This window comes from Athene noctua, chromosome 28 (genome assembly GCF_965140245.1).
Source record: "Athene noctua chromosome 28, bAthNoc1.hap1.1, whole genome shotgun sequence".
In the NCBI taxonomy this organism is placed as follows: domain Eukaryota; kingdom Metazoa; phylum Chordata; class Aves; order Strigiformes; family Strigidae; genus Athene; species Athene noctua.
This window is the reverse complement of record NC_134064.1, coordinates 6,637,750-6,754,423: the sequence shown is the minus strand read 5'-3', so window position 1 is coordinate 6,754,423 and position 116,674 is coordinate 6,637,750. Positions and strand designations below refer to the sequence as shown.

General features: G+C 54.5%; 1 protein-coding gene across 1 annotated transcript; it reads left to right on the top strand.

Annotated features, from left to right (window-relative positions):
- Positions 1-17,331: 17,331 nt before the first annotated feature.
- On the top strand, positions 17,332-89,738 carry ZMAT4 (zinc finger matrin-type 4). The gene is made up of 7 exons (XM_074928742.1): positions 17,332-17,370; positions 43,011-43,112; positions 57,227-57,316; positions 64,752-64,908; positions 72,644-72,871; positions 81,407-81,503; positions 89,294-89,738. Exons 1-7 carry the CDS (start codon positions 17,365-17,367, stop codon positions 89,307-89,309), a joined length of 696 nt encoding a protein of 231 aa, XP_074784843.1. The 5' UTR covers positions 17,332-17,364; the 3' UTR covers positions 89,310-89,738.
- Positions 89,739-116,674: the final 26,936 nt, after the last annotated feature.

The following is a 116,674-nucleotide window of genomic DNA, read 5'->3' as shown; positions in this document are numbered from 1 at the left end:
CTGCATTTCCTGGGGTGCTGTGTAACAGAATCACAGACTGCTTTGGGTTGGGAAGGACCTTACAGTCCACCCAGTGCCACCCCCTGCCCCGGGCAGGGCCACCTTCCACCAGCCCAGGTTGCCCCGAGCCCCGTCCAACCCAGCCTTGAGCCCTTCCAGGGAGGGGGCAGCCACAGCTTCTCTGGGCAGCCTGTGCCAGGGCCTCACCCCCCTCACAGGGGAGAATTTCTGTCTCAGATCCCATCTAAGTCTCCCCTCTGTCAGTTTAACCCCGTTCCCCCTCGTCCTATCCCTCGCCCCTGATGACGAGTCCCCCCCCCCATTCCCGCAGCCCCTTTCAGCCCTGGGGGGCCGCTCTAAGGTCTCCCCGGAGCCTTCTCTCCTCCAGCTGAACCCCCCAACTCTCCCAGCCTGTCCTCACAGGGGTGCTCCAGCCCCCCCAGCATCCTCGTGGCCTCCTCTGGCCCCCCTCGAGCAGGTCCGTGTCCTTCTGCTGTTGGTGCCCCAGAGCTGGGCCCAGCCCTGCAGGGGGGGCTCACAGAGCGGAGCAGAGGGGGAGAATCCCCCCCCGGCCCTGTGCCCACCCTGCTCTGGGTGCAGCCCAGGGTGCTGTTGGCTTTCCGGGCTGTGAGTGCCCGTTGGTGGCTCACAGGCAGTTTTCCACCCCCCAGCCCCCCCAAGCCCTTCTCCCTGGGGCTGCTCTCAACCCACTCCTCGCCCAGCCTGGATTTGGGCTTGGGACTGCCCCGACCCCTGGGCAGGACCTTGCCCTTGGCCTTGAGCTCCAGGAGGGTCGCAGGTCCCCCCCTCCCTCCGCCCAGGTCCCTGCGGCCGCGGTCCCCTCCCTCCAGCCCGTGGCCGCACGGAGGCAGTTGGGGCGGTTTTGGCTCTGACAAGGGCGGTAAACTGAGGAACAGAGGTTTGTGCTTTGCTGGGGACGCTGGTGAGGCTGGAGGGGATGCGGGGGGAGCGGGGCCACGGGCGGGAACCCGCTCCCCCTCCCCGGGCGCCGCAGCGGTGGGAGGCGGGTGCCACCTCACGGTGGCGGAGGGGAACGGGCCGGGGACCGGGCGGGGGGGCGTCATCCCCCTCCCCTCGGCCCGGGGCAGGCTCCGTCGTGCAGTTTGTGCTCCGCTCCAGCAGCCGCTCCGCTCTCCCTGGGGACCGTCTGTCCTTGGACGGTCCCGCCCGCACCCACCTGCCCGCACCCCCTGCCCACACTCCCTGCCCGCACCCCCTGCCCACACTCCCTGCCCACACCCCCTGCCCACACCCCCTGCCCACACCCCCTGCCCACACTCCCTGCCCGCACCCCCTGCCCGCACCCCCTGCCCACACTCCCTGCCCACACCCCCTGCCCACACCCCCTGCCCACACTCCCTGACCGCACTCCCTGCCCGCACCCACCTGCCCGCACCTCCCGCTGCCCCCCCGGACACGCCGCCGGCTGCCCCTCGCCCCCGCCCGCGGTGAGGGGGGGTCTGTCCCCCAAGATGCGCCCTACAACCCGTCGGGGGGGGCTGCAGGTGCAACCCCCGTGTGTTTCCCAGCCGGGACAGGGATGGGGCGGGCAGCGAGGTCGCGCAGCCACCGCCAGGACTTTGACTGGTTTTCAAGTCCACCGAAGGGTTAATGTGAAAATCTCCGGCCCGTCCTGCGAGGTGACCCGGCGGGGCCCTCCCAGGGACGCAGCTATCTTGTCTCCCTGCTCTAGGAGTGGGTGCTTATCCTCAGCCTGACAGGTCGCTGCCGTCTCCGGACGCGCAGCTGGTTTTTGTCACCGTCACTACGTGGCTCCTCACCTGCTCCTGCAAACTTGGCCTGACAAGCTGCTGCAGGATGGGGGAGTATCAGAGTGTCCCCCCGGGCGGATGGGGGTTACTGCGCTGGGTCAGCACCGAGGCTCTAACACAGCTCCTCTGAGCATCGCTCTGGCTCGTGCCAGCTCTGGATTTGGCCCAGTGAACGCGAAACATCTGCAGGAGATGCTCTTTTCTCCCTCCCGCAGCACGGGAAGTGCGCAGGGTTGTGCAGTTGATGTCTGTGGATTTTAGAGGTGGCTTGTGCAGCTCCGCCGGCCGGACTCTGCTGGGCCCGAAGCAAGACTGGCTGACGGGTGAGCACGGCTCCTGTGCCTCGCCTCGCCGCGTGGCCTCCCGGAGCTGGGGCTCAAATTCAGCTCCAGGTCCCCTGCTCGTGGGTGCTCCCCAGGACCTGCAGATCCGCCTTTTCCGCGGTGCCAGAAGCCCTCTCAGCGCGGCTGAGGTCGGACCTGCCCGGGGAGGTGGGGACCACAGGGCACTGCTCTGAAGGCAAAGCTGCCCATGGCCCATTTTGCAGGCCCAAAGGCCACTGGAGACGGCAGCAGAGCCCATGCGAGAGGTGCAGTCCAGAGCCCTGCTCCTTCCTCCCCGCCAGGATGCTGGAGCCGTGACCGGGGCACGGGATGAATCGTCCCTGTGGCCTCTGCCGCGGGGACACGCAAGTGCGGCGCGTGCAGAGCGGAGAGGCACTGCTGTCTGCAGCGCCTTTCCAAGGGTGTGTTTACACGCATTTGTCAGTTAATAACCGCCTTGAAATAAAGCAAAAGCATCCCAAGGAGAGGAAGGGACGGACCAATTCAGTGAAGTTTATGCTCGTTCCACTCCCTGGAAGAGAAACAAAGCCCCAAGCCACAACCAGCACATGCAGAGCCTCTCGGTGATAGAATCCAGACCGCATTTCTTTAGGAGCAGAAAACACACTGACAGGTTAAAACAAATATTACAAGAAGGAAACTACTCATCACAGGCTCTCAGACTGCTGAAAGTTTCTTCCCACTCCCGAGAGCATCCTTCTCTCCCGGAGTCCTGAGCTGGACCAAGCACCTCTTTCCCAGAGACCTTTTCCGTGCGCTGCAGGGGCCCATCGTGTCCAAGCTGCACAGGATCTGCCCTGCTGCCAGGATCTGGCCCGAACAGCCCCAGCTGCACCCTCTGAGCTCTGTCCCGGGGCTACTTCTCTGCTCTTCCTCGCTAGCAAGTCCTGCCAGTCTCACCTCTACCTGCAAAAGAAGGGTCATTGGTGTGTGTCTCCAGTCAAACTTGTGTTTTTAGCCACAGAGAACAGCAAGGGAAGTGGCTTTCACACCCCCATGCCCAGGGGCTGTCTCTGGGAAGGGCTCTGCTGTCCAAGTGAGAGCTGGATGCAAGCTGAGGGAAAACAGATGGTTTCAAGATCAAGCCCATCACATGAATGAGAAGCCAAACTGCTGATGGATGGGGCAGTGCTCAGCTCAGGCACAGAGCCAGATGTAATGTTGTCCTTCCCAAACTGCAGGGGAGCTGATGACCGAGAACACAAACCTTGTTGAGGTCCGGAAGAGCCTGGCTGTAGAGACCACGTCCTAGCTGGAGCGCGTGCTGCGCCCTGTCACAGCACAGACTCCTACTGCACCTTTCCCTTGCAGTTGGGTGGTGGCCGCTGCTTCTGGCCCGTGGGAGGGTGGTTTTATCTGCCCAGTTATGGCACCACAACTCTCTGTAGGCTGCTACACGCTGTGGGCCTCCCCCCACCCCCCCCGAAAAGAAAGGCGAAAAGGCTGGGTTATTGTCCCGTGGTGAGCTCTTGGCCACCCTGGGCAGGCCGATGGCAGCAGAGACTGGCCCTCCCTTCCTCTTCCTGTAGCCCGAGCCTCGCTGTAGCCCCCGAGCGAAGCATCTCCTTGGCAGCAGAGCCGGGAGGTGGATGAAGGACAGTACCATCATCTGCCTCCCCGAGACCCAGGATGTGCCTCCAGCACTGGGGTTACCGACCTGGCTCCTGTGGTCAGAAGGACCAACACGTGCGTCTGGAGGAGGAGACCCCTCACCTCCTGCGATGGGATGGTTCGTGCTGCTCAGTCGTGGAGGGCCGGCAAACCCTGAGCCAGGAGCCGAGCTGTGGCTTTCTGAAGCTGCCACGACCTTGCTGCTGGGTGCAGCCTCCTGTTTTTACAGGTGTCCCAGTTCAAAGCCTCCCGTGGGCTACATGGAGGGAGCGGAAGGGCGGTGTGGTTCCTGCAGCCTGCCAACGGGCACTGCAGGCTTTTGCTGCCCAAGGAAAAGGCTGATGCTGTCATGTCTGTTTAGAAAGGCCGGAAAGGTGCTCAGAGATGCAAATAGGTGCTGTGACCAGCCAGACCCTTTTGTCCCGGCTGCTGATCAGCAGTTGAGTTGCCTCACCAAGGCCCTGGCCTGTGCTGTGGCCTCTAGGAACAGGGAAACTGGCTCCGCTTTGACGAACACCAGACGTGCTGAGGATACACCATGCAGCAATGAAGCCTTCGTGCGCTGCTGCAGAAAGGCTACTGTGAAGGCACAGAGACAGGAGAGTGCTTCCAAGGAGAGAAGAGTTTAATTCAGCGCAGAGCCTGGCTGTTTTCCCACTGCCCCCATGCCAAAGCAATTAGCGGGCATAAGGCTGTTTTCAGCACGTCCCTGACTATGGCAGAGCACGTGAGAGACGAGAGATGTCGACTGGGAGGGATGTGCCTGCACGGCCAGTATCTCTCTTTTGCAAGAGCAAAGAGAATTGCGGCAGGTTGTAAGGGGTCTGGCAGTTGCGGTGGGCGAAGCCTCAGGCTGAAAGGCAGCTGCAGGGAAGCGGAGGTGGACCCCAGAGCAAGGCAAGCGGAGGACAGCATGCCCCGTCTGCCCCGGGAGCTTCCCCCGTCTCTGTCTGCCAGCCGTTGGGACAGCCGGTCCCCGGTGCATTGCCCCATCTGTGCCACGCTGCAGACCGCTGCTGGCGAGGGGCAGAGTGGCCGTGGAGGTGCAGGTCTTGTGCCCTTCCCTCCACACTGGCCAGCAGCAGAGCCGCGCCGTGCCCTGCGCCAAGAGCCTGGAGGTGGTGGCCGTCCCCACTCTTTGCTAAAGACACCAGAAAGAGCCCTGAGCCTGTGTGCCCTAGGAAAATCCGACCATCACCAGGCCCCGGGCTGGCAGTGGGGCCGGGATTTGAAATGGGGGCAGAAATGCCGCACCACGGCCGTGCGTGGCGTCCTGCGTGGTGACAGATGCTGGGATGAGGCGTCAGGGCTGCAGCGCGGAGCCAGGACTTGTGCTTGCTCGGCAGCACGCCTCACCCTGTCTCAGAAAATCTGTAAGAGGAAACTGGATTTAAAATTGTTCTTCCAGGCTCCCGGGAGAAGGACCAGGAGTGAAGGAGGGCTGAGGGAGGGGTCACTCATCACCAGCTCATTACAGGCAGAAACCCAACACCCCGGGGAGCGCGGTGCGGAGCCAGCCCTGTGCGAAGGGTCATCTGCACCAACCCTGCAGCTGTGGATGCGCATTGCACTGTGCCCCGCGTCCAGATCAGGACGTTTTTATTATTTCTAGCATTACTTACAAAGTGTCCCCTATTTTCATCCTGTAGGACCAAATCCGAGGTGGTGTTTGCTTTTGGAGATGTAAATGCTTTGTTTCTGTAAGGTCTCTTGGTAGACTTGTATTTTCATTTGCATTTTTCATGTATAACTCGGTATGTGAGTCAGAGAGAAAATGAGCTTTGTGTTCAAGTGTGCATGGCCTGGGGGGTGGAACGTCCCTCACGGCCCCTGGGGCCGGGATGGGATCAGAGCGGGGCTGGCAGCTCTGCGGGGAGCAGAGGGGACAGACAGGAGGGGTGCTGGGTGCCGCCCGTGAGAGCCGGCCCTGTCCTGCTGACTGCGCCGGGCCGGGGCGATGCACCAGGGGAGAGGCAGAGCATGGACCCGGCAGTTTTCCCTGAGCATCCTCTCCTGGCAGTATCAGCATCCGGCACCTGCAGGCATGCTGCCCTGGGGAGTCCTTCAGCTGAGGAGTTCCTCCGCTAAAGGATTTCCCATTTTCACCGGCGAACGTCCTCCCCCTGCTGTGCCCCCACGGTGCAGCTGCTTATTTTCGAAAAGGGAGAGGGAAGGAGCCGTTATTTGCACCCTCCGAGCCACACTGCACCCCTTCTCCCCACTGTCCCGATTTGCACATCAATGTTCTCTCCCTTGCGGGGTGAATTCAGAAAGGCCACATTTGCACTTGAATATCCAAATAACATACGGGCAAGCAGTTGATGTCTCCATCCATTTCCAAGGCTCGCTACTATAAGCACTTAACTTTACCCTTGCCCAGATGTGCGTTCGTTTTATGTGTTGTGCATAAAACGGCAGAAATTGCACGGGGTGGAATGTGTTGGAATTGGCACTTTGGAAAATGCGTACTCTGCTGGAATGTGCTAACATCCAGCTCGCACAGAAGGGCAATTAACTCTATTTATGTTCATGAGACTGAATCTAAAACTGGCTTCAGAAAGCAGCTCACTCACATTAAAGGGCTTTATAATCATTATGCTAAAGTATTTCTTTTGAAAACATTTTCAGTTTCTTAAACAGTTAGGATATTTATAAAATATGGCATCAATTACTACATATTTCTTTATTCACACTGATTATACAACCTATAATTATACTTAAGCCTCTTATTTGTATATCATGGCAGCATTAAGAAAAGCTCTGTGATTTGTCTGCATGTTATTCTTTCCAAATAGCAGAGGGCTGCGGGCTCTCCCCTCCTTTAGAGAATTAACGTGGTGGTGTTGCCCAAACAACATCACCCAGGTGTCTGCCCCCCCCAGCCAGTTCCCGGCAGAAGGAGCAGGCTGGGGCGGACAGCTCATGGTGACAGGTAAAGTTGGCTTTGTGTCGCTCGGGCTCCAAGCGCCGTGTTTACAGCCAGCTTCTCACAACTGTTTACTCACAGGAAAACATTTGCCTGGATCCCTTTTGCTTGCTGCCAAGCAGTCAGCGTTGGAACAATGAAACTCTCCCTCGGGGTCCGTCGTTAGAAAGGCAGCGTGGGCTCCCGTGGCCGGGCGGTGCCGGGGACCCCGCGCGCGATGCTGGGGGCGTCCGGCCGCTGGGGCACTGACCGCCTGGAGCCCGTGTGTGAGTGCCTGGAAGGAAAGGCCCTGCCTGAGCGAGGGAACCCGCCGTGCCCTTCGGAAGCGCCTGGTTTGGAGCAGCTTGTCTCTTGCCGCGGCTCTCGTTGACTTCTGTTAGGGTTTCACTCAATGTTAGATCCCACTGCTTGTACACAACCCCCGCCTTGAAACCACTTATTACAGACGAGACAAATCCGCTCGGCTCCCGCTCAGCCGAGGCAGCTGATTGCACAAGTTCATCTCTGGCACCGTGGTGACTTGCAGGGGCCGGGGGACACAGTGGCTAAACCCCAGGCTGAGCCTGGCTCGGCTCCGGCTGACTTGAGGGAACTTTGCAGTGGGAAATTTGTGAAAAACCTGCTTTCCCGCACTCTGCTCTCGGAACAGCAGTTGATGTTTCCTGGCAAGCAGTTCACTGGGTCTCTTTGCAGACTGGTGTCCCAGCAGACTTTTCTTTTTGAGCCTCCGAAGGTCACCAGGCTTTTGGGCAACATGAGCAGGGAATGGAGCTGGACTCTGGAAGAGGAAAAAACCCTGAATGCGCAACATAAACAAGAGAGCCATAATGACTGAACTCGTGGTTTCTTTTTGACAAGGAAAATGGGAGAAGAAAATGAACACTTTGAAAAGGAGAAGCAATTGGTTTTGGAGCATCATTTGTGACAAGGTGAATGCTCTGAACAAATTTCAGATTGATTCTGTGCAAAAATGGGAGACAAATTGCTCTCTGAGGGACAGTCACCTTCCACGCACCAACATCAGCAGCTACGTTACAGTCAGCATGTTTCTGCAGGAGAAAACACTCGCTAAGCTTGCTTTCAACTACTGAAATACTGTACCTGCAGAAAGGCCTGGAAATACATTTTTGGGTTGTGGAGCTGCAATGTTTGTTGTACCTTTCCACAGCCAAATAAATGCTTTGGGCAATAAGTCTAGCGTCGCCTCTCTGCAGCCAAGTAGCCAAATCCCCATCTTTTGAGGACCGAGATCTGGGTTTGGTGGGAGTCTCACTGGCTGCAAGCGTGTGTTGAAGAAGAGGTGGCTCCTAGTTCTCATGGTGTAAGTGGGAGAAAAGTCAGCAGTGGTGAAATTGTACTTGGTAGTTGTCAGAAAACATTGGTGCTGTATGAGAGTCTACTGGAGTGCTGTTGGGAAATGGTGCAGTTTCCAGCTCGCCATAGAAAACCGTGTATGAACAAAGGGATTGAGATGCAGATGAGCTGAGGAGGAAGGATGGCCTTGCTGGACTGGGTCTCGGTTATTCCAGCTTAATTTCTGATTTGTTAAACGACCATGGGAAAGAGCTGGTGCTGATGGAGAGGAATGCCAAGGCTCCTTCTGTACTGCTGTCTCCCCATACCGCAGTGGAAAGAGCTGGGTTTGCCTGCATAGGCTGAGACTACAAGCCCCCCCAGGGGCCTGTTTCTGAAGCAAACCCAGGGGCAGACGGTCCCAAAGATGCAGCACCAGCACTGAGCCCTGTTCCCAGGGAGGCTGCTCTGTGAAAGCCCTGCTGGAGCCAGCCACTGTCGAATCCTACAGCATGTGGTCAGGCACGGGGCAGGGGGGAAATACCCAGTCAGGCAGGGATTGACAGCGCAAAAATTAAAGGGAACTGCTTAAGAATCGTGACAGGCTTTTTCTGAGAGGTGCAAAGAAGCCACCATGTGAGAGGAAATTCTGCTATAATAATTATATGAACCATGCCCATCAATTTTACTAATGAATCTGCTGAGGTTCCTAGCCTGTTTCTAAAACTATAGGAGCAAGTTGGTGTTTAATCGAGCGTCGAACAACGCTGGCTGGGAACACTGAAAGGTGGGGCAGGACACAGCAGCTGCTGCCTTCAGTGAGTTCAGGGCGTGGGGTCGGAGCAGAGATCCCTGCTCGGGGGGACACTGGCGGGTCTGTCCCTGGAGACGCGCTGCACGCTCTCACGTTGTTCTTGTGGTGTATGAGCACATCAGTGCCCTTTAAGGGGGTTACCTTTCAGCAGTGTGTAAGTGGAAGTGTGTACTTGCCCTACTGCAGTTATTGTTTTTTCCAGTGCATGTGTATGGCACTGCAGGGGTTAAGGGAGCAGAGCACTGAAATTTCAGCGGATAAAGAACCTCCCTTGGTGGATGAGGCGTGTATACAGCTTTCCTTGTTACGCTTGACAGATGTGCAACAATAGACAATGAGTCAAAGTGGGGAGCCAGAAAAGAGCGCAGGAAAAAGCTGCTGAGAATTACTGGTGTGGCCAGGAGAGCGAAGCCCTCTTATAACAGAGCATTGTTCTGCTGGATATAAATCTCCACTGAAATATGAACACCAGGCTTCCATGGACTTCCCAAAGCTGGAATGTGCATCATCAATAACCAAGCCCGCTGCCCTGCACGGAATCATATTTATCACCATTACACTGAGGTGTGAAGCCCCCAACCTGCAAGGCTGGGGTGACAGACCTGACTTCCAGCTGGTGGTAAGGTCAGGCCAAGCCACAGGCTGGGCTGAGGAGGAGGCAGTGCTGTTCCCGGGGCAGCAAGGGCCGGGGCGCGTGCCTGCAGCCTTCCCGCAGATCCTGGGGGCCCTGACAAGTGCACACCCCCCCCCACCCCCCCCCAAAGCTGTGCTGACTCAGGGCTCCTTAACTTCACGGAGCATTTTGGGACAGCACTGTCTCGGGTCCGAAAGCACAAGGCTGCACAGCTCTAAACCCTCGGTGCCGGCTCTGCCCTTTATCGTGCACATACGCAGGAGCCGCGCTCAGCTCCGTTTCTGCCAAGCACTTCCTTCCCCTCCAGCGCGGAGCTGGTGCCTGATCTTGTGTGAACGTGTCTTTCTCATGCCTGTTGTCGAGTCTCTGTGACATGCAGGGTCCCCAGGACCGGTATTTCTCCGCTTAGCCAGGACACTGCTTGGGTAGCAGCGTCGGCCGAGGGCAGAACGGCAGAGAGAAGTGCACAAGGCGTTGCCCCGACACCCAGCGCCCCCTCCCTGCTTTAGCCGAGGAGGAATTCCCACTTTGTCCCAGTACAGTTCGTAGAGCCTATGACTGGAAACGACTGAATAACCAACCCAATGGCAGCTGGGCATTGTGCTGGCTCTCCCGGCCGGCCGGTGGAGGTTTCCAGTGGATGAGCCTTACTCTGTGGCTTTGACACTTGGCAGCACAGTGGCCCTTCCCAGGTGGCAGCCTGGAATTTGCACTGTGCTGGCAATTTATAAGCTATTGTTTCTCTCCCTGACAGAACGGCTGTGCAAGTCCCAGCACAGCATGGGCTATGGATTTTCTTGTTCTGCTTATGAGTGTAAAGTTTTGCATTTTTTCTGCTGACCTCTGTGCTTGAAACTTTTCCACTCTTGTGAAACTGGTGCTTGCTGCCTTAGAAAACTTGCAAGATGGAGAAGGCTGTACAGTGGGAGAACTGAAACCCAGTTTCACTTTTCCACTCTTTTTTCTTCAGCGGTCCCTCTGTTCCACTCAGTGATGGAATAGGAAGTCTGGTAACGGATATACAGCAGGAGCAGACAGATTGGTCCAACCGAGAACTTGACTCGTTTCCAAAATCCCTGTAGTGTATTTCCCAAGCCACATCTGATCTCAGAGCTCCTCATTCTCCGTGATTACACCTTCTCCCTGGTCTATAGTCGCCCTGTCTTACCTGGGGTTTCTCCCAAGCGCCCTTGTACCGCGCTTTTGGCTGCTGCTGCGCATGTTTGAGGTTGAGATACTTCTGGAAAGGAGAAGGGCATCCTGTGCTCAGCCAGGCAGGCACGAAATGCCCTTCCCAGCTGAACAAGGTCGCTGCTCCTTCGGGCAGAACAGCTGAGCACTAGCTGGGAACCCAGAGGCCCTGCTCTTTGATAAGCATCTGGTAATACCAGAACTGTTTCCTCAAAGTAAAAGGGACTTAATGGCAGGATACTGGTGTCACCTCTGTGCAAATATCGGATGACAGTCCAGAAGCTAAATTGCCTGCAATTACATGACTGAATTAAAGGGAAGACAGACAGCAGCGCGTCAGATATGAACGAGGTTCATTGTTCGCCTGCAGATATTCACATTTCTCCAGCTCAGTCTCAGAAAAGCACCCTTGTGTCTTCCAGGCCGGTACAAAATTTGATCCGCTCCTGCTTTCAGCTGTGGGACGCGGCCACTCCCTGCTCGAGCAGCTCTGCCCGCAGGGCCCGGGTCGGGGCCCGGCGGAGGGAACGCGGCCGGGGGGGGAGCGACCCGGGGCGGGGGCCGCCGGGCAGCGGGGCTGCGGCAGAACCCCCGAGCTCTCGGGGGCCGGGACCCGCCAACAGCGCCAGGCCGGGCCCGGTGCGGGGGCACTCGGGGCTCTGCGGCCCCCCCGGGCGCTGGGGAGGGGCTGGGGGTTCCCGTGCTCAGCGCCACCCTCCGGCTCCGGGGCGGCCTGCTCACCGGCCCCGGCACCGCCGGCCGCCCCGCCCCTCCCGGATCCCGCCCCGCCCCGCCCCGCCCCGCCCCGCCCGGATCCCGCCCCGCCCCGCCCGGATCCCGCCCCGCCCCGCTCCGCCCCGCCCCGCCCGGATCCCGCTCCGCCCCGCTCCGCCCCGCCCCGCCCGGATCCCGCCCCGCCCCGCCCCGCCCCGCCCCGCCCGGATCCCGCTCCGCCCCGCCCCGCCCCGCCCCGCCCCGCCCGGATCCCGCCCCGCCCCCGCCGTTGGTGCCCGGCGCGCGCCGCGGGGGGGCGCGTTTGCCTCGGAAACGCGCGGGGCCGGGGGGGGGGGGGGTGGGCGACCCGTCGCGGCGGCAGCGGGGCCCCCCTTCCCTTCCCTTCCCTTCCCTTCCCTTCCCTTCCCTTCCCTTCCCTTCCCTTCCCTTCCCTTCCCTTCCCTTCCCTTCCCTTCCCTTCCCCTTCCCTTCCCCTTCCCTGCCCTCCCCTTCCCCCGGGATTTGCGGGGTGCTGCTGGTGCTGCCCTGCCCCGGCGGGGGGGGGGTGTGTGTGTCCCCCGTCCCGCTCCGGCCCCTCGGGCCCTTCTCTCAGCTCGGGGCCTCCCTGCAGTGGGATTCCGTTATTATTGCTCGTAACTGCAGCATCGAGAGAATCTTGGCAGGACCCACTCGCCCCAAACCCTGCGCCCCGGCCCAGGTAACGGCGGGTAACGCGACCCATGCGGAGCGCGTCGTGGTGCTGCCGAGAAACGGCCTCGGGGCTTCGCACGTCCCCGGGTGCGCTCTCAGGTGCAGCAGGCAGAAGCTTCCATCCCGGTCCAGTTAGGATGGTGCTTCTTTATGGTGTAACCAGTCCGGACATACGGTCTGCTGCTTTATCCATTTCACTAATTGCTTGCAGCTGTTAAAGCTTTTCATACTTGGGGAAAAGGAAAGGAAAAAGGTAAAAGTCGATCCACAAAAAAATCGGGAATTGATAACAGTCTCTATGCTGGAAGGGATGGAGATGAGAAGACTTTTGAGTTGTAATTCGTGGTCTAATAAGCTAACTAGGAAGGAACAAAAATTAAGGGAAGCTTTGCTGGTTTTGTTTCACGTCTGATGGAAAATCCGGGTTGGTTAATTCTCGCTGCGTGGCTGTAAATGGTAATGGCACGGTCCTAGCCCCGAGGGGAGGGGGCGCCTGGCCGAGGGGGCTGTGGGGAGGTGAGGAAGGACGGCACAAGGAGGAGGAGCGGTGGCATCTGCCCGGAGCTGGCGTCCCAGGAGCAGGGTGCCTGTCAGGGACACCCGGTCCTTGGGAAGGGGAACAGTGCAGCCAGGGCAGGTCTGCCCGCGGCCAGCCCGGGAGGGGCTCCGGCAGCGGCCTGGGTGTTTGGGGGGGCACGAAGGCGTGGCAGCCTGTGCAGCTTTGTGTTTCCGTCCCCGCTAAAAGCCCGAGGGACGGCCGGTGCCATCCGAGTCCGCGGGTCTCTGCTCTGTGCCGTTGCGGGCCGGAGCTGCGCCGGGAGCCCTGCGCCGGGATCGGGGCTGGTGTCCATGTGGGCTGTGGCTGTGTCACGGCCCTGGCGGAGGACAGTGGGCGGGCAACGGGCAGGCAGCAACCTCCGCCACGCTCCTCTGCTGCAGTGAGTCGAGGTTTTGTCTTTCCCGTGACACGAGGGGAGGTCACAGCCCAGCCCAAGGCCACCACGCTGCTGTGGCTGCCGTCCCCCTGCAGCCGGCTTCTTCGGAGCGGTCCCCAGCCCCCTCTCAAAGCCGGTCAGGATGGGGCTGGCACGGAGCTGGGGTCACCTGCCTGATCATGGCACCCCCCAGACACCCCGGGGGGCAGCCGCGAGCGCGGAGGAGGGCAGGCTCGTCCTGCGGGTATAGCGCATCGGATTAACACCCTGCGAAAAGGGGCAGCAGCCCCTGAGATGTGTTGTGATTTTGATCCTTATTTAGCACCATGCGTTGTTTCTCCTTGCCCCGACTCTGATCCGAATGTGCTCTTCATCTCCTCGGTGGAGAGCAGGCTACGGTACCAAAAGTCATTGAGTTTTGGGGCCTGCAGCAAGGCTTAATGACAGTTTAAATTAGGAACCTGAGTTGTGGCACGGTAACACTAGAGTGAAGGCTGTAATTAGGAAGGCAGCGATTTCCCCGTGACCTTTTTTTTTAAAGTGTTTGAAGTGGCCCCGTCTCGGCAGAGCTCCCTCCCTGTGTTAGAAGTTTCTCTCTAATGTGGGTCATGCCTCTGCTGTTTGCAGGTGGCACAGTACGGAATCTGCATTTTGTTTTTTCAAAGTTAAAGTGTCTTTGAAATGTGATTTTGCATCTAATGCAGAATGTAATAAAAAGACTTTAAAGAGCTGCTGATGCCTCGTGGAAAACTGAAAAACATTCTGTTGAGAAACAATTCTGCTGGGCTGTCTTATCTGCTGTTCCCTTTGCTCATTTTTGATAGCACGGGGCACTATAAATATACATAGTTATACATAAAAATGAGAAACCTTGGCAACCAAATAGAAGGTTAGTTGTTTTCTGGTGTTTGATCGCTGTGGGCAGGTGGGTGAGGGGAGATGGGGTTCATGGGCCAGCGTTTCATCTTCACAGCTACTGGACCGATGCTGCGGCCGATTGTTGAGCGTTGGACTGAAACGGAGTCACGTACCAGTGGATTATTTTTTCCTAGAGCTATTTGTTAACCCTCTAAAAATAGCGTCAGTGGTTTCTGGGGCACTCTGAGAAGGCTGGCGCTGGAACAGAGGAACGAGGCGACGCTTCGGAGCCGGAGGACAGGAGCTGCCATATGGCGGCAGGGGCCGAGCCCCTCGGCAGGGCCGGCGGCCGCACGTCGCGGCTCCCCGGGTGCTGCCCCTGGCACCGCTCGCCCTGGTGCTGCGCTCCCGCTCCCAGCCGCCCTCCCCGGCATCGCCCCGGCTGCTCTGGCCTGGCAGTGTCACCCGCGGGTGCCGGCAGGGCGATGCCCCCGGGCTGCTCCCCTGGGCCGGCATCCGAGACCCACAGCGGGTCCTTCAGCCGAGCGCGGGCCCGGAGGCCTGGTGCACGGATGGTATTGTTACTGCCTTAGGTTGGGCCGGGCGAAGGACAAGAGCTCTGCTGCAAGGGGCCGCTTGTGTGGCTCCGAATGACTGGGCAAAATAACCGCCCTCATCCCTTGCTCAGAATTGCTCTCCCAGGAGCCCGGCAGAGCTGCGGAGGCCCTTGGCCCCTGGTCCAGCACGTCGGGGCTCTCGCCGCAGAGGGGAGCGGCGCTTGTCTGCCTCTGCCGTGTTCTGGGGACCCGCAGATCTAAGCTTTCAGGGCTGCAGTTGCTGAACGAAGGGCTCCTTGGCTCTTAAGGTTTCCAGTAATTTTCCCAGGCAAATTATGCACTGCCATGGCCTCAGGAGAAAACATTTTTTGCCATAGCCATCAACTGTTCAGAAAATGGAGAGCTGTTTTGGCACCAAAATACTGTCCTCCCCTCTGAAACGGCACCTTGTTCATGCTGTCATAAAATAGGAGACCTTAAAACACGGAAGGTGGACTCCAACTGTCCTCAGGTGTTGCGAGATGCGCTTTCCTATTACTAGCATTTTTTGAAAGAGGAGCCCTTCTACAGAAATTCCTGTGTGTGCTGTTAGCAATCATGAGGAGAAGGAATGTTTGGACAAAGGACAGCTGGTTGTACAGCTCAGGCCTTCGAGGGCTGCCGGGAGCTGGTGGAACGTGAGCAGGCACCGGTCTTGCTGTGGCCTGGGTAGTGCAGGCATGTGAAAAATGCTCCTTCTCAGTAGCAGAAAGCAAGCAGTTGCCTAGTAAATAAGGAAAGCCAATTTAAAATCAAGGGTTAATTGGGAAGCTGATACGAAACAGGTCTTCTGTGTACTCAGAAGGGGTGGTACAAATCACAATGGAAATGCAGCTCTGTGGGATGCCACCCAGAGCTGATAGGATTCCTTTTGGTAACTTGGAGTAGACATGTTTTCCAGATGTGTCTTATTTAATATTAAATACCTTTTTTTTGTTGTTTTGCTGCAGTTGTGACTTGGTATTCCTCAGAATTATGGCATGACGTACGGGTGTGTTCTGCGCAGAGCAATCCAGCCATGTACTGGGTGAGTGGGCTCAGACATCTGCACAGTATCGTTCCCCTGTCACCAACTGATGGTGGTATAATTAGAAAAGTCATTAATCCTTGCTCAGCAGTGCTAGAAACTATTTATAGCAAGGCAGACAAACAGTACCCTGCATGTTGGGCTAGGGTGGGTATGGAAATTACTCCTGGTGCCGTATGTACTGTGGGGCCCAAATCAGAGAGAATTTGATTCTGCGAGGGAAATTCCCTTCCTGGCTGTATGCGGACAGGTACAAACTGTCCACGATGACCAAGGTATCGCTGCCTGGACTTGTCAGAGGGGCCCGCGCGGGACATGTCCTGTGGGCTGTCCCCATCCCAGGAGTTGGGGTCCTGGGGGTGCCTGTCCTGCCCGTGTCCACGGGCCCCTCTGCGGCTGGGACCCGCCGATGCGGAGCACAGGCTGCAGCAGGTCTCAGTCAAGGAACAGTAAGGAATAGACCCAGCTCTCCTTCTCCTCAGCCTTCCTGAGAAAGGCATTGAAACCCATCAGAATGGTCCTTTTGATCAATGAGCAGTGACAAACGGTGTCTGACAGCCTGCTGTTCGAACCGACGCCTTGGGGCCGGCTGGCTGTTTGCTGACGGGTGTTCGTCTCTTGTCCGTGGGGCCGGAGAGCCCTGGTCTGCTGGTTTAAATAGTGTCAGGCAGCAGCGAGCACCCTTCCCAGCTGGTACACAAACGTGGGAAATGCTCAAGCCTGCCTGGGGCGGGTGATGGAGCAAGTGTTTGTGCAGCTGGTCCTAAGGCAAGTGCTGTGCCACAGCGACGGGGCCTGGGCGGGCCTCGTTCGGTGTTGGGAAAACACCGGCACTGATGATCTGGTGACAAAAGGGGCCTTGCAGCAGCGCAGCGCCTGCGGAGCCGATCCCAGGTTTGGCACAGAGGATCTGTGGGCACAGCTCCGTGTTGGGACGTGCTCCCTTCCGAACCAGGGTGCCCCGTCTCCCTGCTGAGCCCGCTGCGGGGTCTGTTGCAGGGTGATCCTCCAGCAGCACTGCAGCCTGCGCAGGGTAACCAGTTACAGTAACTGGGATCCATTTGAGCCATTAGCACCCAGGCATCTCCCTCCCGTGCGGTCCTGAGCAGCCAGGATGACCAGCACAGGTGTGTGCTCTCAGCTGGGCCCTCTCGGAGGCAGACTCCTGAGGGTGCCTGCCCAGCTAACCTGCATCTCCCCTCGCGGTGGGCTGTCCTGGCAGAACGCCGATAGCCACTGGCCCGATTTCCCCCGGCCCCGGCTGCTCCTCATGCCGGCAGCGCTGCAGCAGCGGAGGGCAGGGGAAAACGGGGCTGGGAGCGCACCTCTGCGTCTGTGCTCGGGGCTGGTGGCTCGCGCCCAGCTTCCACCCACCACGTGCTGCCAGGGAGCTCTCGGGACGCTTTGGCAGGTAAGGGTTTGTTACTCACGTCTCTTCCCACTCGGGGACTCCTGCGACAGCCGTGTCTGTTCCACTCTGTGTGTTACCACTTTCTAACTCGATTAATGCTGGTGGTGTAGGCAGAGAGGTTGGTCCCTGTATCTCTAAGCCAGAGGAAAAACCGGGGCGTTAGCAATGCTTAGTGAGCTCCAGGCCAAGCAGGGCTGTTATTTACAGGCTTCCGAGATGCAGCTCAGCCTGGGCTAAGGGCCACATTTTCCCTGTGCGAGAGCCAATCTTCCTGCCAGGCTTTCCGCTTGAGGGGCTCCGTCTCCAAGCTGTCTCCCAGTGCCTGGGCTTTGCCCTCGGTGCCAAACCTCGGCTGCCCACTCAACGGCATCTGCACAAAGGCGGCTTTTGTGCTAGTCTGCTGTAAGGGGCTGGGAGAAACTCCAAACTTTCGGAAGCAGCAAAAAGAGGGTGCAGGGAAGGACTGCTGGATGTTAAATCCTGCCCGAGGAGCCTGCAGAACTGGCATGGAGGTAACGATTGCTGGGAATTGGAGTGTTGCAGGCAGTGGAGTGGTGCTGGGGGGGCCTGTGATGTTGTGCCAGGGTCAGCTGAGGTGGCAGCGTTCGGAGAAATGCTCCTGTTGTCAAGTTAAACACTTCACTGGGTTTTGCCTCGTGAGGCACAAATTGCATGTCTGTGTGCCGGCAGTCAGGCATCAGGGTAACCACAGGGGAAATATGTTTGTGTCTGGGCTGGCTGCATCTTCCAGGCTTTGCTGTGAGGATTTCTCAGAAGAAAGCGCAAAATTATTGTATGCTCGAAGATTAGTGGACCGAGCCTAACCGTCCTCAGGGACAGGACTAAATCCCTCGCAGAGGTTGGGGGGCAGCTGGCTGCCCTCTGCCTGGCCTGCGGCTCAGCTGCTGGGGCAGACACCAGGAGGTGGGAGAGGACCTGTTGAAAATGTGGCGGCGGCTGTTTGGTAATTGCGGGAAATCCCCAGTGCTGGCTTTGGCTGACAAAAGCAGCGCTCAGGCTCTAAGCTGTGCCTATGGTTTGCCTGGATGATAAAAGGTGACCTCGGAAATTGCATTTCCAAACATCTTCCCCTATCCGTGAACGATGGCATTGTTCCCAGTGTTTCAGGCTGGGGCTGCCTGGGGCTCTTTGTTTAAGCTCCCTGGGAGCTGCAATTCTTATGCACAGAGCTAAGGATGCTCTGCCAGAGTCTGAGATCCTGGGAGGCGGTTACAGTTCAGCTTTTTGTTATCCCGAGGATTAAAAACTGCAGTTCAGGATGAGCTGAGGAAATCAAAGTAACCTATCTAGGGACATCCCGCAGGCATGTTTAACAGTGTGATGGAGCCAGGGTCGGCCACCGGTTCAGGTTGTTTCAAACAGCACGAGCTGGCAGAAGAGCCCACAAACCTCCGTGAAGAAGCAGGTAGTGCTTGAAACACGCTTAGCAAACTTTGTTTTGCAAAAAAACTGCGGCTGCCTGCTCTAATTTTACTGCTGAGTGTCAGGAAAGGAGAAGTCTAAAGGGCGTCGTGCCTCAGAGGAGAACGGGAGCCGTTACAGTCTCAAAGGAGGAGGGCCTGCCCGCATCCGAGGAGGGTCTCCTGCTGCTGCTCTCTGGCTGTGCCAAGGCTGGGGGGGCCCGGGCAGACCCCGGGCTGTGGCCATGCTGCTCGGCCGGGCAAGGGCCGGGGAGCATCTGCGGGCGCCTGTGCAGCGGCAGGACGGGGCAGAAGGAGCCTCATGCGGGGCAAATGTGAAACGTGTGGTGGAGGCACGGCCCTTTCTGGTGGGAACTGCAGGGGCTTGGCTGGAGAGCCGGAGTGCCGTGGAGCCCGACGCTCCTGCTGCCGGGGCAGGTCCTCTGCTGCGGAAGGAGAAGGGCCGCAGGGGCAGCACAGCCAGGGTAACGTTTTGCCTGGCTCTAGCTTTGCACATCAGCCTGGCCAAAGGAACAGCCCCAGCCTGTGTGCTGGTGGCTGCAAGGTTTGTAACTCTGATATGCAGCTTTGCTCAAGCTTATTCCTCCTTTCTCCAGAGCAGCTGCTGCTCCCTGAGCCAGTGCTGCTTTGTGCTCTGCATCAGCCTGTGATCTCTGCTCTAATCAGAAATGGGAATTAGATGTGGGTGCGGAGTGGCAGCAGAGCTGGAGGCTGCTCTGGCGAGTGCAGCAGCTTTCACCTGCAGCCTCCTGCGTCGGCGGCACGCCTGGGGGGAGCGCCAGCAGCTTCCTTGTCCCACGTCGCATTGGAGATGATATCCCAGTTCAGGCAGAGTTTGCTGCAAGGATGTCTCATAAACAACGTGCAGGTGACTGTGCCTTTGCCTACGGTTTCCTCTCCTCTTCACTCCCCCATGCCTGCCAGCTCAGAAAACGCAATGTGGATAGCACAGTATAGCCCAAGGGAGGGAAGGGAAAGAGCAAACGCCGAGAGGAACACCAGATGTTGCTGCATTGCACAGCAGAGCATCTATCCTCTCTCCAGAATTCACTCTGAATCCCCAAGCTGACGTCTGGTCAGTGGCGTTTCAGGGGGAGGCCTGGAACGATGCCCTTTGCTGTCCCTGGGGCAGCGTGGCGTTTGCCACGTGTCAGTTGTTGTGCTGGAATGAGATAGAGAGTAGATTTTTAAAGTGCAAAATGCAGCTACTTCCAGCAATCCCCCCTCTGTCTGACAAGGTGACCTACACCTAGCTAGTCCTGGTTATGATATGCTTGGGCAGATTTTGCAGTGTCCTTTGACATGCTCTGATGTGCAGGCACTGAGCTGTGAATGCACGCAGGAGCTGGGCCTGTCTGTGCCTCCTGAAAAACCCAAGTACTAATTTCACTTTGCTTATTTCCCTTCCACTCAGTTGGTGCCTCTGCCGTGCCCTTTGGCCTGTGCAGTGACTGCTAATTAAGAAAATGGCTTTGAAGACAGCGGGTTTCTTTTTTTCCTCCCTTGGGATAAAGGGGGATAAAGTAAGCTTTTAGACCAAGGGCAGATCAATAGTCCTGCAGGGCCTGGTTCTCATTTATGCTCTGGCCACATCGTGCCACAAGTTGCACTTCCACACTTGCCGTAGCACTAATGTGTGGTCTGGGCACGAAGGAGAACCGAAGCGACGGCGTGTTCTACCGGGCAACAAAGCAGAGCAACGTGCTTACTGCTGTGACAAAGATCTTGTTTATTTCTGGAGACTTTTATAATTATTCACTGAGCTAATGCAGTGCCTCGGGAACTGGATGTCACAGCAACGCGCAGTAGATCAGTAGCAGACAGTCAGACCCGGGGTTGCGCTGGGGAAAATCCGGTCTCCGTTTGAGGCGGGTCAGAAGCCAGCAGCAGCCCAGAAGCAGTGTCCCGGCTGCCCGGCCACGCGCGCTGGCGGCGGTGCAGAAGGCACCTGGTGTCACGGCACGGGCCTTGGGGCCACCCTCGCCCTCCTGTGCGGGGGCTGCCCCGCGTCCCCACTCCCCCGAGCCAGAGCTGCTTGGGGGTGTCTGAAGAGCAAGGGGCTGCTTCTCTGGCGAGGAGGAGGGTGAAGGCTGCGGGGTTTATTCAGACGCCTCGAGGACCTACCTCTCCCTTCCCTGGGGCATTTGCATGGTTCGTCTCTTTAGCCCAGCAGCGCTGCAAAGGTTGCTGCAGGACTCCGGGTAATTGCACCAGTCTGGAAGCATGAAATGCCGTGTAAATGCCAGGTGCCCGTTAGGAGTGCTTAGGCTGGACGAGCATCACCACGTTCGACAGGCCTAAGCTAGTGAGAACATTCAAGATTTGAGGGCCTGTGTCTTGCGTCTTGAGTGCGCGGGTGTGGAGAGGGATGCGCCAGGAAAGAGGCATGCCTGCTGCCAGCACGGGGACAAATGCAAGGATGCAAGTCCAAAGCCTCCGGGTACCAGGGCGGGTGTGTTTGTCCTTGCTGCTGTCTGTGCAGAGCAGGGCCCCGATTCAGCAGGTGCATTGCTCTGTTTGCTGCCCCAGGCTGTTCCTTTAGAACCGCTGCGAGGGTCTTGGCTCTCTGCGCACCCCGACGCTCACGCCTGTTAATTGCTGGCCAGGTAACAGTTCTGTATTTAATTGGTTGTTGAAAAGTATTTTGCTGAACAGCCCTGTGGGGCGATGGTGGCTGTGCCCTGTGCTTGCTGTGGTCAGCTCTTGGCTCGGGCTTTGGGAGGCAGCAGGGCTGGTGGCAGAGGCACATCAATCAGTGTGACTGCCCGCCAGAGTCAGATTAGGGAGAAATGGATTTTTTCTTTTTGGAAGGGAAAAAATGTAGCGTTCCCATAAAAATAAAGGAATCTGGAAATATTTCACAGCTGTAATGTGTGTGAGAGAAAGGGTAAACTTCCTCTGGGCCAGGAGGTTGGATGGGAAACTCGCTTTCCACTGGACTGCAGGTGGAGGAAGGTCTGTGCCTCCCTCTCCAGTAACCAATGCCCTTCGGGGCGACTTTGCACGGGGTCTGTGTGCACTCCGGTCATGTGCAGCCCACTGGCAGCGAGGAGATGTGGTGCTGCTGTACAAGAGCGAAGATCTCTCCCAGATGGTGCCCATCAGTGGGCATGGGCTGGCCCTGGCCTGGCCGGGCTGCTCCGAGGGGGGAAGGTGCCCTTGCTGGCTCGTGCGATGCTGCGTCCTCAGGCTCGGGGTGTGCAAACAGCCGCCGAGGGCTCGCTGCCAGCGCGGGCTCAGGCAGGGGGTGCGGGAACCCCTGAGGAGCCCTGTCCGAGCAGTTGGCCAGGCTGTTGCCGTCCCAGCCGGCAGCAGCTCGGTGGGTTCGCTCATCTGTCTCCATCTCCTGCTTCCCAGAGGCACCGTGCGGGGCAGCACAGCCTGCCCAGAGCCTTTCCCGGGGGGAAGCAGCTCCAGTTTGTGCTCTGCTTTGTTCCGTGGCTGCAGTAACCTCTCATTCTTTGGAGAATAAGATACGTTAAGGAGCTTTTGAAAATGATCAAGCCCTTCAGCTTCACTACTGTGATTAATCAATCACAGCTGCTGCTTTACAGCTCCATGTTTTGATGCGTTTCAGGTTGTTCCAAAGTATAACCCAGCTCAGGGCCTGTAAACACATTCCAGCGCGCTGGCGGGGTGCTGGGATGGAGCAAAAGCTGAATTTTCCAGTGTTGCACTTTGTTCAAAGCCCAGGCTGCTCAAGTCTATTGGGGAGAGCCGTGGGGCACCTTGTTTGTCTGGCACAAAGGAGGGCAGTAACGAATTACTCATTCTCGTCATTATTTCCTGCAAAAGAGAGTTCTGCTTGGAGGCGTTTTTGTCCGGGGAGCCCTGTGTGGGCCCCTGGAGCTGCGATGGCCGAGCCCTCGACGCTGCCAGGCTCCTGGGGAGACCTTGGGGAGCGCCTGGGGCTTCGCAGGCCCAGGGGGAGGGAAGGTTCCTGGTCCCATGGGGTGAGAGCAGCCTCGGCTGCCGGCATTTGGTTCTCTCCGTTCATTTCTGTGCTGAGGGCGCAGAGCTTGGCCTCCGGATCTGGGGTTTCCCCAGCGGCCCGGTTGTGGGGTGATGGGGTGCTCTGGCCCCGCGGCCGTGTCGACAGGGCAGTTGAGTGCCCCCGACCTGCCGCCGGAGGCTGGCATGGAGCTTGTTCCAGCAGCGGCACGCGGACACCGCGGTGTCCCTTTAGGTGGCTGGGAGCAGGCACGTCCCCGAGTGCTCCCGGGGTCGGAGCCGCAGGTCAGAGCAAGGGAAGGCTGTGCTCGGTGGTGGGAGGGTGCACCTTGGAAAACTTGACAGGATTTATTAATTTTTAAGTTATTTCCAACATTTCTTGTGCTGATACTGCCATTACAAGGGAGCATGGGATGCTCCTGAGAATTATATAATCCTACAAAAATAAGCAAGGAAGAGATTTAAGAAATATCTCCTCCCTGGATGGCAGCTGCATCATTGCAAATATTGTCTGATCTGCTCTTCTTAGCACTGAAGTATCTGAGGCTCCAGGTGGCAGCTCTAAGGAGTTTGTGTCAATTTTGGAGGCTTAGATGCATGGCTTAAATACTCTTTAGCAGGTTTTTTATTTTTTTTTTTTTTTTACAGCTAAAGAAGCAAGCAGGATCATGAAGCATCACAGCTCAGTCTGTAAAACTGCTGTCAAGCAGATTAAGCAGGAAATGGAATAATTGCTGAAGTCTTTTCTTTCTAATGTTTGTGTGATAGAGGGTGATTTAAAGTCCATTTCATTCCAAGGTGAGGCTCCAGATACCTGGTAGCAAAAGCGCAGCAGTGTGGCTCGGCCAGCTACTTTGCAAAACAAAATCCCTGAGACTGTCTGCAAACCGTGTTTAACAGAAACAAATCAAACTACATAAACTCATTTCTTAAAGATACTGCAGACACCCCCTTGGTGGCCACCAGCCGCAGGTGGCCTCGCCCAGGGTGCTGGCCAGGGTGTGCTGCGCTCTGCTGGGTGCGCAGCGACTGAATTGCTAAAGATGGAGCATTTTTATCAGTTTTTGGCAAAGGTGATACCTAGACAGCAGAGCGCTTTTGTGAGGAAAGGGGGAGGCCTGTAATGGCTTTGATGAGCCAAATGCTCAGAAGGGGAATGAAGTGTGCTTGGTTTTACCTGGCTTTGGAAGCGAGGCTGTAAAGGGGCCTCCCCACATCTCGCAATGAGAGGGGAGCCTCCCCCAGTTCCGCCAGGGTGCAGCCCCCTATTGCCTTGAGCTGCAAAGATCTCTGAGACATCTTCCCCCCTGCAGAGACCCCCGCATCCTTGTCCCTGCTGAGAGAGCTCTGGGAACAGAGGGAGGCAGAGCAGAGCCAGGCTAACTGCCTTTCTCCGTGTTTGCATACGCATCGCAGGCTGGAAATGCCACCTCGCAAGGCTTGGAGCACAACCTCTCTCTGCTCCATCATGTCCCCATTTCTTACCCAACCTGTGAGTAGCAAGGCTCGTGTGCTGGCAAATGAGGTGTCTGCCAATTCAGCAAAGCTGGGACAGAAACCCTCCGCGGGGCCACGCCGGTCCTCGCCCTCCTTATTTCGTTACAAGCAGAAAGGAGGGCAGTGAGATGACATTGCCTCTGAAGTTTTGCGCTGGCAGAGGGAACGTGTCTGGGGTTGTGCTCGTCTACACCCTGGTTTTCAGGGATTTCAGTCTCAGCTCTGAAGTGGCTTTGCCTGGAGGATGTGGTGCACAAAAAAATAAGGAAAGTCCTCTCTCTAGATTGAGCTATTGCTGGATTTGAGAGTGGGGAGATCGGTTAGGTTTAAGCCTGGCTGTGTGTTACAGGCTCCTGTGTGTGTGGTGCTGCATTAGGGACTGTCTCCTCCTCACGTAGGTGTGCAGGCTCTGCATTTCTCCTCACCCTGTTCATTGCCTTGCCCTCCTCCCTCTGCCCCTGGCCTTGGGCACCTGCTCGCTGGCTGCTGTGTCCCGTCAGTCCTGCCCGAGGGGGCCAGGACTGCCCTGCGGCTGAAGGTGAACCCGTCCTGTTCCCGGGCATCTGCTCCCCTCTGGCCCCTGCTCTGGGAGAGCTGTTCCTGCCCAGCATCCCTGGGGGGTTTGCTCCCGCGGTCCCTCTGGGCAGCGCGGCGGATGCCTGCAGCGCGAGGCGTGCTCGCCCCGTAAATCCAGGGTATTAAAATAAGTGCGTCATCTGCGAAAGTGTGAATCTGGAAGTAAATACATTCCCCCCGGAGCCTGCGATACCCTGCACAGCCTCTGCCCCGCAGACCAGATTTGCGCATCCTTCTCTTTTCGCAGTGAGGAAAGGCCCCCTCAGGCGCTCTGCTTTAGGCTGTGTCGGGCAGCTCGGCCTTCCCTGACCCGCCAAGCCTGCCCAAGAGCAGGGCCGGGCTCGGGCCGCGGGAATCGGTCCTGGGGAAGCTCCTGCTGGTGGTGGGAGCTGGGTGCGGAGGGAGGCTGCTGGGACCAGTGCAGCCTTGCAGAAGCGCGGCGGAGCCAATCGCTGCTGCTAGGGGTGGAGCTGGAGCGACGGCCGAGCATCGCCCAGCGCCTTCCCAGCACAGTTGGCCTGGGCTGCTGGGAGAGCTGGTCGGGGAGAGGAGATCCGAGCTGGCGGGTCCAGCGTCCGCCTTCCCGGGCAGCATCACCGGGGCAGCATCACCGGGGCAGCTCCGCCGGGGCAGCTCCGCCGGGGCAGCTCCGCTGTCCTCGGTGCCTCAGCCCCGCCGGCGGCACAAAGGTACCGACCATCCCCGCCCGCTCGCGCGTTGCTTGTTGCTTGAATCTGTTGATTAGAGTTGGAGGAAAGTTTACTGGGGAATCGGAGCTGTTTAGTAACGGTGCCCGTGGGAGAGCGGCGGGGGGGAATCGGTTGCGCTGGCAGGTGTGGCGAGGCTGCCGGAGCGGTTTGGTACCGCAAGCGATGCTGCGGAGGGGGAGCCCGAGACCCGGGGTGCGACCTGGCCCCCGCTGCCGGGGAGCCGGTGCCTGTGCTGGCTGCGCCACCCCCAGACCCGTGGCGGGAGGTCCGAGGTGACCAGCGTACGCCGTGCGAGGGGTCCAGCCCCATGCCAGGCGTTGGAATATTTTCCCGGTGGAGTTTTGCTGAACGCTGCATCCGCCCGTGAGCCGTGGCCACGGCCGGGCAGGCCTCTCGGTGTGAGTGTCCCCCGAGGGGCAGCCCCCCCGCCGGACAGTCAGTGGGAACTGGGGGTGCTTCTGCTGAGCAGACTCTGCGCAGGTGTCCGGGCTGTCCGGCGTGGGGACGGGAGCCCCTGGGGCTGCGGGATGCGAGCGTGGATGTCTGCAGATGCAGGAAAACAAGCCTGTTCTCTCTGTTGTTTGGGAAGTTTGGAGAACTTCCCAAGTCAGCAGCGTGTAGAGAGCAAAAGCAGTTTCCAGGGAGGCAGCTGAGCACGGGGGACAGCCCTGACCCGACTCACTGCAGCACCCGCGGCCGCTCGTCCCGGCGAGGGAGGGTCTCTCCGTGTGTCTCCGTGGGGCTGCCTGGCCCCACGTGTTGCGCCGGAGTCCTCCGTAGGTCTGGGAGCCTCGAAGGCTCTTCCTTGTGCAGCACGGGTGGGGTGGCTGCTGGTTCGGGCTGCCTGGAAGGTCTCTAGTAACTGACCCCTGCGCGTCTGAAGTGCTGGCCACCCGTATCCACTGGCCAGCGATACCGGAGCTGGGCAGTGTCCCCTCAGTTCCTGGGGTTAAACGTGCTCCGATTGCTGCCCTTCAGGCGGCCGCACGCTCCTTCCGCCCTCCGCCGACGCTGAAGTGACCTTAGCCTGTGCGGCGATGGGTGAAGCCTTGAGGAGACAGTTAAAAATCATCAGCCTGCATTTCCTGCGTGAGACTGTGCTGTTGGCTCTTGCACGAGCACGTGCAATCCATCTGCAAAACACAAACAGCCGGCTTTGGAATGTCAGAGGTGAGCCCTGGGGAGCAGGGGGTGCTGCTGGAGAGGGGGGGTTTCAGCTTTGGGGCTCTTGTCATTCCCCAGGAAAGGGACGGTGACCTGAGGCGTCTCCTGCCCCTTCTCCTTGCAGTGTGCTGCGGGGTGGGGGATGGCAGGGACCTGATAAACAGTTTTGCAAGAGGTATTTTGATAAAGGTTCTAGACAGTGACTCATCTACTGTAGGAAGGGGGGGGCAGCAGAGGAGCTTTCTAGGTGAAAATGGGTCTTTCCCCCTGATTTTATCAGAAGCAGGAGGGCAGGAGTCCTGTATCACTCCCAGAGCAGTGCAGACCTGTCGATGATAAACGTCCTCATCCCTGCACCTGCTCTGGCACCTCCTTCATCCCTTCCCTGGGGATCTGGACACATCCTGGCGTGGGACTGTTCCAAAATTCGGATTGATTTCCACCCCTCAGAGTTGATTCTGTCTGATGATTCTTAGTCACTCCAAATAATCCTTGTCCGTACGTAGCAGCTGCAGCCGCATTTCTGTGTGTACCTGGCTCGCTTGGGTGTGCACGTTTCAGAATCCACTTCGCCTGGCGCCGAGTTGTACTGTCTTAACTTTTGTCCTGTGTCCAGCCTTCCTCCCTCAGGCTTTTCTGCCCTGCTTTGTCCTCTCCTGTGCTGAAAAGCCCAGCGGAGGTGGAGTGCTGCTGCCTTTCCACGTGCCCAGGTGTGCTGCAGAGCACACACCACACCTTTGACAGGCCTCCCTCGCTAGTCACAGTGTTGCTGACCTGCTTGAAAAGCTGTTGTCCGTGTATGGAGATCTTTCGCTGGTATTTGCCTGAATCTGGTTTATTTACTGCTTCCAGTTTGCAAAGGAATAGGTGCAGCCAGTTGATCCTTGCTGACTTAGCACCTTCCTCCCTGTGAGCAGCCCAGCTCTCTCCCTCTGGGGGATTTATGGCACTGCACCACTGAGCTCCCCCTCTTCGTGCCCGGAGGTTTACCTGGGAATGCTGATGGCCAGTCTGGTCCCTCTGTGGATGTGCCATCCCTCTCTGCAGGGGTTTTGCTGTTGAGGGGAGGAAAAATCCCCAAGCACACCAATGAGCAGCCCTCCTCCCCTGCATCAGCAATCAAATGTAGACAGTAATAGTGGGGATGTTTTGAGAATTATTCCTTTGCAAGAAGCAACTTTTGACCAGAAGTCGGCATCTTCTTCAGAGCCGTGAGCCTCTAACTGACACTTTTTCATTGCGAGGTGTTCTTCAGAGTCGGGAGGGCTCCCAGAAGGCCCTTGGAAATCACCGCAGGGTCTGAGACAGCCCAGCCAGGCCGGGGCTGCTGGGGCTGCTCCGGGCGGCCCAGGCACAGTCAGGTCTGGGTGTCTCGCTTTGTCTGGGTTGAGCTCCCGGGGAAAGAGGTGTGACTTGAGATCCAGAGCTGGTTTGAGAGATCAGAACTCGGCCAATTTCTAGCCAAAATGAGGCCGCTCACGTTCCCGAGGGTGGATTTGGGTACAGAAACGGATGAAGGTCAAGGCTCCCACCTCCCTCCTTGCACAGGTACCTTCCTTGGCGGAACACGGAGGGGTTGTCTTCCTGACAGCTGCTGGGCAGGTAGTGGGACATAGGGAAGCTTTATTATTCCCTACAAAGTGTGAAAAACACCCTTTGCTGTGAAGTACTGGAGTTGCGTAGTGCAGACGGGGCTGCCCCCAGGAATAACAGCAGCTTCAGGAAATGAGGAGGAAGGCTTTCCTCCACACCGTGCCATCTCCTCCTCTGCAGAGAGCATGTACTGTGTTTGCATCCCCTGAAGGAAGGTTTAACAGAGCCAGGCTTTGCCGTGTTGGTTTTGCAGCTGTGACCTTCAGGCAGCTCGTGGATAAGACTGGAGAGGCACCGGCTTAGTGGGACGGTGCATCTTCACCCCTTTGTTTCAGTTCTGCCATTTCTGGGGCGCTTTGTTGTGCTCGACACTCCATGTCCCCAGCCCTGCAGGGAAGGACGTGCCCAACGCTCCTTTCCCGGCTCGCTGGGATGGCGGAGAGGCGAGCGCAGGCCGCGGGCTGCGGAAGGCTCCTCGTGCCCTGCCAGGACGTGGTGGAGGCCGATGCCCCAGGGTGTCCTGCCCTTCCCGCAGTGTATTTGAGCAGTTTGGTTAAGTGGGTGCTTATCTATACCGTATACGTGGGTAAGTTTAAAAAGTCAAGAGGAATTAAATACATATTTTTCCGCGCTGTGGCTTTTGTGGGAGCTGTGTACAGGAGAGGAAAGGGTTTTCCAGGGTTGCTCGTGCTCTGCTGTCTGCTGGTGCCTGCCCAGCCTGGCTCCTGCACAAGAGTGTTTGGGTCTTTGTGTTTCTGGTCACCTTGCAACAGACACCTGCGGTGATTCTGCGCTCCCTGCCTTTGCACCTCGTTCTGCTGACAGCTGCATTTCCCCGCAGCTCAGAGGTGTGAACGCCTCTACCTGCCACCACCTTCTGCTCCCGCAGAGCCGGAGATGGCATTTTGCAGGGGCCTGGGGCCGGGGGGAAGCCATGCCATTCGCTTCCTCATTTATTAATTAGAAAGAAATAAAGTTACAGAGAGATCAGGTTTTGAGAAAGACCCAGAGTTCCAAAATGCTCCCAGAGGATAGATCCCTAATTGCTCTCTAATTGCATTAGAATTTAATTTGTTGTTGTTTTTACTGTAATGTTGCCATTTTTCTCCACAGTTTGCTTTGTTTCATTAACTAGAAAAGGCTGGAGATGAATATTCTCAATATTAAAACTTGCCTGTTGTGCAGTGCTTGGCAGATTTTAGCCCGTTACTGTGCTGCCAGGGGACATGGGTGGCTTGCTCCGCGCCGGCTGTCGGGCTCCCCGTGCAGGGGAGTTCACGCCTGTGGCAGCGTCCGCCTCGTGACACCATTTTGCCTGTCGTGCGCCAGGCTCGGTCCTGGGAGATTCTTTGCAAGACTTTGCAGATGTGGCGGAGCCGAGTGAAGGGTCTGTTGTGTGAGTAAGGCAGGGTCGGTCCCCCGGGCAGCCGCTGGCCGCGTGCGGCTGCAGGCGCCCGGCCGGTGAGCGGGGACGGGGACCTGGCGGGAGGCAGAGGGCTCGTGCCGGTCGCGAGGTCTCGCCCTCGAGCTGCGCGTCGCTGCGGGAGGGAGGTGGCGGCTGTGGGTGGGGGCACGGTGGGGGGCGAGGGCTGCGGTGGTGGAACACACCAGCCTCGGGCGTGCTGTGGCCCCAGCCCCGTCACCCGGCATCTGGGGCACGAGGGGGAAATCGGAAGGCAAGGGCTGGCTGCTGTCCCCCTTCCAGACACGACAAAAAGCCGAGCTGAGCTCACCCCAGAGCGCCTGACGAGCAGCAGCACTTCAAAGGGCTCGTTTAATCCATTTCTCCAGAGCACAGAGCGGGAGCGGGTCTGGAAATGCATCAGCAAGCTTCAAAAGGGGCTTTCAGGAGCTTCATTTGGAAAGCAATAGGGGAGAATAGTATCACTCCTCTTAATTGTAAAGCAGAAATGTATTTATTTTGTCTTGTTAAAGAGGAAAAGGGGTTGAAGATGCAGTTAAGCTTAGACCTTGCTTCTTGCCAATACATGTTTGTTGATGAAACAAATCCTCAAGGCAGGAGAGTATAAATAAACCTTTCCAGTCTATCAGCCTCTGCACTCAGGGCCCAGGAGGTGTCACCCGTCTCTCCCTTCGATCTACGTGGTTCTGTATCACATACATGTTACCTGTACATATGGTATGCATGTATGTATGGTATACGTGTGTCACACAGGTCCCTGAACAGGGCCCTGACTGCCCATGAGCTGGATGTGATGGAGCCGCACACGTGGCTCTCAAAGCGGTATCAACACCGGGAGATGCAGGGAACTGTGCTGTGAACTTAAAACTGCTCCTAAATTTGATCCAGCCGCTTAAAAGCAGTGGGTGGACTTGGTGGCAAAGTGAGACATTGGTATTTAAAGCTGTCTTGAAGGGTACAGCCGTAGACATGACACCCAGCAGTGAGCTGTGAGTATGAGGCACGCAGTGGTTTCAAAATTATATAAAGAAAATGGGAAAAGCTCTGATCACTGGATCTGCAGCACCCAGAGCAGCTTGTCAGAAACCCCAGAACAAGCTGGAATCGAACACCCACTGCTTCTGAAGCGGTAAATTAAGCGGTTAAACCCCCCCATCATATGGGATGCAGTGCAAGCTCCTCTGTTATTATTTGGAGTATAATAAGCATGTGTGAGCTGACGGTATAAGAGGCAGAGACTTGCGTGGCCTCTGCCCAGCTGCGGTGTTGGGGCCAGCACAGGGCGGCCGGCCCGAGCCCTGGGCTTCCAGCCGCTTTGGAAATGCTCTGGGGTCTGCGGACCCCCTGGAAATGGGGACGATCAGTGAGGATTTTCCTTCCTCCCATGCAAAAAAATTAGTCGAAACGCTGGTGGGTGTGTGCGCGTGCCCCTGCGTGGCGGCCAACCGAGCCGGTTGGGTCTCACAGCAGATCCAGCGCGGTTCTTCGCGGCTGGGGCTCACCCTGTGGCCACGCCGGGTGCGTGGGGGGGTGGCCGTGGCCAGGCTGGGGTCACGCCAGGCCACGCACGGAGCTGGTGTTCCCGCATCGGGGCTGGGCTGAGCCCCAGGAGCGTTCCACCGGCTCTCGGCTGTGACGGTTCCACGGCCACGCTCACTGCCTCTTTGAGCTTCACAGAGCCTTGGCTTCAGTGAGGGCATGTGGCAGAGAGAGGCAGAGTTTAGCTTGACTTAAAATGAAAACTAATTAATCAGTTTTGTGGTTTCCATCCTACAATGTCACTGGTGAAGGTGTCGAGACGATAACTGTGGATCCAACTGCTCATCTGAAAATACCGAGCGATTACACAAGTTTATGACAATATTATTTCCTGCCACCAGAGATGCTTCACGATACGGCTAATTGTAGCAATAATTAATCTGTCTAATTTTCAAGCACATTGCTGTAGTTCACAGGAGTCTGGCAGGGACAGGAGCCACGCAGAGTATGGGGACCTGTTATTTTCTCTCTTTAATTGCCAGACATTCTTGCTGTGCTGACGTGAAGAGGTGCTGGGCAGTCTGCGGTGCTGCCCTCGCTCCCGGGGGTGCTGGCTCCTCCGGCACAGGCTGGGGGTTCAGGGGGATCCCCCGCCTCGGGGACAAGGTGCTGCTTGGATGGGGCATGAGGGGAGAGGGACGGGAGGAGCGGGTTTGTAACGTGCCGCTCCAAGGCCGGGTGGCAAATGGCACCGCGAAGCAGGATGGAACCGAGTTCTTGGTGCCATCTATGGTTGTCTTTGCTAATTCGTATTTATGAAATTCTTGGGGAGTTTCACAGCCTCTTTCTGCAATGCAGGCTGGTTTGTATTTCAGGCTTTTTCAAATTGCCAAGTCCTGTTCGGTTCCCGAGCAAGCTCTGCTGCTGTCTGTGCTGAGGAGGTCACGGGGCTGTTGCCTGTTGTCTCTGCCGGTTGATGCAGGCCGTGGTGAACCCCATTCCATGCAGGTTTCTCCAGAATAAGTCACGTTTCAATGAGCGTTTCAGTCTCATCTGGCTCCGATTGTACCAGGTGATGCTTTGCTTTGGGAGTTTGGTGTTAGCTGGTGGATGCTTTCCTGTTCCTCAGAAATCCTCTACCACCAGGTCCTGACCTCTTTGCTTCTGGCAGGTGGAATAGCCGAGGGTCTCTTCAGTCTGCTTTTGGGAGAAGTCTGCACCTTTCAGAAGCTCTGGATCTGTGTGCGCCTGATGCAGAGATATTTTCCTGCCCCTACCAAAGCACAGGGATCTTTTTTGGTTTTGCAGAACATATGAAAAGCATTTTTCAGCCTTATTGCCTCTCTAGGGAGAAAGGAAGGCTGATGGCCATGACTGAAGGATAACTTACCCCACTTAGAAATGATGTTGTAATGAAACACATTAACTTGTTTTGATGCCTTTCTATTGCTCCTTGGTACCACAGGGGATGCCTAATAAATAGTGTAGGAATAGGAGTCCCCAGACTGTGCAGGGAGGAGGAGACCTTTCCAAACCCTGGAATCGGAGCTGGTCTCCAAAAGGAGCAGCCGATGCCCAGCCTGGAGCGTGCCTGACTCTGGCCCTTCTGCAACAGCAGTTTAATTCTCAATGATGAAAACAGAATAGTTTGCATTCCTGGAGACCCTTTCACATGCAGAGCTGGAGCCTACAGTGGGCATTGATGAGCCATTACTCATCTGTGGGTGAGGGACAGAATAGCGTTGTGGGTTTTTTTTTCCAGAGGGGAAAATGCAGCATGAATTATCTGAGTGGCTTGCTGAAATGCTCCCAAGTCCGAGGAAGATCTGACATAAAACTTAAAAGTCCAACATGCTTCTGCTCCATGTGGATGAGCATGGGAGATGCTCCTGCTTCTTAGAAGAGGACGAATGTAAATGCAAAGAAAAGAAGGGCTGTGTTTTTTCTTTTTTAAAATCAAAGATGGGCAAAGAAAAAGAGAAGACTGTAGGAGGGATGTAAATGTTTTATGTTTTACTTAAGATAAAGCTCCTTGTTGTTTGCTGTTGCACACAATGCTAATTGACTGATTACATGATAATATGAAAAAGTTTAATGAAATCTGCTGATACCCTTTAGCAAATGTGGAATTTGGATGTGCAGTTAAATTAGGCCGGGGTTTAGCTGCTCCGCGCTAACTAGGGGACTTGGGTACAAAGCATTTGCATTCCTGGTGTCTTGTTTCTAAATCATTTCATTGATTACAAAAAGCTCTGCTGTAGCAGGGGAGCCGTAGCTGAAGGGACCAGAGTCCATCAATCATTACAAGTAGGGAGGGTTCCTGCCAGCGCTGCTTGGCTGCCTCGGGGAGACCTGGGCTCCTATAAATCCTCACCGGGTGGCGCTGGCTGAGGCAGCCCGGCTGGCAGATATTGGATGTGTCGCGGATGGATGAAGGACTGTCCCAGGGAGTGGAGAGGAGCTCAGCCCACCCATGGCAGCTCGGATGTCAGCGAGGGTAATCAGGAGCATCTCTGCTTCTGCTGCCGCTAACTTCGTTAACCTTTGCTGGGCAGGGAGCTTTTAGTACTGTCGGCAAGCAACAGTGACATTAAACTGATTTGGGTTAGTGCTGTTGGGGCTGGAGCTGCTTTTGGTAGGAGGTAGCCAGCTAGGTCTGCACGCAGGCTTTTATCAAGGAATCCAGTATTAAAATAATCCCCAATCAGTGATGGACAGATTTGTTCTCTGAAGGCTTCTTCTAAAGCTCATTGCCACCTTACATGGCTTTGCCTCTTGGCTTTCTGAGCTGAAGCTGATGGGGAATGACAAACCCTGATTATGCAAAGTACTGGAGGCTACGAGCTGCAGGCACGGGATTCGGCTTGACTCGCTTCCTACTGTTTTGTACTTTATTAGGGAGCCACAGGAAAAAGTAGGTCCTGCTTATCCAAAAATAAACGTGGTGTCCTGATTGTAATTGCAGAGAAAGGCTGCGCCGGAGCCGCTCGCCGGCTTCTCCCCCCCGGGCTCCCGCTGCAGCGCAGCCCTGGCACCGGCCCGCGGGGCAGGGACCGGGGCAGGCAGCAGCAACCCCCTGACTCTGGGGGTGCCCACAGCCCGGCAGTGCAGACCACGCTCTGGGGAGGCTCGGAGACTATTTATGTGTCTTTCTGTGAGAAACCACCGTTTCCATAGCAACCGCGAGCATCACATGGTAACCCTAGCTCCGCAGCATGGAGCCCACAAGGCGCCTTGCTGCACCCCGTGCTCCCGGCCCCGCGACGCCCCGACATCCCGCGGGGTCCCTGAAGGGTGCGGGGTCCTGGGGAGCGTGGGTGCCCCGAGGGGCCGGGGGCAGCATCCTGCTCGTGGCTGGGGCACCACGAGAGCTGCCAAAAATGCATCCCTGGGTGGTACGGGTGGGTGGGGAGAGGCGCGGAGCAGGGAGCAGTGGGAGGATTTAAAAGGGGAGGCGCGCAGGAGGGAAAGGAGCGGGCGCCAGGGCTTTGTGCCAGGCAGTGTCGGACCAGGCTTCCTCCCCAGGCCAGGGTTTAGTTGAGCGCAGTCTGCTTCTGCAGGGAGGTGCCGGCAGCAGATTCGTCCTCGCTCAGGGTACCCCATTCCGTGCCACACCAGCTCTCTGCAGCTCAGCACAAGCGAGTCCCTCCCCTCTGCCATCTCAGTACATCAGCCCCTCCATCTCGGAGTGCAGCCTCTGCCGGAGCCTGCCCGGCTGCTGTAACCCTTTCAGGAGGTTTCTGGGCTGTCCCTGCTGCAAAGGGGCTGAGTTTTGCCACCCGTCTGCGCTGGAGTGAGCCCCAGAGCCCCGTCCTTGAAGTGTGCAGGATGCAGAATCGATGCCCTGAGGCATGGAATGTGATTGCTCTTCGTTCAGTTCTTACGAACTTTCTTACAGCCATCACAATATATCAATCTTCTTTTTAAAATATATTTTTATTCAAGTCAGCACATGTTTGCAATTAAATCCTGCCACACGATGTAGTGTGAATAATGAGAACAATTCCTGTGTATAACCAGATACGGGCATTTGTAGGGAAGGGATGGTGCCACTCTCAATATTGCAGCGTAGCTCCCATTGAGCTTGGCAGCATCCTTCCTTCATCCCCCCGAGCAGCTGGTGGCACAGAGGGCTCGCTCTCTGCGGCAGGCCCGGGTCTTTCCTTGCTCTCCAGATCTACGCGCGTGGTTTCCTCGGCTCGCCCCTTGTTCCCTGCAGAGAGGCAGCAGGTCAGGAAGGCGCCGGCTGGACGTTACTGCCGTGTGTAAGCTGGTGTCTGTGGCTGCTCCGGTGCCGGGTGGGTGCTGCGCGCTGTGCCGCGCTGGTGAGGGGATGCAGAGCCCCCCACACACCCGGAGCCTGGGCCTCGCTGCTTTTCTGCCTGGAAAGCATCGCCCGCCCCTCGAGGCGTCCCTCCGGCCAGAGGGCACTGCCTCACCCGGCCGTTCATTGGCGGTTTTCTTCCTGGGTTCTGCTATTTATAAACGGTGCCTCGGTGACGCCTCGGTGAGGTGCGGAGTTGGGAACATCTGGCAGCTGTCGTCCTCCCCACACTCACGAGTCTGAGGGGAATTCAGCGAGACATCCCTGGCGAGATCCTGCTCCCACGGCTGAATCCCACGCGGAGCAGCGCGCAGCCGGCCACTCTCCCCCTGCGCCCGCTCCCGTGGTGCTGGGCAGCGCTCACCTGGCGCGGGGGGCGAGCACCAACGCCGGCGCGCTCCCCTCTGCGCTGTGGGAGCCGTGAGGCTCCCGTCAACAGCCTCCTCTCCATCCGTGTGAAGGACACTGTTGCTGTCTGAGTGTTCTAGTCCTGGCAAACATCGAGAAGGAGATCCCGGCAGAGGAGCAACGTGGCTGCTTATGCTGAGGGAGGTTGGGTGCTTGGGTTGCTCGGGCTGAGACTCGTCTGCACTGAGGCTCCGTCTCCTCCCTGTTGCTCTCTGCAGCCTCTCCTCTGGGTTTCGACACATGCAGCAGACACGTGCAAGATCTCTCCTGCTCCCCAGCTCATGCCACACACAATCTTGTTCTGATTTTCAAGGTTCCAGTAAAGCGTGTCAAAATGCATCAAGGGTTGAATGCAGAAGTGAAGCAAATTGACTCTGGAGAGGGTTTTGGGGATGGAGGGAGTAGGGAGATGGCAGATAAACCCCAAACTGAACGAGACCTGCGGGGAGGGTGAAGTGTGTCAGAGGTGGCAGATGTGCAGCACAGCTGGAGGGACATGGAGCATCTTTGGTTTGGCAGGAGAACAGGAAAAGCTGGAGACAGCACACACACCGTCCGAGGATGTGGCTTGTGGCGAGCTCTTTGTGGGCCGGGACGCTGCCACCACCACGCGGGACTGTCTGGGCTCCGGCCCGTTGCTCGCCGGCGAGGGCCCTGTCCCGCCTCCGCTGGGGCTGCAGAGGGGAGGCAACAAATTCAGGTGTCGGCACCGGCGGAGGCCACAGGTCCCGTGGCTGCGGATTCGCCTCTGCAGCAGGGCCGGGGCGGGCTGGCGGGTCCCGTCCCGTTGGTGCGGGAGGTTCTGCCCCGGGGAGCGCTGGCGGGGGAGCCCCATCCCCAGCCCTGCTCTCGGGGCAGCCGGGGGCTCCCCGCGCCCAGAGTGCTCCCTTCCCGGGCGGGAGGAGAATTCCACTGGTGGAAGAGGCTCAGCCGTCCATCACGCCGGTAGCGCTGGGAGATGAGGCACTTCAAAAGGCCGTCTTTTGCATTTCTTCAGATGCCTTGATGTAAGTGCAGCGACAGAGTTGCTGAAAGCACATTAATTATTAGTAAAGACTTTTTTTCTTTTTATTGCAAGACAAATTAAACAACAGAAGAAAACAGGAAGTGTTACACGAGATGTTAATCCATGGGAGAGTGACAGCAACAAAAGCCGCAAATAATTCATTACATGAAAATCAGGACATTTAATTTTTGGCTTGTTGTTTGCAGTTGGCATTCATGCACATGCTCCGTTGCTGCTTCTCTAGGGCTCCAGTCTGGAGGTTTCAGAAGCTCTTAACATGGGGAAAGGTGGTTAAGGCCCTTGGGAGTAAGTTGGATAAGGGACCACAGTTTTTTCTTTCCTCTTGACTGGAAGAAGCCAAGTTGCTGAATTCAGTGCTGTGTCGTACAGCGCTCCTTGTCCTTGATTGTGCAGTAGGAAAAACAAACCCGAGCAGGAATTCCTGGTGATCAGCACACACCTCGGTGGCCAAGCTTGGGACTGTCGAGCCCCAACACGGGACAAAGCGCTCCGGGAGGGCCCAGCGGCGCGGGGGGGCCGGGCAGGGGGCTGATGCACCCCAAGGTCTCAGGTGCCCATTGGTTAAACGACGGTGCAAAGGCAGTTTTGTTGTATCTGTTGATCTCGGTGTGGCTGCTCCCGTGCGCACGAGGGAGCGAGTCTGCCCCGGTGGTGCGGGCAGGGGAGGGTCCGAGCGTCTCGGGGGAGCAGCTGCTGAGGAGGGGGGGATGCGGGGCTGCAGTCGCGGCAGCCGAGTCGGCAACTTCTGGGGTGTCTGTGCGTAACTTTTATCCTGTACCTGAGGCACGTGCTGTAAAGTTGAGACAACGGTTACCCAGGGACTTGGCTCTGATCTCAGATTCAGGTCCCTCATTTGCCGTCTCCATCTCACACGTCCCCTCCTGAGCTGTTGCTCTGAGTGCTGAGGGATGTGCGGGCGCTTGCGAGCAGTGCAGGGGGGGCGTTTGGAAAAGCTGCAAACCGTCTGCTTCTGACACCAGGCTGGTCGGGCGAGGGATGGTGCTGTGTCTTCAAACTCCCTACCCTGAAATGACACGAAGTCGTCTGCAGCTTCTCAGGGTTTTCATGGTTTTCTGCTTATTGTCAAAAAGCAGAAGTAATTGACAGTGAACAAGGGTAGTCTGTGAAGTGATGTAAAAGGCAAAACTGGAATGAGAAAAGCCCTGTTGTGTTCATGTTTGCTGTGTACTCTGGAGTTTTTGCTACCAGTCGTGAATTTCCCATTATTAAAAGAACTTCTTTTCCTTTTCACTGAGCTCATTGCATAAAAAAAAAGGGGCGATGAACTTGATAACGGGGGTATACAGCAATAAAAATAGAAGCGACTCGCTGAGGGAAGATTGCTGGAAAGGAGATTACAACAGCATTTATCAGAAACACGATGGGAAGTATTTGCTAGCAGTGGCTGCAGATCGTGCTTCTGCTCCTGCTGTGTGAGTGAGGAGCCCGAGGGCCGTCTCGGCAGCGAAGGGCCGCGGCAGCTCGCGCCCACTCAGCTGGTCCTGCGGTGGTTTTGCTGTCCTGCCTGGCTCTGGGCTGCAGCAGCACTCGCTGCAGCTGCGCTTCCACCGCTCCCCTTGTGACACGTTCGGCACATGTCCGTGTCGGGTGGGATTCAGCTGGTGCAGAGTGTATGCTTAAAAAGGAATTTGGCTTTGAATATGCCTCTAATGTCAATATGTGGATTGCTGACCTCTAAAATTTAATGCAACTTGGTTAGCATCTTCCTGGCAGTTGCCAAAAACCGGAGTCGGCCCCATCAAACTGATTTTCATTAAGCTGTTACAGACACTGAAACGGCTGAGAATTGTAGCCATATGGCACAAGGTATTTAAAATGAAGTCTCTGATGACACAGTTTGGCATTCCTGGAGGTGCTGAGCTGACTTGTGCAGAGGTTATTGATCTGGAGCAGGGAGGGGGCCTCAGCACTTGAGTGCCAGCACAAGAGGCAATAATAAACGCCACTGAGAGCAAAGCGCGCGGTGTTTGTGGTGGGGGCTCCGCTGTTCCTGTCCCCACCGGAGGAGGAAGAGGCCACGAGTTTCAGATATTTAGACCTTGGTGTGCGGACAAGTGCTTCTCCTGCACCAAACGGTTTGAGTCCAGCTGGCAGGGCTGCGACTCGCACGTTAATTCTCCAACTGTCAGCAAGAAAAGCCTCCGAGAGCATGCAGGGAGCGTGTCCCTCCCTGGGAGCATCTGCGGATCTGCTCGAGCATCCTGGGGGTGCTGCACAGCCCCGGACAGGCCGATGGCTGCCGGGGGAGAAACACCCTGCCTTCCATTCTTCTTCTGACACAGATGGGCTGTGCCGTGGGGATCAGCCAAAGGCTCTAGTCAGTTCTAGGAGCTGTCAGGCACTTGTAGGCAAGGAGAGTCAGAGTGGAATTAAGTGATTAGAAATATATAAATATTAATTGCTTATGAACTCCCTTTATGACAGTTGCAGGCAGAAGAAGTTAATAAATCACCGCTGGGATTGACCCACAAAATGCTGATGCAGAGTCTATCTGAGAGAAGACCAAAGGGGCGGGGGGGAAGGGAGCTTCTCTGGAGCAGAGCAGCACTGTTTGTAAGTCAGGTACCCACACAACAAAGCTGCTTTCTTTCTCCCAGGACTTCATGTCCAGAGTCTGCCTCTTGCTGCAGAGGGGAGCGGTTTGCACAGATGCCACCAGCCGGCCACCCGCGGCGGCCTCGCTGCGGTTGCAGCGTCTCTGTGCCCGCCCTTCCGTGGGGAGCAGACAGGTCCCTCGGTCAGTTCCTGCCCTGTAACAGGGTCTCTGCACAGAGCCCCAGGGAAACACCCGCCCTGGACCTTCCCGGGGTCCGGTGGAGCCTGGGGACTGCGGCAGTGAGAAGCCTTAAAGCCCAGGCGCGGGGACAGGCACGTTCGTGCATTCGTTTCGCTGCATATTGCCCGGACATCCTTTGGAGGTGCTGCTCGAGCGTGTAATCGTAGAAAGGAAAACAGAAGCGTACAGAAAAAAATATATTTTAAGAAAAGCAAAGGAACCAGCTAACAGCCACCAACCATAAAAGCTTTGTTCAGAGGCAGCAGTTGCACCAGCGGGTGAGTTCAGTGTCGGCCCCCAGTGGGCAGCAGGGCTGTACGGAGACCCTGGGCGGAAAGGGGGACAGACCTTTGCTCTTCTGTTGCATTTATGTGGGACGAGTCTGTTTTCTCCAGTCAATAGCTGATGCTTGAGTTTAAACTTGCTCTCAGGTGGTCTAGGTGTTAGCGGCAGCTTTGCAAGGATGATTTGTATAAATGGCTGCTGGTGGTGGAATGCATGTGTGGAAATCTTCCGTGCTAAGGTGAATCTATTATTTTTGTCAAACCCTTTGTCATAAATTTTGCCCAAAGCAATTATTGTTACCAGAGCATTCTAATTATTTTAAGTAGCCAAGCTTACATATGCTTGAATCCTCTCCTAATATATTCATGCAAAAGCACGAAGGAGGCTTTGCTTCCGTTTATTCTCCTGTTCCCCCTAATCCTCATCCCTCATCCCTCTGCCTCGCTGTCTTTCGTCACTATTAAAAAGCAGCGCATGCAAAAACAAGCAGCGAAACCCTGTGCCAGGATCCTAAGTGTGAGGAGGATGCTCCGTTGGGTTCCTGCTCTCTGAGAAGGGAACTCTGCAGTCCCAGAAGCTTTAGCGACCCTGGTCTTGCTGCGCTCCCCAAGGGCACGGGGAGCTTTTGGGGAGCCGCGATCTCCTGCGGCATCACTGCTCGCTTGTGCTTGAAGCTCAGCAAAAAGACTTGGTCCCCAAACAGCACTGGAGGGAGAAGGGTCGCCCCGTCCTTCCCCAGGGGTGCAGCCAGACTGCAGCAGCTCGGGGACAAATGCGGGGCCCGACGAGCTGCTTGAGGAGGTCGAAGCGACCTGGAGTGCCCCTGGGGGGCGAAGGCAGCCAGGAGCTGCTCCTGGCGGGGCTGTGCAGTGACGGCCGGCTGCGCAGCGCAGGGAGCAGAGACGAGGGGCTGCCCCGCGCCGAGCTGCGGGGTTTGCTGCGTGGGTCGGGGAAGCGACACGGCGAGAGGCTGTTCCTCCCTGGGGGGTGTGCTGGGGCACTGGGCACGCGTGGCTGACGGCGGCCCCGTGCCACAGGTGCGTGGGACCGTGTGCCGCGGGGGGAAAGGGCAGGTGCTGTGAAAAGAGCCGAAGGCGAAGCGAGCGGGGGGCGAGGCAGCCCTCGGGGGGACCTGCGGGTGCTCCCGGGGCACTGCCAGGGTCTGCCGGCGGCCCATGGCCGCCTCGAGCAGGGCAGCGGCCACAGGGCCGAGCTGCGTCCCGGGGGGATTTACTGCCCGTTGAACTCGGCTTTGGCTGGTCCCTGCAGGCTGGGGTCCCTGCAGGGATGGCGCGGGGGGGCCCTGCCTGTAAGTGGGCTCTCGGAGCGTTCCTCGAGGCTCTGCCGCTCCAGAGAGGCTTTATTAGGTAACGTGAATCATGCTGCATAATATTCACATTGTCAGCATAATAACTGTGTTCACCTGTTGTGATGCATTACATCCTCGCGTAGTAACAATGGCATATAAAACCTAACAGGCAATATTGAGCCTAACAAATCCTATACCTGTATCAGAAGTTACTGCTTAGAGAAAAGACATTAAATCCTGTTCTGGATAAGCCTGTTTTAGCCCCTGCTGCTGTAAAGGGGGGACAGGCAGCTCCATCCATTTGCACATATGTTAGCGGCAGAATAGACTTGGGATCTGTTATCAGAGCATGAAGGGCTAAGCTAATACTGAGCAGCTTTTGATTTACTTTGATTTTTGCAATGAGAGTTTATACTGTGAGCGCTGCAAACTGCATGTAAATGAGGGCGATACTACCTGCCTCTGTCGTGGTTGCTGGATTGAGGTTTAATGAAATTCTTTGGTTGCCGTGCGTCAATCTGTTGTATTTAAGCGAGATTTCTTCCCCCTGCTTTATTTTGCCTTTGATGCAATTTTGCAACACTGCTTGTTACGCCTAAAAGGGTCTTTTGGTGTCTTTGAAAGTTTCTCAATGCAGCTTTTCTCTAGACAGGATAAATGAAGATTAAACCTAGGCAGATAGCATGAGAAAACAAGCAGATGTCTTTGCAGGATCAGAGAGCAAGAACACCAGCAGAGGAGCTCTGAGATTTGTGTCTTTTGTCTGGTAGATCATGAACACCCGAATAAACCTTTTTCTGGAGCTGGGAGCATGTCGGTCTCTCCAGGCTGGGAGCTTCTGGTGTCAGCTCAGCTGCTTGTTTTCATAAAACGTGCAGGGATCTTCATAGTGCTGAGACTGCAACACGGGGTGTTCGGTGTGGCCACCTCCAGCTCAGCAGCTCTGGCTCAGCGAGCAGAAAGCCTCGATCCCCGAGCCCAGGGAACAGGCACCCTCGGCTCAGGACGGGAACCGGGGGTCTGGGACATCCCCAGCCCTGAGGCAGAGCCCCTGCCCCGCGGCACAGCCCAGCCATCACGGGCCTTTCCCCACCTGGCTGGTTTTCTGCTAATGACATCTCATAACTTGTTCGTTTCCATGTTGTTTTTCTTCCCAATCAGTGGAACAAAATCAATAAAAACTGTATTATCAGTCTTCATTATGCCCAGGTTTGTTATGATTGTGAATTAATAGACTTTATCTTGGCATTAGTCAGAAGGCATTGGCCTCTAATTTCCCTTTGAATTGCACTGGGGCTCTTTGTTTTTAAATACGCTGTCTGTGAAGATACTCTGGTGTTTTCTGGCTCTGCCTGGGTTCAGCCTTTTATAAGCCTGAACTTTCCTGATGCACACCTTGGTTATCAGTTCAGAGCTGGACACCTGCAATCGCTCGTGTAACAAGGAGGGTGTGAACAGAGCAGTGAAGTGTTCTGTGAACCAGGTCACTCAGCGAGCTGGTTTTGTGAGCGCAAGTGTCCTTGGCAGGAGCTGTGGGGAATGCACAAATATTTAAACAGCTGCTTGAGAACAGCCCAGCCCAGTAAATCACCCGTGCAATTTCCTTCCATGTCTAAATTGAGAAATATAGCAGAACACCCTTTTAGCTTAAAAACACCTTCCTCCAGGTTGTAGTATGTTTGTGTTTTATGGAAAACTCTTTATCAACTCTTTTGTGTGGCATCACAACTGGCTAAGCGTGTTTTGAGCCATGAGCGATCTGTGCTATTGCTGGTTGTGTTTGTGGTGTTTCCAGATGTGGAAGCAGTGCAGAACACAATTACAGCTGTGGCTCACCGTGGGCTGCGGAGCCGCACGGGAGCCTGCGCCGAGGGCCGGGGGAGCTCCCCGGCTCCCAGCAGTGCCCGGGGGCTGCGGTGGGCCGGAACACGGGTTTGTGTAACCCCGGGGACTCTGAACTGCAGATGGTGGGGGTGTGGTGGGGACCATCCGTCTTTCATGTTTGCACCTGTATGAAGTTGGTTTCATTCCCTCGTGGTGACGGGAACGGCTCGGCTCGAGCGTTGCTTGGCCCGAGTCTCCGCAGGGACCCTCACCAAGCTTGTCCTGTTCTGCCTGCCTTCCGTAACTGATTCTGCTTGTTGCCTCTCCTCTCTGTTGTGAACAGATGAAATCGTCTGACATCGACCAGGAATTATTCACTGAGAGTTACTGCAAAGTGTGCAGCGCGCAGCTGATATCCGAGTCCCAGCGCGTGGCCCATTACGAGGTAGGATGCTCTCTGGCACCTCAGCTCTCTCGGTCTGTAACTCCCCGTTGCTCCTGTTTCTCAGGGTGACATCAGCTGCTGCGGCCCCAGTAAGTAGCTATGCCAGCCTTTAAGTTCCTCTCCGAAAACTCAGGATTCAAAAGACTATTTCTCACTGGCGGCGTCTTATTCTGTAAGTGATGTCACTGCAATGTTGTCTGCTGCATGTCTGTTTTTTCCTTCCGTCTGAATTTGCAAAGTCAGGCTGCAACTTGAACGTGACTGAAAGCTAGTTTTCAAAGAAGCATAGTTAGCAAGGAGATCAATTAAGAGTTCAGCAAAATGAAATCAAGTTTTTCTATTAAATGTGCTGCACTGTGCTTTGCTGAATCACTGATTGTGCAGATAATAGTAATTGTGAATGTATTTAAGCACTTAAGAGGTAGGCAAGCAATAAACAATTAGAAAGGGTATATTATTAGAGCCATGTTAAAACAGCAATTAACAGCACTGCATATCTTCAAAACAAACTTAAGAAAATTCCTATTAAACAAGGGAGGAAATTAGTGAGGGATATGCTGCTGTGAAATCCTTCAGGAAAGGAATCCCTGTCCCTGTCTGTGTCTCCCTGGGGCCTGGGAAACGGCACCGAGCAGCTCCGCAGCAGCGTGGTGTAAATCCTCGTCAAGGTGAGGGGCTGCCCCGGCGCTAACCTGGAAGGAGAACAGGAATCTTCTCCTTGGTGTTCAGATGAGGAGGATGGTGCAGGATTGCTCTGTGTGAGGGTCGTGTGCCGGCGTAGAGCACAGTCGGTCACCCGGCACGTGGCGTTAACCGTGGGGGGAGCAGAGGACTGTCTTCCCCTGGTGACACCGGCCTGTGCGGAGGGAGGATGGGTGACACGGTCCAGTCTCTCCGGGGGACTCCAGGAGAAGAAGGGATGCTCGTGGGGAACCTGGGGGTGAGGGACGTTTGCTTAGCGGCGTCTTGCGCCTGCTTTTGAGTGCACTGAGGCTGTCAGCGTCTGCAGTGTTTCATCAAAACCATAATCTGTGCTGAGAGGCCTGGAAGGTGAAGTTTCCCAAACTTGCCCTGATTCGAGCGTTTAGCAGTGGATGTGCAGGGGAGACATTTGTCTCGGTGTGACCAGTGGAGACATACTAGAAGCTTACTCAACGTACGGCATCGAGGATGCTGTGCTGCGTTAGCAAATGATAACGCACGTTTACTTGAAAGGCACTTTATGTGTCTGTCTTGGAGAATTTCTTAAGACAACTCCTGCAGACGCTCCCCCGGGTGCCCTCGGCGAGCGCCGCGGTGGAGTCCAAGGCTGCAGGTGTAGGGACACCCGGAGCCCGCTGGCGGGCCATGCAGGTGCCAGGTCCTGTCTACAGGAGGCAGAAGCCTTGCCGCAGGAACGGGGGTAGCGAGTGGTGAGCAGCAGGGTGCTCCGCCAATCTCTTCTCTTCTGCGCCTGTAGCTGGAGGTATGAGCTGAATCATTAATTCATAGCAGATGTTTTTGAAATGTGGAAAACAACAGGGCTTTCTGTTGTATGTTTCTCGTGCGAGGTGCCGTGATCGTTTGTCATCCCCTGTGAAATCCCAGCAGATGCTGTAGATGTTTGGCACAGTGATGTCGTTGCTGAACCTCGCCTGCCGGGTTGTGGATCGCACAGCGGAGGGATGGGGAGGGCGGGGGGACGGGCCTGGCCCTGCCCGGGGTCTCTGGTGGCCCGGGGGCTGCAGGTGGCCCCTGTCCCCGCAGCAGCCTCTGCTCTCGGCGCTTCGGAGTGTCTGTTCTGGTAAGGCACATCCCCCCTGTGCCCCGCCGACCCAGCGAGGGGCTGAAAGTCTGCCCCGGGCTCTGCGGGGAGGGTGGTGCTGGGGGCAGCCCTGCCCACGGGATGGTTTTGGTGGTTCCCGGGGCCGCCGATGCCTGAAGCCGTCGGGCTGCCGGCAGCTCGGCGCAGAGTCGAGCCCCACGGGGCAGGTCCCTGCGCCCGTGTGCTCTGACTACAAAGTAGAATGGAAAATCGCTCTGCAGCGCTGGCTCCGTCCCGAGGGGAGCTGGACCGGGCTTCAAGAGGCCTGAGCAAATGGCAGCAAGTCACCTGTTAAGTGAATTTGGCCTCTTTTTCTAGCCAGACATCGGACAAGCAGTACGTGATTTCCCCATGTACATTAATCGTGGAGAATTACTGGAGGATAATTTCTGCAAGTAATTCTTTCTCTGATGCTGTTTCATAAGGAGTTTGGTCTGAGCATCTGGCCCCTGGACAGAGAAGGCTGCTCTTCCTGCCAGGCGCCTGCTCGTAAGGTGTTGCTTCTCCCTGATCGAGCCTGTGGGCAGAATAATCACTTTTGTACCATCAGGATTTGCAGCATGACCATTCTTGTACAAAACTGTGGTGTTAAGTGTACCTGAGATCCATCCTGCCTGAGACTGCCAGCCCTTGCTGCAAGCCAGTTAGTTTATAGCAGGAATGTAGAATTCAATGTTTCTTCCTATCAAAAAGTAGCTGGTCACAATTTTCCCACCTTTTTGTTTCTTCCCTTCTTTCTTTTACAAAGCACTCTATGCTCAAAATGGATTTTTTTCATAGGGAAAATATCAACTTCAGAAGACTAAATTTTCTGCAAATAAATTTTCATTTAATCTTCTGCAGTTGCTTTGTTTCAGCTTTCTGATTAAAAAAAATACTGTCACTATCAAAGCACACAATAAAAGCACAATGTAAATGAACTTTTTGCACAGAGCAAAACTTTTCATTTGGAATTGACTTGAACTTCATGGAGAAAAGTGAAGCACTGCAGAGCAGAAGTTCCGTACCGGTGTGGTGCGTGAAGCTGAACCCAAACAGTTCAGCATTTCCACCCGGCTCGGTGCGCCCGGTGGTGTGGGGAGCCGCTGGACCCCCCGTGCTCCGGGGCCTGCGTTTCCCTTGGTTTTCTGAGGGGGGACCCACCGATGGGGAACACCCGGGGCCGCCCCTCGGTGTCGGTGCAGCCCTGGGGCTCGGGGCTGGGGCTCTGCCCGCGCAGGGGGTGCGGAGCCCGGAGCTGGGGAGGCACCTGCCCGAGGCCCTGCGGGAAACCATCGGCCGGGCGCTGGCGACGCCTGTTCCTCCGTGGCGTGGTTTGTTTTGGGCAGCAGCGCCCTGGCCCTTAGAGCCCGAGCCTGGAGAGAAAGGGGATTTATCTGCTGCCTCTCTAGTGCAGCCGGGTAGGATCTGCAGCCTTTGTGCCAGGCACTGAAATCTTGGCTCCTTTGTGCATGCAAAATAAGACATTTCTCTGTAAGAAAATAGAGGGAAACAGCGTATGAAAGGGGGATGTTTTTATCTTGCCAAACAGGAATAGTCAGTTCCAATCGCTGTCTCATCTCCATCTCCAAATCATCAACCAATAGGTACCTCCTTTTCTTCTGCGCTACTTTGCCAGGAATAAAAAATAATTTGATGTCAGTCGCGCAATATTAAGCGGTATTATTTCCAGGGGCAAGTGTAGTGGAAAAATGACAAAAGAATCAGAGTGTTTGCAGCATATTTTTGCCTCCAACTTGACATACAACAAAATACTGCCCTTATTTTATGTGCTTTGTGCAACTGTGTCTCTGGCTTTGTCTGACATGTGTGCTGAGCCTTTGTGCCCCTTCCCAGCCAGGGCTGCTCCCTGATCCAGCACTCGCTGTAGGGCAGAGCTGATCCGAGTTCCTGGCCTGGGGATATTGACTCGTAATGAAGTTGCAGGTGCCCAAATGAGAAAATGCCTTAACAAGCTCTGTGCATAGTGTGATGCTGAGTACCACGGGAGGTTGCTGTAAAGATTTCAGTGAGCTTCCACACAGCAGTAAGTAAGTAAGAGAAAGATCGTGCGTTTGAATATTTTAATTCTTAAAGCAAATGAATATCTTAATTTGTCCCCTGAAGTATCAGAAAACTCCCTTCCCATTTCTGCTGCAGGAATAAAGCTTCTAAATATGGATGCCTGATAACATCCCTGCTAGGTAATAGCTGGCTGTGCTGCCGTGATGTGCCAAGCGTTCCTCATGTGCAGCGGCTCTCCATCCCCCCGCGGGAGAACAAAGGAGAAACGGGATCACAAAAAAGGACAGAGGGATGCAGCACGCTCCGGGCGATCTCTGCCTGCACCCGGGGGTGGTAGCCAGACGCAGGGGGCTGTCTGCTGGAGGAAGGGTGTTTCAAGCTTTCTTGCTCGCTTGCCCACTGTCAGGCGCGGGGGGCCGGCGGGCAGAGCCCTCCCAGGGCAGACGCTTGATCTGCACGAGGTTGGGACCAGCCTCCCCTGGACGCCCTTTAACTGGCGCCGCATGTGTGGAGCAGGGGGTGCCCGGGCTGTGCCACGGCAGGTCCTGCTCGGCCACCCCCTCCTGGTGCCGGGGGGTGGGCTGGCAGCGAGGGGCACGTCTGCCAGCACCCTCCTCCTGGGGCACCTTCTGCGCCGGGCGCGGGGAGCGTCTGGCAGCCGTCGACCTTTCTGCTCTGCTTTGATGGCACAGACTGTGTGTGTCTTTCAAGCACAACTTTGAAATGAAGGGATTGATTTTTTTTTGGTTGTTTTTAAATGACATCTGTGGGTGGGAGAACCAGAAGGCAGCTCCCCAGCGTCTGCACCTTCGCGCAGAGCCCTGCTCGAGGAGACGGGGGAGCCTGTCAGGGCTGGGATTCGAGCTCGCCGCTCGCACTACGGCAGCTCTACCTCGCACCGGCCTCCTGTGACTTGTCTCCGCAAAGCATCACTCTTCACATGCCATTCGCCCCTCAGAGGTATTGCAAAGGAATAACTGTGGTTGCTGCCCCATGGCCCGAAGCTCTCGCACTTGTGTGGCCACTTCGCCATCCGCTTTATGCGCTCAGCCATGGCGGCGGCTGCCGTCCGCGCCGCGAGGAGCGCAGGAGGGGTCGGGGGGCACCAGTGGCTGTGGAAGCGGCTGGTGCCCCAGGGCTTGTTAAACAGGGGGAGAAGAAAATCAAAATGTACTGTACTTGCTGCAGTGCAATTGAAAGTCTGTGCCCCAGAGGTGAGTATTTCTGCATCTCGCCTTCCTCTGAAGGGGGAAGCCTCTTTGCTGCTGGGTAATCTATAGATCACCCGTAATTTAACAATTCCTTCCAGCTCTGCCTTCGAGAGAGGCTGGATCAATCACGTTGGTGAGCTGTTCTGTAAATGTGAAAAGCTAAGCTTTCTTAGTTAGCTCTGAGTCCTCATCTCTATATGGAAGTGTTCACAGCCGTTAGGAAGATGTTACCATTTATTTTCAAGTTTCTCCTTGAAAATCCTGCAGGAAAATTACCAAATATGCAGAGTTGCTCTCAGATTCCACCCTGAGCTGCATATTCATCACCACATTTGTTCCTTAAGCTGCTATAACACTTTCCTCCATTGTAATCTTTATTGCTTCAGGTGTTCTGATGTTACTTTGCTTTTTCGTTTGAAAAGAAAAGCGCCAGGTCTGTAGGAAGTGAAGCCCAGGAAGGTGTCGTGTGACTGTTGGTTCACCTTGTGAGATGAAGGAACGATGCTCAAATGCTTGTGGTGGAGCCTGAGTGGCAGCGGGAGGACAGAGGCAAAGTGTATTAAAATTCAAATGCAGAGGAAACAGGGCGGGGGGGGGGAACAAATAAAGTGCCGTGCCCTTTGGCTCGTCTCCGGCACCCATCGCTCTTTGGAATTTCTCACCCTGTTCCCGGGGCAAAGCGGTCGAGCGGTATCGACAGCCTCCTCAATACTCCTTGTCTGCAACGGGCTGGAGTGGTGCTGGGGTTAATCTGCTTCCAGTTGGGCTGTCCTTCTCTGGGAAACTGCATACAGTGATGGCTCGTCTGAAGGAATAATAAACATTGTTTACTATCGGCACATTAGCGCCATAAGGATCAAGATGTGTGTGCTCAGAAAGGCAATCCTGTGTCTGAAATATTAATGCACTGGAAGAGCACGTACTCTATTTAACAAAATAAATGCTGCACTAGAACACAAGGAGCTGGAATATTCTGTCTGGTGCCAGCTCCCCGCGCAGTGCTGCGGGCATTTCCAGGATGGGGAGCGGAGAGGACGCGCTTCAGCTGGGAGTAGAGACCCCGCAGGGCTCCCCTGTGTCTGCTGGTGCTGCCGGGTGTGATCGGAGGGAGCGCAGCGTTGGCTAGCCGTGCTCACTCTTGTACGTTCTGCCACTGCTGCTGCTCACCTGCCGAGTTCTGGCTTGCTTTGGTGAGAATAACCCGTAAATACTTTAGAGGAGGAAGGGGAAGGGGAAGGGGACGTTCTACCTGTTGTTCCTATGCCCTTTCCCACAACTGCTGAGAACCTACTCAGAATAACCTACTGTTATTCCGCAGTTTGTGCTGGTGTTTGGTGTTAGAGCCTTGGCTTGAGGACAAAAATCAGGCCGAAGAAAGCTTTTCTGTGGTTCGGTTGCAAAGATGACGAGGGTGCTGTTCTGGTCTTCGCGAGTGTGCACGTAGACCTTCTGCAGATTGCCTCGGTGCCCAGTTCATGTCGTGCTGACAGCAGCAATTAAAATACGTTGAGGTAAACGTGGCCACATTGTGCAGGAACGAGGTACGTGGATGTCGGTGTTTTATGGCGAGGTGCTTGTGCTTGTGCTGCCTCTTCCCTTGCCGCACACATTAAGCACAGGCTCACCAGGGCAGCATTAGCTGCTGGATTGCAGTGTGCTTCAGGAAACCGATGTAGATTAAATGGTGCTTTACAAGGCTCCGTGTTACTACTCTGTTGTCAACATTAATGGCTAAACATTATTTTTAATGCACTCCCAGTGTCAAAATCTATTGCTAAATAGCAGGAACAGCAGAGCAGATAAAGCCCTCTCGTACAGCTCCTTCCAAGGTGCCTCTGTGCAGAGCCCCATTTCTGGCTCAAAATAGCTGAAGCTCAAAGGTACTTTCAGAGCAGTAGTGAAACGCACCGGGATGAGACGCTGGGGTCAGCAGTAACGGGGAGGTGCAGGGGATGTCACACGAGCCTACGTGGAATAAAGGCGATGCAATGCTGACCCTGGCCTGAGACGGGCTCGTGCTGGCCAGGCCGTCCCCAGGAGGAATCCCTGCGGCTCTCGCTTTCCTGCGGCAGCCCCTTGCTCCCCATGCGGGGGGGGCACCTGTTTGTTCCAGGTATTTGCCCTTGCTCGTCTCTAATATTTTAAACTCTCCGCCCGTGTTTGGATCCGGGTTCCAGGTGTTTGAAAGCAGAGTCTGTAGCTGTCAGGGTGTGTTGTGACAGGGCCCGCCCCCGCGCCGGGGTGCGCGGGCTCTCAGAAGTGACTGGCACTGACGTGCTTTCACAGGGATTTGTTTCAGACTCGGGAGCGACGGCGGCGCTGCCGGTGCGTGCGGCTCCGCGGAGCCGGTGCTGGGCGATTCCTGTGTGGAGGAGACGTTATGTTTGTGTTAACTCTTCTGCTTCCCACTCCATACCAGGATGGTTGTTCTGTGCCAGCAGTGAAGTTCATCCACACCCCGAGTGTCAGGACCCGGCGGCAGTGGCCTGAGCTGAGAAACTGTAGCTGCAGCTGCTTGACATCAGTTGGCTGCAGGCAAACAGCAAGGGCTTCGCTTGATGTGCGAAGCACGTTTGGGAGGTTCCTGACCCCTCACTCCAACTCCTGCATCCCCTTTCCCTTGGCACATTCACAGGGAGGTGCATTGCCTTGAAAAAAATCCCTGAACGCCAGGGGAGAAGTAAATTCATGGTTGCATTAGTCTCGGTGTAAGGTCTGCCTGCAGAAGAAATGTGAGGATGTGGAGCTGGAAGGGACTTTCTGTGCATTTGGGGAGGACCAGAAGCCTCTGGGCGATGCTGGGCGCTGGGAGGCAGGTCCATGGGGTGCAGGGAGCCTGCGAGCCAGGGCTGAGCCCTGCTGCTGCTCCAGCAACAGCCTGTGAAGAGAACTGTCCTCCTCTGCGCAGGGCACGCAGCTGTAGGCCCAGAGGTGCTTTGGCTGCCGTCGGAATCAATGCAGGAAGCCGTAAAGTCAGAGATCGCAGAGCTGAAGCGGTGAGGGTTCGCGCATGGCTGCTCTGGAGCTCTGCGGGCCGGGGGGCTGTGGGAGGGCTGGTCTGTGGGTACCCGCGGTGCCCACCCCTGCGGGCACCCCTGCCGTCCCCCCGGTTTGTTGGTGTGATGGGGACTGACTGCACCAGGGGCAAAAGCCAAACGTGGTGTTTTCTTCTCCCTTGAACAAGTGCAGCCGAGAACCTTCCCTCAAGGGCCGCCTGGTCTGGGCGCCTGAGCCCTCTCCACCCTTCGCAGCTCCAGTGTCACGTGCGGCAGGAGGGAGATGGACGGCAGAGGTGGTTCTGAGCCATCCCTGAGGAAATGCCTCGTGTGCGGCCACGGCAGCTCAGAGCTCATGCTGCAGAGGAGGATCTAGGGGCTGGGATTTTTCTCTTATGAAGGTGATTGAAGGAACAACAGCGTTGGTTATAATTAAAGTTGCCAGGCTTGGACTGGATGCTTCGACCCCGTGCGGGGGCAGAGCGGCAGGTGCCACAGCCCTGTGTCCTCTGAGAGTCGCTGCCTTTGGGCACAGCAGGTCGCTGCTGTTTGTTTTACTTGGAGCTTCTGAAGTCTTGTTTTTGCATTTTTAAAATTGCAGTGATCCAGATTTGGGAGGAGCTGCTGGGGCGTGTGGAACGCTCCCAGGCACGTGGGATCTCGTGAGGCTGTCGGTGACCCTGGTGAGGGGACCCGCGCTCGGAGCCGGCTTGGCGAGCAGGAAAAATGATCACAGATTTAGAGAAAATAAAGTGAGCTAGTGGGTGCTTGGCTGAATGGATCATCAGTAATGGCCTTTCTGTGTAAGCAAACTGAAGTTCAAACCAGTCGTATGTCTACCTGTTGCTTTGAAGAAGCCACTTTCATGGGGGTGAAAATTCAGCTGTGTGCAATTGGGAATTACGGACACGTATCTGTGTGCCCAGAAAGTCACAAGCATGAGTAGACGCTTTTTAAAAAATTAACTCATGGAGGAAAAAGGGGAAGTGGATAGAAATGACCATAAATTATAAATAAGGCTTTACAAAAATTACAAAGGGAGAAAAAGGACATTGGCACCCAGCAGCGTCTGGAATAACAGACGGGAGTTTGTCTCTGCAGCGAACAACGGGGATCTCAACAATAGTGTTTGCTGGTCGTGTGGGTAGAAGAGGCAAAAAAGGGAAGGCGTTTGCTGAAAATACTTCTGTCCTCTATTTAAAAAAAAAGCAGAGGATGTTGTTATATCACAGAATGAGGAATAAATTGGTTCTGTTCCAGTAGAAATTTGGAAGTTTGTTAGGCAGTGATTATGAAATCTAGAGTGTTGGGTTTTGAGTCAGCAGGTCCAGTAATTTGCAACCAAGTGCTTGAAAAGAGCTGGCCACGCGCTCTGCGTCATCGCGGCTGATCCTCCACGGGACTTGGAGAGTGGAGGAAGTTTCTAGGAGAGAGGTGAGCACGGAGCCAGGCACGGCACCAGCGGGGGGCGCGGAGCCCCCCGGCAGCGCAGCCTCTGCAAAGGGACAGGAGTGTGTAGCTCGGAGGACGGTGTAATTGCTGTTCTGCATGAGGCTTAGAGAGCTGGGTCTAGCCAAAATAACTTTATCTCTTTTGATGAGATTACGGGTAGGGCCAATACAGATAATAAAGTTGGTGTAATCATATGACTGCATGTTTCATGGCAATTTAATTAAGAAACTGCCAGCATACAAGAAAAAATCTACACGGTACAAACTAAAAGGATTAAAATCCAACCAGGGTTCAGGCTTCTGAAAATGAATTTATTGCAAACTAACAGAAGCTGCAGCCCCTGCGGCTGCCATTGCAGGTGCCTCCTTTGCCTCCCCCCGTGTGTCTCTGTGCTCAGCACGGCTGCGTGTCCCCGGGGCGGTGGGTCCCCGGGGTGGTGGGTCTCTGGTCTTTGGCTGGAGAACAGGGCAGGGAGGAGGGGGAGCAGGAGAGGAAGGGCAGACTGAACCAAAACACGATGCTGCCAGCAGAGGAGTGAACAAGCAGATGACAAAGGGAGCTGTGGGGAATAGAGAAATTCGATCAGATGCAAGCGCAGCGTGAGGAAAGCAGCAGAAACGGTTGATTTGAACCTGGCAAGGTGGTTGGGGGTACGGGAAGAAGTCCCTCGCAAGATGGTGTGGTGCTTTGGACTGTCAGGGCAGCTTAAATCAGTGGTGCAAAGTGGGAGCAGAGCGCGGGGCCAGCGCAGGCTGACGGGAGGGCTCCCTGCAGCCCCCCGGCACCTGCAGCCCCCTCAGAGTGCCCGTGCAGCCCAGCAAAGCCCGGCCTAAAGCCTCTGCTGGGGACTTCTGGCCTTGTAAAGGGAGATGTGACTCAGTCCTCGCCAGGGACACCGCTGCTGTTGGTAAATTTACAGGGAAGCTGTTAAGTTAATGCAGCGGTGACGAACCCCCGGCAAGCCAGGGCGAGCAGGGCTGCTGCATCTGAAACCAGCTCGTCCGTGGCTCCCGGGGTCCTGGCAGCTGCCGCCGTTCCCACAGAGACGTCATTGTCTGCTCTCGCCGCGCTGCTGCTCGCTCTGGGCAGAAGTGTGATGCAAAACTTGATTTATGCAAAATCAAATTGCATTTCATAGCACAATTTAGCTCTGTGTTGCCCTTTTAGGGTTGGATTGCTGGGACTCTGCTGCCTCTGCCACAATGCTCTGTATCAAAATAGATCTGATATAGATAGAAATGATTTTATTTCCTTTTATTGATGAGCCTTCTCACAATAGCACGTGAGCTTGCAATGCAGAAGTCTGCAGTTGCTATGTGAAAACAGGCTCTATAAGCTTCCCCCCCCCACTCCCCGCATAGAGAGGGTTGTTTTTGAAGCATATAGTATTAAGTTAGACTTCTTGCCTTCTAAAGGAGCTGTTTCCAGACACCAGAGACAGAGAATTTATGTGAAAATGCCTTTGGCCTAACACTTTGTAAAGCTACAAAAGAAATATTCAGAGGCACAGAAATACTCTCTTAGTGCACCCTAGGATGAAGCTGTGGCGGCTGTTGATGGGAGGCAGGTACCTCCGAAGGCAGTGTTCTTGCTCCAGACCCTGGGTTTACGGCTCTTGTCCAGATTTTGTCTTTCCGAAGGCTCGTGCCTTTGGGCAGACAGATCAGAACGGGAGCTGATGTGCCCTGATCCCACTCCCTGCCCGTTTCCTGGCTCCTCTGCATGTTCTTGGGCCCCTGTTCCCCGCGGGGCTGTGGTGGCTGCCCGCGATGCTCCGGCTGCACTCGCTGCCTGTCCCCGCTCTGCTCGGTCTCCTCCTGTGTCCTCCACAGCTCCGCGGGCATGCGGCCCCCCCGAGAGGGTGGGGGGCCTGGGGTGGGGGGCTGTGCCACCCCCTCCCCGGCATCTGCCCTTCCTGCTCCTCGGAGCTGCAGATCGCAAGTTGCCTCGTGGAGGGGAAGAGATAACCCGTGGGGCTGCTTGCGAGCAGCACGCTAAGAATAATCACTTCGCTCCTGCCGCGGTGTTAGGATGATAAATACACATGTAAATGTAGAAAATACCAGAGATAGAATGGGTGACAAATGGGCTGCGCTACCTCCGCTCCCCGAGAGGGAATGAGATGCTCACTACCTACTTGCAAAGGCCAGGGATGATTTTAAGCTCTGCTTTTATAACCATAGGATAATAAGGCTGCATAAGGAGCTGTGTAGTTTTAAATTATGCCAAACATAAGTTATTTCTTTACCTTAGCATTCATAAATCCAAACAAATGCATAAATAAATGTGAGAGGTGTTCTACAGAAGGCTGAAGCTTTTCTGCCTTTTAGTGTTGACATCTGGACATCATTTATGGCACAGCTGAGTGCCATGGAAAGAACACTAAGAATTATTACTGTTAAAATTTTGCCTTTTCAGCTTACAAAAAAACCTGACAAAAACCCGGCAATCTTTTTAACGTCTGCATTCAGCAGGCTGTGGCTGCGCGTATTCATCGTGAAGGGCCGGGTTCAGTCACCCGAGGGAAGAGCCTCCTGACTCTGGGAGGGTGCTGTGAGGCAGGCTGGCTGCTCCCAGGGCTGACAGTGTTCACTGAGGGGAAGAATTCAGCTGAAAATCTCCGGCCGCGTCGCCTTGACGGCGCATTTGACTCCCCCCCGTAGGGTGCACTGCGAGGGACCACGGTGCCCTGTGCTGAGGGGGCGGCCGTCCCCCACTGCCCCTCCTGGTGTGCAAACCTGCACCGGGAGAAACCCGCCCAGCACCCCTCCGGGCAGAAAGTAGGAGCTGCCCCACCCCGAGACCGGCTTCGCGCACCCGTCCGCGTTTCACACAGTTATTCTGTTGTTTCTTAATTAGGCCGAGGCTGCCTGGGCTGCTGATCGCTGATAGCTGAAGCTCTCGGGGTCCCTGTGTTTAGCTCTGACTACAACAGGTCACATTTCCTGAATGCACGCGGGAAGAGGGGTTAGGGAAAGCTATTTGACATTATTTATCTTGACTGATTTGCTCCAATAAAAAAAAGTTTTTGCATAGTCACATTTATGCACATAAATACAGCTCTCTGCAAATTCAGCTCCGAGTTGACACGGCAGGAAAAAGAACGTTCCAGAACATTGTGTTGGGTTCGTGTGTGTGTGTGGCGGGGCTCAAACCACGACAAACACGCTAACGATGATTTAATATTCTAAAATTGCAAATCTGTGATCTGAAGTTATAACATTATGGTGCCGTTGCTCTGTGAGGCAATCAGAAATGGAGATTCAGAGAAAGCGTTTGTGTGATGCTAGCTGCCGTGCTGTCTGGGCTCTGGGTGCGGGCAGGCAGCGGTTCCAGCCTTTCCCCCCCCGCCTCTGCTGGAAGACAGGACCTGGCTGTGGGTTCCCGTCTTGAAGGTTTGTGTCTGTGCTCCTGCTGCAGGAGGTTTTAAATCTTTCCATTTTGCACATCACAAGGATTGTTTCGTCTGTGGCTGCTGGCGTGACCGGGACACATCTTATCCTCATGTGCTGGTGAGCCCTGGTCATGCCGAAGGCGGTGTGAAACCTCCCGGGAAGAGCCTCCTCCAGGCGTCCTTCAGCTCCTCCCCATCCCTCTGCAAAACCACAGATCTCCTGGAAACTTCCCTGGGGTACAGACAGCGTTTGGGAGGCGCGTGCCCGCTCGGAGCCGTCCCTGGGAGCGCGACGGGCTCGGCGGGGGCCGCTCGCGGGGTTTGCTCTGAACACGCGGGTTTGGGGCCGGTGCCCGCCCGGTGCTGGAGGGCCTGGTGCGTCCGTCCCCCCCGTGGGGCTCGGGGCGACGCCGGGCAGGTCTCGGGGAGCAGAACCGCCTCGCGCGGTGCCGGGCTCCTGCGGCCGGTTTCTGCAGCAGCAAAGGCCGCCTCGAGCCGGGGCTTCCCCCACCGGTGCTGCTTAACCCGGAGCACAAACCCTCCGGTTTCCTGGTCGTCTGGGAGGTTTTACTGTTCAACCCCCCTTAGAAATACTTGGGAGAGGAGAAGGGGCTCAGGCCCGGGACCCACATAGTCCTGTTCCTGTGCGCGTACGTTAGATGTCATCATGCACCATTATCTGCGATTTACCTGTAGGAGAAATTTCTTTCAAACCTGTAGCAGGCTCATTTCCTAGAGAGTGAGGTTTTATACCCCTTACCTATTTTATTCTCCTGAAGTGTAGGAACTGTGTATGGGGTTTGTGTGTGTGCGTCTGCTCCCTCATGGTGCCATGCTGTCTCTGCCTGAAGCTAAATAACCCTCATCTTTTCCATCTCTCCGCTATGGAAATGGTCTAATAACAAATGTTGCTCTTCTCTCGCTGCCTTTATTCCCACTGTAGCTTCGAGGGGCTGCAGGCAGCAGGACTCGGCAGAGGGTGGTGAGGGTGGGCCATTGCTCCTGCTAATGGCAGGTGTCATAATCATTCCACAGGTCGTTTCAGCTCGGTGGGGAGCTCTGTGAAACCTCCAGAAAATTCAAATGTTCCTCACCCAGGTCTTTCCCCATTTTCTCTTCCCATACTGGATACATATATCAAGGGGATGTGAAATCTTATTGCAGATTGGTTTTGTATGCACAGTAATAGACCCTCGAGCTTTTTGTAACTTTTTCTTCCTTTTTCTTTTTCTTTTTTTTTTTTTTTTTTCCAGAGTCGGAAACATGCCAGCAAAGTCCGCCTCTATTATATGCTTCACCCCATAGATGGAGGCTGTCCAGCTAAAAAGCTCCGGTCAGAAAACGTGGGTATAACTTAAGTCCCTGTTTACTCAGCTGCTTTGTGAATCATTGACTCTGTGCTACAACATTTTTTCTGTTTCAGCCACAGATGATCAGGTACCCAGAGGTAACGTTTAGATTAGCTGAAATACTAAGTAACCGGAGATAATTGTCAATAAACTGTACAAGAAATACGATGTGCATCAGCAACAGTAATTGCATTTTTAGTTATTTGAATGTGAAAAAAATACGCTGATAGCGAATATCCAGCATTTATCCGGATTAAGTGCAATGGCTTGTTTCTGGCGGGTGAGCTCCTTTGTGAGGTGAGGCAGGACAGGGGCTGCCGGGGCTCCTGCCTTCGGGCGGTCGGGTCACGGCGAGGGCGGCTCCGCAGCGGCGGTGGGGCTGTTGTGAGTACAACTGGCACAGCAGGGCACGAGTGGGGCTGTTGTACCTACACCCGTCGCGGCGGTGCCCTGAGAACCCCCAGGGTGAGCGGAGAGGTCGTGGGAGAGCCGCGTCACCTCTGGGGCCTCTTCTGACCCATTTTTGACTGGGAGCTGATGAAAGCGGAGTGCTGGGTCTGGAAGGTTTGTGGTCAGTCTGCAGTTTTAAAAAACGGCAGTTGAATTCCTCAGTTACGTTCAAATAAACGAACGTGTGGAAATTGGGCCAGCTCACAGCCATTTGTCAGGCAATAAAAGGAGACTAAATTTATAAGGGACTGATTCACAGTGAATTATTCATTCAGCTCGTTCCCATATTCTGGGGCTGGTGCGAGAGCTGTTGATGAGGTTCCCACCAGATAGCATCCAAACTATTCCATAGCTATGGGAGTGTGACTGTGGCTTAGTGCTATCAATATTTAGTGAAATATCTTCTAATTAAAGGGAGAAGCATGCAAGTTTTACCAAAGGAATCTGAAAGCTCCTTCACACAGCAATTAAAATTTCAGTGGGACTTTTATGTAGCACAGAGGGTAATTGCAGATGCAGTCTCCCCCTTCACAGAACCTCACAGTGTTTTGGTTCGGTTGTTGATTACAGAGTGTGAAAGGTGCGGTGGACGTGCACAGCTGGACTTGGAACGAGGGCCTCTGCTGAGCCTTGTTGTGCATAACAGAAACCACGTGGCTGCATGTGCACCTTAGCATCGGGATGTGGTGGACAGAGAACCAAACAGACCTCAAACCATTCAGAGCTGAACTTCTTCCCGTTTCTTTTGTGAAAGGCAAAGCGGGAAGTTGTGTGATCCCGTGTTTGCTGGTGCTCGATTCTGCCAAGGGCAGCCCTTAGTCAGAGCTGAATTAACAAGTCCTTGTGGACTGGGTGAGTGATAGGTTTGGCAAGATCTAAATACTAAAATTATTTATAAAAATATAGCAGGGAAGATCTGCCAACGTTTACGGCTCAACGTAGGCCTGTTGCTGCTCAGGTATTATCCAAGCCTTTGCATTTAAAGAGAACAGAAGTATTTTGGACATGTAATGCTGTGTGAGACCATCACTGCCCCCAGACCTAGCCTCGTTCAGGTGTCCAGCACAGCACTTCAGCTGCGGAGACCACGAACGCTGGAAACAGCCCCCGAGAACCGACTCGATTTCTGCGTGGAAGCACCTGCACTGTGCTTTTTAAAATCAGAGTGCACTGTTCCACCACTGCATGCCATGTGGTTTGTGTCCTTGTGCCCACAAAACTAAACACCTTGTCCCCTCCCTCGTGGCAGGAGGAAGGAGAAGTTGCTGCAGCTGTGGACACTTGGGGTGAGCGTCTGCCTCCCGACCCTTCCGCGAGGGCAGGGCTGGAGTTTGCTGCCGCTCGAGGACTATAAAAATACTCTGCATTCCCAAAACGCCCCTTACCCTTTCCTACATTATAGATTTATACAATTACACAATTAGTCTTGCACTGCTTGTACAATTAGTCTTGCACTGGATAATGGCTCCATTCTTGGGCTGTTCATTATTGTTTTAATTTTATTATGCAGGAGGGGAAAACTCTCACGTCTTTGGTGCACTGAGCAATTGTTGACCTTTCATTTTAAATTTCCGCTTAACATTTCAGCCGAAAGTAATCTGAGAAGGTTGCAGCCTGTGTCAGGGTCCCGCTGAAATTAGGAGTCATATCCTGAAGTCTCAGGACCGGTGAACCAGTTTTAATCAGCCTTTTCTCATTACCTTTGAAAAATAGCCCCCTTTTTATGAGCAGGGCAGACAAGATGAAAATTTCTGATGTGCCATGAAACACCTTTTTTGGGGGATGGGAGAAGAGCCTTCAAATTCTTTCTAGGCCTATTTCTACTAAAGATAGTAAATTGCTTTAACGAGCATCATCTTCCTTAAAAAGGAAAAGGGTCATAATAGCGAGAATAAATTGCTTGAGGGAAGATAGTGGGGTATTAGATTTTGTTGCTGAGGGCAGCGCGGCGGCACTGGAGAGGGTTAAGCCGAGAGCTGGGCACAAGCGGTGCCGGGGGCTGCCTTGGAAGGCTTCAGTTCTCAATCAGCAAGGCAATCGCAGTTTTTACAGCTTCTGGTGGAAAATTTACTGCAGGCTGTAACTTAAATCTTCAGCGATTGAAACTAAGCGCTCCTGAAACTAAGATGAAATGTCTGGGTTTAGGGCCAGCGTTCTTACTGTTGTTTTGTACCCGATTGGAGGTTTTCAACCAAAAGGTCAGGTATTGGTTTCCTGAAAAGAAATTCCTGATGGAAGACGTGAATTTGTTCTCTGACGGGAGGCTGGGGCTGGTGGGGAGCTGCAGGCGCAGTGACGGGCTCCGCTGCTCGCCCTGCGCCTCGTCCCCCCCTGCCCTGGCTCCCCCTGCACGGTTTTAAATGCCCACGGGGTCCCCACCCGGAGCCACCCCTGTCCCCGCTGAGCTGCTGCGGGTCCGTCCCTGCCCGAGCGGGGCCGTGGGATGTGTGCGGACCTCGCCGAGCTCACACCTTACCCGACTTAGGTCTGGCTTTTCTCTGAGAACACACAGGTCCTGAGATGCTCCGAGGCTTCACGAGCGTTTCAGATGTAGGGAGCTGCAAACTGGATCTTTGCTTATGCCACAAGAAAAACAGTCTCCAAAATGGAAGTGGTCTAAATTTCACACATAGTGTTAGAGAAAATAGCTCTTTTAGCAGCAACACCTTCTTCATGTGCAGAAAATTAACTCAAGTTTAAAAGATACTTTGCAGTGCCTTGAGTGCTGTGTTTTATATCACTGTATTTCAAGGGTTTGTATCATCTTTTCTTCTTAGTAAAACCTAGGAAATTAAGACAGCGGATTTGTATCTGTGGAATAAAATCCCTCACTTTTCCTGCTTAAGGAACATCCAGCAAAGGACTGCAACTGCCTGGTCCTGTGTGAGGATTATGCCTTTTAGCAGCTTGTTAACAGGCATCTGAATAATTGAAGTTAATTCTGTTGGATGTATGAGACTTGCTTTGAAGTTTATAATATTACAAAAAGAAGCCCCATAAATGAGGCTGGCACGGCACAGCTCTGGAGCGGGGGGAGGATGAGCACTGGGAAGCGGACGCTTTATCTCCCAGCCCACGCTGTGTTTGTGCTTCGGTTTATGCGAGGCCGTTGGCCCCTGCCAGCGCTGCCTCCGCGAGGGTCAGCGGGAAGGGATTGTCTGGAGAAGGTCGCAGAAACAAATGGTAGAAATATCCCTTGCACGCTGTCTGGCTTCATGCAGCATGGGGTTAGAACGTTGTCTGTGTGGGTTTTATGGAAACTAAACGCAGATGTTTGTGCCTGGTCACTGCTGCTGCTCGGAGCGAGCTGGGTGCGGGACCCGGGCGGTGAGGGGACGGAGGAGGGTGCTGGTGGGTGTGGGGTGTCCCGGCCAGCGGGTGGCTGCCCTGGGCCGCTGCCGCTCTGCCCCGCACCCATGTTATTCACCAGCTGATTTCACCAAACCCCATCAACGCGGCGTCATTCAACGGGTGACAAAGGACACCCGGATCGGGTTCCCCCAGCCCATCTGGTTACAGGTAAAACAGCTGCTGACAAATGAGAAGGTATAATTACCCTTCAGGCTGGGTCCAGCCCCGCGCCTGAGCGGCTGGTGCAGGGAGTGGTGGAGGAGGGAGGGGAGGCTGATTCTGCCGAGGGGCCCTGCAGCCTCGGGTGAACGCTCAGCAGCGCTCGAGCCCAAACGTCTCTTGCACCCGGCGAGCACAGAGCGGCGCCGAGCACGCAGGAACGGCTGGTGGCCAGAGAGCCAAGGGCCGTGTGTCCTGTGCAGGGACTGCGACTCCCGGGTGACCAGGAAATCAGGGTTACCTCTCTCCCTCTCCGGCTGGCGGGTGCCGGGCTGGCGGCCAAATCCCCACCAGGCTTCGAGGTGGTCGCCCAGAGCCTCGGGTGCACTCGGAGAAGCTGCGCGGTGAGCGGTGGATCCGTGTGAATGGGACCTTCGGCTCTAAATCGGGTGTCTGAGGGGTGTTTGAGGGGGTTTTAGTTTTTGTGTTTTTTTTTTTAACCAGTCTGTCTGTGAAAGTAGGTTGGAGAGGAAAAAATGTCACTGAAGAGCAGAACAGGTAGAGGAAGAGACCCGGGTGTGTAAACACCGAAGTGTAGCAGCTTTCAGACGAGCTCTGTTGGAGGCTCTTTGTATGTTACCACCACTGATGATCAATGGAGTCTGGGACTTTTTTACTCTGCTCTTAACTTTCAAGTGATTTCCCTTTGAAGACATAAAATATCTTGAGAGAAACCTATTTAAAAGAAGTGCAAATTACACTCAGAGCAGTGCTTACCACCTCTTGAGATTTCTCCCTAAGGTTTAAGTTGATTTATAGTTAACAGCAACAAAAAAGGGATGAAACTCAGTCCTTTTCCTAATTGTGCTTATTTTGGGGGAGAAAATGACCTTAAACAATGGGTCTGCTGTTGACTGTGGCCAGGTTGCTCTCCGGGTGTTGCAGACCCCCTCTCCTGCCCTGTTGCTGGGGGGCTGGGGGTGTCGGCGGGTGCCCCGGTGTCACGGCGGGGCCAGGGAGGGCGGGGGTGTCCGCCTGATGCCAGAGGTGGGTGGGTGCTGGGTGCTGGTGCTGGAGCCGTTTCGCCGTTGATATGGGGACGTTGAAGAGCAGGAGTGTGACATCTGCAGACGGGAACTGGCTTTCGGGCCCTGGCCCGCTGAGCCTGGGCAGTGCCGCCGTGTCGGGCTGTGCCACGTGTCAGGCAGCTCCAGGCGGCGCCGGGGTCTTTGATGGGGATGAAGTGCAGAACGCATTTACAGCTGCTTGTCAAGTTGTTGTGAAATGAAGATGGCAGCTTCTAAAGCAGACTATTTTCTGTTTTGACTGTATACCAGCAATTGGAACACTTGCTTTAAAAAAAAGAAAAAAAAAAAACCATCACGACTGTCTCCAGATGGTTCGTCGCTGGAGGGAGTTTTGCTGTGGCACAGGGGCCAGGTCTGACCATCTTGTCCAGGGAAGGGACCAGGATGCTAACTGCCTGCACATAGCGGGTTACTTCCCGCCTTTGGAAGGTCTTCCTCTGCACAGAGGAGTATTTTCGAAAGAGATCATTTATAAATTGTGCTCAGTGGCCAGCAGAACATACTGAGATCTTTGGAAAATATATATGGCCCTAAATGTGATTCCCGTTTCCTTTTGGAACAGATTAAATAATTAATTGTGACTAATGACGTGCTTTTCCCCCAGGTTGTTCCTTGTTTGTACACTTACCCTTGTGTCTGTGGAAGCCGTTTGTGAACACTTGCTGGCAGCAGCAGTTACGTTTTGCTGGCAGACGCTGGGGCTGTTCTCCCAGGCCCTCCCTGGCTGCTCAGCTGCTGGCTGCCAGGCGGGGGTCCCCCTGTGCCCCCCAGCCTCCGCCTGCCCCGGCGCAGGGGGCCGAAACCCACGTTGGAGCAGGGAGAAAGCCCAGCAGATGGCTGGGACGTGGTGGTGCCTCCAGCCCCGGTGCTGGGAGGTGTCGGGGGGTAACGGGATGCTCTGTGCCCCCCCGGGGTAGCGGGGGCCTGGGCGAGAGGGGGGTCAGTGCCAGGAGCTGCTGCAGGTCCAGGACGGGGGGGGCACCGGCAGCGAAGCCACAGTGGGCAGGGGCAGCCGGAGCCCCAACCGCTCCCACCCGCGGGGTCTGGTGGAGTAGGAGCTCTGAGCTCAGGCACGCAGCGGGCAGAGGCACGCTGGCTTTTATTCTTACAAGGACAACCATAATGAAGGTTGGAGGCAATATTCTCATTAAATCAGGGCTGACTTGTAAAAATAAAGGTGCAGCAATTATGAACTGCGAAGAACGGCCCCTGCTTGTGCTGCTGCAGCCATAAGAGCCTCTTGCTGGTACTGAAATACCGAGTGTGACGTTCACAGCTCCCAAAAACTTCCAGTCGCCTCTTGGCTGAGGATCTTGCAAGGGGGTGTCCTTGTTGCACCAAGGTGTTTCATTGTGCGGATCCTCAGGCAGGGCTGTGGGCCGCAGCCCTGAGTTTGCTTTAGGCAGCATCAGTTTCTGGGGTGAGTTTTTACCGTTGTGTGTGAAGTGTCTCGGACTTTTATGGTTGCCTTTTTTCATCTGGCAGGGTTCAAGGGCTCAGAATCCATCTCTAGAAAAGGAGCAGAATGTAAACATGACTTTGAGATGTTTCACTTTTTTCCCCTTCTGTGCAAACCCTTCAGCAAGTGTTTTTTCTGGGCTTTAGTATGTGCCACGAGGCTGCTCTTGCCTTGCGGTTTATCTTGTCGGCAGCTGGCAGTAAGTTACTGCTGCGAGGTAGGAGCCTGGTTCCTCGGCAAGGGCCGGCCGACGGGCAGCCCGGGGTGGGCAGGCGCCTCGCGGAGCCCCTGCCCGGCAGGGCTGTGCTGGGGTGCAGCCAGGGCTCCCCACCCCTCCGGCCCATCTTCACCTCGGTCTCTGCACAAGGTGGGGGGGATAAGGGGGTGTCCCCCAAGGGCTCACGAGCAGCAGAGCAGAGGCAGAGGGGCAGGAGGTGTCCGGGGCCGGGATGTGACCCTGCCTGGGGGACCCGGACCAGTCCCGCCAGTCCCTTTGCTCGTCCCGCCTGCAGAGGGGGATCCCCCAGCCTCCATCTGCCCCCCCGGCTGCTTTGGGGTCTCTTCCAGAAGTGTGGGAGGAGGAAGCGCCGTGTCCGATGGCAGGGAAGGCACCGGGTTCGTGTGGCTCCCTCAGCCAGAGAAGAGGAATAAAGGCTAAAGGCGGGGGGGTGGAGGTGCCCGGGGGGAGCAGGGAGCAGTGGGACGAGCTCCTGGGGCGCAGATGGGGTCTGGGGGTGCCAGGGCTCGAAGGCTGAGCAGAGCTGGGACCGGGCAGGAGCGCGGCTTGGGGAGATGAGGAAGGGAAACCCCTTGGAAACCGCGGCCTTGGCGTAACAACCTGGCGTCCTCTCTCTTCTTTCTCCGTGACCGTGCTTGGTGGGCTTATACGCCTCTTTTTGTCTGTGTTTTTGTCTCCACCCAGGGCAGTGACGGTGACTCAGTGGATAAGAACAAATGCTGCACACTATGTAACATGTCCTTTACCTCAGCAGTGGTGGCCGAATCGCATTACCAAGGGAAAATCCATGCCAAAAGGTTAAAACTGTTGCTAGGTGAACAGCCGGCACTAAAGGCCACAGGTAGGTCGGAGGCAGCGAGCCGGAGCAGGAGGGTCCGCGCGGGGCGGAGCGGGCTCGCTGTGCCGAGGAGCCTCGGTGCCTGCGCGGCAGAAAATGGATAGCTGAGTGGTGAAGGCCGGCAGAAGCAGCTATTCATTTGTGTTGCTGTCATAACAACCTTTAAAACTTGCTGATGCTCATTATTGTCTGCTTTGTTCCCACAGATTAGTGGTTTACCAGCCAGGGCTGGCCTTTGTACGAGAGCCCTATCTCTGGCTCCACGCTTCTGAAATGTTTTGCTGGGTGGAGGACAATGTCTCCTCTGGGCACGAATAGCCAAGCCTCGCTTTAATTATCAGAGGTTACTCAACAGCTCAGCTAACATGTTTAATAAACCTTACGTGTTACGGCGCAGAACAGAATATCATTTGCTTTTACCTTGGAGGGAAACCGAGTCTTTAAAAATTGTTGGATCGATTGTCTGTTGGTTTTTGCCCAGATGGGTGTTCGTGCTTTCCTCCACAGTGATGCTGATAGCACAAGCCTATTAACTTCCACATTTAAAGAGTCAAATGTTGGAATCGGGTCATTTAACCATCTTATTGTTTGCTTAACCATAAAGTCCTTGCAACCCGCTAATATACTGTGAAACAAAACTTCCTCTGCAGTCGTTGGCCCAGAGGATACTTCATGCTAACCGGGCAGGATAACTGGGCTCTGGACCTGCAGACAGGTGTATTTCAGTATTACTACCAGTGGCACTTCCTTCAGAACAGAACATAAATTTAGCTGTGCATTTTACATCCTGCCTCACACCCTGCACATAAATCCTAGATGTGATTAAATACGGGGGGGGTTGGCTCTGCGTGTGTGTTTTTGTTGCTCTTTTAACTTCACAGACTGTAGGTGCATAGAATATCACCTCTCCTCTACCAGGACTGGCTTGGGAAACGTTCTCCCCTTTGCCTGAGGGAGCACGGGGATGGCTTTAGATGGTGGCTCGGGTGTTTTATCTAACAGAGAAGCGAAGGTGCAGCACACGAGTCGCCGAGGTGCATCTGGGAAGTGCCCGGTGCTGTGGGTACCGGGTGTCTGTCCCACGGGCACGGGGAGGGTGCTGGCAGCCCCCGGCCGTCCCGCGGGGAGCCCAGAGGATGGATCCGACCGGAGGGAAGGTGATCGTTGGCTGCTGACTCACTTTAGGACAACTGGGGCCGTTCTCTGCAGCTGGCAAGTGGTGAGCAGGGCAGCGGGAGGAGTGCGCACGCGCTTACGGTGTTGAATTGTCCCGTGCTCGCGTTAGTGCTCAGAACCCCCCCTCGTGTGCAGCCTCCAGCGGCTCCTCCAAAGGACCTGCCACAAAACCTGGTATTTCTGCTTAAATACAGGGGAGTTTCTGAGGGTCACAAGGGTGCTGGATTTCAGGGAACAGCGCATGGACCGATTCACACGTAAACTGGCGATTTGGATTCACCTTCCAGCGGGGAAAGAGTCTCTGCTTTCAGCTCTGGGAGGGTCGGTGGGTCTGTGCGGTGACCAGCCCTGCCATGCTGCAGTCAGAGGCCTCAGGGCTGCCTCAAGGCAGGGCTTTCCAAGACCTGCAACTTTGCAGCGTGGTTTTGTCTAATTTTTTTTAATGCTCTGGATCAGCCTCGCAGAGGCTCTAAGTGAGCTGCACCGTGTGCTCCGAGAGTAATGGGCTCTTCAGCTGCTGTAATCACTAGGAAAGAGTAACTCAAGGGCTCATCAGCTCCTCCAGACACTTGATCTGGAAGGTGAAGCTGAGCTGCAGAGACACATTAATAAGCACCTCTTTGCTCTCCAGTTGTTTTTAAGAAATGTGCCCTTTGGACACAGCATTTTTCTGGGCATCCTACGGAGTCACCAAGCATTTTTCCGCTGGATTTTTGTCCCAGTCCTTCACAGCTGGCACTAGGGAGCTTTTAGTCTCCCAGACAGAGCTTTGGGTGCTCCTGACTCCTGGTAGCCAACCCCCGGGGGCTTCACACGTGTCTGTGGCAGCCGCGGGCCCGGCCGTGTGTCTGCGGTGCCTGTGCGGGGTTGGGGCGGTGGCCCTGCGGTTTTCCATGAGACAATCCATCATCTAGCCGTTTCTCTTCCCCAGCCCCGTGGAAGGGCCCTCCAGAGGCTCTTGTGCATCGTCCTTAAAGGGCTGTTTTGGCTCAGCGCTTGGACCTCGCTGATGGAGGTCGGGGGTGCGGGCGCTGAGGCCGTTCTTTGCTCCGGCCCACGGAGCAGGCGGGTGCGGGGGGTCCCACGGCCCCCCCGGCAGCGCCGGAGCTGCGCGACGGAGACGTGGCGCTTTTACATCCCCTGGTGCTGGGATCCGTCGTGCTTGATCTTCCTTTTGATTTTCATAAAGGAGGTAAATAACATTTCACATCAGACTGATCTGCTCAGAGGTAAGCTGCACTCTTGCAGCCATTACGAGGTATTTTATAATCACCAGCGTGTCGCTGCTGAGCGGTCCGACCCCTCCTGATGTTCTGGACAGCTGGGAGTGGAGCCCAGTGACCACGGAGCCGGGTGCTGGCGATTCGGGAGGCACGAGCTCATGCTTGGTTAGTGTCTGTTTAAAAGAGATCAAGCTGCTGTTCTGGTCATAACAGGGTAATCCTTCCGATGGTGAAATGGGTTCAGTGTTTTATTTGGTGTTTCCCTAAGCTCTTAAGAGTAAAGTATTTTTTAGCTTTCATCTGTGATCAAAACATGTGAGAAAGACTCTATACAAATACTTGAACTCTCATAATCTTTTAATTAAAAAAAAAAAGCTTAAAATGTTTTCAGAGTTCCCCAAGTGTTCTTATTACAGCTGAGATTAAACACAGTTAATTTTAAGGTATTTTAGAAGCAATAGGCAAGTAAAAATAGTTAATAACCTCCAGATTTCAGTGCCTGATTTTCAGCCTTGCACCAAAATTTATTCTGCTCCCCTAAATTGTTGCGAAGTTCTGCGTTTACCATTTGCGTAATTAGTGGCTCTGTGTGTAGAGGGAGGAAGGAATTTGTGAAATTCTTTGCACAACTGGTTTTGCAGGAGTAATCTCTTTCACACAGATGTACAATTGCCTCTGTGGAGCACAGCATCTCTCTAAATTGCACAGTAACAAAATGAATTTAGGGGATAAAATGAAGACTAATGAATGCAGCTGAAACTTCAGGGGAAATTAAGGAAGAACTCCTGAGCTATTGGAAGAGCCGCGTTTTCCAGTAAAAAAAAAAAAAAAAAAGCGCATTGAAAAATACGTAACCATCTCAGTGAAGGTGAAAAATTTTAAAAATGTCTGCAACTGTAATTGTGTTCCTGGTCACTGTCCCTGGAGGCAGCGGCTCTGAACATGCCGCCAGGCTGCTGAGGGACCTGGAGCCGCTGCCGGTGGCCAGAACCCCCCTGAGGCTTCACCTCCGCAGAGCAGCTCCTCTCCGAGCTCAGCACCTGCGGCTTCGTCCGGGAAGTGGCGGAGGGCAGGATTTCTGCAGACACCTCCTCTGCTGCCGACATCCCACCTGAGCCTCCTTCCCCGCGAGCCGTCGGGCCAGAGCGCTGCTCCCCGCCGCACCTGCGAGCGGCTCGGGGGCTTCCCACTGACTTTTGTGCCCCACAGTGAAATGTTTCAACTCTGCTGAACTGGTAAAGAGCAGACTTTCCTCGATCACCTCGGAGGTTACATCAGCCCCAAACTCTGAGCAGCCTCTGCCCAGCGTAGCACCCAAGGCGGTGCGAGGCGTTGGCGTGTGTCCTGCCTGCCCTGGCAGCTCTGGTCCCCCCGCTCCTCCCAGCTGACCCCGATGTGTCCCCTGGTCACCCCAGGCTGCAGTGTCCCCCCGCTGCTCCGGGAGGGCCCCCAGCTGCGTCGCCCGGACGCGCCGGCCACCGCCTTCTGCCTCCCAGCAGAGCCGTGCTCGGTAGTCTGGGGTTTCTGTCTCGCAGTCCCATAGAGGATGACATCTACTCGCATTCTCTTCATGGAGTTACACATTCCCTTTCAATTTTATCATCTTAATGGAATACAGAGCTCTCCTTTCTCAGCTGGTGCTTTTGGGAGAGGGAGAAGTGCCTTAACAGCCGGGTCTTTCACGACAGGGAAGTGATGTCTCACCGCTACAGCGAAGTCTTTGGGATCTTTCCTGTTGCTCTGCTGTACAGGGCTGGAGCCCTCCAAGGCTCCGTGTCACCACTGTTGCTGATGAATTTCTCCAGTCACTTCCAGCATTTTCTGTCAGCTCGCATCCAGTCATCAGCACAAGTTATAAACCAAAGGACTGTGGCGGGGGGGGAATCGCTGCTGCCTTCATCCATCAAAGTGCAGGTGCCTGCAGGCGTCGTTTCAGGACGTGGGGACTGGCCCGTCGGCCCCGCAGGGCCGCGGCTGCTGCCAGGGGAGGTGCCAGCACCGGGGCCCCCGCGTCGGGGTGAGGAGTAAGAGCGTGGCTTTGCCGGCAAGAAAAGTTACCTTGGCTCCTTCACCTCCTTGTTCTGTCATTCCTGGTGGGGGGTTTGCGTTTCAGATGTGCTCAGGGGAACAGAGTAAATGCCTTTCGGGTTTGGTTGGTCCCTCCAGCAGCAGCTGGGCTCTACCTTAGTCCCAGATTTGTCTTCTGAAGGAAAGGGAATTTCTCCAGTGCCCTGTTGTCCTGGTTCAGTTACTTTCTTGTTCTCGTGCTCGGTTCCTGGAGAGTGGCAATGATAAAAAGTTGGGTGCCATTTAAATACAGCTATGAATAAAAATCTTTGCATGCAAGAAATAAGTCAAACATTAGTTCATTGCCAGAGTGCTAAAGTGTTTCTAACTTTATATTTTGCTTCTTGCAGCAAAGTAAGACTTTCTCACTTCCCTCCCACAGCAAAAGGGAATGTAAGGCAGACTGTCATGAGCTATTTAGCATTTTGAAATACTTGAAATAGTCAAACTAGCAGCTTTTGTGTTTGTGTTTTAGATGGAGAAACATTTTTAACATTTGATGCTTTGTGAGTGTTTATTATTAATTTTTGTGTTGCTGCTCAGGGGATGATATTTTCTGTTCTGTTGTTGTTATGTAGCACGTATCAAAATGATAAATCCATATTTGTGGAGAAGTCATCTTTCATCTGTTTCTCTTTGGGAGGATTTGGAAGACACGGGATGGTTTTGTTAGCTGCCAGGCTGGGTTCAGCACGTCTTAGGACTGGGGGTAGTCACAAATGGAACCCGAGGAATGTGGCTTTACAAGAAAATATTTTGTATTGTGAGTGCTAAGAGGAAATCCCTGCCAGGTGGGAGCACCCGTGTGATGCGGGGACGGGGTCCCTGCCGTGGGGGCTGCAGCCCGTGGGCTCGGGGGGGCTCTGGTTCAGTCCCCGGAGCGGGAGTGGCTCTGGAGCCTCCCGCCTGCTCTGCACCTGGGTGAGCCCCAGCCTCGTGGGGAGGGGCTGGGGCACGGGCCCGGGCGGCTGATGGCTGAGCAGAGGGGACGCTTCAGTCGTGTTCCTCTAGCGAGCGGGAGAGGGAACTCCTGCGGGCACCACCAGCTCTGGCAGCTTCGGCCTCGCTGGTTCCCCGCTGGCAGCAGCTCACGACGCATCAGCAGGGAGAAGGCCGACCGCAAGATCTGATAGATTTAACGTTATAGCCTGGGGCCTGCAAGAGCAGCAGCTGGGGTCTCTCAGGGAGCTCCTGGATGAACGGGCGGTGTGTGACGGTCCGGGCACCCACACGTGTCCGTGGGGCAGCCCCTGGCGCCCGGCCCGGCCGCAGGGAGGATCCGTGCGAGGGCCGGCGCGGCTGCAGCCAGGGACGAGCCGTGCCTGCGCTAGTGAGCGGCGTGGGCAAAGCCTGCGCAATCCCGGCTGGGATGGGCCGTGCTGTTATTGCCGAATTTTCTTCTTCGCCGCTGTGCGTTGGCCCCTGGCTCTGCTCTTTGCACCCGCACTTCTGTTTGTGTTGTGGGCGCCTCGGAGGGGCTGGGGGTGCGTCTCGTGGTGGAGCTGTAGGTGTAGGAAAAGGTTTTGGTTTTAGGAGCAAAATAGAGCTGGTTCCTTGCCGAGCCCAGCCTGCTGCCCGCCAGCTCCCTCGGCAGCAGTTTTTCAGGTTGACGATGACCTCGGGTGCCTCGGCAGAGCCGGGACATGTCTGAGCATCACCCCGGCACGCTGCAAGGGGCATCAGGGGCCCAAGGCAAAGGAAAAAAGGTTTTCTCTGCTGGTGTTGTGCTTGGATTTTAACTAGGCTGGTTAAATGGAGGGCGGGCAGGGACTAGGCAGTGGAATCCTCTGGTGGGGTGAAATGAATCCAAACGAGCGGGCGGGCGGTTCGCGAGACAGCAGAACGAGGAGAAGAAATATCTTCTGCGGGAGCCAGTTGTGTAATCACTGTATTAACTAATCCCCGAAAGAGCTCCTTGGACTTGTGCTGCGCAGAGCGCTGGGGGCAGCAGCAGAAAGGAGAAAACTCTTCTCCGGGTGTTTCTCCAGAGGCGGCCTGGGAGGAGGGTGATGGTGCCTCAACCAGCCGCCCAGGCCCTGAAACCCTTATACCTTGGCAGCTGTCACCAAAAACAATAGAAGCTTATAAACCCCTGGAAATTGATAAGGTTGTAAGTAATGTTATATGTAAGATACAATTTCCTTGAGGAAATTTAATAGACGTCCCTTCCCAAGCAGGTCAGCAGAAGATTTATAACAATATTAACTTTCCTGGGCCGTGGAGTCAATCACAGTGGGGTTCAGTTGTAATTATGCGTCTGAATATGCCCCTGTTTGCTCACTGCTGCATTCCTGGGAGCAGATACCGAGGTGGGGTCGTGCTCTCGTCAGGGCTCAGCTGGAATAGCACAGAGCCTCTTGATCAAAGGAGAGCGATCGAGCTCCTCTTCACCACCTTAAAATTTGCCTATTCTTGTATCACAGAGGGAGCGGTTTGTTAATTATTTAGATAGCAGACATTTCATCTGGAAAAGAAAAGAACCACATGAAAGGGAATTTTTGAATGAGGTGTGATAATTAAGCTCTAGTCGTTGTATATTTTTGTATCCCAATGTTATTTGAACTTTATTTTACTTTAAACTGGTTTTCCATGGCTTTGTGATTTGATATTGTATAGAGTTGGCAGACTGTGGCAAACAAGGTGCAGCTCCATTATGTAAAGACTAATCACTAAAGGAGAATCTGAAGGGAAAGGGGATTAGATGAAGGTTGTGGTTTGCTGGTCCCTGTCGATTCACGATGTGAAGATATTTGAATGAGGGGACTGATTATTGAATATTTTTTTTCATCTGTGACAATTTACAGTTGCTGCAGCTTACCCTGTTCTTTCCGAGACCGAATAAATTGAAAAATAAGAATGCTGAGATAATGATAAATCTGTCTCCCTATCTTGAGAAGTCGATGGTTTTGCATGTTTTGTTCATTCTCCACTGGCAATTTTTTCTGGAAGTAGCAATTTAAGCAGGATAAGTTCAGCAGGTTTAGTCACAGCAGTGATAAGCCGTGTAACTGCAATGAGAGCATCCTCCTTCCCCAGCTAGCGAAAGGCAGAGAGTCGAGGAACAGTCCTGTGCTTCCTTGCATGCTGCTTTTTTTTATGAGAAATGGTAGATTTCCAGGCAGCGCCATCCAGAATATCCAGTGGGACCCGGTAACTGCTGCTAATTATTCTCCGTGTCTAATGTGGGTTCTGCCTCAGGGCCTGCTGTTAGTGAGACGGCAGCAGCCTGGAAGAGCTCATGTCTGAGTGTTTCTGAATGTTTCCTTTCCCAGAAACGGCGCTGAGCTCCCTGAAGCCGCCGCACGCGGACAGTCCCCCGGTGGTGCCGTCACCGCCTCAGCGCAGGGACTCGGACAGGTACTGCCAGCTCTGCGCAGCCTGGTTCAACAACCCCATGATGGCACAGCAGCACTATGATGGCAAAAAGCACAAGAAGAACGCGGCCAGGGCCGACCTCCTGGAGCAGCTGGGGAAGACCCTGGACCTGGGAGAGCTGCGAGGTGAGAGCGTGGGGACGCCGTGGGACGCGGTGCCCGTGGTGCCCGTCGCGGTCACACCCCTCCGGCCGCGGCGCGGGGCAGCCCCTGGTGCTCCGGCTGCTTGATGAGGTTCCCGCTGCTGTGAAAAAAATCCCCTCCTCTGAGTGACAGGGCACAGTTTTAGCACCATCCTTTAAAAGTTGCTTCCTGGGTATTGCTTTTGCCTCTTCCTAAAATAGCCCCTTTCATTAGCACACGCCTGTCCTTGAGCAGACGTGGCCTGTCCCCGTGAGCAGAGGGAACACGGGGTGTTTGGGCTGGAGGCAGAGCCCTCCCTGCATCTCCCCGAAGGAGAGCAGGCATCGGCTGTCTTCTGTGATTTAATTAGTGCTTGTAAAACACTGCAGCGACCCTGGGTCAGCAGCAGAAAAAAGCATTTGCTGAGGGTGTGTTAAACACAAGTTTTCTGTGTTCCCACTGGCAGCGAGCTGCTGTCTGTCTGTCCATCTGGGAGGTCAGGCTGAGGGTGCTCCCACCTCCGCGGGCTCCCTGTGGGGCTGCGCCCCGGGGCCACCCGGCCTTGGCCCCTGCACCCCCCAGCAGGGACCCCCCTCGCGTGGAGCCGCGGGCGCAGCGTACCCGGAGCCTCCGGCCGCGGGTGCCGAGGGAGGACCAGCTCCCCGGCTGAGGGAGGTGCGCTGCTTTATCCCGAGCAAAGGCCCTTTTTAATAGCGAGAGGGTAATTACGGGATGAGAGGTACGAGCCTCCCGTTGAAAGTTTTCTCTGTGGTCTTGATGACAATCCTGTACACACACAATGTGTTCGTCTGAAGTAGGCTGAGGAAAATGTGCAGGTTTGATTTCCAAAACCATGCGGGAGAGGAAGTTTGGTTTGCCAGCAAGACGTTGCATTAACATTTAAAAATACCTTTTTTTTTTTTTTTCCCCCTGGCTAAATGAAATAATTTTCCTTTAAATACTAACGACTATGCAGTATATTGTGCATTTCTTGATCTCAAATAAACCTTGTAATGGTTATCCAGATCCTTCATGTGCTACCTAGTGTGACTCACAATGCCATAAATGATTCATGTGGCTGAGTCACTGCCCGCTGTTGGAAATATGCGGGGAAATAAAACCTGGGACAATAACATGGAAGTGCTTAGTACTTTGAACTGTGCCAAACTCGAGAGTGGCTGAGGATGTCGTTAACTGTAAATAAATCAATTGTGGAGTGTTTTATTCATTTAGCTTGTGCCGAGGAGAGAGGAGGGCTTTACAGACTCATCAGCCCGTGTTGGTTTTTGACTTTGCGGTGGTTCTGTGCGCGGTTGGGATCTGCAGCTGCACCCAGCAGGGTCCGTCCATCGATCGCGCGGTGCCGCGGCTGTTCACACCCCGGGTCTGGGGGAGGCGGCTTCGGGTCTCTGGCTGGATGCTTCCAGGCTGTTGTTTTGGGGTCTGCAGCTCGGGGGTGTCCGGTGCTGTCTGAGCTCTCAGCCAGACGTGGTGAGCCAAGGACACGTCCCTGACCTGCTGACGGGGTCCTGCAGAGGTTCCCTCTGCGGCAGGGTAGCAGCATGGCCGGGGAATCCCTTCCTCACGGTTCTTTTAACTGGGGGGTGTGATGCGCTCCCCTGAAAGCCTTTAGCTGTGAGGCCAGAGCAGGTCCCCACGGGTGCAGAAGGCAGAGCTGTGCAGTGGCCAACACGGAACGGGACCCGCCTTCGGCCCAAGGAAGTGGCCGTGCCTTGGCAGGTAAACTCGTGTCTGACTGCAGGAGGAACGACAACAGCGGCAGGTCAGAGCTCCCCCGCGGTCTGTCCCAGGTTGTCAGCGGAATCTTGTTCGTCAGCACGTGGTTGGGATTGTCACCGTCTGCTCCCCTGCTCGGCGCTGCTTCTGCTGTTTGTCAGAATGCAAACCCGTTTTCTTTCCAGGCTATCCCCAGTGGCTTCTCCCATCACAACTTAAATATTAATTCTATTTTGACTGCCGTGGGAGACAAACATTTGATGCATTGTGTGAGCCTGGAACAAACAGTGTCAGCTGAAGTACAACATTTCAGCAGCCTTTGATGCTTTGATAATGGCTATAATAAAATATTTATTGATAAATATTAATGTGTATTTAGAGAAATAAGAATAGAGATAAATTTTTGGACAACTGATATTTATAGGAAACAAAAGCATTGATTCTTCTCGCCAAGCGCTCATCCTGCAATTTTGAAGTCTTATTTTCTTCTCAGAAATGAGGAGGAGAAAAAAAAAAAAAAGAGAAAAGGAAACCTCACTATCAGCCCTGTTCCTGTAGTCTGTGCTGAGTACAGGGTCTCACCGGCCGTGCCTGGGCCGAGCGGAGGGTGCGCGGCGGGGTTCGGGCGATGCGCGCCCGGCCAGCCCCGGCTCTCTGAGCAGCTTCCTGCAGTTTTCCAGCCGTGCCAGCGGAGCCGGTCCAGGAGCCCTGTGCCGAGGGCTGGCCTGGAGCCCCCTCTGCTCTGACTCCTTGGGGGAGCACGGGGACATACCCTCAAAGAGGATGAAATGAAGAGTTTTCCTCCTGCAGAGCTGCCTTCTCTGGCTGCTGCTGCACCCTAGCCGGTCCCAGAGGGGATTGTGAAGAGGCACAAGCCGGCGGGTATGGCGACGGACCCCAAGTTCTGGGCTCTCCCCCCGCCAGCGTGTGCCTGTTCAGCAACACGGAGCAGAAGCTGCTCCCTTGGAGGCACCGGTGCGGCTCCGTCTGGCAGCTCTCGCCTTCCCACAGCCTGCGCCAGGCAGAAAGAGAATTGCGTTTGTGCTCCATCAGGTCACATTTCACCAGTTTTTCTTCATGTCTGGCATTACACGTCGCTGAGCTCTTTGTGCCTCCCCTGAGGCAGGTGGGCTTGCAGGGGCAGGGGTCTCGCAGCAGAGACTGGCAGATCTCATTCACGGGGAATTTAGTTAATAACGGACTCTGCTTATTGCTGGTGCTAAGCCAAAGCCCCACAGCAAAATGCTCTCTGAAGGCTGGTGCAGGGTTTGAAAGTCTGGGCTTCGTTACGTGGGCTCGGTGTGCCCTTTCCCTGTCGTTCTGTACATCTTTGAATGAACAAAATGAGCAGAAGGCTCGACATACAGACAGACCCCCCCTCATCTCGTCAGTGTTTGTAACCCACGTCAGCGCCGGTTTGCATGACAGCAAATGACTTACCAAGGCACCTTGGGCTCTCTTTGATGCCTGCCAGTAAAACTTGAATTTTATGTAGCGGTGGAGACAGATTCTGGGCCATCCTTGTGTGCGTGGAGCTGATTAGACAGGATCCTGTAAACAGCAGGAACGTGGGTCGTCTTCTTGGGGCTCCTGGTCCCTGGTGACACGAAAATCCCCAGGCCCTGGAGGAGAAGCTGGCGCCTCTCAGGGGGTTACACGGTGGATCCCCCACGTGAAACACAGCAGCCTCTGCAGTGAGGCAGGACTGGGATGGCTACACAGGGATGGTGTCACCTGAAGCCTTTGTATTTTCAGGTAAATTGTCAGAGTTGCAGATGCGATCTTGCAAAGTCACGAAAGAGCTGAGTTTCGTTTTCCTTCCTAGCTCATAATTTCTTTGTATGCCTTATAAATACTTTTAGGTCTGTGCTGTCACTTTTGGTTAGTAAAAAGTGATTTAACAAGTACTCCCCTGGAATGTGTTTTTAATGCATTTTATGCAGAATGACATTAATGACTTGACTTGTTAATATTTTATTTAATGGGTATAGGAGCACATTCAATTTTACATGAACGCATGCCATGATGCAGGGGAGGGAGTGCTGATGTGTCATGAGGATGCAGGAGTAGACGTGAACGCAGACGGAGCACGGCAGTTCCTAGCACAGACCGCGCTGGCTGAGACCACCTTCCTCTTGCAGACTGCCTGCTGCACTAATACCCGGCTCCAACACACTGTGGTTGGGTGCATTTCATCAAACCACAGTTTCAGCCAAGTTGGCAGCTTTGGTGAGCTCCAGCGAGATCAAATACTGTTAATTTTGGGACTCTGGAGGTGGCTGTTGCATGTGGTTTCATCCTGCAGTTCAGCTGAGGCAGTTTCCTTTCTCCCCGTCTCGTTTCGGTGGAGTTCGTGTCACGCTCAAGACTTCTCCTGCACAAGCCAGTCTCGGGACGCTGGATGCAGCCGAGAGCTGGCGCAGGAGCGGGGTCCCGAGCGCGGCTGCCGCGGGGCAGGGGGGTGGCGGGGAGCCTTGGGCAGCTTCTGGCACCTTCCCCGCCGGCTGGCCCAGCCCCTGGTTTTTCACACTGGCGGAGACGGGCTTGGCAAAATTTCCACCCGCCCACCACGCACCCGTGTGCGGTTCGGCCCAGCCCGGGCGAGTTCACAGAACTGCTGTGCTGGGCACGGGGAGGAGGGGCAGGATTCCCCCTTGTTCAGCAGCAGCACCAGCCTTGACGTGCTGGTGGGAAAAAAAATCAGTGTCCCCAGTTAGGAACTGTAATCGCTGATGGCATTTCCACCTACACAAGTAATTAAGATTCAGTAAGGCTGCTGTTAATGTTGCTGTTAAATTAGCGGCTGAGCATTAGAACCTTATTACCTTAATTTAAAGTATTACCAGTTTCTCGGTCCGCAGCGAGGTGCTGACGCACGGCCCGTGTCGGCCTGCGCTGCCTTCTCCATCCTCTCTCCTGCCCTATGGCACCATGTGTCTGATGCCTCTTGGCTTAATAAAGGAAACGGGAGCTGCCACCTATGGACAGAGAGTTTGGCTGTAAAACCGTGCTGCTGCATCGAGAGTCAGTTCAGCAAGGAGAGCATCCGTAAGCGTATTTGCAGTTTGATTTTTGTTCCGTGCCACGTCATGCCACACAAAAATATAGGTGACTATTTAAATACTTCTGCATTCTCGCTTGCTATTTTCAAGTACCAACATGATTATTTTAAAAACATTTTTTAAAGAAGATGTTCATCTTTATGTTGGGCCAGATTCCTAGGTGAGAGATGTATGAGGTGTTGGAGATAAGTGGGACTTAGTACAGCTAACAGTTCAAAAAAAAGACAAGTGATTCTTTGGGAGTCCGTAGGTACAGGTGGGGAGTGGGGAGTGTGTATATAGCCTAAGCAGTTAATTATGGTAAGCATAAACTGATCAGATTTGAGAATGCCATACCTTGTTCTAAATGAATTGTTTTAACAATTTATGCAAAGAAATAATACAATAGAAAGTCAAGAGAGACTATTACATGGTACATTAGAACTGTTCTGGAAGAGCACAGCAGCCCATGCTGGGAATCCCACAGCTCGGGTATTCCTACGCTGAGCCCTTCAATTAGGCTTGAAATGGTCTGCTCAGATCTTCATGGAAGTGAATCAGTGCAAAGCAGAAACACGACCACAGAGACTCTAAAATTTGCAATTCCCTTTTTTCTAGGACAGGACAGGACAGAAATTACTTCAGCATCAATGGTTTACTGTAACGCCGATGTACGTGCAATGTCAGTGATGCTAATGCAGCCTGTGATGCCAAGGGAGTTATTAGGATGTTAAAATACAAAAGAGAGGAGGAGAGAAGAAACTACTCCCTGACACTCAGCATAGTCAGGGAGACAACAAAATCAGGGCCTGGAAACACGTAGGTCTGCATTTATATGCTTAATTCGTGTCGGGTTTTGCCCTGCATACCGGGTTGCTCTCAGGGATGCCAGAAGGAATCAGGCTTTTAACGCACGTTCAGCTGCTCTCTGTCCCCTTCTGCAGTGTCTGGTTTTGTTATTGCCGTAGTTCCTAAAAGAGGCTTCTCAGTTCTCCCAAAACAATAGATTTTGAACCCAGGTAGTGATGCGTCTCTTGGCTCAGGTCACTTCCTTGTGGAAGCAGAAAGAATTAAAAAAAAAAAAAAAAAACAAAGAAGAGAAAGAAATGAATTAAATCAGCTTTTGCAGATGTGGAAAAACTTCCCCAGCAGCATTGTGGCATCCTGTGATTGCAAGAGTCACTGCGGAATGTTTTGGGTGAAAACCTGACTAGAAAGGCAAAACAGAGTGTTAGCGTGTAAGTAATTACCTGATCTGCCATGTGCTAGGCAGGCTGACACCCCTCCAGAGGGAGGGAGGGAGGGGTGCACCCCTCGGAAATGGACCAAACTGTGCATTTTTCCAGGAAGCCTAAACTGACACAAATCAAAAATAATATCAGCCCTTTTCAGCAGCCACTGGACAGCACGCTGCCTTGGGAAAAGACCTTTTCTCCTTTGCCTCTTACTCTGATTGCTGCCTGTCTGCTGGGTTCCTATTTTTAGATTTTCAGTTTTTCAGAGGTGGCAAAGTCTCGGTTTCCTTGTCCTGTTGAGAATGAAAATATTCTCGGCCTTAAGTCATTAAATTGTAATTCTGAGACGCAAGCTGTTAAATGAGGAAGAAATCATTTTCCTATTTAGTACAATAAATAGTGTTGAGAATAGCGGTTCTGTATCTCTCTGGGCATCTCAGGCAACTGTTTTTCTCAGGCTGCTTTGTACAGAGGTTGCATCCGTAACTCTGGAATTCTTCCTTAGCCCTGACCTTCTTCCTCCTTCCCTGAGACCCACCCAGGGCAGTTCACTTTATTGGAAGGTCTGAAATACCACGGAGTGGGAAGGAGGGTATTGGAGGAAAAGCTGCAGTAACTGTCCCAGTCTGAGTGTCAGTAAAAACCTGAACTTTGGTAGCAATGCAATGAGCAATTTTGATTGTATCCATAAGTCATCTCCCATCTCTTGTTTTTTTTACCTTCCGTAACAATTAGTTGAACACAGTCTGAGACCTTTCTGAGTTGTGTACAGGCAGAGGTGGCTCTTCTGCCATTATAATCCTGCGGCGTCCCCTGTTCATGTGCTGTGCATGCACGCTTTTTAGGTGAATAAATGTTGTCTGCAGTGGGTGTCTCAGAGAAATGAAGTTTGATCTTAGCTGAGTAAGTGAAGCACGGGCTGATTTTGTTGGGTTTAGTTCTTCAGCTCGGATGTTTTCCAGTGAATGTGCCAAGAGATTGTTTCTGTGACTTTGCTTATAAATCACTTTGCAGCTTCTGTCTGAGATGTGCATGAATCTGCTTAATTGCCTGGTTTTTTTCTTCCCTGCAATCTGTGCCCAGAGGCAGAGCAGGGAGTTAGGAGAGAGCTGCTGCTTGCACCAAGCGCCTTCCCTGCGCGGGAGCCGGGGGTGCTGCTCCCCGCGGTCCCTCTGTCTTTCCCCGGGTCCAGCGCCCCTCCTGAGGGCGCAGCTCTTGCTCCTCCGTGGCCCAGGGAGCGGGATGGGCCAAAGTGCCCATCTCTTGCCCTGGGGGGTTTGTGTGGTTTGGTTCCGTGCTGCTGACGCTGTTTGTCTCCTTCTCACCAGCTGCCGATGGCCCTGGCCTGGCCGTGACCCGCGCGCCTCTCCGCAGCCCAGCAGTCACCTCCCTGCCTGCTCCTGCCTCCGCCGGCTGCGCTTACATCATGTTCTCTGCAGCTCACATTGCAATAAAATGAAATGCAGTGCATTCTCTTGGAGAATCACTTGTAGCTGTGGCAGTCGAGTGAACGATGAAAGGGGAAGTGGCAGAGGCAGCTAGGAGATTGTTTGTGAGAAGGTTAAAAACCCCCAAGAGATTTGTGAGAAGGTTAAAAAACCCCAAACAAAACAAAACTCCCCCCAAACAAAAACAACAACAAAAGTTCATGAGGTTTCTGCGCGAGCCCACTGGGATGTTATTTCCAGCTCAGTGGGACTCAGCTGGCTGGCAGCAGGGCAGCAGCTTTATAAATCCTTGATTGTTATTGTGTCTGTGACGGGCTAAAATTAGCAGAGCAAGGGCTGCTTTGCGGTCAGGGCTGCAGACAGGTATTGCAGCCAAGACTAAATCCGTCAGGCGAAGGAGCTCCTGGCTGCCAGCTTTGGGAGGGCCACCGGGCACCTGCGCCAGGACCCAGCCTTGACCGGGGGGGGCTGCCGAGCCAGCGCCGGCAGAGCTGGGCAAATGCGGCGGCTAAACCACGGTGGATCCCCTTGGGGGGATAAAAGGTTCCTAAGTGATCTGGCTTCTAAATACACTAACGAGGAATTGCCCTGAATGGTGATCGCTCCCCAAAACCCAGAGGAGTAGAAGGGGCCTCTTGCACTCATTAGCCCAACGCTTTGTGAGAAGGGTGAGGGAGGGGGGTGACGAGCTGCGGGGACTGGGGTCTTGGGGGGATTCCCCTTTGGACCCTGCTTCATTCTGCCCGGGCTGTGCCTTTCAAAAATATTCCTTTAGGCTTCACTAGAGCTTGGATACCCTGCCCTGGAAAAGTCAATAGACAGGTTACTGTAAAGAGAAATGTCTGGGAATTAAATTTGAGATCTGAGTACCATCTAATTAATTAAAAGTCTTTTGGGGCAAGGGTTAATGCTTGCTTTGCCCCCCCATCCCCCAGTTCTTCAGCCATTTTCACTCATTTGTACTTTCCATTTTGACTGTGAATAGTCTGTAGCCGGGGCACAAGGGTGTTTCCCCGCCGCAGCCGCGGGCAGCGCAGGTTTAACCGCACAGTTGGTGACTCCGGGTTCTCTTCGCAGGCCTGAAGCGCAGCTACACGTGCAACATCTGCAGCGTCACCCTGAACTCGATAGAGCAGTACCACGCGCACCTGAAGGGCTCCAAACATCAGACCAAGTGGGTACCTCCGCACGTTCCCCGGTGGCCTCCTGCGTGTCCCTGCCTGCGCCCAGGAGCCCTGGGGCAGTAACGCTTCCGCGGCCGTGACCCTCGAGGGCTCCGGGTGTCTGCGCACACGCTGCCACAGGCTCCTCCGGCCTGGGGTGCGCGGGGCCCAGCCCGTGGGGCTCTCCAGGCCCCGCCGCGGGCAGTGCTGTTTGCTGTTTGCTGTCGCTGCCCATTGCAGCGTGCCCGGGGACACCCGCTCACAGATCCTTGCGCTTCCCAGGCCCCTGCTGCGCTGTTGGGGGTTGTCCCGGCCCTGCGGCCGTCCCAGGGACGGGGGCTCCTGCCTGGAGAGGGGGAGTGTGTCAGGGGGTGTCCAGGTACCCCCCTCCTGGCCCCCCCCCCGGCTGTCGTTCCGCACGTCCCCTCATCCTCAGCTTGTCCCTTGCGGGGTGTGGGGCAGGAGCGCTCCCTCCTCCTGCTCCTGACAGCACCGTGCGTGTCTGCAGCTCCTCGTCTCCTCCCCGTGTCCTCAGCCCAGTGATGGGTTTGCTGTCCCTCCCCACTGAAACATGTCAGAGGATGCTGGGGAACCCAAATACCTGCCCGTCCTCTCCTCAGACTGAGCAGTGCCTGATGCTTTGGGGCAGATAATGGGCAGCAGTGGCCCAGGACGTTAATGATGTCTGGTCCTGATGCCACAAGCGTTTGTGCGTAATGATACCGAGTTTGCAGGTTCTCTCATCTGTAAAACCTCGGGAGAGACACTGGGAGCATAATGGGATTAGGTGTTTCCAAGTGAAAATGTTTATGCTGTGATTTAGAGCAATTATGTATTACCCAACTTTGAGAATTGGAGGGAGTCTGCTCTGTCAATTAGTACAAATTATTAAAACGAAGTGATAAAGATACATGGTACCAGAGAGTAGATTAATGAACCAATCTCTCTTAATACACTTACATGTGAGCTTTGGGAACCATCTCAGGCTGAAGCACTCAGGACCGCCCAGATTAGCAGAGGGATGTAAAAGGTGTCGCTGGTTACTGCAGTATGTCAGGTGCCTCAGCAGGCGCCTGAAAGACGCGGCAGGGCTGTCGGAACCAGCAGTAAGTCCTGGTGCTTTGCTTAAGCTACCAAAGGATAATCGCAGAGCCTCCCTACCTGGTGTGAGAATTTCAAAGATTCCTGATATTATTCACATTACTTCTCCCCAGTTTGAATCCCTTCCAAACTCTGCCCCTCCTGGGCCCGGGGGCGCAGCCACGTTCAGGATCTCAATTAGCGGAAGGAACTGGTGGCATCAGACTCTGACGAGATGGAGTTCTCCCTCCCCGTGGTGAAGTGGGAGGAGAGGCAGGTGCCGGGTGGCCGCGGTAACCAGCACATCACCAACCCCTCAGGAGCTGTGTGGAGAAGAGGGCTGGGCTCAGGCGTGGCTTTGGGCTGTGCCAGAGCAATCCGGGACCTCCCGTAAATCCTTTGCTGCCTCCATCTCCCTTTCTCTTTCAGCCCGTCACAGTGACGGTGTGTCCCGGCTCCACCAGGTTACGTGGTGGAGTGACGGGGTCGGTGTTTGTACCCAAATTCCTGCTGGAAAACGGGGATGACAGCTCTTCCCGTTGGAAACCCAGAATGGGAGCGGCTGTGATGTGCTGCCTGGGCACCGGGCTGCAATTTACCCTTCCCCTGCCAGTCCTTCTGATACCGTTCGTATTGTTGTTGCTGCTGCTGCTGGTATTATTGCAAAGGATAAAGGAGTTCATTTCAACTCAGAGCGGGAAATGGAGATGTGCAGAAACCATGCACGACTTCTTTTCCGTGTCCGGAGGGTGCCTCATCCTCATACCCCACCTTCTGCTTCTCTTCAGGCAGCTGCAATTAGCAGCGTCATCTCCACACTTAGGCAGTTCTGCAGCACGACAGTTCCTCCTGCATCCAAGGCTTTCCCAAATGTTTTCTTCCAGCTTACTCTGGCAGAGATCGCAAAGGCTGGGGAGCTCCTGCTTCCTCCCTTGTTCTGTAGCTAACGGGGAGTGTGTTCAGTGCAGAGCCCGGGAGCAAAGGGCAATAACTCCCGTTTGTTCACTGCTGCCCATCGGGGACAAGAGCCCCAGTCCCGGCTGAGCGGGCAGGGCAGGAGCCAGGCCGTGGGACGGGGACGCTGGCGACGCCGCGCCGTGGCGGGGGGCCGGGAGCGGCGGGTCCCGGCCCGTCTCACTGGGGAGCAGCCAGGCAAACGGTGCTGCCCTTGGTTAGTGTCCGGGCTCGGCGGGAGTCGCAGCCGTTCCCAGAGCTCTGCAAACACATGAATTATGGAGAGGAGGGCCCATTTCTCTTTCATCTCGCTGAGGATCGAGGCAGCCTCTGCAGGGAACACCAGAGTGGCGCAGGGACCTGCAGGACTCCCACTATTTTTTAAGGACCTTCCTCTTCTGCAAATTAGTATTCTTATCAGCCTTTCTAAATTTAGTTTCTTATCATTTATTCATAATGACTTAAATCTGGTCCCAAGAGATTTTCATGGGCATTCAGTGCAAGAGGAAACAAAGTAATAAATTCAAAAGAAAGTATGGTACAAATGTTATAATGGAATGCCAATTAGGAACGTTCGTCTGACCAATTTCTATGGGAAATTGCTCTGATTATTCTATTTCCTCCATCCATTGTTCATTCTTACACAATTTTCTTTGAGGCTAAGTATCCAAGCACAGCACAGATCTCTCCAGGCCTATAGGAAAGTGCAGGATCATGGGAGACGGTGGATTGGCAGCTTGGGTTTGTGCACAACAAAAGCTCTTCCCACCCTGCAATTAGTATGTAACCAGATTTTACTGTCCTTGTTTAAAGCTGCTTTCGCAGCTTCATTGTCTTCTACGGGACTGAGAGAATGAGTTATCCATGTCTTTTGTCCTGAATCAGTTCTCCCCCCACAGCCTGAGGGGTCTGTAACAGCCACCTGCACCCATACCGGGCTGGACCCAGAGGTGCAGCCCCAGAATGAGTCGGGGGGTCTCGTGGCCGCAGTTCTTCTCTTTGCCGCATACACAGAGGTGACCTTGTGCATGGTGTTTGCACAGGTCGGGCACTTGTGGTAAGAGCAGGTAGCAAAAGACTTTGGGAAGGTGAAGCGGTTCATACAGCTCGTGCTCCTGACCGCAGAAATAGTGCCGGGACAGAGATATCTTCATTTCTAGTGCTGTAAGCAAAGACATCGTGAAGTTGCTCTGCGTGGTGTGGTGGCCAGCGTAGGAGTGGCTGAAGGCAGGAGTGTCCCGGCTCAGGCTCCCTCCAGCGCAGGGGCTGTGAGGGCAGCAGGGACAGCACGTTTTCTCAGGGCTGCATTTACGGGTTTGTAGCTTTCTACAAGTGATTGCCTCTTCTATACAGCGGAAATTAATTTTGAAATCCAGACCTGGCACCTCTGCCGAGTTTCACTGCCGCTTTGTCCCAGAGCAGGCCTGGGTCAGGCAGCCCCTCAGCTCCGAGTGGAGCAAATGTAAATGTTCTCTGTGCTGGGGGGGGATTGTCCCTCCGCAGCCCTCCCGCCTGCCTCGGACGCTGTTTTGCCCACTGGTTTTTGCTGTTCTCATTATTGTTTGTTAGTGTCAAGACCGTCTTCTTCCCTAGAATTCAGTCTGAAGCCAGTGGATTGCAGTTGCCAAGGCAACAAAACATTTGATGTAGCTGTCATACTTCATATAATTAAAAAAAAAAAAAAAAAGAGGAAGGGGGAACAGTTTGTAAAGGAAAGGGATATTGTTCTGGGACAGGTTACGGGGAAGGTGACTGCAGGCTGGGAGCTGGTAGCACCCAAAAAATACCGGACAGATGAGTCTTCTGAAAAGCTGCTTTAGGAGAGGAGAACTTTTATGAGGAATGAGTCAAGTTGTGGCTATTTATTATAGTTCCTGAGAGCTCTCCAGAGAGCAACATGCAACCGAGATGCTGCTCGAGTTGCTTTAAATAACCCAGCGTGGAGCAGCCCTTGAGCTCCTGCTGAGCAGGGCACGTTGACCAGGACCCCGTCACGTCCCGGCGTGGGCACCGACGGCGCGGGGGCTCCCGTGGCAAGGCAGGAGTTCATGGCTGGGCGCCCTGCAGCTGCCCCATTCTTCTTTGGGGGTGTCTGGTGGGGAGAGCTTAGCAGGAATTCCAGGGGCTCGCCTGAATGCTTCTGACTGAATTTGCTTGCCCAAAAGATGGGGAAAATGGGGGGTTGAGGGGGAAGCGGAAAGTGTCTTGGCTGGTATTTTGGTGTTGAATGAAAGATGCAGGAGGAGGTAGCTAATATTGAGCTAGTCCTCATCCCTCTGGCCAATGAATATGCAAAGCAAGATAATGTCTACTAACTCCCATTTTTTCTCCAGGGTGCAGGTATTTTAAGCTGTGTATTTGAAAGTAAAGGAAAAATGCATCCTTTTTTATCTTACCATAAAGTCAGGAGTTGGGGCGAGAGTCGGGTACAGGGGAATAGTTCATTTGGGGCGTCACAGACCTGGCGCCCGGCCCCTTTACACCCGGGCTCAGGCAGCGTTCGCCGGGGCTGCGCCGGGACCTGCGCTCGCCTGAGCCGGGCTTAGGGCGGGGGGAGCCGGGCTCAGGGCGGGGGGAGCCGGGCTCAGCGCCGCGGCACAGGGGCAGGTTTGGAAATGCGGCTGGACCCTGGAACATCTGCAGCGGGGAGGAGCGCTAAACCTTTAATTAGGGATTTATGAACTGTGTAGAGATGATGGAGGCATTGTTTGACTTGCCTTCCAGAAATAGATGTGGGTTTTTAATCTCCCCTTCTCCCTCCCTCCCTCCTCCCCGGAGGAGCAGGGGAGCGGCAGGATGAGGAGCGGGGGCAGCCGAGGCCCCGGCTGGTGGGGAGCTGGGGAAGGAGGGCGAGTTCCCGCGGAAATACTGGGAGAGGCTCCCGTGCCAGCCCTCCCCTTACGGCTTGCCGCGGGCGGGGAGAAACAAAACCGGTTCATGTAAAGATGAAAAATCGCCGCTCAAAGAGATTTGCAACAAACAACGGAGAATTAAAGTCTTGGGGAGCTGTGGCAGAAGCCGGGGGTATCGGGTCAAAGGAATGCTCGTGCGGAACGCGAACTCCGGCTCCGCAAAAGCGTCCCCGGCCGCGGGGGCCGGCGCGGGGCGGTGCCGGGGGCGCTGGGGGGCTCAGGGGCTCCGCGGGGTTCGGGGTGAAGGGACCAGCGGTGCTGGGGGCAGAGCCCCAGAGCCCAGCCCCGGTGATGTGCTGCGGGGTGCGGGCTGTCACCGGCCCCAGGCTGGGAGCCCGCCCAGCGATTGACTCTGACAATACGGGACAACGATTCCCACTTCCGTGAAGAAGAATTTTATCTTCTTCCCTTTAATTTTGTCTCTTTGATCAGCCAGACCTCTCTGCCACGTCTAGAGCTCACAAACGTGTTCTGGGGTTTTATAACCGCTCATTTACACAGTCACAGAGCTAATACACCTCTAGGTTTCCCTTCCAAGCTCACGCTTCCTGATTAATTCCAGGATTTCTGCAGAGAGGGGACCCAGTCCCGCAGCGGTTGTTGGGGTAAAATCCATTCATCCTACCAGAGTGCAGTATTGACCCCCTGCACGGCCCCGCACCCCGTCGCTGGGCTGCACCCCCCGGCGCCCCGGAGCGCACGGGGCTCCTGACGGGGAGCACAGCTGTCCCCGCGGAAGAGGGTGTGTGTCAGCACAAGCTGCTTGGCTGTGCAGGAACCAGAGCTGATCAAAATATTGTAACATCATGCCTGGAGACATGTCACCCTTCGCCAGGATTGCGTGTCCGTATTTTTTTCAATCTATTTAAGAAAGTGTAAACAAACACTTGTCCCCACGCTGCGCTGGGGGAGCCGGGGGGGGGGGGGGGCAGGTCCTGGGGGGAGCTCTCGACCCCCCTTTGGGGCCATCCCCGCTCTGGGGGTTTGGAGGTTTAACGCTGTGCTGATACAGAGAAATGATTACTTGTCTTGAGATTTATTTACTTACAGAAAACTGCTTAGCAACTTATTTACTTATTTATAGCAAGTCATAGGGTTTTTTTTTTAAATATTGCTAAGAATCCCGCTTGTCCAGACTGTTCTGTGGAATTTTACCAAGGACTGCTGTGTTCATCAAAACAAAGCAGTTCACTGTGAAAATCTACCGGGGATTACAATGTTCAGCAAAATATTACACTTTTGTCCTCGAGTACCAGGTGGCTCTAAGTAGTTGGAATTTTACTAATGAGTAAAGATAGCCATGGATGAATGGTAGAAGTTCTGTTGGTTCTCTTAGATAAGATAGAAAGTAAACTGTCTGAAAAACACTCTTGTTACTCAAGAAATGGGCCAAGAGAATCTGCGCATGCTCCAGGGAAAAAACCAAAGTGAGAAAGACTCCGAGCCTTCCTCCCAAAGCCCCCCAGAGACACCCCCAGGAGGCGATGGACAGGCGCAAGGAGACATAAACTGCTGACATCTGCCTTTCTAACTAACCCAGCCTTACTCCTGCGTCTGTATGTTTGTGTGACGTAACCCAAGGACTGTGGATATCCACACTCCATCAGTTTTCGGTAAAATGTGCGGGGGGCGTGCAAGCTTTGTGGAGAAATCCCCGCGCAGCCCAGCCGGAGTAAACATCCCTGCTGTGTGACTCTATTCGAGTTGTAGAGTCTTTTTTCCACGAATCAGTGCCAAGGAGCAGGAGACAGGACTAGAGGAGGGCTTTGGTGTCCCCGCCCTGACTTTGGGTCAGGTTTGATGGAGAATGTTTGTTCTCTTTCCCCTGGGCTTTTCCTGGTGCTGGAGGTCAAGCTCCCTCCTGCGCATCCTCACCCAGAGTGAATTGGTATAAGATTTCCAATAAATTTTAGGAAATTATAATAAATACTTGAGTTGTACTGTATATTTTACAACCAAGCCAAATGTTTTTTTTTCTTACCTCGATGACTGCAGCTTTTATTGGTAGCAGCAGCACTTTCCATGTGCTTTCTGTAAGGTATAGTGGCTGATGCCTGAAATATAAAGAAGCCTTTAGAGTGATAATAACTCCAGATGATGAATAGTTATAAAAGGTAGATGGAATTGAAAGGCATTTTAATTTGTCATTATTTCAGTTCCAGAGAGCAGCTGAATAATTACACTCTCTGTGAAGAGAGAGGGTGTAATACTTTCTCTCATTATAGGATTAAATTGTCTCCCTTCCCTTTTAACATAAGTGAAAATAAAGCTATGTCTGATACCTTCTGTTTTGATCATAATTTGAAAGCCCCAGAATGGCTCGTGCAACTTTGTTTTGTGGTGTTGGGTGTAGGGATTAATTATTTTAATATAAAACGCAAACACTGGACCAATTTCTCAAAGTGTAAACCTGAGACCGCCGGCGCTGGCCGTGTGAGAAATTCCTCATTGGCCAAAAGTGTGTTGTGTCACGAACCGGGCAAGTTTGGCAGGGTTTGGGAGGCTCTTAAATTTAAATTGAGAACCTAAAGAAAGTACACTTTTTTCAAATTGTTACAGCAGTTTTCTTTCATAAAACTGAAAACTGTCCTTAAAATTGCAAATACGTTTTAGGTAGAAAGACTTTATTTATACGGTTTTTTAGAATTGAAGCCTCCTCATTGCTCACACGCGAAATCCCTGTAGTCACGATGAGAAGAGTCTCAGATTTGCCCCGGTGCCGGGTCCCGGCGGAGCTTCGGCCGCTGTGAGGAGTGGGGGCGCCGGGGAAGGGCGAGGTGCTGGGCGCTGCCTGGGACCGGCTCTGCCGTGGGGTGCCGGGACACAGAGTGACCTCGGCCTCGTCTCTCTTGCAGCCTGAAGAACCAGTAGCAGCTCGTCGGCCGCGACAGGGAAAACCACGGAGGCTTCTCCTGCGGAGGGGACCGGCCGTGGGGAGAGGATCCTTCTGGGACAGCCACCCTGCGTGGATTCGATAATTAACATGTAACTAACCTTCGCTTTGGACAAATACATGGATTTTTTTTTTTTTTAATTTTGTGGTGAGTTACAATATTTCAATGGATTTTTTTACCCTTTCAAGATAATATTTATTCAGCACAGAGTCTAGAGTATGATAACTATCCTGTAAATACAGCACTTAATCATCACTCATCTTCGGAGACAGTGGAAACAAAATATTTTACTTTTTCATATTTATTCTTAGATTTCTCCCAAGAGTATGAAATTATTCTATTACTTTATCCATGATAGTGATGTAATCCGTCTTCAATCAGAAATAAACATACTTTCTTCACCTTCTCCAGCATGGTTTGTGTCAACACATAAAGAGCAGCAAAAAATGAATCATGGGGATTGTGTAACAGATGAATTTTTTCCTTTCCTCTCTGTCTTCAGAGAAACAAATGGTTCACTGAGCAAAGAAAACTAAAATGAAAGCGTAAAATCGTTTTCCTGCTGGTAGGATTCCTACAGGCTGGATGGAAACCGTTTGCTTTATCGACTTTGATGCAAACCCGAGGCCGGACGCTGCTCTGCAGCCCCCGGCAGAGCCGCAGGTGGACGGTGGCACCGGCCGGGCTGCCCCGTGTGGGTGGCACCAGCTGCCAGCGCCATCCCAGCGCCTCCCAGCACCATCCCAGCACCGATCCAGCACCATCCTAGCGCCATCCCAGCACCACCCCAGCGCCGTCCCAGCACACCCGTACGGAGATGGCAGAGAATCGTCGGGGCTGGCGCGTGGAGGCTGGTCTCAGGACGCCGAGGCCGACGTCGCGTGTCCCTGGAGCCGCCCTCACCTGGGCCGGGACCCGCGGCCGGATGAGCCCTCGCCAGCCTCGGGGGTTACCGCAGGGTGAGGGGAAGGGACTGCAGCCTGGGGGTCCTTGGTCCCAGGGAGGACAAACTCAAACGGATTTGAAGAGATCAAAAATTGACCGAAAACCAGCCTTGACTGTCCAAGCGGAATGCTGTTCAGCCCCCAGCTGGTCCCAGTCCCCAGCAGCTGGTGCTTGCCTACAGGGAAGGGGTTTATTCCTCACTGGCTGTAGGGGAGCAGAACCAAAATAACCCCATCCCCTGGGAAGAGGGAGCCCACGAGGATTTTAGTTTTCCTACTGCAGTCAGCACAAAGAGACCAGATTTCTTACCAAACCCCCGCAATGCAAAGAGCTACAACAAACCACCCGGTTTCACGTGGGTACCACGAGCAGCGCAGAGCAAGCCTGGCTGTGCCCTGTGTGAGGGCGCTTCGCATGCAGAGACCCTGTCTTGTGAATGCTGCCAGACTTTAAGCACCACCTTTTTAAAGAGCAGTCTGGTTGTTTTATGTATGTGCGGTAGCACAATTCTTCTGAGACCGTGGCCATTTCCCTGCTTCTGCACCGCTGAAGTAACAGGCTTTGACATTTCCTCTTCGTGCGCCCTCGGCCAGGGGCTCTCTCGTGGCTTTGGAACAGAGCAGCGACGTGTGCGGGTCCATCGGTTCATCTACCAGGAATCCCAGCGAGGTGCAAATCCCCTTCTCCAGCCTCTCGAGGAAGAGCAGTGACCTGCTGCTGCTGGCTCTGCATCGGGGAAACTTTAATCCACCCACAGCTCACGACTGTGGCCTGCAGGTTTGTGAATTTTCTGCCCAGAGAACAAATCGTACATAGGTGATTAATCTGTGTCCTCATCTGCTCTTCTGCACCTTAATAAACCAAAGCAAAGCAAAGTGTCTTGCTCTGCATTTTGGTGCTGAGCAGCGCTGTGTGTTCGGGATGAGAGGCGTTTGGGCACGTCACTGGGAAAACTGCCGTTGTGATGCAAATGTCATTTTGTATGTTCATGGAGTTCTTCTGTGACCGTGTGTTGGTGATGGGGCAGCCCTGAGACATCGGGCCGTGTCGCAGAGGGTGCTGCAGGCTGTTCCGGAGCCCCGGTCTCTCTCGCTCCGAGGTTTGTGCAGCAGAGGGTCCTCAGTGGCAGGTGTGCACACGAAATCAAGGCGGCTTCACGGCAAGCCTGCCTGAACCATATTCTGGGGAAAGGCAATATTGAAAGTCATTAAGCCTCCAGGCAGCACATGCTAAGGAGTAACTGTCCTGCGGCCAGCGCTGGTACCTGTAGGACTGGGTCAGTACAGGCGGTTCTACTTGTAAATGAGCCGTGGGATGAAGCAGGAGCAGGCTCCTCGTGGAGGGGACCTTGAGCTGCCAGAGGAAGAAAAATAGTCTTCATCTGCGGCTGACAGGGTTCTGTTTTCCGTCTCCCTCCCTACCCCGGGAAGAAGTTCATCTCGGTGGCTGGTCTGGGTGTGACACCCGCGGGGAGCGGCGCCGGGGGAAGCTGCTTTGGCTTCCCTTGGCAGTGAATTGTGTGTCACTGGCTTCTTAATTACTGTCTCATCTGGGACTCTGCAGTCCCTCACTACCTCGCTGCTGCAGTCACCCTTTTAATGAAACAAACCTGGTTTTGTTGTGGAAATGATTCTCTTACCTTGCAGAGGCAATTAAAAGCCCAAATGGAACAGATTCATTTTTTAAAGTCTCTTCCCAAATCTTCATGAGAGAAGAGAAATAATCCTCCTAAATGAGGAGGAAGATCAATAATAAATGTTGCTCCGTGGAAGCCCATGTTACGTTGCCAGCAGTGAGGACTAGACCCCTTCTAGTCTAAGAAGAAATGAGACTCCTGTGATTTGGGTTTGGGGGTTTTTGCCATAACAAACGGGATCTGCTTGCAGATATACTGAATGGGCAACGTTCAGCGCTTTATCTTCATTTGGCATGTAATCAAAGCAACATGCTACATCTTTATAATAGCTGGACTAATTGACTTGACAGAACAGAGCAATCCTGTTGGTCATCTTCATATTTGGTGAGATGAACACAGATACCATCGTGTGTGGTGACAGAGGTTACAGACAGTGTGAGACAAAGTCCCTAACTCGGATGTTTGAGATGTGACAGGTAGGAGACAGACACAAAGCTCACACTGAATTTTAAAGTTTGCTGAACTGTCCTTATCTGCCTTGAAAATCTTTCCTGTTGCATTTGCATAGAATCACATCATAGAATGAATCACAGACTGCTTTGGGTTGGGAAGGACCTTACAGCCCACCCAGTGCCACCCCCTGCCCCGGGCAGGGCCACCTTCCACCAGCCCAGGTTGCCCCGAGCCCCGTCCAACCCAGCCTTGAGCCCTTCCAGGGAGGGGGCAGCCACAGCTTCTCTGGGCAGCCTGTGCCAGGGCCTCACCCCCCTCACAGGGGAGAATTTCTGTCTCAGATCCCATCTAAGTCTCCCCTCTGTCAGTTTAACCCCGTTCCCCCTCGTCCTATCCCTCGCCCCTGATGACGAGTCCCCCCCCCCATTCCCGCAGCCCCTTTCAGCCCTGGGGGGCCGCTCTAAGGTCTCCCCAGAGCCTTCTCTCCTCCAGCTGAACCCCCCAACTCCCCCAGCCTGTCCTCACAGGGGTGCTCCAGCCCCCCCAGCATCCTCGTGGCCTCCTCTGGCCCCCCTCGAGCAGGTCCGTGTCCTTCTGCTGCTGGTGCCCCAGAGCTGGGCCCAGCCCTGCAGGGGGGGCTCACAGAGCGGAGCAGAGGGGGAGAATCCCCCCCCGGCCCTGTGCCCACCCTGCTCTGGGTGCAGCCCAGGGTGCTGTTGGCTTTCCGGGCTGTGAGTGCCCGTTGGTGGCTCACAGGCAGTTTTCCACCCCCCAGCCCCCCCAAGCCCTTCTCCCTGGGGCTGCTCTCAACCCACTCCTCGCCCAGCCTGGATTTGGGCTTGGGACTGCCCTGACCCATGTGCTTAGTTTAGCTTAAGTGGGGTAGGGAAAGAGAGAGAGAAGCACCAGTCCTTTTCCAAGTTGGTGGTTAATGCTCTCAGGTGTGGTGAGTGGTGGCAGCTTGTGGCCCGGGGGATGCTTACAGACACAAAACCTTATCCCCTCAGTGCTCTCACCTCTTCTTCACTGACTCTTGCTGATTTCATGTTACATGTTTAAAAAATATTTTATGTACACGTGGGGGTGACTTGTGTGCCCCTCTCTGCACATGCCTACATGTGTGACACTTTCACGTATCTGCCGTCGTGGAGGCTCCTGCCTGAAAGCTGATGGCAGAGGGGAGGCGCCTGCAGAGTGGAGTTACTCCTGCCCTGCACTCCAGCTCTGGACCTCCCAGTGCGCCAGCAGCATCTCATTTCCTCTGCCCTGCCGGGGGACCCGAGTCAGAAGAGAGACCTTTGCTCTTCCACATCCCAGATTCTGCCTGGAGCTCGGCTCCTCGGAGCCTCGGCGGCGCTGCGGGGTGTGCCTGTGCCTTGTCTTGGGGAGGGAAGGGTCAGGTGCGCTGCAGAACCCAATTGTTTACTCTCTGGGGACAGTAAAGGAGACTGGAGAAGCTCTCCATGATTAATTTGTGCTCTTGCATCAATGCCTTTCATGTGTGGAGGAGAATGGGCTGGTCACAGATGAGTAAGCATCTCCTTAGGTTTCATAGCTGTGGGGCTGTTTCATTTATTGTGTTTTGGGTAATAACATAAGACACCAGTGTTTCTGAAGCTAAACTGCCTCTTTACAGCAAGAATGATTTACAGGAATTGGGCACATCAGTCATGTGTGTGCAGCCTGGCTTTGAGCCTCCTTCCCTCCAAATCCTTCCTGCAGCCCGTGCACCTTCCCCAAGCTGCACCCAGGGTGCTGCAGAGGCGGCTTTGTCGGGAGAGAAAACAACATCTTCCATCTTGTGTGCTCAAGTGATCACTACAAGCTAATTGCAGCAAATTAATTACAGCACAAACACAATTTCTTTCCCTAGGCAGGTGTGTAGACAGCTCTGATGCTGCTGCAGTGAGCGGGGCTGAGCTCAGGCTCCGACCCCCAGCCCGGAGCAGCCTGTGCCCCTCTCCACGGGCTGCCCGGCTTGGCCCGGCCCCAGCGGCTTTGCTTGTTCTCACAGAACGGCCAGAGACAGAGGACCTGTCTCTCATTTAGAAAAATCTAGACAGACAGTTTGTCCCGTGAGGCTGCAGGGGTGGTGCGGAGATGCGGGAAGGCCACGTCCACCCCGCCCAGCCCTGGTGAGCAGGAGGTGTGAGGGGAGAGTGAGGTGCCCCGTCGCCTCCCCTGCTCCGTCCTGCTTCAAACTGGAGTCACGAGGGCGGCGCAGTATTGTGTGTGTTGCTGATACTGTGCTGGTCCGGTCAACCAGGCTTTGGTCCCTAAATCCTTCTAAGCTCTTGCTTTTCCTAAGTTCATTAGGCTTTCAAAGCAAGACATAAAACACAAATCTCCTAGTGGTAAGTCAGCGATCCCTGCAGAAATGCCGGCAGATTGCCGCTCTGCTCTGATGTCGGGACTAGCCCACCACCCCGGGCCCCAGCACCGCGTGGATGTTAGAGACCCGTGGAAATGGATGCGGTGAGCGACTGCATCCCCCAAGGTTACTTTAAACTGAAGGGTGAAAACATTTACATGTATTCATTTAAAAAAAAACAACCCAAAACATACTGTGTTTTTCATGCATAACATCTGTAAATTACAGAATTTAATTTTGTCTGTTCTGGTCAAACATTTTCCCAGCTTAAAATTCTGTGCAAGGTATTCTGTAAAGAAAATAAATTGCAATAATTGTCAGTCTGGTTGTGTCCTGCCACATACATTTCTAAGGAGCAGTGCTAACTGGGATACCGCTGGCACTGGGAGACAGCTGGAAATGTGATTATTAACACCAAAACTGTAATATTTTAGACATGTTTCATTAGTTTTGTAGCACACGCTAGTACAGTTCTTCAGGCTCTGGTGCGATGCATTAGGTTGTGTTTCAGGAGGCGAGATGCAAACCTGCCTAGTGGTTTATGCTCAGACATAATACAGCCCAAATAATACACGTTTTTTAACTGGCTGCTTGTGCTAAGGCAATAGAACTCTATGGCAACAGTGTGTAAAGTGGCTCTACCCTGAGACACCCCACTTAATACAAAGAGATTAATCATGGGAGAAGAATGCTCCTAGTACGTAAGTGGTACTTTCTTTGTTAAGTTCCTATTGCATCAACTTAATTAACAAGCCCTGACCTTTAAAACCACCTTCCATAATCTTCAAATTATGTATGTGGAAGTCTGTGTTCCTCCTCCTGGCTGTGCTGGCAGCTTTCTGCGCTTGTCTGGATCCCCTGAACGTGTGAGCAGCTGGAAATCCTCTGCCGCCAGTGAGAGCTCTTGGGGATCCCCAGATCTGCTGCAGAGCCCGAGGCAGGGAGGGCCCAGTCCGCTGGGAAAACGTTCAGTGTCTCCACAGAGACAAAGCAAAGATCCATTAACACTGCCAAGTGTCCCCCACTTAAGTTACTGTGCTGAGCTCAAGTGCAAGGCTCTAGGAGAAATCTTCTAGTCTAATTTCTATTTCCATAGTCAGGATGGGATGATGGAGCCGGTCCTGCTGTCCCGGTGCTGTTTATCTTCGCTCGGCGTGTTCTCCTGGCTTTAAGGGGCTGCGTGGGGAGACGGGGGCAGATCTCCTCAGGCAGAGCAGTGTATTGCACTTCCACACCGCTGTCCCACCTATCCTACCCTGAGTCACCCGAGATCTAAAACAAACTCTGTAAAATTCCTTCTCTATATCAGATTCTCATCTTCCAGCACCTTTGTGTGGAACCCCTCATAATCCTGCCAGTACCACTGTAAACCATCTCTGAGTGCAGCTGCCTCCTGCTCTCGCCGGGACGTCACGTCGTGTCCTGCAGCAGAGGGGCTGCAGACGGGTTTCGCTGAGGGCACGGGGCAGGACCTGAGCAGCCGGGGCTGAGCCGTTATCCTGGACATCTCTCCATCGTGGCCTTGTCCACTTTCACCCGCCTTTGACGTGCTGCCCGCAGACACCCAGCCTTGGAAACAAACCTCATTAACCCGGTACCAACTCTGGGGGGGCTGTTCTCACACGTCATCTAATACAGCTCGCTTGTGAGGGCCCCAAGTGCACCGGGGTCCTGGATGGCCCCGGCCAGCTTCACCTGGACCCCCAGATCCCCAGTCCTGGAGCTGTGTTTGAGCTCCCTGTGTCCCCCCAGCCCCTCTGGGCCCGACTGCCGGGAGCGGCGGGAGCCAGGGAGGGCAGGAGGGAGCTGCGGGGCCCCCCCTGCCCCCGGGGGTGGCACCGTCCCCAGCGGGGCTGGTGGCTGCAGCAGGTCCTTCAGTCCAGAGCTGGGTGAGTTTTCATCAGCCTCGAAGCAGCCCGGGCAGGAGGACTCTGCAGGTGCCTCCCTGGAGGCTCTGCGGGCGGGGGCAGCGCTGCGGTACCCGCTGGCCTGCCCGGTGCCGGGGGCTGCGCTTGGGTCTGCCGGGCGGGAGCGGTTTAACCAGCATCTGCTCCCTGGCCGCTAATGGAGCCTTGTGCCTGCTCGTGGGTCTTTGACAATAGCCTTTGTCTAATATGTTTTTAATCAGCGTGTGCATTTCAATTTGCATATTAATAGCAAGGAGATGTTACTACACTCTGCTGTTGATGAGCTGGTTGTCAAGCCCATCTTCCCAGTCTGAGGAAAGAAGGAAATTGCATCTATTGTATAAAAGATGAAACTGCAGAAAACACATGTTTAGGATCTACCATTCTCTGCCTCTATTTTTTCTTTATCTCTGCCTTTATTTTTCTCTTAATAGCTCATATGGATGCGTTTGTTAATCCTTTTTTTTTCCTTAGAACAAGGATCATTTAACAGGAGAATAGGACAGGATTTTGCGCCTGTTGTGACAGCTCCAAGCTAGCCTAAATATCACATTTTTGCTCGGTGTTTTTGACTTGTAAAATGGCAGAAGGTTGACCCAGCCTAGGAGTCTGTTGATCACAGCTGACCCCAGCAGAATAATTAAAATGTCAGTAAATAACAGTGGCACTGCTCGTGCTCCAGGTTTTGGCATTTCACGGCTGCCGGAGGCGTTGGCTTATCCAGCCCGGGGCCACTGACGGGACACAGCGGCGACAGTGCCTGGCGGGTGGATGGGGCACGGTGCTGGGTGGCGCTGGGTAGCGCTGGGTGGCACTGGTTGGTACTGGGTGTCACAGTGTGGTGAGGCAGAGGTGTGCGGGGAGGAGCGTGAGGGGCGAGGGCCCGTGGAATGGCTCAGAACAAGCCCCGAGCACCAACCCCTCACGCTGAGCGTTTCCACCCTCACTGTGCGGGGCCCCAGGACCCCGGGGCTCTTGTCCCAGGTCCTCGGGCTGGGAAAGGGGCAACGTTTTGCTGTGGGAGTAGGTAATTTAGGAGCTGAGCTCCGTGGGCTCCAGCCGGCATCCTCCGCTGTCCGTGCTTCACCCCAAGTCGCCCCCATGGTTTTTCTGCAGATCACGGCACAAGGAGATTGTTTATCTCGTTTTCCTTCCGCATTTCCTATCCCCTTCCCTGTCTCTCTCCTGCTGTTTCAGATGCGCAGACCTTAAGCGCAGCCGCTTCTCGGGGCTCCCCCCGCTTCCAGCTTTGGGAGGTGATTTTCTGCGCTCTGGTTTTGTGCTCCACCTTCCCTCCCCCCTGTCTCAGCAGGAAAATGGCCCGGAGGCAAAAAGCCAAGACTGAAAGGAGAGAGATGAAAAGGCAAAATAACGAAATGGGAAACAAAAAATTCCAGTGGAAAAAAGCACATCCCACCTTCCTGGCTCCACGAACTGCAACCGGAGCCGGGGCTGGGGAGCAGCAAACCCCCCTGGGCAGCGCGGGGGGACCCTGCTGGGCCCGGGGGGCGCGGCTTTAAGTCAAGTCCAGGTTTAGCATCACTACATTTTAATCCCAGGGCACGGACCGTAAAGGGTATTTGGAAGGGAGAAAAGGGAGAGATACGTATCTTTTCCCTCCATTCCCCTGTGCCAGCGAAGCTGCCCTCGCTGAGCCTGATGGGGAGCAAGGGGGGAGCGCCAGGAAACAAGGTCCCTCCTGTTGCTCTGGCAAGAGCAGAGCAGAGGACGGGGAAAGCCACTGCCAGTCCTCTGCGGAGCGTCCCCCTCGGCTGTGCAGAGGCAGCAGCAGGCGCGTGACTGGAGACCAGAACAGGCACCGCTCGTGTAAACGCTCCATAAATATTGAGTGACAATATTTTGAAAGAGGAACCTCTCAGGGATCTGTGCGCAGAATTAAAGGTTTTCAATCACTCCGGCTCCAGAAGAAAAGAAGTGTGGCTGCTGATCTGAAATGAGCCTGAGGCTTCTGCAGCCACCCACTGCAGGCTGTGCGGGACAAAGGGAACAGGATGAGGCAGAAAAAAAGCCTGTGAGCTTTTGCTGTGAAGAAAGTGGCTGGAGGAAGGAGACCAAGCAGGGGTGTGGGATGGATGTTTCACTCCAGAGCTTCAACCCATGTATATAATCATAGTTGTTATCATAGTAAGTGTAAATAACTGAATGAGTTCAAATTCAGTATTTGACAACACCAGCTCTTTGTGAGTGCACATGGAATTCTTGTGGAAAGCCTTTATTTCATCAGAAAATCTAATAATGTTTTAAACCATCCTTTGGCCTTTAGTTAAGGCTCACGTTTTGTGATTTTTCTCACTCCTGGAAATGAGGGCTATAGTCTCCAAAGCAGAAGGCCTCCTACAAGTTAATGTGTTAAGAAATTGCTTGAATCAAAAAATGTGTCAGCTTGGCAGCTTGCCTCTTACTGCATCGCTATAACCTGTAACAATGGCAATAATGTGATGGGGGAAACACAGAAAAGCTGTTTTGCACCTTGTCAGCCCAAGGCAACAAATATCCAGGATAACCTTGATTTATTTTCTATAGGATGTCGCAGCCCTCAGCCCTCAGTGGCATCTGAGACACGTGTCAGAGCCACGACCCCCCAGCCGGCACCCGTGGCGGGGGCTGAGCCGCGCGGGGCAGCGGCCACACACAGCCAGGCTGCTCGGCTGGGGCTGGCGGGGTCTTCAGCCTTCCCCCGGTTCCCACCCTGCACCTCCCTGGTGGCAGCGGGGCAGGTAGAGCAGCCCCAGCCCCAGCCGGGCCCGTCCCTGTGCCCCGCGCTGTCCGTCTGTCCTGGCCGTGCCCCGCTGGACTCGGGGCTGCTGCAGAGAAATCCCCGTCCCCGTCCCACCTCCAGGCCCCGGGGGAAAAATGCTGCTCTGTGAGGTGAGGTGCGGTCAACCTTGGGGTCGGGAGGGGGTTTTTCAAAGGCCAGGACATAGCTGGTGTTCAGGAATAGATCAGAACAAGCCTTTCTATCCAGGAAGGAAGAAACAGTGAAAAGCCGGTTCAGAATAGCATCGTCTGTGAAGCCCCACTCGCACACACTTTTTAATGAGACTAGTGCTGGTCTGAACAGACGAGTGACCTCGATTCACTCACAGCTCTGTGCTATTGATTCAGTAGCTTCTCTTAATGAGGAAATTATTATCTGTGTTAGGGAATGTGGAATCTAGCAGGTGCACAGTATTAAATAATGAAAAAGCAGCTCGGCTAGTGCCAGGAATACGAGGGTGCAGCACCAGGGCTGAGCGGGGCCCTCGGACGGACTCTGCGAGGAGGTTTCCTTTGTGTTTGGCCTTGCAGAGCACGAAGACTGGAGCCACTGGGCGTCTGGGTTTCGGCTGCCGGGAGCAGGGATCCTGTTTTAATCGGAACCACTGCGGATTGCTCCTCGAGCCTGGCCTCGGCACAGGCTGCCCGTCTGCGCCTTCCCCTGCTGCTGCGGGTTTACGCAGCGTGAACCTTTAGAGAGTCTGGCCTGGTGCAGCTTAGATCATGCATCTTTAAATCACCAGGAGTGCTGTCTCGATTGCTTCCTCCCTCCATGAGTCACTTCCTAATGCAGATTTTTCGTTCATTAGTGTGGTCATGCATTAAAACTAATCTCAGTAAAAAGGCAATGCTAATTTTAAAAAAAACCCAAAACACCCGAATTTCACCCCAGCCACAAATTCTCAGGTTTGCTTTTGCCTTGACTCGGGCAGAGGGAAGGGGCCAGTGTTCTGCAAAATTCTGTCCGGATGCCGGGTGGAGCTTGGCGCAGCCCAGGGCGTTCTCACCCCGAGTCCCTGCCGAGGTTCTCTGGTGCTCGGCGGCCGTCCCGCAGCAAGCCCCGGGCACTGCGTGTGTTGGCGCTGCCCTGACCTCAGGGAACAAGGCTGGAAGGTGACTGGGTGACATCAGGCTTCGCCTTGGCGCTGGTGGAATTAGGGGTGATCTGTGGTTTGTTACTGCACTGAGTCAAACAGGGAAAGGCAGAGTGAAAGGGAAGACAATGGGCTTCCTCGGCTGGCAAGAGCTAAAGCAAAGCGACTTGTAGAGGAAACTAAATCACCACTGAGCTAAAACCTTACAGAACAGAGCTCAAAGGAGAGGTGACATGCTCTTTTCTAGTGATTTTACTCAGTGGGCAGTGAAGCACAGCTGATGAGCAGGGCAGTATAAATCAGCGAAGTCTCTGACACAGCCCAGCATGGACTGAAGTGACCTGGGAAGCTCCTTAAGCCAAGCTATTAAATCATTTGCATGAAGTAAAGCAGACAAGCCTTTACCCGCACGAACCAGCACTCTGTGAAACTCACCTTTATTTTGAACGTTGTCCTGAGTGTTGCGTCTGTGGCCGCTTCCCAGCAGGTGCCTACATGCTCTCACAGAGTTCCTGCTCTTGGGCCAAAGGCCATTTTATTGCCTTGCCCAAGTGCCCTGGCTTCAGCCCTTGCCCAGCACCTCCCGGTAGGACGCGATGGGGTTTGGGAGCCCGCACCCCCCACCTGCCTGGCACTGCCGTCGCACCGGGCTCAGCCGAGCAGGGTGGTGATGGCGGGTGGTGACGGTGGGTGGTGACGGTGGGGTGGTGATGGCACAGCGGTGACAGCGGGGTGGTGATGGCACGGCTCTGACAGCCCGCGGGCAGAGGAGCCACCAGCTGGTTGTGATCCGTGCCTGTGGCAGCGTGCTGGCGGGGGACGGGCTGCCCTGCAGGCGGGCTGCTCCTGCCCCGATTGAAGCGCTGCGTGCCCTTCGCGGCAGCGAAGCGTCCGGAGACCAGCGCGGGGTCTCACCCCAGCTCAGACAACCCCAGGACGGGCACGAACGGCCTCTCCACAGAGCGCAGGGACCAGCCCAGCGGGAGCCTTCCCGCGGCTGCGGCACGGCGAGGCGGGCGGGCGCCGGGTTTCTGCTTCCCAGTGTCTGCCCGGCCATGGCCAGAGCAATAGCAATGTCTGTGAAAGAGTTCCTGTTGACTTTCACCCTCATAGTTGTTTCTGTGTAATTTAGTAACAGTGTCGCAGTAGTGACGATCTAAGGATATCAGCTAATTAAAGTTTATAGCGAAATGTACTGCTTTTTCATTAGAGTATCCAATATAGTTAGAAAATGGACAAGCTTTAGGGCACGCAGGTTCTTCTTTGGGTCTGAAATAGGAACAACAAGCTTCAAGCTAGATACAGACTGGAAAAAACCCTTCAGCTTCAGTTTAACGTAATTATGGCAACAAATTAGACAGTTTGGAGGAAAAAGGTGGTAAGCACCTGTAAAATTAAGTATTGTAAACCTCGTGTATTATTTCAAATTTGGGAGCTTTAAATACTGTTACCACCTAATTTCACAGGATTTGAAATAAATCTGCTGTTTTGCATTGGACAGAAAACTGGGACTGTCACTGGACACATGTGAATTGCACATGTTGTGATTTGTGTTTCGGGGGGGGGTTGTACAATCCTCTCTGCTGCCGTTCAGTGTCGTGCGTTTTGTGCGTGAGAATGCCCAGCCCCGTAATTTCTGTTCTGAGAACAGGATATTTGTGTATGTACCATTTCTAAAGTGAGCACAATCATAGACTGTATTTCGAAAGGAATGTTAAAAATAAATGATTTGAAATCTGTGCTATACAGTTGGTTTTTTGGTTTTTGTTTGGGGTTTTTTTTTTGAGAATTTATTTCTGTTGCATCTTTTTTCCACCTGCCAAACACGGTTCTCCTCGGTGATGCTCTGGGAGGGTGGGATGCCCGTTTGGTTTCGCAGACACCGGGTAGATGTTCCCTCTGTGCTTGCAGTGGGAGCGCCAGCGGTGTCACCTGCATCTGTCCCAGCTCTGCAGGGGAGATGTGAGGGGTGAAAGCTCTGCCCGTGGGGTTTACACCCGCGGAGGGCTGGTGCATCCCCCCACGCCCGGTGCGACCCGTTGTGTTCCCTGGGCAGGGGGGTCTCTGGGAGCGGGGAGCAGTGCCGGGACGGGGGTGCAGGGTGCGGTGGCGGGGGGTGACTGGTGCTGCCTGGGGCTGGCATCTCCCTGACTGGTTTCATCCACCAGCTCCGTGTCCGTTCACCGGCTGAGAGCCCTTCCCTGGGCACCCCCCGGGTGTGCGCTCACACCCCCCCGCGATGCTCCTTCCCCGCCAGAACAGCACAACGGAGCGGCGCGTTCCCTGGGCAGTGCCAGGTGAGCGCAGGCCAGAAGAGAGGGAATTGGGAAGAGCACATTAATCTTTCAGCCCTGGTTCACCCAGTAATAAGGGGCGCCCAGCCCAGGCTGCCGCACAGCCCGTTCCTGCCAACAGCATCTTCCCTTGGACCTGCTCACCCTGCTGGGATTTAACATTCAGGCCTCAGCACAGGGTCCCTTTCACCATTTTAATGAGTCCGGCTGTCGCTGGGAGGGCTGGAGGATGAAAAACGTGACCAGACAACCCCGGTGCTCGGGCTGCCTCACCGCGGGGGCACCATCGGCGCCAGGACCACGGCCCCAGCGCCACACTGCTCCGGCCGACTCGCTAACAGCCACATCAACCCTAGAGAGTACCCGCTGCTCCCCAACGTCTATTTTAGGGGATCATTTTAGTCTCCATAGAAAACAGTGGCTCTGTGGGACATTGGGCAGGAGCTGAGGTCTGCGGTGTCAGGGACCCGCTTCCAGCCTCGGCTCCTCGGTGGGGAGCGGCTGCGGTGGGTCCTGCCAGTGCAAGACCCCGCGCAGGGCTCGTGGCACCGGGAGGCCCCCCCCGAGGCGCCGGCAGCTCCGTGAGTCCCTGTCGGGCAGGGGCTGAGCCCACTGCAGCTTTTCACTGGGAGGAGAGACGGGAGAGCAGTGCTGGGAATAACAAGTGAAGCTCAGGAAATAATCCATCGCCCTCCCAGCGCCGAGGGCACGGTGGTGAGCGCACAGAGGCAGCAAGGCGTCTGCCCGGCTCTGCCTCCCCTCTAGTTGCCAGTAGCCTCTGTGTATTCACGGTGAGCCATAAAGTCATATTTAAATTCGAAACGGATGGCTCTGACCCATTTCTCTTTGCATAGCAACACCAGGCTGTCGGTCCCAGAAGGGTCATTTGGAAAGGCCTCAGAGAAATTTAGCAGAGTTTTTCTCTTGGAAGTTGATCTACAGAACAGCTCTGGAGCCATTCCCCTGTTGGCAGGCTTCAATATAAGTCTGTTAAATAGTCAGCTGCTGTGTGATTTTAATATAAAGCACAAATAGTCTATTTAATTAAACAGTTAAGAATATATACAACTTGCAGAGGGAAGCTCCGTGGCTCCTCTGCACCCCAACAGGTCACGGGGGTGTTGCTCACTCCTCCTTGTGCAGCAATAGGCAGGGACTTGGGCACGAGCTCGCGGGCAGATCTGGCAGCACCAGGAGCGCCCGCGGGGCCAGCGCCAGCCCCCAGCGCTGAGTCCCTCGCCCCGGTGTCCGTGGAGGGCCCGGGCACAGGCGCTGCCAGCTCGCGGGCACCACGCGTGGCCCTGCCCCGTGGCCAATGGCCCAATGGCTTCAGGTGACCGGGGTGCTGGGACATGGTGCAGCTCCCCGTGGCTGGCACCGGCAGGAATCCAGGAGGTGGTGATTTACGAGAGAAATAAAGGGGACCTGTCTCCAAAACCCTGTCACTTGCTGCACACCGCCTCAGTAACTCTGCTTTATGACCCAGCCGGTATCCAAGTTCCCATTCCACCTACTGATGTAAATAAGGGTCCGTGGAGCTCTGCAGTGAGGCGCAGCTCCTCACACCCTCGCGTGCCCGGGGGGGCAACACCGGGGGACAAACCCCAGCCAGGTCCTGCCCTGAGCGCCCCGGGCTGGCGTCCTGCCTGTGGCCTTTCCAGCCAGCCTGGCAGTGCCGGCACCGCTGCGACCCTCGTTTGCAAGGAACAGAGGCTAGATGGGAGGAAGACGTGAATCTCATTTTCTGCAAGTCACCTTAAGCTGTGAGGGGCTGGAGGGCTGCGGGGCCGTCAGGCAGGGCTGCCTGTGGACGGGCTGCGGGTCTCCCTGTGTACCGCCTGCCACGTGCATCACCTTGTGCCATCCCAGATGCACCAGCTCCCATTGATTTTATTTTCAGTGTTGTGCGAGCACTCGCCGTGTCCTCAGCTGGGGACCGTGCAATGGAAATGTGATTTTCCAGGGTGTATTGTCACGTCTTCGCAGCGTTTGTGCTGGTGCAAGGCAAGGTGTGACGGATCTCAGCTCCCGCGTGCGCCACTTGTTTTCAAAACCAGCTTTGACACTGAGAAAAGATTGCTGGCACAGAGAAGGACCCAAGACTTATTAAGTCATTTGGCCTTTTTGGAAAGATTTATTGCTGTGACAGAGTGCAGATGACGCACCTCTGTCTGTGTCACTGATGAGCCCCATACCCCGGCACGGCATTTCTGTGGGCTGCATGTGCAGTTGTAGCTGATGCTGAATCAGTCAGTCCGGGCCATTAAATACCTCCTGACTCATCTCCCCTCAAACTTTGCCTCATTTTTCTTGGCCGGGTAATTCCTCCTGCAGGTTCAGTCAGACGCTGTGTGGTTTTTCACTTGCTGTCTTTCCTTTCTCCTTTCCTCACAGAGCATCAACGGCCTCATACCCGCACCCGCTGCAGCCGCCGGCAGGCAGAGTAGGTGCTTTGTAACGAGCGGCACTGGAAATGCAGCATATTGTGGCTACTGCTTTCACATACACAGCGTGGATGCTGGAGGTCACGGTCCCTGAAACTTGGGTGATGAATGGGACGGGCTAACGGGATGGCTTTTTGCCTGATCCGCTGCAGCACTGTTTAACTCATTGTTATCCCGCAGTCTTGCAGATTTGCTGCTCTTGCTTTTCCCCTGCAATGTCTACCCAGTATGTTCTTGGCTACTGCAAAACCATTTGTTAATCACTAAAGCAGAAATAGTGCTTTTTTTACTTCCTACATATTAGCTTGAGTGACTTCTGTAAAGAAAATATTGGCCATAGAATGAATCCAGAGTGCAAAATGTGCTGGTTTTTGCTTGTTCTCTGTGCTAGTGTTTATCCGTGCCTCAACCAAAAATAGCAGACTTTGAAGATATTTATTATTTTCCTCTTCATCAGCTCGTAGTGTTAATGTTCCTGGTTGTCTAGCAGAGGCTGGCTGGCCTGCAGAACAGTTTCTACTACCCTTGGCAGCTGTGTTTAGTTTTCCTTTTGCAGGGCGAAGACCGAGTGTTGCTCCCAGGCAAAACCAGTTTCTGCTTGTTAGCGGGTCCCGAGGAGGGTTGGCCACATCTCTGTGCTCCGCGGCCCCTGATGAGCCAGGCGGGTTGCCACCAGCCCTGAGCGTGCCCATAAAGCCGCCGAATGGGCACCCAGCCGGTGGGGCTGCCTGGCAGGGGCTCTGGCTCCTGTGCCACGAAGCTGGCAGAGCTGTGGTGGGTGACAGAGTGCGTGGAGACAGTGGGGGACGTGCTGTGGGCACGGTCCTGCCCGGAGCACCAGGGCCTTGGACCTGGGCTCTGTGCTGGGAGGACGCACCCAGCTCTGGGGCTGCGGGGAGCGGCTGGTGCCTCCCCAGGGGGAAGGGGTGGGCTGTGCACCGCTGGGGAGGGTGAGCCCGAGCCCAGGGCGCGAGGAGGGGTGAAAGATGGTGCTCAGAGCAGCTGAGCCCGGGGAGTCCTCAGGCCTGGGAGGCTCCTTCCCACCCGCAGCTCCAGGGTGTGGTGCCCTGGGGAGTGCCAGCTCTGCCTCCAGGGCTCGCTGAGCCTGAGCAGGACGTTGCCCGTGAGGAAGCAGTGGCTGCAGACCCCATCCTGCGGGCACGGGCACCCCGACTTGCCGGCACACCCCCGTCTCAGCTCGGGGAGGTGGCAGAGGGACCCTCTCACCCAGCCCCGGCTGCTCACACCCCCACGGGCACCAGTGATGCTGCCGGGGCTCTGGCTGTGGCTCTGTAGTGTGGATGGGACACTGGCACACGCGAAGTAAAAACCCCCCAGAAAGCCTGAAGCACACGCTCGGTGCTTCGGCTGCTCTCTGCGGGGGTGCCCAGGTGCCTGGGCATCCTTTGGTGCGTGGTTAGTGCTTGGGGTAGAAGCAAAGGCAGAAGAGACGTCCCGTCCCCTCCATTCCCGGAGGCGCCAGCTGGGAGAGCGCTGCCGAGCGCCCAAGGTTCGGGCAGTGTCATTGCAAAGCATAAACCACACAGGCACGTGCTCTCTGGGCCACCTCAGATGCTTTTGCTCTAAAACTGTGAAGATTATTTTGCATGTTTAACATTACTATAATAGATGCAATGATGTTTACAGTCCCAATCAGCCAGAGTCTCTGTCAGAAATGTTCTAAGTGGCAGTTTTATAAAGTCGGTTTCTGCTTTTGTTACAGGAGAGAGAAACGGAGGGTTCGCAAGGGACGGCTGCCATGGTCATAGCTGGGAGAAGAAATGCTCATTAACTTGCTTATCTCCCCTGAGTGTGCAGAACAGATTGTCTGCCAGGCACTTGGAGGCACGGCTTGGCACTGGCAATTCTGCTGGGCTTGTGCTGAAAAGACACAGAACAAGCCCTTTGGAAACTCCCGTGTGGAGCATTTATTACTTTGTCGGTCCTCACCATCAGTAACTGCTGCAGCACCTCAGACAGGCGCTGCGGCCCAGCCGGGGGAGCGCAGGTGATAGCACCACGAGTTAATTAAGGAAGAATTACAGACCGGTGAGGGAAGTCCTATGGCAAGAAGAGGCAGAATACCTGATCGCTCCATCTCTCCTGGCTCCTGCAGGTTTGTTGTTCTGCTGGTGGCTCCTGCCATAAGCCCTGGACTGGCTGGGCTCCGGCTCTTGCCCATCGCTGCACCCCAGTGACACGCCGCAGCCCCCCGAGGCTTGTGAGCGCCTCTCGGGGGAGGGAGCGTCTGAGGGTGCACGGAGCTTGGAATGAAGGTTGGAGAAACTGGACTCTTTTCTTTGCATCTGACCAGCCTCGTGTGTAGGTGACGCAAGAACTAGGAGGGAGTTTCAGGTGCAGTCGGTGGTGCAGATGGCTGAGCTGGAACCGCCGAGTCCTGGGAGTGGAAACAGCATCTTGGCTTGGGACAGGCAGCGGGACAGGCAGAGCTCCCCTCCCAGCACTGGGAACGAAACACCTGGGAGCGGGAGGAAAATCACACCAGAGAGACTAAGCCTTGTTGTCCTGCCCTGGGGTGCAGCTCATCCCCCTCTACCCACTGGGAATCATCCATGTGGCAGAAGTGGAGTTTTAGAAATACTCCAGGATTCAGCCCCACAGTCTGAAGCAGCAACTTTGCAACAGCCAAATAAAATCAAAAACCTCTTTGGATTTGTAAGACACAGGACAGGTCAGCGGGAGCCATCCAGCCTAGCCGGCCTGCCCGCCGGGGGCCCTGGTGTTGGTTCCCCCCTGAAAAGAATCAAAGCAGCGGTGTTTGGCGGATTTCTAGGGGTTGCAGCAGCAGCCTTGGCAGGAGGCTGAGTCTGGGGGGCTGCGGGCAGCCCTGTGCCACCTGCTCTGAAGGCTGGGGCTGGCAGGGCTGCAGGCTCATCCAACCCCTTAATGCACCTCGTCCAAAATGCCCTGAAACTCGCAATGGCAGGAGCGACACAACCTCTCCTGGGAGTCTGGTACAGGGCTGCTTTGTTCTTTCCCTTAAAACTCTGCTTCCCCCACGTCCAACCAGTGCTGTCTTTGCTGCAAACCGAATCTCCGCTCTCCCCGAGGTGCCTGTGGAGGGTGGATGTACTCTGCCTCATCCCTCGATGCGCAGGCTTGGCACGTCTCCTCTCTCCCCTTGTCCAGGCTGAAGCTCCCGCCCAGCACAGGGCGGTCGGTGCCCTCGGACGGGTGCAGATCCGGGGGTGCAGCTCTGCTCCCCCCTGGGCCGAGCCTGCACATGCACTTTGCAGGAAAAACTACACATTGCAGGTCTTTGCAGCCAGTTTTCTGTGCTGTCTCCTCCCGGCCTCTCCTCTGCAATTAGAACTGCTTTGCTGAGATGTCTTTAACGTTTGCTAAATTATCTCGTTTGTTTTCCTTCTGAAAGGGATCTGTTTGCCAACACACGCTGCTTGTTGCTCCACAGAAGCAGGGGCTCTTGCTTTAGGCATCTTTTTTTTTTTTTTTCAATTATGTTTCTAGCAATATTTCCTGCCTATGGGTGGTGCCTCCGACACTGGATGAACTCAGAGTATTGGATTAGATGCATGGACTGGAAGTTGCTGGTTGCTTTTTCATTTGAGCGGAGCTGTGTGTGTGTGAAAGCTGCATTAACACTTACTAGTTTTTAGGCATCAGAGTTTGCAAATCCACTGTCTAAAACTTGTCCACGTGGCAAAATGAGTTTCTGCAGCTTGGCTTGGTCTGTGCCCCTGCAATCCATTAAATCTAGTGCTCCCTGTCCCCCCTTAGCTTCCAAATGTGTTTATCCTGCTGTGCAGGAAGATGCTGCCTTTTGTTTTGCTCTTACCAGTGCTGGTGCCTCCTCTGCAGTGGTCCGAAACTCAGCCCATATGGGTGCTGGCGGGCGGCTGCCCCCGCTGGGCAGGGAGGCGGGTGGGAAGGAAACGTCTGTGTTTAACAAATGCTCCGTGTCACAAGCAGAAACTGAGCTGGTTTGTCTTAAGGACTCCCCGTGGCTTACACAGATATTAATGGCAGCCAAAAACCCAACCAGCCCTGAGATCTGTTACCAGGGCGCGGATCCTGGTGGCGCTTCTCAGGGTGCCCGTGCTGTGGTGCCCACGGTGCCCCCACGTTCCCGGCACCCAGCGAGCTCCGGTGCTGCGAGCGCCCGGGTCTGGGCCACCACGAGAGCCCCGGACCCGCATCTCCGGGGCCATGCCAGCGCCGTGCACCGGCCCTGGCGGGGAAGGAGCAAATGCAGCTGAGTTGGAGCGAAGGGCAAACGCAGGGTGTGAGAAAAAGAGAGGGAGGTTACTGTGTCAGGGAGACAGTGAAATGGGGACATGGTGAGAGAAGGGGAGAGGCAGTGCAGGACGCTAATGGCAATAAACCACTCCCGGTGAGATTCTGGAACAGCACTTTGCGGTGTCTTTCACCTCAGGGTCTCGGCGCTCCTTAGAAACATTAGCCAAGTAAACCTCCAGTGTTAATCTGCCACACTTTGCTAGATGAGAACCCGGTTTGGAGGGCAGCTGCCTGTTCCCCAGACGCTGCTGCTGCCCTTGCCATGGTGCGGGCGGTGTGGCGGGGGGATGCGGCCGTGTCCTGCGGCGGCAGTGCCTCCTGCTCCCACCTGGGCAGCACCAGGCCGGGTGGCTGGGGCCTCACTGCTGGCTCAGCCTTTTCCCCTCTGGATGGAGCAGATCCCAAGCCTCCCGTCCGCGTTTTCTGGGTTCCTCCCCTTTTGCCCCTCAGCAGCTTCGTCAATGCAAGAAAAACATGAAAAATAGGTGAAGGACATGTTCAGCATGAGCTTGTCAGCAGGAGTGACAACCAGAAGTGGAGCAGATCCCTGAAGGCTGGGAAGGAGCTGGGGTAACGTCAGGCCCCGGGCTGGGCGATGAGCTGCGGAGCTGCTGGTGCAGCCGGAGGGGGACACGACCTCAAGGACAAATCAAGGGCAACACAAGGAAGCAGCTGTTTGAGGGATGCCAGCTCTGCATCCAGAGGGCTCCCTGCGCTTAGTGCTCCCCACAGCGCTTATCCCGGGAGGTTTGACACCCCCTTCGCTGTCGAGACCTTCTCCCAGAGAAGCTGGGGGGTTCCTGTGCGGCTCAGCCCAGCTGGAGCGGGGGAAGAGCCCCGCAGCTGGATGGGGACGTCCCTCCAGGTAGTCGCCTTATCACTGTGAGAAGTCCCAGGTTAATGCTCTGAATAATGAGGGCAAAATTGGATACGGAGCAAGGGACTGGAGAGGGTGATTAGAAGGTCATTTGTATGAGATTATTCTGAGTCTGTGCATGGTGACTTATTTCTCTCAGTGAGGGCTAGCTTTGGGATGACATATATTATTCATATAGCAAGAAGGGGTGTCTTCCCTCCTGGTTTTCTTATGAAAATATCTTCTATTCACAGCTCTGCAGAAGCGTAATATAATTTATCTGAGGGTGCAATCAGAATTTTTTTAATATTCCAGAGCTGTAGCAAGTGAGGACTGTGGTGGTTAATATTCAGGGCCACGAGCCTCCAAGATTTTGGGTCACAATCATTTTTTCAAGCATGAGGTGAGAGCTGTAGTCCCGAGTCACGGGTGCCCAGATATGCAGGGATGGCTCCTGGCTGTCACCTGAGGTGTAACCGGGCTAGAAAGTGTCGTCCTGCCCTGGGCTTCCCGACGGGGAGGTGATGGGATTTCACCAAATCCCTGTTCATATTCTGATGGGAACTGCAGGCTTGCAAAGGCGTCCGGGAGGGGGGCAAAGCAAATGATGGTGACATGTTTATGGGCTTGGTTGGCTGGTTCTCCTCTCCGCTTTGCTCTAGAAGTCAGTGGCCGAGGCAGCGGGTACAAGAACAAGGTGAGTGTTTAATGGAAGGAGATGAATTATGGTGCCGCTGTCAGTCTGTGAGCCCCCGTGGAGCCTCTCTCTGGGCGTACCCGAGGGCCGCGAGAAGCTGCGAAACCTCTCAGCGGACAAGAGTTTCCTCCTGCTGCTGCTCCTTCTCGGTGCCCTCGGCGGAGCCGTCCCCTCACCTCCTCTCTCGGGGGGCCGCGGCTCATGTCTCCTTGCCCGCTGGGACCCCCGTGCCGTGGAGCCCCACAGTGCCGGCTCGGAGTCTGGCTCTTGCCACGGATCAGGGCGGACCCTGATGGCTCCCCTTGTTCCGTGTCAGGCAAGTCATGGGGCAGAATTCCAGGGAAAGTACCATAAAATCTCCCTAGCTCAGGGTTTTCACCATGGCCTCTCAGAAGTTCAGGTAAAACAGGGTGATGCATGAGCTCTGCAATAAGCTGCAGTTTTCATTTTGCCTCCAGTGGTGGCGTGACCTCATTTTGAAAGGTCTGAATAACTCACATTTGGCCCCTGGATATGACACAAAATGATACTTCTTCCCTCTTTATTATATCTTTGGCAATAATTATTCTTCCTCTCCAAACATAGCATTTTCCTCTTTATGAGAATTTGTTCTAATTCTCATTTCCATTCTGAAAGTGCCGGTTTCTGGTTTATTTTTAATTGAAAGGCTGGAGGGCAAATGAAATTAAACCATGGTGCGTGAACTGTAACTTGTAATATGTTTAAAAAAAATTTAAAAAATCACCTTGCCATTCACAATTGACTTGCTTTCTAATCTGGACTCCATCATGCTTCCAAGTTTCAGTTCTTGTCATCAAACCAAATGAGACCAAACCACAGAGGACGGGGAGGGGGGCAGGGGGAGGAATTGCCTGTATTTGTGTTGTGGAAGGGAAGCCAAGTGCTGCTGTGCAGGGGCATGGCTCTGAGCTGCAGCTTGTGGCCGTGGTACAACGGGCATGGCCCTGCCACGGGGCCACGGGCTGGGACCCCGGGATCGGTCCCTGGTGGGGCTGGGACCCCGGGATCGGTCCCTGGCGGGGTTGGGACCCCGGGATCGGTCCCTGGTGGGGCTGGGACCCCAGGATCGGTCCCTGGCGGGGTTGGGACCCCGGGATCGGTCCCTGGAGGGGCTGGGACCCCGGGATCGGTCCCTGGCGGGGCTGGGACCCTGGGATAGGTCCCGGGCTGGGCTCTGCAGGACAGACCCGCTGTGACAGCAGCCTGGGGATGGTCCTGTGTGCCCCTTCCCTCACCCCGGCTCCCGCCGGCGCTTGGCAGAGCTGCATGGGGCAGAGGGGAGGTCGTTGGACTCCAGTTAGCAGGGGCTGAAGTCGGGTAACAAGGCAACATTCATCTTCGCTCCTGGTTTCATGGGATGCTTTGACCGGGCGGCCCGGCTGTGTGTGAGCACAGAGCTGCTCCCTCTTGCATCTGGACCGAGGGTTATGAAGATAAATGAGCTGTCGCACCTCTGCTAAGGGCTCGGTCTCTCTGCTCTCAGATAAATGCATTGACTAAGAAGTTCCTCTTTAGCGTAACTTGCGTTGTTTTCAAAATAGTAAAAGGATTTCAATTAAAGCTGAGAGACCTTGGAGCTTCCCCTCGGCTGGGCCAGCTCCAGCAGCTTCCATACTGGTTGTCAAATTATTATAATTATGGATTTGGAGGGTATTTAACTGCTCCGTTACCGGTAAGCCCCAGCTGCAGGGACCAAGACCCTTCCACCAACACACTCCTTTGTCCTGGTGACCCGGGGAGAAATAGCTCCTGACCAGCAGCAGGAAACATTTTGGGGCAACTCTCTGTGTGCGAAAAGGGATGGGGACGTCTGCTTCGAGTGGGCCTGGCCAGTCCCTGTTTGTGCCACCTTCAATAGCGGGAGGCCCATTGCTTCTCGGAGGGAGCCACGAGCCACCTCAGATGTTTGTTGGCTGCAGGCAAGTGCCTCTTCAACCTCTCCAAGCCCACCAGCCCTCCCCCGGGAGGGGAGGCAGCTGGGCAGGATGGAGGGACCCGCCGTTATCGCTAATAGAGAGGATCAATAACGTGAAACGCATCATCCTTCTTCATTCCCTCATCACGCTGGAATCGATACCCTGCCTTGTGCGGAGGCCGCTGCCGAAGGCCGAGCCCATTCGTTATTGCACACCTCCTCCTGGATTTACACCAAAAGTTACGATTCTCCTGTATAAAAAATGGGCCCCATGTCAGTGTTGCTGATAGCTTCTTGGGCTCAGCAACCTTGGAGCAACTGCACTGAAATTATGTGAGAAGAGTGTCTGCACGCATTAGTGATTTATCCAACAAATTGTGCGCTCCCCTGTGATGGCTCAGTCCGGTTGTTTGTCACTGTGGAAAGTGAGAAAAGTATGGCTGCTTCACTGAAACGGGGCATTTCCATGAAAAAAGGGTGAGAGGGGGAGACACATTTAGGTAATAATTACTGAGGAAGCACTGGAGAAAGCGAATCCGTTTACGTTATTGCACCAAACTCTTGCTCAGCAGAATATACGAGGTCTGGTGGGGAAGTTCCTGTGGAAGTCAGGACTGTGTGAGCCTGAGCCTGTCAGGGACTGAACCGAGAGACCCAGCTTGCTCAGTTCTGATTTGGGAGGCAGAGGCTCAGCAGTGGGGTGTAAGCCCTAAAAACTGGCGACATCTGGGCACATACAGAATGGAAAACACAAATCAGCTGTGCCCTTCCCACAGTGCCCGCTAGCCTTGTGCGGACGCTCTCCTGGCATCCTTGCTGCTGCCTGAGCCCCCATCACCTTCTGTTTGACTGAATTTAGCCTCTTTATGGGTTATTAATGGGAAAAGTGTATTTGTTAAAGTCAATATACTTCAAAGCAGGAAAAAAAATATGTCCACAGTCCCCTTCATCTAAACACGTGAAAACTGTTTGTCACTTGACTGGATCATTACGGGATTTTGACACTGGAAGCTTCAGCTCTTTTACTAGCAGCAACTTTTTCATTGCTTTAATTACTCTTCAGTGCGATGCTTCTGCAGGAACAGGCTCCCACGTTCCTCTGTCTCCCCATCGCTCTCATCTGCTTGCAAATGAGTTTATTCCCTGGAGAGACGTCTCTGGGCTGTGGACAGGCACAAAACAGGGAGACAAAGAAATGTCTTGTCCATCACTTGTCTTTCCAGCTCGGCTTTGTGAGAGGAGGCCGGGAGGTGCATTTCCAATGAGCACGTCCCAGGCCCCATCTCAGGAGGGTTTGCTCCTGACGGTTTCCAGAGCCTCCTGCGTGGAGAGGTGCAGTGCTGGTTGGTCGAATTCTGACACGTTTAGACAAAGTTAATTACCAATTATATAACATTGTCCACATCAAAGGTTTAAGAATTGTATTTATTTGATAAGGAGTCACTTGTAATAGCTTGTTACTTTCCCAGTTCTAATTATGCTTATCAGTCCATGCTGATAATTAGCGTTGCGTGCAAGGTGAGTGCTAGTGTGGTGCCCAGGGAGCAGATGGAAATCTCTCACTATTAAGGCTGGAGAGACACGACACGGTGACAGGCAGGTGACGGTCGCAGGCCGGGGATGCTTTCCAGGCTTCCCGGGGTGGGTGACGCTTCCCCCGAGCCCCGAGGCAGCAGCAGCCTCACCCCAGGCAGACTGGGGGGGCTGCCCCGATGACTCTGCAGCAAGAGCATCTGTCCGAGGGCGCGTTACCGCTCCGAACTACGCGTCAGTCCCTTGCGTTAACACAGCCTTTTTCTAATTCCATTAAGTTATGAAACGGTTTAAGGGCAACTTTCAAGGGCTTTTATAGCCGTAAGGTCTTGAGGCCATTCAAGGCATCATCCAGGTCACAGCTTCTGAGGTGTCCAGGGAGGCCCCTGCTCTGCCCCCGTCCTCAGGGGGAAAGGCTCAGGCTCTGTCCCTACAGGCGTGGAAGAGCTGTGCTACAGCTGACGTGCGGCTCTGCTGCGGGCTGCAGAAGAGCGGGGCAGGTGAAAGGCAAAATTGCAGGAAGCTAATAAAATGCACCATTTACCAATGTATTAAACACACTTTTAAAGCCTGACTTGGCTGCCCAACCAGGAGAAAGCAAGGTGCGAGGAAATACTGCCTGAAAGAGCTGCCCTACTGCTGCTCTAGGTGCAAGCTGAGATTCTGTTAATCATCAGTGTATTTTATCTTCCTGGAACATGCTTCTTTTTGCACGTTTTTCTACTGTTTATTAGATGTCCTTTTTTGCTTAAAGTCCACAGCATTTGCCAAACACGTTTGAGTAGATTAAAAATAACACCAATTACCCCCGTGTCCAGGCATGGGAAAGGCTTCAGTTGACAGGAGATTTCCGTGTCCATCCTGCTGCTGTCAGACTCTCCTCCTGCTGCAGTCCATGCCATTTCATTTCTTTAATTAATGGCATATTGAAATTAAAATACTGTGTTTGCATGTCTTGTCACTATCAGTTGAGTGGCTCACCCTTCTGAATTCTTCTTGGTTCTCCATGGGGTAAACACAGAAGTAAAGTCCAAGTAATAGGCGTGTGGAAAAGATAACCTTGCAACCATATACTGAAATCCCTCCAAGAAAACTGCTTTAGCGATAAAAACTTTAAAAAATCATCTAGGAAAACCAGAGTAGCTTCCCAGGACATTTTTGTGCAGTAAACGAAATTATCATCTCAAAAGAGATGCGTTCAAAGTTGGAAGCACACTTTCTTCTGTGATAGTTTATCTAAGATCTGAAAGAAAAACTTCAAGGTCTACAAGGAGACCTACACTTGGGCTGCAAAGTGCTGATGTAAAAGATACACATTCATCGAACAGGCAGCCTAGTTTCTCCTGTCATTCCTAATTAACGACTTCTCGTTGTGAGCTACCAGTCTGTTGTTCACCATCAGGAAAATATGTATATATTCATAGCAGTTATTGTGCTGTCCTCCTAAACACACAAAAGGGGTTGTCATAAATAAATGCTCCCAGCATTGTGCTCTACAGCACCCTTACGTTGCCTACAAAGCATGTGGCTCTACCAGCAGGGTTTGTATCTGTTTTAAATAGGAAAATATTACAAAAAAATCTGAAACAAAAAAGCCAGTCAGAGGCGAAGAAGTCTTTGGAGTGTTATCCTGTAATGTCTAACACCAAAAAGATCAAGATTTCCCAGCTAGGAGGAGTCCAGTGATCCGTTTTAACTTGAGTTTTCCCTTGCCGTGCGATTCCAGGCGTGCGGGAGCAGGATCCCCCCCCGGGCTGCGGGCGGGTGCTGGCAGAGGCTGGGCCCTGGCGAGGTTTGGCAGCAAAGAGCCAGTTCTGGGGGCGAACCCCGACTGCTGACGTGCCGCAGGCGTTACCGAGCGCCCGGCAGTGCCCGAGCATCCCCTCCTGCTCCCGGGGCACGGGGCGGCTCCTCCTGCGCCAACGTTCCCCGCGTGGTGTGGGGGATGTTCCCCCGCGCCAGCAGCAGCGACTGAGCTGCTCCCGTGTGGAACCCTCGACCCGTCGAGCATCGTCCTCCTCCCCAGCCCTGCCCCGGAGCGTTCGGCTGGCGCTGGCCGGGGCCTTGTGGGCCAGGCCCAGCTTTAGCAGAAAGCGCAGAGTTGGGACGGTCTGTGTGTG

Excerpts from the sequence above, each read along its gene's own strand:
- ZMAT4 (XM_074928742.1), top strand. Across the intron at positions 43,113-57,226 it reads AGCGCGTGGCCCATTACGAG|AGTCGGAAACATGCCAGCAA; the intron begins GTAGGATGCTCT and ends TTTTTTTTCCAG. Across the intron at positions 64,909-72,643 it reads GCCGGCACTAAAGGCCACAG|AAACGGCGCTGAGCTCCCTG; the intron begins GTAGGTCGGAGG and ends TTCCTTTCCCAG.